Source organism: Lygodium microphyllum, chromosome 21 (assembly GCF_053477565.2).
Source record: "Lygodium microphyllum isolate KBCC chromosome 21, Lygodium_microphyllum_v1.1.10, whole genome shotgun sequence".
Lineage (NCBI taxonomy): Eukaryota > Viridiplantae > Streptophyta > Polypodiopsida > Schizaeales > Lygodiaceae > Lygodium > Lygodium microphyllum.
The window spans coordinates 136,404,186-136,548,364 of NC_141155.1; the positions used below are offsets into that span (position 1 = coordinate 136,404,186).

At 40.5% G+C, this 144,179-nt stretch overlaps 1 protein-coding gene across 2 annotated transcripts; it reads right to left on the reverse strand.

Annotated features, from left to right (window-relative positions):
* Positions 1–40,451: 40,451 nt before the first annotated feature.
* Positions 40,452–119,061, reverse strand: LOC148018615 (integral membrane family protein). Of its 2 annotated transcripts, none has more exons than XM_087661288.1 (5): positions 118,665–119,061; positions 108,341–108,704; positions 70,249–70,319; positions 68,957–69,055; positions 40,452–40,949 (listed from the first exon to the last, which is right to left on the reverse strand). In XM_087661288.1, the coding sequence occupies exons 1-5, from the start codon at positions 118,962–118,964 to the stop codon at positions 40,947–40,949; spliced, it is 837 nt and encodes a 278-aa protein (XP_087517414.1). In that variant the 5' UTR covers positions 118,965–119,061; the 3' UTR covers positions 40,452–40,946. The 2 variants fall into 2 exon arrangements, with proteins under 2 accessions (XP_087517414.1, XP_087517413.1); XM_087661287.1 differs by lacking the exon at positions 40,452–40,949 and adding an exon at positions 41,108–41,473 and having other exon boundaries at positions 118,665–119,058.
* Positions 119,062–144,179: the final 25,118 nt, after the last annotated feature.

The window sequence follows — 144,179 nt, forward strand, 5'->3', positions numbered from 1 at the left end:
TTCTTCTTAAGTTTGAGAAGGCTCGCTTGAAGAAGCAAAAATGTCAAAAGAGTAAAGTGGTTAAGCTTTCTAATCTCTATTATGGCCCTTTCAAGATCACAGATAAGATAAACGATGTGACTTTTTGTTTGGATCTACCAAGTCATTGGAACATTCATAATGCTTTCCATATAAGTTTTCTATGTCCCTATATTGGAGAACCTCCAATGGAACCAATCAAGGAAGATTTACCTGACATAGAAGAAACAGAAGAGTTCCTTGTGCCTGAAAGAATTTTACACCATCAGGACAATACTCTAAGGTCAGGTAAGGTATTACGAAAGTATCTGGTTAAGTTTAAGAATTATCCCCCATTGGACGCTCAGTTTATGACTGAGAGAGAACTACAAGACTTTCCAGATCTTCTTAAGGACTATGTATCCCCTCTACAGTTGAGGTCAATTGTTTAGAAGCCAGAGGGATGTCACTAAATTAATTGCTTATTACGCATTCTCTATTTAATAAATTCATGTCAATAAATTAATGACTCACTTTTTTTTAAGTGTTGATGATGATCTAGCATGGCCATGGGACCATTTAGAGACCAGTATTCCTAGTGCATCACTTAATGGGGTGATCAGAGCACTGTGACGGGGATATCTGGTACAGGCAGTACAAGTTATGAAGGGGGAAAGAAGTGTCTGCCAAGTGTAAGAGTGTACACAAGAACCAAGGAGTTACACATAAATGAAGATGGATTGAGTTCTAAGAAGAGGAATTGCATTAGCATTGTGTTATGTATTTACGTGTACATCCAGGGACGCCTGGGAATGTTTTACTTGTGTGTAATGAGCATTGCATTCATTTGGGGTCATCCTCTCCCCTACAAGTCAAGCTTTAAGGTCATTTCTTTCATTAAGAAAGACGAGAGAGGGAATTCTCTCACTAAGAAAGACGAGAGAATGTGATCCTCTGGAAGTGAGGAGAGAAGTGATTTTCTCTCTCTAAGGTCTAAAATGACACAAGCTTTTGTGTGGAATTCGATCTTAAGGTTGAGGCCCAAGGCAATCTAGTGAATTCTCCTTATCTATGACTCAAAGTGGTTGCATGGACCACAAGTTAAGAGTACAGTTTAAAAAGCTATTTTTTGGAAATTCCATTTTAAAAATATCTCGCAATAGAAAAACGATCTCTAAAAAAGGACTCCGTGGGTTATCGAAAACAACGAGATCTACAAGTTTCGAGTTGGATGTTTTTTCATCCAAACAACGCACAAAGAGATATCTCGAAATTAGTGTTGCAGAGTGGAACAACCACATCTTGCATGAAGAACAACTCAACTCTCTCTCCAAGAAGAGAAGCTCTTGAAAGCCTATAAAAGAGGAGGCTCTCTTTGGGTGTAAGGGAGGGAGGGTGAAGGAAGCATTACTTTGCAAGTTCCAAGAGGAGAAGAGAAGGTACAAGTGCTGCGAAAGCCAAGAGGAGAAGAGAAGGTGCAAGTGTTGCGGAAGCTCTGCTGAAATCAAGTTCCAAGAGGAGAAGAGAAGGTGCAAGTGTTGTGGAAGCTCTGCTGAAATCAAGCTCCAAGAGGAGAAGAGAAGGTGCAAGTGCTACGGAAGCTCTGCTGAAATCAAGTTCCAAGAGGAGAAGAGAAGGTGCAAGTGTTGCGGAAGCTCTGCTGAAATCAAGCACCAAGAGGAGAGCCCTACACATATTGTATAGGAGAGGAGGAGACTCAAGAAGGATCAAAAGGTGCCAACTTCCAAGTTGTGCAAGTGTTAGCCGGTTGTATACCGTGCAAGGAACCGTGATCTTGTTTCCAAGATCTACAAGTAAGAACTGGCTTATGTGTAACGGAGGAGCTTGCTCATTGTCAATAATATAACTCCACAAGGGGGGGGGGGGATTGGCCCATCTTCGGCCCATCTTCCAGTCCCTAGTGTGTTGCCAATTTCTCTACCTCTCTCTCTACATCTTTCTTTTCTCTCATCTATTCTCCCTCTGTGCCAACATAATATTTGCCATATATATTTTAAGTATATAAGAAAGGCAAGTGTGTATCTTGGATTTTATAACACAGTAGTTGAGGAACAAGTGCAAAGTTTGAAACCCTCCTTCACCTCAATGTGCTTGGACTCCATTTCAAGCCAGTGTAGCAAACGCCTTCCATTTCTTCCCAAGGAAGAAGCAAAGTCATTGACAATCTTTAAAATAGTAGACCATCCACATCTAAAATGTTTAGAGACATCAATGCAACACATGCCATATGACAACCTTAGGATAGCAATGGCCACATTCCTCTTCACAGAGAATATTCTGCCAAGCACATCTTGAAGGTACAATGGACTCCTCCCTTGGTGCAGGTCATTGTGAACAAGAGAGCAATCAAGATCGAGCAACTTGATAGGAACATTAAAAACCTCTTTGAATTTGGCATCATCGCCATGTGCAAAGGAGACATAATGGTTTCACTAGTTGATTGATGGGATTGGTTTCACATAACAAGACACTAGCAGTTGTTGGAAGCAATGATGCTTGGTTTTTCCAACTATTACACACACCACAAAGATGGTCTTTATGGTTTGTAGCTGTGACCACCAAGCATCGTCACTTCCAACAACCACTTGTGTCATGATATGTGAAACTAAGCTCATTAATTATCTAGTGGAACCATTATTCTCCTTTGCATATGCCAATGATGCCAGATTTATATAGGCTTTTTGTCTTCTTATGGAATTGTTTGATCTTGTTTAAGCTATCATCTAGCATGTGTCGCATCGATTCCTCTAAACATTTTGGGGGATGGTCTACCATTTCAAAGATTGTCAATGGATTTGTTCTTTCCTTGGAAAGATATGGAAGGCATTTGCTACAGCGGCCTAAAATGGAGTCCAAGCATACTAAGGTGGTGAAGGAGGAGTTTCAAGATTTGCATACGTTCCCCAACCATTGTGGGACAACTAATGCAACCCACTTGAAGCTAGACTTTCCTAACCTTGAGAATGGAGTTGAATGGTTCAATTCCTATGGGTATTATAGCATGATTGTCCAAGAAATTGTGGATGCATGTATGCATTTTCTCAATGCCAACATTGGTTGGCCGGAAGCTCTGCATAAGACACAAGAGTTTTGAGGAGCTTCAAGTTCTTCAAGGTTTGCCATGGTCAAAGAAGATTAATTGGCACTTTGTTTGAATTCGGAGATCCAAGAATAAGGAAGTACATATTTGGCAATGGTGCGTATCCTCTTCTCTCATGGTAGGTTACACCTTTTCATCAGCAAGACAAGCTCATTGATGATTACAGGTGAAACTACACCTAGATGCATGCATGTCTTCCCACAAGGATGGTGGTGGAGCATGCATTCAACAGGCTCAAGAAATCATGGCTTTACCTTGGAAAAACCATTCAAATACTTGATATGCATTCCTTGCCCAACATTATAAATGCATGTAGTGCCGCCTACACAATATTTTGATAGACCATGATGAGGAGGATGTGGAAGGCATTGAAAATGTTGATTTGAATGAACTCCTTGTTGACAATCCCTATATGTACCACTTAAACTAGGATGACGAGATATTCATGGGCTAGCAAATGCAGGGAGGGCGAGTTGATAAGAAACAACATCATGGAGTATGCCAACATAATTGGGGATGACTTTGATCTATAGATAGTTTGTCCACATTTGTGTTTTTATATCCACTCACCAATACTTAATATGAAGTTACTTCTAGTCTCACAATTATAAATAGTTTGTTCTTCTTCAATGATGGAAATACTTTCACTTTGATGATTCAATACCTATGATGTTGATTGCAAATTTCTTTGGTATATCCATGACACTAACATATACCTACTCTCTAGAATTGTATTTATCTTGGCTTTCCCTTCCATGGTGAAAAGTCCATCCAACAAAAGACATGTTAATTTCTATAAAGCATGAATTTGAGGTCTGTAAATGGTGCATGTAGTACAACAAAGGCAACGTTGATAGAAGAGAAATGTCATCTTCAATGTTGAACGATGGCATGTTCTTTGGCCTTAACACTATAGCTTCTATTTGCACATGGCACCATAAAAGATTTATATCATGCACAACATGTTCTAATGCCTACCTTCACATATATATTGCTATTCAAAATTAACTCCATCTTGAACTCGTTATCATCCCCTTCTCTACTCCTAAGGTTATGAAATATTTTATTGTGATATTGCCACACTTTCACTATATGGCTTTAAATAACCAACCTATGAAGCTACTATCAAGTCATGAACATGTAGCCTTCTTCACATTATTGTCTCTTAAAATAAGAGTATGCTCATTGAATTGAGGATTGAGATATGACCATAATAAAGAGGTATGTAGAATTGATAAAATGACATAGAATTACTTCTTGAGATGCCCCATCTATATGAGATACGAGGGAGCCACCATTGGTTATATGGACATATTTGGAACTACTTTCATAATTGTCATGAATGTGAATACCCTATTTTCATGGGTTTATAGTAAATTTTACATTTCCTCAATATGCACCTCTTTTAGCTTCTTTAATAACTTATTACAAAGTGGTTGCTACTCTATTTTCCTTGCCCATTCCACCACTCAGGTGAGAAGACAAACTTCACCTCCTTTGGAATTCAAAAAATTTAAGCCTCCTTGTAAGAAGGTTGAGGTTTGATGTAAGAAAGTTGGCATACATGATGAAATGCAATGGAAATGTACTCATCTTTGCACTAAGATTAGGATGAAACTTGGTGTGGGCATTTTGGTAATGTTGTAGAGAATATCTTGAATTTTGCTAGTCTTAACAAATAATTTCTAAATTTCAAAATTAGTTGCCAGCTTGTACTGAGTTTGTAGTCCTTTCATTTGTTGTATATATATATATTTTTGAATGCCTCAAACACTTTCCTACTTCATTGTTACAAATTCAATATCTCAATCCTTTTCATGTCATCACCCAATGATTTATTTCACAAACTATTGGAATATCAAATAATTGTATTACATAACTAAGTACTTATCTAGGCCTACATAAAACTACTTGTAAGATATGGAGAATTCATGCAATTATTCCAATTCATTGAAGATAATTGTGAAAGGTGAAAGTGAGCCCATAAATCTGTCATAACTTGAGCATGTAATCTATTTCCATTCATGAGAAACTTTCATGATCCATGTGGGAGGCTAAAACATGCTTGTGTGGTCCAATTGCATTAAACCATCTTCCTAATGAATGTCATCAACTAACATGATAGAAGTAGTACTATGTATGCACAAACATGGGGAATAAACTTCATAAAAGAGCTACATTATAAGGTGTGCAAGGTAGATGTAGCCAATCCAAATGTGAGTAATTTTATTTTTCAATTGTAGCCATAGTTGAAATATGCACTATCAACCTTCTACAAAAGAAAATATTCGGTACAATTTTCTTTCACTTCCAATTTTAGTGTCTCATATATAAAGGTGCAATGCCATTGACACCAAACCATGCTATTTCTATCATGTCTGTCAATAAACTCATAAAGTAGGAGAGCCTTATATCTTGCACAACTACTCCTTAAGTAGTGAAATGGAGTTTTCTTCTTTTATGAAGATAATGAACTCTTTAAGGTGCTAAATTACAAATTTTTCCTATAAGTGGAGGACTAAGAATTCCTGGGTTAAGAGGGCATACAATAACTTTGCAATTAATACTATGAAACATCATGAAGACCCTTTTGATGCAACTAGACAAATAAACAATTGGATGTAAGCATTCTCAACCTCCAAGTCTTGTAGCAAAAAGTGAAGAACAATTGCTGAGCTACATGTGAAAAAAATTCTATTTGTGAAATTTTTACTCTCCTTGGGTTATCTTTTGAGGGGGCCACAAAATCATTCATGTTACACACAAAGAGAGGTGTTTCTAGAAAAGCTTCCTCCATTAACTCTCATTTATACTGTTAGGTCCCTTACAAGTTCAAAAGTAGACTAAAAACCTTTTGAGTTTCTTGTTCATTCCATAATTGCCATGAATGTAGTAGCATCTTTTCATAGGTTAATAGTAAATTTTTAGTTTCGTCCATATGCACTTATTAGCTTCTTCAAAAACCTACGAACAAACTTACAAGTTTCATTTATTTTATCCCAAATGGCAAAACAAGATTTAACTTGAACGAATATTTTCAATTTGTATAGCTCTTCATTGATGGTATCCCTTTCTTCAAGCAACACTGATTTCTATCCAATGATATGATGCAAACCATAGAATGGCAGCTATGCATGAAACATTGAAATCCTTCCAACTTACATAAGTTCAAACATGAATGGCCTTCTCTATGAAAAATGGAGCAAAAGTATTGCACCCAACTTTGTCCTCCTCCCCTTTGATTTGACTACCATTTGTATGTGCTTGGATATTTTTAAAAGTGACAAGATTTTGCTTGAGTAATGGTCACCCTTCTTATACTCATCTATGATTACATGAACTAATTCTTCTATTTTCAAAATTAATATGTAGGAAAAAGATGAGAGGGAAATAGGAAAAGGTGTAGTTTAGTGGGCAAGCCTAGGCATTTTGCCAATCTTTGGTATTCATAGCTAGTAGCACATAGACTCACACACACAAACATACACATGCATGCACACACACATGCACGCACATGCACGCACGCGCGCGCGCGCGCACACACACACACACACACACACACGCACGCACGCACGCACGCACGCATGCACATGCACACGCACATGCACAGAATGAAAAGGTGCAATTCAGTGGCAAGCCTAGGCATTTTGCCAATCTTTGGTATTCATGGCTAGTAGCATGTGTTAGATATGATCAATGCCCCACCCTCATTAGGTGCTACCAATGATCCATGGTGCTCAAAGTTGTAAGGCCTCCATTATGAGGAGAAGCCAAATGTGAGCCCGGACATTGGTTGAGTCCTGACTTGTATATCAGATGAGGTCTATGATGGTAAAGGGAATATTCCCTGGAATATTCCATGGCCGACTAGTGGAGGCTCATATGGTAGGTCGGTCAGCAGGCCGACCTAACGACCTTCGCGGGCTATAAAAGCTAAACCCCTTCGCAGCCATCATTCACTCATCTTTCACCCAGTCAGAGTTGTTGTTCCAGCTAGCCTTAAACTCTTCACCTATCTTCTGTCTAGATCACCATCTAAGCTTCACACAGTGGAAGCGCATGGGTGGACAAAGCCATCTTTGTATCAGTTGTTTGGAGTTAAAGAATTTACTGATTCTCCTCTTATCTGTTGTGTACTCTCTATCTCTTTCTCAGATTCTGTTCGCTGCGCCGTGTAATATTTTACAGCATGCTCATGTGTGCGCACACATGCATGCACACGCACATGCACATGCACACACACATGCACACATGCACACATGCACACACACAAATTACATTGAAGGTGATACATAAGAACCCATTGCAAGTATGAAAAAAGCAATACTTATAGCAATATTCCCCTTTTTGCTCTGTTTCTCCCACCATCAATGCATAAATTGTGCCTTGATGATCACCAGCTCACCCATGAATCTCTATCTTGCAGCTATAAGGTGGGAGATGGAGTCCACATCCCTAAATGTAGGTTCATATCCTTTCCTTCTTTTCTTTTAATCTTTAGCAGTAAAGATCTAGGGCAGCACATCGTCTTCTCCTACAACAATTTCATCTTTGCATCATCTTCAGGCTCTTGCATCAATTTTGTCTCCACATGGTGCTCATGGAAGCATCAACAAATCAGGTATGGCTCCTCCAATAGTCAGTTAATTAATGACCCTTGATGACTATCAAGAAAGGGTTATGGTATTAATAAGTTGTTCTATACTTAATGATGGCCATCAAGCTTAACATAGGAATTCCCCAAAAGCTTACTTGTTCATTATATGGAAATGGATACACTGATGTCTTTCTATTCGAGGGATTATATGGATATCAGGTTTGTGTATCCTAGAAACTTTGCATTTAAACAAATGAAATATTTGTAATAACAATGAATTTTATGTATTGCTCTCTGTTTAGGGGATTGCGCTAATCTCGGACCTACATACCATGGAAACTTTGATTGTAAACAAACAAAATGTATGTAATAAGTTTGATATATGTGTGTGAGATTGATATAAGCTCCATAACAGAGAGTATTGTATAGCAAAACACATGCCTGATTACATTCAATGTGGTTGGATATACATTCTTGCTTTGGAAATATTAATTGTTGAGACGGGATTTGTGTTGTTCTGGTTGATATGATTACTTAGTGGCTCTAGGCAAGTGGTGTATAATATAGTGTAGGGCTTTTCATAAAAAAGGGTCTATGATGTAGACACCTTCTTGACATTTGGGCTACCATAATAGTTTTAGGAGCTGATAATAATGATAGCGATTGAAGCATTAGGGTCAAAAATGTTTCAAAACGGCACTCGTAAGAAAATGATTAAGTTGCTTGGTGAAGAAATCATCTGAAGAAGGTGCTGAGCTAACTATTGAGGAGACAGTTGAAGAAACTGTTGTCCAGCTAGTAGTTCAGGTGAATTTCCCTCAGAGAACAAGTCATTTGGTGACTTTGAGCCCTCAACTTCTCCTCAATATTAGCTTGCCAAGGAAGCCCCTATCAGGAAAAAGAGAAAGTCAAGATGGCTTTACATACAGAGGTGTTTTGCAGAGATCAGGAAAGATCAAAAGTCAACCAAGCACCTCATTCCTAAGGCTGCATTTTTTAGATTGGTCAAGGAGATATCTGATAGGTTGTTCCTTGTTGCTTCTGTGGATGGCCTCAACAAGAGATGGCAGCTCTCTGGCCTCCTTTGCTTGCAAGAGGCAGTAAAGGATTTTTTGATAAATTTTATGAATGATGCTAATATTGCAGCTGCCCATGCACATAGAATTACATTAATGAATAAAGACTTTAGTATGGTTAGCAGACTTAGATATAGGTTTGACAAATTTTTGAAGCCTCTTCTATCGACTAATCAAAAGGCATTTGAAATCCTCAATGTTCCACCCAGGAGAAAGCAAAAAGAGCCACCAGCACCCAAGATTGAAGAGGTTGCACATTTGTATCCTATAAGGGTTGCAAGTGAGCAGGAATTTGTCATGGAGGAGAAAAGGAAAGAGGCAATAGAAAATGAGGATTTGATCTGTCACAGAAAGATTTTGACTCTTGGCCCAGTGAACTACAAGAGGATGGGGAAAGTGTACGGCCAAATGGCCGTGAATATTTCTGTTAGTCCTGAGAAAGAAGACTACCTCACCATTTCTCTCGAGGATAAGATCCTATTTGAGAAAAAGGATACTCAACTTGCAGATTCAGTAGTTTATTGTTGTTTGAGGTAAGGTCTTTTGCTTCTTTATTTATAAAGGGTCCTTATATTGTACTCATTTTCTTATTCAATCTTTACTTTGTATACATGGCATATGTTGCTTCTCTTAATTAGCATTAATATTGCTAAGAGTATATTTGTTATTGATCCACTTCTCTCAACGGATTTGTTTTCAAAATCTGATTCAAATATTGCAAGGTTTTTTAAGGACTTCAATAGTGTCACAAACCATCATATATTTTTTCCATATATTGAAAGGTACTTTCTTCAAAATTCTATCTCTTGATTATTTGTCTTTAAGGTTATTATTGCTCACTTTTGTTCTGGTTTGCAGAGGTCACAGGAGCCTAATCTATATCAATATTCTTGCAAGAGAGGTCATTTTTATGAATTCTCTTTCAGGAATCCATGGCCAATCAAAGATGTATTGTCAATAAACACTCTTTATTTTATCTTTATTGGATAACGTTTATAATATTCGCTAATAAGTTAATATGTGCAGTGCTACTAGACTTGTTACTACCCACTTGGACACTAGCTTTGAAAGCATTGCTGATCCTCAGAGACCTTTTAAGTTTTTGCCTCAAGAGGTCCCATTGCAAAATGGCGTACATAGTTGTGGCTGGAGAGTTGTTTCAAATGCTTCGAGGATAATAGATTCAAAGTTACTGAATGTAGAGGGGGTGAATGTAAGTCTCCTGTGCTTTATCCTTTTTATAGTGAAAGTCTCTTGCTACTTCAAATAACTTGTGTGCTTTGTTACAGTGCAGAGACTACCCTGAGGCCTACATGTGGTGGATACGGGAGAGGTGTACTGAACTAGTTTTGGATAGGGCAATTACACCATGGACCCAGATTCCCCTCTCCCAACAGCTAAAAATTCCAAAGGACAGGCAACAACGAAAGGCAAAGGCAAGAAAATGGCAACCACCAAGAAAAAGAAGTCTCCAAAGTCCAAACAAAAGGGGCACAAAATGAAGGGCACGCCTAAGATTTCCCCATTGAAATTCAGTCCATCTCCTGTAAAGCCTAAGGAGAAAAGAGTGCCTAAGGTAATGAAGTTCTTCGAGCAACGAAAGAAAACACCTAAGAGGAAACTAGTGATGATGGATGAAGGAGAAAGTCTTAAGGATGGAGAAGCTAAAGAATAGCCTTATAATTATCAAATTGTCTATTTGTACTGAAGTAACATTCCCCTTGTATATACATCTGTAGTGCAATATTCAGACCCAAAATGTACTGATATGTCATATTGATCTTACCCATGAAAGATGATTTTTTGTTCATAGAATTATTGAGAATTATAAAGCTTGTACCAAGTCTTTCCTATTAAATTGTACTGCAATTTTGTAACTCATGATATAATGAAATCATTTCGGTCCACAAATGACGATTTGTTATTCACAGAATCATTGCAAAGTTTATACTAAGATTTTTTTAAATAGTACTTCTCAATGTGTATAATTCCATGTTTTTGGCAACAATATTTGTGAGCAAAAGAAAGATTCATAATTATTTGTACATGCATATTTATGGTCCGAAACTCACAACACTAGGAGACCAACAGCTCATACATGATACAGAGCTCTCACCTCTTTTTCCAATTACAGCACCATTTACTAACATTGTCTAGAAACTCCAAGGTGTCTCTTACATCCTTAAGACTTCACTTTGAAGTAATGTTCACCTCTTTTACTTCTTGTGTGGTAACTTGCAGTGTAAATTTCAATGTCTTACAATCAATATCTGAATCTAGAGGAACCCAAGCACCCAATCTAAGTTTGTATCTTCTATAATCAAAACCTATGATAAGAGATTGTTGAGATATATTATAGGATAAACCCAATGATTGAGGGCACACATTGCACCTTATAAAGTCACCTTTGTGGTCAGATTCCTTGACTTTCCAAGATAGACCTAAAATTTTGTCTAAATCTTCCTTTGAAAAAATTCTGTTTAGCCATGATACCTTTGTCTGTTGTAAACATGTTGTTTTAAAGCAAGCTACAAAAACATGCAAGGGTAAAAACCATGATAAGCGTACTCTTTTGGAGATCCTTCTAGGAGTCATAGCCTTTTGAATATCTTGAGCAATTTTGAGTTTAAAACTCTCCATTGTTGCTTCATCAGGCATCTCCCATTCCAAAGATGAGAGGCTTGGTAACTGCAGATCTTCAAGGTATCTATATGCACATGCTCTTGAAGGAACCACATATTGCGCATAATACACAAAAATTCCACTTTCATGAAAAAAATGTGTGGTCTGATTAGCATAAATAATGTCTGTAAATTCTTTATGAATGGCATGGAATGTTCCACTGAGGCTCTCCACAGGTTGCCACTCGAAACTTGTTGATGGAAATATATCTACAACCAATAATCCATTATTTATCATATCCTTCAAACAAAACCATATACTCACGTATATTTTACAACTCAAACTTACAGTGTACTTGTTGGGAAAAACATGTTTCAGCAAAGCAGGACAAATATCCTGTGGATGTAATCCATGAATTCAATGATTTGAATTCATTTTTCAATGCATGTCCTGGATTTGGTAAAAATGAGGAAGAAGGTGACCTTGGAGATGCATTTTTTGCATATAACAGATCGGAAATCTTTTCCCCTAATGACTTAGAAGAGGAGGGGGAGAATGAGGCAGGAACATCAGACTTAAATGAAGTTTCAGTAAGCTCCTCTATGGAGGAAGTCAATACTATTGAGAATGATCATGAGGAACCTGAGGAGAGGTTAGTTACAACATTTCCTTGTGAGTTAGATATTCTGCCTTTTGGGTTCGAACAACTTCCAGTTCTTGCTAAAAGATCTTACTATCGTCAGTTAGAAAAGAAAGAAGGAGAAAGAAGAAAAAGGAATGGTTGCAAACCTTTACAACAGCCGATATTACATGATGATAGAGATGACCCATCTCCAGCTTTAAATAGATTTGCGCAGACTTTTAATGAATGCCATGGTAATTATGATAGGATAATCAATGATTTAAATGAGACTTTGGAAATAGAACGTGAGGCAACAGTGCATCTGTGAATGAAGCAATGAAGAAAATTGCGGAGTTACAAAAAGAAAAGTCAAAATTCCAATTTAGGGAGAGGCGATATCTAGAAGAAATTTCACTTCTAGAGATGTATTTAGAAGAGCAAGAATCTAAATTAAAAAATGATGTACAACAAATGGAACGAATATCACCTATTCCTAGGAAATGCTCAGTGGAATGTGGGCAAACAAATGAATTTTATACAAGAAGTAAACCTCTGGCTATTTCTGGAATTGGATTGCAAGAGAAAAACTCGTCAGGAAAATTTGGAGTTAGGAACCATTTACTGGTTGTTCTAGTAGAACATGGAGTGTTAGCAGTTAAACCATAGGAGTCCTATTTGGTATTGTAGTATTGGATTGCCTTGTTTGGGTTCTTTGATAGGCATGGACCTTATCAGTGATGCTATTTCAGAAGCAATATTTCTAGTAGGATAGTAGTGTGGCAATTTATTGCCTAGAGGGATTATTGTTGTTTAGCGGCTCTAGACAGCTTCCTAGTTGGTATATTCTATGCAATGGATGACGCTCTGTTATGCACTTTAGTGGGCAGAGTGAGTAAGGGGAATGTTAGTTTGCACTAGTTTTTACATAATTTCCTTGACATGTTTGTATTGTTTGCGTTTTACTATGACACCAACAATCAGTATTTTTCTACCTTTGTAGTGTCTACTAGTTGTCCATGTGTGGTTTTGCAGATTTTGTAGCTGTGCTCGCGAGGACGCTTCGCAATTAAGTGCGGGAGAGTATATTTTTTCTTGAAGTTGCGTAGCAGTGTTTGTGATGCTGAATGTTCGTGATGAAGATGTGCTCGTGAGAACACTTCGCAATTAAGTGGGGGAGAAATGACAACACCTAGAAACAATGCCTAGCATTGCAAAACTTTTTAGCAATATTCTATACAACTGACACATTGTTACCAAATTTTCACATTAATTTAATGCAGATGCGATCGTAATTTCGTCTTTGGAGGACGTGTCTCTGTAGTCCAGCAAGTGGAAAATCCTAGTTTGAAGGAGTTTTGTGCTAGAGGGTGGACTTAGGAAAATACCAAATAGAATTCGATAGTTTTATCTAATCAGAAGGGATTATTTTTTAACTAATTTTGTGGAACCATGAGTATTTGAGTTAATATGAGCAAGGAGGGGAAACATTTTGATAATGGCAACCTCATAGGCAAAAATGCAAGAGAGGTTAGTCGTATAATGAAAGTGGAAAAGTAGCTAACATTTTAGCGTAACAAAAAAATATTATGTAAGAGAGGATGCTAGTTGAAAGAGGAAGGGGGGTGTTCTTCTATGTGTTATGGTTCTAAAGGTTAGGAAATGAGTTTTTAAAAAAAACCATAACTAAAAGAAAAAATATTGCATGTGGATTTGAAGAGGTTATGACAGAGGAGAGGGCGCTCTCATCCTAGGGGGCACATCATAGTGGGAGATGAAGAGAGGGAGAATGGGAAAAGACTAACTGGAAGAGGAAGAGGAAAGGGAGAGGAAGTCCAAAAGCCAATTGGAGAAGAGGAAGAGGAGGAGTTAGTGGAAGTTGAAGAGTCATGAGAAAGAGAGGAGGGGGTACCATCCTATAAAGAGGGAGAGAGAGCAAACTAAAGGGAGAGAAGGGCGCCATCATCAAGAAGGGGACGCTATCATCCTGAAGGAAGTGTCATCAATTCAAGCCATCCAAGCAAGAGGATTTGAAGAAACAATTGAAGTTGGAGAGAGCAAGAAGAGAGAATTGAAGCCCATGCCTATTCCATAGCCATTACCATGTCTTCTCCTTCTACCTCCATTTTGGAGCTTTTTCTCTTCTCTTCTCTCTTAGTCATCAACATAAAACCATGGAAGCTAAGCTCGTATATTTGGACTTAATCAAGATTAAGTCTTAAAAGAGTTACAAGTGGCTTTTCCATGGCAACAATGCAATTGACCAATTGATCTCTTGGGAGAGGGAAAATGATGAGCTCACCATTGGGAACGATTGGATAGACTCCCCTTTGCTGGACTACAAAGGACACGGCTTCCAAAGACGCAATTACGAATCTCGTACTTTACATAAGTGCCTTAACTTGTTTAACATTTAAAAAAATATTTTTACATAAATATTTCTTTAGTTTGGAATTTTTATAAAATACCTTTGAATCTCAATTTCAACTCTGGATAGTTTTTAGATTTATGAAGGTCTTATTTTATTTTAAAAATAAAAAACTTTTAAAAATATTTTAAATGGCTTAAAAATGATATAGATAAATTTTTATGAAATATTTGGTTAAACAATTATGAGATGTGATATTTTTTGATAAATTATGTATTTTTGAAAGTATTTTTAATTTTTTCTAGAATTTTTGGAAACTGATTACTATATCTTAAAAATCAAAAATAGTTATTTTGGATGAACATTACATTATTTTTTGATAAAAATCATGTTTTTAATTCAACCAAAAATTAGGATCTTCTATAGAAAACCTAAGAATATAGTTTTGGCTGTTTTATGAAAAGTCCTTAGAGTTAGAGAAAAATAAAATTAATTTGATGTTATCAGTTTGTTTGAACATTATTAATATAAAAGATGATGTGTCTAACTTTATGCAAATTAAAAGTGTTGACGAGGTATTAAGTTATATCAACATTAGAAAAAGAATTTTTTTAAAATAAAATTAGAGTTTATGGGATTGAGGGATGTTAGTTGATTTGATAATAAAAGGAATGAGAAAGAACTATAGGGTTTATGCTTTGAAGTTAATTCGCGAAGGGATTAAAATCCTAGGGATAGTATTTAAGCGTCCAGTATAGAAATAGAGATGAAGAGCAAGATTAAGCAAACTTTTTGAGTTTTCGATATTAAATTAGTTGGACTACTACAAACGAGTGTCGTAACTATTGAGGAAGGCTAGTACAAACCATAGAAATTAGTTATCAATATCACCTATTCAATGCAACAACTCCTAGGAGTTGGCTTGACATTCGGGTTAAAAGTGGCTTGGTCTTTGGCCAGTCAACATTTCTCAGATTGATTTTGTCCCTATGTTTATTGTTTCAATTATTCTACCTCAACTAGGTTTTCTTAGCAAATTATTTCGTGGAATGTGGAAGTTAAGTAGCGCTCTTCAACTTTGTAATCCTATATGTGTGGTATAAGGTCATCTAGAAGTTTATCGCAATGTTTGTTGTGTGAGATGTTCTTTCTCCTCCCACATTAGCAACCATGCTAGGTATTCTTTATATTACTTTGGCAAGGTGCCCATGTTGGCATGAACATAGACACATGTGAATCGTCTCAGCCTAGCATTCAATAAGACGTTGTGTGGCATTTCTACTCTCAATGCAAGCTTGCTCCACTGCCATTTCTTTCAAAGTTCTAATAATTGAATTGAGCTCTTAGTTTGAGATGGAGGTTTAGGTCGAGATAAGCATGATTGGTCAAGTGCAAGGTTGTTTGTATGATTGAGGTCTCATATTTATTCTAATGCTCCATAGCTACTAAGACTTGTTTTGGATCGGATGTGATAGGCGTACTCACAACTGATGGTTGTGAATATTGTGATTCCACTCTTGATTGAGCATTATAAGCTTTGTCACATTAGTGGACTAATCTTTTTCAATAGCAATTGAAAGTAACCATTGCTTGGAATCCTTGGAACCCTTGGAAGTATCCATAGGCTTAGGTGTGGAAAATATTTGTATATTAGTTTTATAAGAAGTTTATGGGCTTGTCATTTTATCCATGGGCTCTCTTTTAATGGTTTCTGTAGAACCGCATGCAATTGCTATTATTATTTCCATTTCTTCCTCTTTTCTTTTAGATAATGAAGGTGCATACTTAGGAGATTATGGGCCCTCAACTAGTCTAGCAATTGTGTTGTTGGGTTGCTCATCATCAGTGTTTTCTTTTCCCTTTGTCTTGTTGTGGAGCTTCTCTAGGCCATGTTGAGCAATATTGTTAGGCCATAACACTTTAGCTACCTATAATTTTGGAGGAGTCTATATTTTCAATCGTTTCTCTTCCATTAGGCACTTTGTCCATCAATGTTAATGGTTGCTTTGGCTAAGTTATAGACTCTAGGACTTTCTATTGGTTGATTGAGGTTTGCTTATCCTCGAGAATTAACATATGTTGCCACCTCAGTTGCCCATTTTCGAGTCTAGTTCTTTGTTTAGGTTTTTTTTACTTTTTTCAAGGGGACACTTGGGTGTAGTACAATAGAAGTGGTCCTATATGCTATTTTGGCAAGTGCAACCAATGATTTCCTTTGTAGGAGGGACTTTGGAATCTATCATTGTGTTACACTAGCTCTTCATCGATGTCTTTAGGTTTGGTCCTTGTCCTTTGTTTCCTACAACTGAGCCAAAGCAACCACCAGCCTATGTCCTTGGCATTGTTCACTAGATTTTGTGCTTGGGAAATGGCTATGCCAATTGGTTTTTCCTCTTCATTTTATGCTCGAAGTAACTCCTTAAGTATTTTATTGCTTTGCTCACTAGGTCTTCCTTCCATGTCTGGGATTTGTTCCTTGCTTTTCTCTTGATGACCAGTGAGGTTCCCTTTATTGAAAGTTGTAATTATCCACACATTCAAGAGGGTTAATTGTGTTCTTTATGCTATGTAGACAACCTCTCATTTCATTGCTTGCTAAAAAGCTCTACCAAGGAGGACATCCTTTCCCACACCCTCATGGTTCAAAAGCACATGGTATGGAATGATTAAGCTTGCATTATCTATGATGGTGAAGATCCTACATTTACCTAGGAGTACACATGGCCTTTCCCCATCAAGATTTAGGGTTGCCTTTGTTGGTGTAAGAATTGGTTGACCAACCTTCATCCAAGATTTGTAGATCAATATGTTGAAATCTACTCCTTCTTAAATGAGAGTATTAACAATATCCCCTCTTTTCATAATGACTTTGATCATCATAAGATAGGTAGGTAGTATCAATTCTTTGTCTTTCGGATCTAAGTCTTCAAATTTGATCACTTGAACATGAATCTTTGAGTCCCAATTCACACTGTCAGACAAGTATGTGTGTTAGAATCATGGTTCATCTACACAATGTTGCTTGAGGTACATTAAAGGTCCAAGTTTTTGCTTGTCATTTTCATATTTGAAAGTCTTGTGACTCATTCAAATAGTGTGCAGTCTGAACAGATTGTCTAGGTAAGCTCACATGGCCCATTTTCCCTAGATGGCTAGTGAGGCCCTTTAATGTTTTAAGGTCTCTATTTTTTGTAGTATGGATGTGGGACTCCCTTGTTTTCAAGTGTTCTTGGCCCTTGTTTGTTTATTTGGCTAGTTAGGCTTTTCAAGTTTTGCTCAAGTGTAATAAGTCTTATTCTATTTTGGTTGCTATAGGCAACTCCTCTAGGGATTCTAACAACGCAACCTCTCTAAGGTCTAAATGCAACTAGTCAAGATATCAAGGCGCGATTAAGTACAATGTTGAATATGTGAATGCAGCCTAGGGTTGTGTGGTTGTGTGTTGGTTTCGTGCTTCGAGATGTAGCTAAATGTGAGGTGAATGGGATCCAAACAAGTGTGTCCAAAAAAACACTATGACTCCAAGCAAGGCTCTAATGCACGTGAGAATTGTACAATACTCTAGGGCATATGGTTAAATCAGTGTTTACACGGACTTGAGATTGTTGGAGCTAGCATGTAAGTGTGTAGTTGGTGTGTGTATCATATGCATGAAAATGAAGTGTGTGTTGAGCCTATGTGGGTATGTTATTTGTGTCTTCTGTGTGTTGAGTTTCTCATCCCCAATCTTTGCATCATTGTATGAGTGTTGGGAAGATACCAAATCTTGGGCCAATCACCAAGTTAGACTAGAAGGATTCCATCTCTTGGATACCCATGCCTTGTTGAAAGGACCATATGCAAAGTATGGATTAATAAGCATGTGAAATAGAGTTACTTTAACAAAGGAGATTTTTTGCTCTTGTATTCAATCAAAGGACAAAAGAAAAAACCCAAATTGAGAGGCCTTGGACCCTATTATATACATGTTATTAGTAGGATAGAATATGTGAAGCTTGAAACCTTCAAAGGAGAGAGCATTGAAATTTCAATGGGAGTCATATCAATGAGTATTATCCTCCAAGGTAGTATATGAACCCCCATGGAAGGATAGGCTTCATATGAGCAACTTAAACAATAATCAAAACTTAATCGAGTGTCTTCAACACATCTCTCCTGAACAAACTCTTCCTTTAATGTTAGGGCTATTTCCCTCAATGAAGACCCTAAGTATAGCCTATCATTTCTCCTACATGTTATGGAACTATAAAATTTATTACAATTCACTATGAAAGTAAATTATTTTTATTTTATTTAAATTTTTGGATTTTATCTATTTGTTGTATGATCTACAACTTGTTGCACAAGCACACATGTGTAACACTAGTCGCATTATGCCTAGTGGATAGATTGAAATATCCTAATTTGCTTTATGTTGAGGTGAGTACATTATTAGACAAAATTATGCATAATTAATATGTTGAGGAAGCGTATTTTAATACGTGAGAAGTAATTATGGTTGAGCGCTTCGTAGCATGAAATTATTATTTTTTTTTGTACTTCTTAATGTAAGGAAATTGTAGGCGTACACACTCCCAATTTATTTATTTGGATGCTATTATTTTGTAAAGCCTAGAAGACTTGGTTATTATTTTTGTGAAACTTAATTTAGGTTTATTTAACAGGAATTAGAAATATTGGAGGAAAAGCATGCAAGGAAAGTAAGAGTCTAAAAATGAGATACTTTTTAATAATATTTTTTACTACAATAGCTTACTACAAATCAATAAATACATGTCGAGGGGGATGTAAGGGTGCAGTCTTTGTAGCTATACCATGGAGTGGGAGGAAGAAACACTTATATAGGGAGTAGTAGTCACTCAACCCCTGTTTGGGATGTGCTTCTACATGAGATTCCCTATGCTTAGTGGTGGACCCTCACATGTGTGGCATCACGAGAGTGTAGTCCTAAGACGTGCATCAATCTTGTATCTTTCTATATCATGAATACAAAGGATTCCTTATTGATATATCTTGTGTGCCTTTTCGTTGTGCCATTTCTATGTCTCATGACAGGTTCTAACCCAAAGTCCCATGAAGGTTCATTACACTTGGTATCAAAGCAACTCTAGCACAAAGCATACTAACTAGAGAGGGGAGCAAGCTCATAGATGTGGAGATCCTACCATAACATGTCATGCAACATAATGTGACAACCCTGACACGACACAACACAACACGCCACAATGCAATATACGACACGGTGCAAGGCCCTATGTTGTGATTCCCCCCGAGCATGTTACTTGCTAAAAATTGGAAAAGAACATGTTGTGCCAACAAAGTTGAGAGGGATTTATGGTGTGATAGCTTGGGTAAGCTGACAAGTTTCAGAAATTCCTAGCATTGGTTGAGAACTAGATTGATAAGACACTTAAGTGTCTTTGCTCTGACAATGGTGGAGAGTATGTGTCCAACGCCTTTTAGGCATTTTGTGATAGTAAGGGGATAAAGAGGGAGCTCACTACCCCTCATAATCCACCCCAAAGTGAAGTTGCAAAGTGCATGAATCGAACCATCTAGGATAAGGTCGGTACGATGCTGTCTCATGCTACATTACCCCATGGCTTTTGGGCAAAGGATGTTATAACAACCATTCATCTAATCAATAGGTCACCAAACAGGTCTGTGGGGGGGAGAGTCCCTCAGGAAGAGTGGTCGAGCAAGCCACCTTCTTATGCTCATTTGTGAGTGTTTGGTTGCGAGGCTTTTGTGCACATACGGAAAGAAGAATGTAGCAAACTGAGACCAAAGTCCTGTAAATGCATATTCCTAGGATATGATAACGAGGGTGAGATGGGGTATAGAATTTGGGATCCCAAGAAAAGAAAGATAGTCTGTAGCAAAATGGCATCATCTTCCATGAAGATTGCATGCATAAGCAGCACGTGAGAAGACAATGATGTCATCTTCCATGAAGATTGCATGCATAAGCAGCTCGCGAGAAGATTGAGGAAATTAGGAGGGTTGTTTTCAGGGAGAATGTACCTTTTAGAAAATCATTTGTGCTCGATGGACAACAACGTATACCTGCTATAAATGACCCTAAAAATGTAGGGAATGGTAATGGAAATGACCAGCAAGGTATTGCCCATGATGACCCACGGCCGTAGTAAGAAAATATGTAGTTAGGACATCTAGCAGGGGCTAACCAGCATGTTGAAATTTTAGGACATCAAGCTGAAAATGCAGGATTGCAAGTTCCACAGCTTGCAAATGCTAAGCCTTCGCTCCTCCGTAGGTCGACCCGACCATCAAGGCCACCTAACAGGTTTGTTCCTAGTGCACAGTATGCTGTAGATTATGTCATGGTTACTAACTGTGGTGAGCTGTCATGCTTCAATGAAGCAATGACTAGATCGGACAGCAAGAAGTGGTTTAAGGCCATGCTATCGAAAATGTAATCACTTGATAAGAATGGTACTTGGGACTTGGTGTAGTTTCCTAAAGGGCAGAAAACTCTTCCATGCAAGTGGTTTAAGGCCATGCTATCGAAAATGTAATCACTTGATAAGAATGGTACTTGGGACTTGGTGTAGTTGCCTAAAGGGCAGAAAACTCTTCCATGCAAGTGGGTTTACAAGATGAAGGTGTTTACAAGATGGCCATAGTCTGCATCTGTAAAGCCATAGTCTGCATCTGTTGGCTTTACAGATGCAGACTATGGCTTTACAGATGCAGACTATGGGTTTACAAGATGGCTTTACAAGAAGTGCACTTCAGGGTATGTGTTTACCGTTACAGGGGGATCTATTTCCTAGATAGCCAGGCTGCAGAAGTGTGTTGCATTTTCTACTACAAAGTCAAAGTATGTGGTTGCCATTGAGCCATGCAAAGAGGCCTTATGGTTGTCACGGTTGGTTACTGAGCTTGGTATCACTAAGGTTCCTATCCTCCACTGTGATAGTCAGAGTGCTATCATGTTAGCACGAAACCCTATCTTTCATGCAAAGAAAAAACACATACAAGTGAAGTATCATTTCATCAGGGAGGTACTTGACAGCAAGAGCATTGAGCTAGTCAAGGTACACACTGATGATAACCCTGTAGACATTCTCACAAAGGGTCTTCCAACAGAGTGGTTTTCCCATTGCAAGCAGATGATGGGTATTGGATAGGTATAGCCTCTTTCAGTTTTGTACATACTTAGACTTAGCTAATTCTTTTCCTCTACCTTTGGGCACATTGCCTTTATTAGGGGGGAGGTTGTTGGGATAAAGGGCAGTGCCCAATGCAATGCCCATGCCCGCCCTTAAGGGCTGACCTATACATGACTTATATACCTATCTAAAACATTACTGAGGTACTCTTCAGTATCACCAAAAGACTGTGTCTCTATCTCTCATCTCTCTCAACCCACATCAACATCTTCACTCCATTGATCTGTGCATACAACACAAGCCTAGAATCTCATTATTTTTAGGCAACCTCAACCACCTTCTTAGCCAAAGGAAACTACTCAATTTTAGTGGAAACCCAAGGATTCCACACTAAGTCACAACCTCCTAAGGCTACTCAACCCTTGTGCAAAAAGCCAATTTGGTGGAACATAAATCCCTTAAGGGCCCCTATTTTGCTTATATGGATATCAAAAGATCTCCTTAAGTGGAACGATGTGGAGTCCAAGTTATTTCAAGATAATTAGTGGACCTACTCACATGGCCACTTATTATTTGAAACTATAATCCTAACACTAGACCATGTCTACTCAGGTTTTGGGTGGGAAATGAGTGCAATATTAGCCAAGCCACACTCATGTCACAACTAATAGAGCATGCCTCAGGTATTAGACAAGGGACTTGGAAATGTGATAAGGCAAAAACAACCCTCAATGTAACATAGAGATGGGATGATAAAATTGAAGTCAATCAAGATGGAATAATGTTTATAGCCATACCGGAGGACTTATGAGTCACTTGCAAGTTTTTGATCATATGTTTGCTTACAAAATGGCAAGTTTATACACTACTAGGGTCCCCAAGGACCTAATGGAAGACATTCTAATATGAGTAATAGTTAAGTAGAACTTGAATGATTTATGGTTGGATGTGATTCATGAATAAATTAATAAAGCTCACACGGTTCTACAAAAATCCCCTTGACCATAACTTACATTTTCGGAGAGCAAAGCAAACATGATTAACTATGCCACTGCTCTCACTAGGGTAATTAACATAGCTGTAGGTATATAATCATATTTCAAGTTTTGAGTTTAAAGCTACGCTAGACTAGAAATGTAGGAATATCATTGTGATGTCACAATGAATCATTGTGATGACATATTGATCAAGAACATACTTGTTTCCTTGACTAGAATGTCCTAATGGTAGCCATTTTAGGTTCCACATGCATAATTTAACTGGCCGCCTTGCTTGTTACTAAGGTATGTGGGGTTTGGTCTCTAACTCTTGCAAATTCTAGTGTTGATAGTATTAATCAATTCACTGTGATGTCATAGTGTTGTGGACATTTTGAGGTCTCTAGGGCCTCCATACATCCCTTTCTAAGATGAAGGCTTTCAATTGTTGGCTCTATTTAGGGTGAAAACTCTCAAGACTGTGTGTGGATTGTTTTATGGGCCTATTATCTCAATAAAATTTATTCATTTATTGCATCCATTGTTTTATGGGCCTATTGGTCTCACATATTCTCTTTCTATCGGGCTCAATCAAATTTATTCATTTATTACATCGATTGATCTACTTTGGACTAGGAAGATAATAATGAAATAATCTTGGGTTATATAAAAGTTCTACCACAAAACTATAGATCTTGGGCTTAATGACAACACATTCAAGTAAGAGAGGATTGGTTATAGCGTTATTGTCTTGGGAAAATGAGTTGCTCAATGTAGCTCCTATAGTTAGGACTTTACCTAAAAATGGATGGTAGAATAGTCCCTTTGGGATTGTTTCGTTTTGCAATTGGGTTGCTAGCCTTGAAGTGATTGATGCAATATAGGTTGTGTCATACATCATTGTTTTCAAATATCTATGCTTTTGTTAATTACTTATAATTTAATATCCTACTTTTCCAATCTTCTATATCATTTTGTACCACTATTCCAAGAAAGGATGATTTGTATTTTGCTTGGTGTGAATTCTTATTAGTGTCTTGGAGTCATTTTAGAAACAAGGGGATTAGTTTGAGTTTTTCATCCTATTCCAATGAAATATTACCAAAATTTCATCAATGAATGCCACATTTTTCAATGAATGTGATATGTTTTGCATAAATATACTTATGAAGTCCCCACATGGCATGCCAATCTCTAAGTTAGCTAGTTCATGTTTTAATATGCCATCCTTATGTCTTAGAGTTTTAGGCCCAAGCAAGTGTATCAAATAGTTCATCTAATCTCTTGAATTTGGTAATAAGAAGAGTGACAGTACATCCATGTTTATTTGAAATGAGATACTTGATTTTTCTTCTTGTGGAGTGCATATTATTAGCCTAAAAATAGGTCTTTATCTACTCTTGAGATAAAAAGTCTTTGATGATGTTGTTGAGGAAAAACATACATAGATATTTGAGGTAGCACATGTAGAAGAGGGCTCCAATGATGCGGAAAATTTGACGATGAGAAGCATCATGTGAATTTTCATCAAGAGTACCATTGTTGTAGGTAGAGAATGTAGGTTTAAAAAGGACTTTGAGTGATTAAGGATGAAAAATCTTCTAATAATGAAATGCATGAATAGTGAATAGGAAATATCCAAGGTGAGGGAGCACATGAGCAGTGATTGAGGACTAATGAGAGTCAAGTATCACACTTTTGTAGGCGATGAGTAGTAGATGGGAAACTCATTCGATGTAGAAGAGATAGTACTGATTATAGACCCAATCTCTAATGACAAAAATACCAAAGGATGCTTTCCAAGATGTAATAAACAATCTTTGAGATGCTCCAAGTTACTTGTTATTATGAGAGGATAATCCTAGCCTCCAAGGCACCAATGTGCATGGACTTTGGGAAAATACACAATGATAGTGTGTTGATAATCAAGACCATGCCTTACTAAATATGCAAGGATAGCATGTCAAACCAAGACCATGTCTTGTTAAAGACCATTTGATGTGAGTAGTAAGTATTAAAAGGTGAAGCATGTTTGCGACGAGGAAGAAGTTTTGAGAGATGATGGATTTAAAAAGTGATAGGTGAAGCACATGAGAGAAGGTACCTAAATGTAGGAGAAAAGAGAGCGTCATAGAAAAAGAGATCATAGAGCAGTATAGTATGATGTAAGAATCGCAAGACTTGAAAATGGAGCTTGGAGAGATTTGATTCTGAAACAATGATAGAAGAGTGGTCGGTGATTTATGACAAGAGATGAGTGGTCTAGATAGTTTCTATAAGTGGTGAGATAGTGAGGAAGAGTGTTACTATCGAACTTTAGAGAAGAGTGTTACTATCAAACTTTAGAGAAGAAACAATGTATAGTGGTCACAAGGACACAATAATTGACTCCATGTGGAATGAGGAGGAAGTGTATAGAGTAGAACAAGTTCAAGGTCATGATGTGAGAGTAACTTTGAGTTCAGATATGGAAGCAAGTGGCAAATGGTGTGTTTGAGAGGATTGAGTGTGGTCATAGAGCAAGCCATGTGTAACCCACATACCATGGTGATAGGGAGCCTCCCCTACTATGTCAATATCCATGCCTTCAAGGAAATGAAAATTTTCACTCTTTTGAAATTGATAGTATTTGATGATGTCCATAAAAAATAATGGAGTTGATGGGGGTGCATGCACTATCATCAAAGAAGTAGATGTGATGCCAAATGAGTTGGAAGACTTTACAATTACAAAGATAGTTTTGGTGGTTGTGTGCAAGACAAATATAGTTTCTCCATACGTCACAAAGCATTCATTAGATATGGATGAAAGGGCATGTGTTGAGCCATGAGTGGCCCTTGCATGATGGTTGTGCAGGGTAGATGGTACCATAAGAGAACCAATACCTTTTGCAAGAGGAATGTTCTTTTCATCTTTTACAGTAGTGAGACTAAATGGGCTTCAAACAAAGCTAAGGTTCTGGGAAGAAGCTTTTGCATAAGAGAACTTTCATTGTACTTGTAGTGATATAGCCACCTCTAATGATGATGGGTGAGCATTGGAACTTGTGAGATTTTCTTTGAATTGAATGTGAACAATATCTATTTCAATGCAGCTAGATATACAGTGGGACAACATAAAGAAGGGACTAAGTTGCATGCAAATAAAGTTTTTGAAGTTGGTCTGTGGGAGCAATAGGCAAGCCTGGAATGTGATAGTGTAGATTTGAAGATAAGGAGCTAGGTCAATGATGATGGGACCGAAAGAGATAATTTGGAGGTGAGTAGAAAATTAGTGGTCTTGCTTTTGCATAAAACATGCTTGTGAAGAGAAATAGAGGCACAAGATAATGCCTAAGTTCATGGTAAAGCACAAGAATTTCCTCATAGCATTGTATGGAGCACATTGACACTTTTATATCAAGAGGGAGGTGATCGTAGAGAAGGTAATATTATGAGAAGATGTAACAATAGATATGATGTGGGTAGTAGGAGGCCTAGCTATTAGGAAGGAAGAAGGGTGGGACAGGGGTGCGCGCGCGCGCGCACGCGCACACACACACACACACACACAGATGGCGTGGTATGAACACAATGGATAAGAGTAGCAGCATTGAAAATATCACTACTTGTTGGCCTTGATTGCATGAGGTGATGGGTGTTCAATTCAGATGCCGCAACAATGTGTGATACGTTCACTGCAGTTGCTGTTGCTGGGGTTGTAGGAGATAGAACTGGCAGCTGCTCTTTACTGAGTAGGACTGTTGTAGTGACAGATGTTGGCGTGCAATGCCAGTTGACCAACTTGTTTGCACTAAGATATGCTTTTCACTTTGTGAATTATGACAACATCATGAGCTTCTGCAAGGGAGGCATTGCATACCTAGCTAGGCGTGGTTGGGGCAGAGGGTTTTGTCAGCCTCCAGTGGTGGGTGGTGGCCAACAGCCCCTTGCCCTGATCGCACCTAGCTAGGTATGCAACCTCCAGAAGAGGAGTTCACAATAATGAACATCACAAGGAAAAACAAGGGAAAAGAGCTTAAAGACTCTTTTCTCACAATGATGGGAAATAGTAAAAGAAGTACATCACAAGGGAAAATGAGGGTAAAGAGCTTAGAGCCCCTTTTCCCACATGGAAAATTGTCAAAGACTTCTTGTGATGACAGCTAGCACAACGGCATTGATTGCTTGGAGTTGCTGAGTTTAGTGGAGTTACCAGAAGTGGTGGCCTTGGGGCTATTGCCGACGTGGTGAGCTAGAGGCAACTTTTGTTGACTTGTTGTATTGGAGCTTGAGTGATGCCACATAACATATTTGATGCTATTGGAGTTTACTTGTTTGATATAGTCCTAGATAGTGCTAGATTGTGAAGGGCAATCCCAATTTCTAATTCAAAGGGCTCTACAGAAACCCCAATTTCTTCGTGAAGAGATTGGGAGGTTACATAACGATTCTTTATTCTAAGTGCATCCTTATTTTAAAGGACAAATTCATTTCTACCCTTCTTTGAAAGATAAACCTCCCTTTGAAGGATACTAAAACCTTCAAATTCAAGCATTGGACTCCTAAATTGGTCATTGGATATTGGTGTTTATTTGCTAGACATGTTGTCTTAGTAAAAGGTGTGCTTTAGGGAGACAATATTTTTGTAAGAGTTGTTGAGGTAATAGAGAGATGGCATGCTACTAGCATGAATGTATTGATTGTTCCAGAATGGCAATGCTGGTTGCTCCTATGAACAACAACATGATGCAGAATAGCACTTGCTTAACAAAAGAAAATCGTTAATAGTGAAGTAGGTGGAGGGTACCAAAGATGTGGGCATTGTGAATGAACACATGGCTCCTTAGTGGAGTTGCCATAAATTCATCGATATACTTAGAAGCTTAAGATAATCATAAGGACACTGAGAAATAGAATGAAACTTGTGCTGAGAACTAATAATGATGGTCAAATGGTTTGTAGCTCCTCAACAAACTTGATCTAACCCTATGAGCTTTGCTTGAATGAACTTCCATATATTATGTAAGAATTAATCAAGCATGCTCCATTTTGTAAGCTCCAAGATGATATAGACTATATATTAATAGGCCTTGCTGTGTAGTGGATTCCCAAATAGGGCTAAGTAGGGTTTCAATTCTCACATCCACTCATAGAGAATCCAAAGATAGAGTTGCCAAATAAATTATTTCCAAGTATAGTAGTAAACTTCTCAAGGTAATCTTGAAGAACTAGCAACAACGAATGATGATATTACACTTTAATAAGATATTCCAATGTTGGTGTAGATATTGCCTTTGCTCTTCTTGAGATAGATGATAAACAATGGATGTTACCACCTTGTGATTCAAAGATAGACGTGACTTGAAATTGCACCAAATATTGATGAAACTCAAGGTAGAAATACTCCTTGAAGTAACCTCCTTGAGATGCCAACCTTGTTGTGAATCTCCTCAATGGAAACTACCTTCTCCTTGTTGATGTAGAGACCTTGTTGCTACTGATAGAAAATCCTTCTTGAAGATCTTGATGGAGAAATAGCTTTGTGATGAAGAAGACCTCTCAATAATCCAATGCAAACTTGATAAGTGAGAGCCGAGATTTAGACTAGTGCTTCTTCAATGAGAAGCCCATCAAGAGTGCATCAACTACGCAATGTAACAACTACATAAGATGGATCCTGAGATGCATGCAAGAAACTATCAACCTAGGGTGAGCTATAAGGTTGTGGATGAGGAGGATTGCTATGTTTTGAGGCTAAGAATCCTATGACACCATGTGGTGAAATATTGCAACAAAGGGGGAGGAGAGTAGATGAGATAAGAGTGTACAATGAATAGGTAGACTTGCTTGTTAATTGCATAGGAATGCACATATACATACATAAATATATAAAACTATATCACCTAGCATTAGAGATTTCATATGTTTGCATTCACATGCATAGTGCCTTGATTCTAGATAGAATCTATCACAACAACCTTTTCTAATTCTAGTTTTAGGCATTGCCATAGTTGATGTTGTATTGGGTGTTCTTATTGTTGGCTTGGACTAATGTAGTCAAATATAGCGATTCCCTTTGCAATATCCTTAGGTTCACAACATGTGATTGGGCACCTGACATTGTTTCTTGCTCTATCTCCTGCGATCTCTTCCTCTTTTATTCCTTTTTCCATGGCTACTTTTTCTTCCTCGACTGCTCATAGTGGGATTTGGCATTCTTGGGCTATATATAACTCTACACCTAATTAAGCTTGGCCTTTGCTTGACGCAATGATATTACATGACTAACCCATTTTTTATTACTTTGTTGAGCCTTCTACAAAAAGGTCATTGACTCATTTGTGTTCTTGCTAGTTGAGACATTTGGGCTATGGTTAATTACCTCCCCCTTGGCTCTTGGCTTGCCTTGTTGGTCTTTGCTACTAGTAGGACAAAATTTCATAATGACCATGGCTTCAAGTGAATCCGAATTCATCCTCTTAGCCATGCATTCAATATTAAAGTTTGTCTCCAAGGTACAAAGCAGCATAGTCTCCATTGGTTCTACTAGATTAGGCAACAAAAAAATGAGATGGGTATATTTTTAGGTTCGATCATCATTATCATATGTGCATTATCCTAACAATGAGTTAGCTGTAGACCCTACAAGGTTGAATCTAGCATTTGTAGGTACAAGTTTTGCCTTTCCTATTTCCATGCAAATGTCGCTAAGTAGCATGTTATAACTCACATCACTTATGAGTACATCCACTATGAACTTTGTCTTGGCACAACCAACCTTATGTGTGGGTAGGTTTGCAAAAACTAAGGCTTCATCATCATAAAAGTTTTCATTGATTAGGATACACTAATTTTGGTCACATTGCTTTGGTTGATGGTTGTGGCTTCCATCTTATGTTTTTGGATTCACTTACTCTTAAGGGATGTGTCTAGGCTATGTATGAGGTTTTGGTCTAGCAAAGATCGAAGAGTTTTTCGTGCATATTTACCCATGGCTCATGAATAATTTTGGGCACTTTCTCTCGCATTTTTTTACTAAGCTTTTATGCTCTTATGACCCCATTCTTGGCTTTGGCATATTTGGTCCTATTAACTTTGGGACTTGATTCTAACCAACCTTGGTAGTTTCTAAGTTGGGATTATAAGTCTTAAAGCAATCCTAACACTAGGTTTTTTTTTTCAAAAAATGGTTTCATCATTGGTTTTCCTTGTCGTTTTTCTCTTAGATCTCTTGTGTTTTCCTTCAACCATTCATCGTAGGCATTCCTAGAAGGCTTGTGCATCCTATCTCACTGCAACTTTGAATTTGGCTTCTAGAGAGGATGGACTAGAGTTTCATTGTTTTTCTCTACATGAATGCATTCGTACCATTGTTGCAATCACCTCAAAAATATTTAATCATTGGATAATCTACATACACCACAATCTTGGCACCTTAGGTTCTTATTTTCATCACTTTGCTTCCTCTCATTACATTTAAGTTTGACATCAATTTTTAGAATCTTTCACATGTGTAAAAGTTCCAATATGCTTAACAAAACACACTTCACTATTTTGCTTGCTTGCTTTAGAACTTCATGTTGACTATTGAAACGTCCCCTTCAAATGAACCCAAGCTAAGAGAAACAATGATAATGATGTTTAGTGTCACAAAAGGTTCAATGTGTAGTGCTTCTTTAAGGAATGCAAAGGTGAAATATTTTGAACTTCTGCATCATAGTGGTTTGATCACTACAAGATTGCAATGGACTGATCATTGTGATGTGGTAGTGGTCATGTGTGTATTGGATTTTAGAATGTGGAGTATTTTAAACTTCTGCATCATAGTGGTTTGATCACTACGAGATTGCAATGGCCTGATCATTGTGATGTGGTAGTGGTCATGTGTGTATTGGAGTTTAGAATGTGGAGTGCAAGGGCACACCAAGGCAACCCAACCACACACAAATCTTCAACACACCCAACAAGAAATGGCCTCTTAAGATTTTTCACTGTGATATTGCAATATTAACCCATTTTTCATTGTGATGTCAAATGATCTAGTTAATACTAGAATGCTACATCTAAGAGCGAGAACTTCAAGCTTTTCAAGCTCATAGATGAGTCTAGGTGCCAACGCATGTACAACTTGTAACCTAGTAATGTGTGATAACCCATGAATTAAAAAGCAAAAAATGGTGAATCTAAGCTACTTTTCTTCCTTTTACCAACCACCAAATTAATGCCTTCCCTTTTTGCTTTTCCTTTAATCTTATTTGGGAGCAATAGCCATATTAATGTCTACAAACTAGTCCAAAAAGAGAGAACGTAGAATACATCTGAAACCGAGAAAGTATTAGGAACCCAAGTAGAGAAAAACTAGAGAAACATCAAGCTAGAAATATAGGAAATCAATATAAAATAGAATTAATAATGCAACATGACTACCAAATATGGCAATGCTAATGATAGGTGTAGAAGAAATGTATTATAAGTTGAAGGATCAATGTCATCTCATGGCATTCCTCATGGGTTAAACATTTCACTCATACTCAAAAGTTGAAAATTTTACGGTGTCTATTCCATCACTAAGTAAAAGTCATGGAGGATAGACTATTGAAAAAACTCAAAGCTACAAGTAAATATGTTTGGTTGAAGGGAACTAGTATTTGTATACTCCCATGCTAAAATATTTTTCAACTAGTGATTGTATACATGAAACCCACCACCATCAGATTATTAAAAAATTGGACAAGTTGTTCAAAAATTGGACAAATTAATGATTCAAGTATCTTCATGGATGCGCTTCCGAATGTAAGAGAAGGATATTCAAAAGAGAATGGATAAGCTAGCAATGATCATAGTATATTGGGGAATCTTCAAAGCAATGAAGTTAGGCAATGTTTTGAGTTGTCCATTGAAATTCCAATGTTCTTGGAAAATTTTATTGTCATAAGACAATTAAGAGCAAAGGGAAAGCCATACTTGTGAGCTATTATAAGCATGGAAGATCCTCTCAACATCATGATGTGCTTAATGATGAAGATTAAGGTGTCAACAATGGTTTCAATTCATCTCAATATAGGTGTGGTTCTCCCAATAAAAAAGGTGTGGCAACTTGGCCAATCCCTTGGGAAATAGAAAAGAAGGTTCAATCCACTTATAGTAAAGATACTGGCAATAGTGATTATATATTTGATGGACAACAATACTTTGATGAAAGAGCACTTAAGGATAATATCATTTCATCAAAGTACAATGGAAAAGAGCAACACCTTCATGGACAAGAACTAAAGGATATACTCATTGTAATAAAAAATTCCTAGATAATATACTTCCTTTAATATCTTTCCAAGGACTAATGATGATTGAAGATACACTTTTCCTCCTTCGAAGTAGGCTTTCTCGTATGTGTTGGAGATACATAAAGAAGAAAGGTCAAGTGATGGACACAAAATGCATTTAGGAAGTTTATGGTTGAAGTTTTTATACCTCCCATTGGAGAATAGAACCTAGAAAATAGGTAGTGTCTATTGAAGATAAATAATTGTGAGTACTCCAATTAATTTTTAAACCTTATCACGTATGTCGAGGGTTATAGTAACAATGCAAAGTGTCATAGTTATGTTTGTGGATTAACAAAAACTTCTTGATTGGTATCATAGAGCAAGCACCTATTCTTTTTTCAAAGAAAAAGAAATGGTAGAATGTATCGAATTAAATATATAAGGTAACCTTCAATTCAACCAAGCAATAAAAGGTATGAACAACAAAGGCCTATAGTACATTGGTGCCCATCTGGAGCTTCATATAGATGTAGTTTTCATCATTCTTCAACTCAGGATGCTCCTCCCTATACGACCTTCGATGCCTTGGAAAAACGAAACAATTTTGGATCAACCAATGGATCATAAATAGAGAATAAATCTACCTATTTGAAGTCTAAATTATTGTCAAGAATGTTGATACCAAGTACATATCTATGGACGTCTTTATGAAAGCACAAAATGGGGATAAATATTATAAGAATCCAAGACTAGCAACATGCTTGTTATGGAGGAATCATATTCCTCTTGAGACGATCACTTAAGATGATGGAGATTTTGTGAATAGGGAGATCAATTTTATGGTCTTATTAATAGATTTCCATGTTTTCTAGGTGCGTGTATGTATTATTTACTACAGGAAAGTTCAAACTACTATTTCTTTGGAAGCTTGGAGATTCTAGGAGCCCCAAAACATTGAATTGTTGAGGAAACATCAATGGAAAGCAAGTTAATATGCATGGATAGTTGAAGTACCCATAGTTTCATTAGCAAATATAGGGAAAATATTCATCCTCGTTCATCTCTTTAGAAGGTTAGAGATTCTAGGAGCTCCAAACATTGAGGAATTGAGGAAAAATCAATGGAAATCAAGTTAACATTGGTGGATAGTTGAAATACCCATAGCTTTGTTACCAAACATAGGGAAAAATGCACAAACCTTGCATTTTCAAATTACTTGATGAGCTAGAGTGATGAGATAGATTTAATCAATTACTTAACCATATAGATTTTGAGATCCAAACAACAAACGACAATGATTGAAAGTTGATATAGAGAAGATAGTATTTACGATGGATTGTGACTAGCATTCTCCTCCTATGCCTTGTAAATTTGCAAATGCACCAACCACCTTTTGATGCCCTATGACCAAGGTGCTACATAGGGTCATTTTGACATATTCAAGACACTCGATTAGACTTCAAAAAGATTCTATTTGAAAAATCTATCTAGGTATGTTGAGGGTTTAGTCTATTTGCTATGCCAACAAAATATGCATTACTCGCAAAATCCCAATGGTTTACTGCTGTCATTACCAATTTCTATTAAATTAACCTTGTAATGCAAATTATTACATGCCTACCCCATACTAAGAGAGGATGAAATGAAAATTTTGACATCACAATCAAATTTTATTATAGACGTAACCTTGTATTAAGGAAGGATAGAATGTTGTTTATGTGATGTTCGATATGCATACTAACATAGCGCAATGTATTCTAACAAATATATAGTAGATTCCCTATAATTGCAAGATAGTCCATAGATATGTGTTCAAGCTTCATGGGCTTCATTGAATTAGTTCATGATAGAGATCCCCAAATCTATGAGAAGCTTTTCGCAAGGGGTATTCATCTCTATAAGAACCGTGCTTGCTTCTTTAATTGCTTATCATGCTCAAACTAATGGAATGGACAACTATTTGGCAATGAGCATTCATCTCTATTAGAGCTCAGTTTGCTACTTTAATTGGTCATCATTCTCAAACTAATGGTTAAATGAACAGAGTGAACAAATGGTTGAAAATCAAATTGAGTCTTTGTTCATGATGCTCAATAATCATGGATCAAATTGCTTCACTTGATTTACTTACAATAATATGACTTGTGTGCATTGGAATCTTCCCTTTGAAGCAACATATGGATACAACATCAATATAACCACTATGATATTACATGAATGCACAATTCTCAAGGAAAAGAGGAATAAAAAAGCATATATTTACTTCTTTGACAATGCAAAATGAAACTTAAGATATCATAAACTAGAATAAATCTCTAAGTTGATGCAAAAAGAAGACCTTTTGGGTTTAACGAGGGTGATTATTCACTTCTCAAAGTCCCAAAATCTAGATATGCTTCTTTCAAGGATGTTTATACTAGTAGCTTGTTCATCAATAGTATGGACCAAAACAATACCTAAGAAGATTGGGAGAGGGGGATCACACACTAGAGCTTTCTTTATTTACAAAGATTTATGATGTCTTCTATTTGGGCCAACTTCAAATCTTTATTGATTCTTTAGTGGACTACTTTTGACGAGCTTCCACATTTGGATGAGTTTGGTTTCACTTCAATCATTTATTAATTCTTAAGTGGATTACATTGGAGAACTTCCATATTTGGATGAGGATGGTATCTTTTGATACAAATTAGAAATCAAAGTCTACATCTCATATAGGAAAAGGCTAATTATATAAGTTAGAAGTTCTAAAAATTAGATCTCTTTCGAGATGTGAAATAGTGGAATGAGTTCATGTGAGCTCATGCCAGTTTTCCATGTCTACCACGGATTGCATAGGTGCTTATTAATTTAGCTATTGGTAGTTACGCTACACACACACACACATAGGGAGATTATATTAACATCCTTTTAGATTCCTAGTTTTCAATTACAATCGACTTTAGGATGCCATTGGCATAATAAGAAACTAGCATGCCATTAGCACTGAACCAAAAAAAAAAACAAAAAAACAAAAAGAGCTAAAGCTATTAGATCTCCCATTTACCCTCCTTGTGAGCTACCCTCATCTTAACAAATCAACCTAGTTGTGCTTTGAGTTGTGTTGGTGAGACACGCACACACACACGCACACACATGAGAAAATGAAATGAAATATTAATATCCATAAGAGGCCAAAATGACCTATGCGACCATGAGTTACAATCATCAATATCATAAAACAATTATAAAAAATACTAGGAAATTTAAGTGTAAATGAACAATAGAAAAAATCTAATACTGTAAGTAAAAAAGAGAACTCTAGCTAATAAAGATAGCTCTGTCTAATACAATCTCACGTGGGTATAGAGGGCCTAGTTGTAGTCCAAGCAATAATCTTTTGTATTTGCTTATGGAGGTGTCACTAACGTTTGTGTCAAGGTATAGGACGTATGGTGGGCTAAGCTAGATGGATTGATCAATCAATATTCCTCGTGTATGTGTAGATTGTAGTGGTGTCTTGATTGTCCTCCCCTGTGTGGACTGAGACTATAACCGCATTGAAGCCTTTTGAATCCCCTTGCAAAGAAATCTGTGAGCTACCTCTAGATAGGACCTCGATGTCCTAAAGCTACTATACTCCTAAGGAGCATGAGATGAAGCTGCCATATTTCAAGGAGGAGACCAAGGCATTTTTTATTAGTAAAACCCATGAGTCTAGATAATGGTCCAAACCCGTCTCTAAAGAGACAATGGAAACAGCCTTGAATCTTATAGTATACTAGATATAGCAACAAATGTAGTGCACCTTTATCTCTAGCTCTAGCTCGCATATTTGGCATATGTGCTCCTCTCAAAGTATAAATGTGTGTTTGTCAATCTCAATCTCTAACTAATGTGAAGAGGTGTGTAGCTGGTCAATAGCACATCTAATCCCATGTGAAAGGTGGGTGTCCATGTATCTCATGTAGGTAATAAATCCATCATTTGTGGTATATAGAATATCCTCTCTATAGAAAGTCCTCTTCATCCTCGACTTGTGATGACTAATGCCAACCATGTCCTGATGTCCAACAGGGTGAAACCCATCTTGATGGCCTTGCCAATCTCTAAGCAACTCAAAGTAAGAGATGATGCATTGAGGGAGTACTGGAAAGGGGGGGGGGGGGGGGGGGGGGGGGGGGTAGCATGTACATGCTAAAGCCATGTACCTCAAACCAAGTTGACATTTGTGCATACCAATATGAAGTATCACCCTCTCTAGCAAGCTACCAAGAGGACTCAAGAACCAGTTGTGCATGCCTATATTTGTGTAGGTTCCATAAACTATGTATGTATCTGATTGATCAAGTGAGGGCCTCTACTACAATCAGTGTGGCCACTAAGTTGGCTCAAAAGATCTCATGTGGGACCAAGGCCCTATATCTAATCATCTTGGAGATCATGGATACAATGGGTCTCTCCATAGATCTCCATCCATCATAAGTGCGACCTAATCTATTGATGTAGTGATCAAGACGTCCTCATACCTGTACTCCATAGAAGCATTGTGCATTCTCATGTTAGTCTAGTGTATGCTACCATTAAGGGCAAGGAACACCTAGTGTGCAAGTTGAGGAAGAGTTTTTATAGAGTTAAACAAGCACCTAGGGAATGATATCATAAGTTTGATGCCTTGCGTTCATAGGGTTACGCTTGCAATGATATGGATACATATCTTTACACAAAGAAGGCCCATGCTGGTAGTCTTATCATTTTGATGCTATATGTTGATGATATATTGATCTGGGAGTGCTCATGATGAGCTAGATGCTTTGACGACTCAGCTCAAGAAGAGCTTTGTGATGAAGGACATGGGACATGCCTTATATATATATTCAATATGTGCATTACACCCAATCGCTCTAAGGGCTCCTCTACTTGTCATAGAAGGAGTACATTCATAAATTTCTTGAGTGGTCTCATATGCTCATAGAGAAAGTGGGACCTATAAGTAAGACCCCCAAGTATGTATAAGAATCTATAAACTCCTATTCCTCCTACCCATATGTGAGCTTAGATGTTGATTTTCTTACCCACTATGGTGTAGTATTAAACAACATGATATTGTTTTTACCAAGGTTCATTGAAAGCCCACTATCTAGTACATAAGAGTGTAATGCATCCAAATGTCTTTGTAGTTCATGTGGAGAGTTAGTTATCAATATAAAATCAATTGCATGTAGTGGGAGAGATATCCAAGTGCCAGCTAGTGGAGCTCCTCTATCTCCTCCCTGGGAGATATACTTAGCAATCTCGTTAATGTATAGGCCAAATAGTGTTGGAGAAATGGGGCATCTCTACTTCATCATAGTGGTAGAGTGAACATGTACTGAGAGGCATTCAAATGTTCATACTCTGCCAGTAACCCTCCCATACAATGCAAGAATCCCCAAGCCGAGCTTCAAAGGAACTCCCATAACTTGTAGTTTATGTATCAACCTATCTCTTGGCAGTGTGTTGAAGGCTTTGTGAAAGTCCACAAAGCAACAATAGATCTATTGGCTAGCTCTACCCTCCTTAATCATCCCTCTTTAAGTGTGAGGATGTAATCCACTGTAGAGAAACCTCTCCAAAAACTAGCTTGCTCCTATGCTCTGAGACCCCATCTCCTTGCCCAATTGCTAAACTCATTATATATATATATATATATATATATATATAGAGAGAGAGAGAGAGAGTCATATTAACATCTATTGAATGCCAAAATGGCGTGTGAGACCAAAATGGTGATGACAATGGTCAATGTGTCCCATTGTGGATAAGCAAAAAATAACCAACAAGACAATAAGCTTATATATGTGTAAAGGAGCTCTTTGCTCTCTATTGAGACTCTTTGACAATGTCCAATCATGATGGGTTATGAGACAAAACAGAACCAACAAGATAATTGGCACATATATCTCTAAAATATCTCTTGGCTCTCTACTATCTAAAAATTCTAGCATTGAGCTACTATGATGGAAACTTCGTACTATGATGGAAACTTCGTACCATGATGGCATCTAGTGAGGCGAGGCTCTTTGACCATGTCCAATCATGATTATTTATGATGTTGACATCCTTAAATATCTCGTTGTTAGCTGTGCATAATACTATGCAGCTAGGGCCTCCTAGATCTACACAACTCTATAGATTTGTCAAGTCACCCATGATGGACCTCTACTCAATGGGATGAGTGGTAAAGCCTCTATAAGTGGTGGTGGGGCCCTAGATAAGAAGTCTATAAGTGTTTGCCATACCATGTGTACTTACCACCACCCCCAAAGTCGAGTCAATAAATCTTTGTGTTTGTGGAGCTTTTGAAGATAAAGTCCTAGGCATCTTTGATTTTGAAAGGCCATGATCTAAACAAAGGGGGACAAACCCCTAATGGAAAATGAAATGGTAGCACCCTCCTATCTCAAAATAAGAGGGCCATCTACTAATACAATACTCCTCGATATCTATCTCACTAGCACCTCTAACATATGTTTTCCTCCCATGTGTCTCATGTTGATGTTAGTGTGAGGAGGTATGCACCTAGCCCATGGCACATCACAACCCAAACAATATGTGCACATTTATGTACCCTCTTGTGATGATGAAGCCATCCTTGGAATGCTAAAGATGGTGCTTGTGGAAGGCCACCTTCATGTGAAGTAGTGGGTTTGGGAAAACCCATGTCCTCTCAATGTCTATCCTAATGACATGGTTCACCTCATGGCATAGCTACATGATGGATGCATCTAGAATCTAATTGATGGCAATCGAGGATCAATGTGGTGATTGAGCATTTGGAAGAGAGCCTCAAGTTTCAACCACCCTAGGGGCAACAAATAGCTTTGTTTGCATAATCTCATATGGCATGGATGGTTTGCTTCTTGTCATCCTAGAAATCATCGACTCTAGTGGTCTCCACCATCCATTGGCTACAAGACTTTTTGTGAGCCTAGCATTAACTCTACTGGTCTCTACATCCTCCACCATCCATTACTTGCAGGACTTTTTGTGAGCCTAGCATCAACAAGTCTCCTCGTGGAGAACGTGGGCCTAGAGAATGTGATCCCAAGGTAAATATAGGATGGTACTCCTCATGGAGAATTTGGACCTAGAGAAGGTGACCCCAAGGTACTTGACTAGATGAACCATGGTGTTGAAATGGCAATACAACTAGCTAAGATATTAAAGATCGTGATCTTGGTCTTCCCTAAGTTCATTGTGAGATGCCTCTTTGTTGGGGAAGTATGTAGGGCATCAAGATGATGTAGTTCCTCCAAGGATTTTGGTATCATTAGGATGTTCTTTACATAAAGTAAGATTCAGATCAAGACTTCGACCAATGGTGTTCTTGCTCTTGTGATCTTGTTTATAAAATCAACAATGTCATAGATGTATAATCCATAGAGTGCAGGTGAGAGAGAGCGACCATTCTTCATTCTAATCTTTCTTTTTACTAACTTAAACATCCCACTCAGTGCTTATACTCTATGTATCACTAATTAGTGCAAAGATCCTCCACATCATCTTTCATGGTACTCCAGTGGCCTAGAGCTGGTGTCAGAGCTTGGCTCATAATACAATGCCAAATACCTTGCAAAATTCCACAAAGCAACAACATATCCTCTGTCTATGTGCTTGATCCTACTCAATGATGGTATATAGGTTTAAAAATATGGTCAAGAATGGAGTGTCCTCCTCTAAAGCAAGCATCTCCAACTACTTTGTGATCATGGCTCTTAGCTCATTCTCAACTCATGCTCAAGAATAGAACCACCAATTTTAGCCTACATGTAAAATAGTCCATCATGATCCTAAGCCTAGCCATTCTATAGTTGATTTTGATAGCTCCCTTGCCATGTTGGTGTGAAATAAGGACAAAATAGTAGGATGGGACATCGGGCAATGAGAAAGTGGGGGTTAATTGGATGAATGATAGTGGGAGTAAGTTGACTCATAGGCCATGCACTCCTCATTAGGGTCAAGCCAAGGGGTCTTTGTGCAATGTGCACTTGCCATCCCACTTAAATGCCTCTCAAGGTTGTTGAATCTTCTTCATGCAGGACTTTGAATGCAACATTAATGTACTAGTGTGATCATCTCCCAAATATATAGTCTATTTTAAAGCCCATTTTTTGCTTAGAAAAGATTTGCTATTATGTTAGAAAATTCCATTTTCTTCAAGGGGTCTCTCTCTCTTATAAACTTTGCCAAATCCACGTGTTCATGCTAAGGGTTTATTTGTCACTCCAAGGAGGGAACACAAGGAAATTGCATCACTAGCTAGCAAATCTCCCTAATCCAAACTTGCCACCTAAATAATAAAGCTCTCTCATTTTTCCTCCTCCATGGCCTTGTATATAATGGGTTTTGTAGGTTCATATGCTGTCTTTCTTGCCGCCACTATCTACTTGACCACTTCAATCCATATTGCCTCTCTTTCAGCTCTTCTTGAGTGGACGGGCAGGGGGGATAGTTTAGGTGATACCGTGGTGGGCAGCCCAAGTACATTAAATGTGGGCGAGTCTGTATGTGCATGCATGTATGAGATCATGATCCCTTCATTAGGTGGATCTATCGCAATCAATTGCCTCTATTCTAGACTGTCATCATTGTTTCAGTATATCTTGTCGACAAAAATTCACGTGCTTTGTTATGGGGGGTTGTCCAGGAACAACAAAGGCAGCAAATAAGATTTTTACAGTATCTCCTCTCAACTAATTTTAAATTCATCCACGGAGATGAGAGAAACAGGTTGATGTTTGAAGGATCCCCAATCAGGCCATTGCAATTTCATCCATGGAGATCAAAGAAATAGGTATTAACCATTGAGCTTGACATGTCGCTTCCCCTCTGTGTGTTTCGTAAAACTGATGTTCTTCACCTATTTGTGCAAAAGCAAGCAACACTCTTTTTCCCAGGAGTGGCAGATCAAGAGATTGCAAGCCACAGATCAGGTTGCCATGTGAAACCCATTTGTTGCTTCTAAAAGAATCGACACTGAGATTGGTACTCCCATCCTGACAGAGTGGATTTGGTAGATAGGAAGAGTCAATTTAAGGAGGAATGCACGCACAGGAAGGGGAATTTACATTCTTTTTTTTTTTCAGCAGAAGAGAACCAGTCATGACTGCTAGTTTTATGAGAGATTTATAATCCAGCCCCATATAGATCTTCCTTCGAACTGTATTACTGCCCAGTCACAAAGTAAACAGTCATTGAACATGTTTGTTTGAGCTTCCTAACCTCAAATACCTCCGTCTATGCCTCTTCTCCCTCCCTCCATCCTTTCTATTAAGGTAATGAACATAGTACAACAATAAGGAGCTATCATATGGCAACTCAGTGAATCTTTCACAAGCTTAGAGCTGAATATCAACTCCCATCTTTTATTATGTATCATATGGACAAAACACTCTCTTCCAACAAACTATAGAAGTCTTTACCTGCTGTTAGTCTCTGCGATACAGGAACCCACACTTCTACAAAAAATTTGAAGTTCCATGTATACATGGGTAGGCGAAGTGTCTTATATACATGACAATACTACTGACCGAGCTGCTACACTGATTCTTAATGAAGATGATAACTCTCTGCTTAAGTTATCGTTCACCCTCACTGAGCTGTGTCTGCTTTTGGATCTTTGATAACCGTGTCTCTTGTTCCTCCTTGGGAAGTGCATTAAAGATAAAGATGGATTTGTCTCCAATGTCATCCTGCCATTATGAAGTGACTGCACTTTGAGAAAAAAGCCACAAGGGATCTTTTGTAACCACCCAAAAAAAAAAAAAAAAGGATCAAGTTCTTACAACAGAAGTGTTGCAATACAGACAGACTGCTTTCTCTACTTTGATTGCACTTAGTATCATCTCGTTCTCAGCAATATCAGGTTTATCAAAAGAAATGATAAACAAATGATATCCACATGTTACCGTTCATCCATATTGGGAGGACACATAATGGATTTAGTCAATGTGGCCACCAGTGTGTCCTTCTAGTTGTTTTGGGTGTGAATTGCTCTAACACACATGCAGTTTTTACCTCCTTTGTTAGGAAGGGTTTTTCCCATGTTGTGGTGGTACTTAGTCATCAATAAAGTGAGATTATAGCACACACAAATAGACTCTCCCCCATGTGTGTGCCGTGAGTCAACCCAACAGTGGTATCAGAGCGGGGTCTATCTCCACAATGACACACATCCTTGCATTGAGGCTCCCAACTATCATCATTACAAACAGTTCAGTATCATGTTGGTCCAGTGTACTTAGTTCAGCATCATGATCATCCAATCTACTCCAGCATCTTTTGATTTAGCATCTCAGCCTGAAATTTGTGCCACCTGCATCAGCTCTGGGGAAATCAGGTTCAGTAGGGAGAATTCAGAGTTGTTTTATGTAGTTTATGCCTATTAAGTCTCAAGGGATTGGTGCTTGGTAAAGTGCAGTGACTTTTGGGCAGTTTATCTTTTGTTTGAGTATTTGTGCAATGGCTGACAGTAATGATCTTTTTGGGATGCCTGGAGCTCAATGGCACCAAGTGCCCCATGTGGCATACATGATGTGTCATGCCTTATTTGCCAAGCAGTTTTGGGATCATGTATCATGAATAGAGTTAGGCCTACAAGGCTGGTTGTGCAGTTGCAAGTTCATTAGGCTCAATACCCGCTGCTCCTCCAACCACCAAAGAAGTGAAGTGAATGGAAAGGAGGCACAGCTGCATGCATCGATTGCTCTATTGAGCAAGAGGCACGTTTTGTCCACAAGGACATGAAATTTTGATGCTTTGCTTCGCATTTTCTTAAAAGCTATTCAAATGTGTAAATGTGACTTGCACATGTGAGGTGCAAGTTAATTATTCTATAATGTGGGACCTAGGACCTAAGATATCAATGGGCACCAAAGGCAAAAGTTGTAATAAGTTATGCCTAACACCTAGTAGTGTGGTACCCAATGTCAATTTTTCACTATTGGCTGGTGGAAAAAAATTTTGGGCACTTTGAATAATAATTAAATTAATTTTCAAAAAAAAATGGATAATGCTGGAAAATGGGATTAGAAAACTACCACTTGGCAAAACTTGCCAATGCAAGTGGGAAAAACGTTTTTGAGGCTAGGAGAGAGAAAGAGAGGATCATTCCAACCTTGTGCAAGTTGAGAGAGAGAGAGAGAGAGAGAGAGAGAGAGGATTGCCATTGCTGTTACAATAGTTGATATACCATTCCCAGCTAGCAGAAGACCCTCTAAGAGGACCTTCCAAGAGCTAGTGATATGCCCACAAGAGACTACAGTAACAGGTGAATGAAATTTGCAGGCTATTTCAGCCAAGCAACTTCATATTCGGGGTGTTTCATCAAATGGAGACAACTTTCATGGCTGTCTACACAAGCTGATTTCTTCCATTTTCTCATGATGGAAGTCTAAATTTTCTCTCTTCAATATTCTCTCTCATCCTCAGCTTTCTCTCAAGTTATCTCAAGCAAAATCAATTCATTTGAGTCATTAGAGATAGAGATTTTGGTCAATATCTACTGTAATTTATGGTTTAATAATTGCCTTGGGATGCATGCTCAGAATCGAGGGCCTACGACTTGAATTCCAATAGCTGAAATTGAGGAATTTCAAGGAGATTGTCTCGCAAGGAGCATGGTAAAGGCCAATCCTTGAGCAAACCAATGGGCAAATTGGTTTGAAAGCTTGCTGGTCATTTGTGATGACAGTAAGAGGCACTTGGATTAGCGAAGGAGATTAGAGAATCTCAATTATACTCCATCCATATGCAAGTGAAGATAAGAAAAAATGACAGGGGTCGCCAACTTTGGGGCCAACACGTTGTTCATTGTCCAAGGTTAAAGTGATAAAGTGTGCATTTCAGTTTATGTGATTTATTTACTTGTTGTAATTATTGTTAGATTAAGTCATTACCACCCTCTCCGAGGAAGAAGGCTGGTTTCATGGTTCCATTGTTGAAATGCCATTAAATCCCTTGACTTGATGGACCTAAGGCACCTGATTGAAGGTCAAAAATTGTGTTCAGCTAAGCATTTATAGCAAATATGTCACCTAACAGTGAGATGGGATCAAGCAGTGATGATGCATCTCATTTTAAAAATGCACATAATGAAGGGAAAAATGCACGACTAATCTTGGAACAGGCTTACAGTATGAACAACAAGGAGAAAATGTGATTGTTGACCAAAAAACGGACCCTTCTAGGCCACAAGATGCAAATGGCCAACAAGGAGATGAAGAATATGATGACCAGTTCAAGGCTTGGTTGAAGGTAGCAACTGAGATTTTTGTTCAATTGGCCAAAGATCCAGAGTTTGAGAGATTTTTTAATTCTCCCAAAAAGGCCAGAAAGGGCAAGACAAATACGTTATCTTCAAAGGCCTTTGGGTAACAAGAAGCTTTCAAAGGACAACAACCGTAGCCTAAAGATACTCCCAAGGTTGAGGATCAGTAAAAGCAAATGGTACCAGTGGGATTGGATACCCAAATGCAAGGCCATTGTGGTAGTGCCAATCCAATGGATTTTTGGATGGCCAAGCATGCATGCAATCATGGGACAGCTAGGACAATTTGGTGGTGGCACTATTTTTCATGCTATGGTGAATCAGGGACCGCATACAGGAATCTATGGCACAACTCCTTATGATATGCAACAACCCATGCATGGTGTGCAAGGCCCAATGTATTCGGATATAGCTAGTAATATACATAACCCCATGTATGGTATCATTGGCATGATGCCTGGGGAACAAAATGACAAGTTTGGTACTGCATTTGCATTTCCAAGTGCTTATGGTGCTCAAGGAATGAGTGTTGGTCATACAAATGATTATTTTGGTGTTGATCATGATGCAAATACAGCAAATGCACACCCTGTTTACAGCAGCAACCAGTGATGAGGGTGAAAAAGGAGCAAAGTTTTGAGTTCTTCAATGGTGCAAAGTGTCGACTTTTATTCACAGTTTGATGCAACCTATTTATTGGGGGGGGGGGGGGGGGGGGTGTTGTTGGGTTGTGTTGGAAACTTCACCAAATCCTCTAAGATTTGGAAGGCGGCCACTTTCTTGAGGGGGAATGCATTGTAGCAGTGGTCCACACTCTCAATGCAAGGCAAAGCACCATCAACATGTATACAATTCAAGTAAATGTTTTCATCCAATTGGTTGAATAGTACATTTGAAGTGGACATTATGACAGCTTGGAACAAGCTTGATGTAACAAGATGCAAGATCTTGGAACAGTACAATAAGTTGTTGTGGGATGCCTTGCTCTACTAATGATTTCTTTTCATCCAATTCCTCCTCATGAGTAAGTGGAAAATTATATATGTGGACTGCCAAAAGGAATTACCAATTTTTGCATTAAATCCACTGTGTCTAATATGTCTTAGCTCATAAAAACTGTGTTTACAGCTGATACATTGCTGTGTGGGAAACACTTGGATTTCAAAACTGTGGTGAACAACCAAATAAGAAGTTGTCAAAGGCCGAGAAAAGGAGCGAATCTGAAAACCAGGCTGAAAAGGGGTCAAAACAACGAGAAAAGGGCTGGAAATCAGTTGTGCAATGTAGGGAATTAAGGGCTACAAATAAATGCTTTGTTTGTGAACAAGGAGGTCACATGGCTAAAGACTATCCCAATACACAACATGCTGGAAAATCAAAAAATCAGGGAAATCCTAGGGAAAGAAGCCCAAAACATCCATCTTCTTTGATAATGGAACACCAGTCAAATTTATCTCCATGGACATGGCAACCCCTCTAGGCATCAAAGAGGAAGAGATGGGACCCATGGAAGAAGTTGGCATGGCATGCAAAGGCCATGTAGAGCCCTGTCACACCACTCATTGGGAAGCTTTACTTGTACATTCAAGGGTATGTGGACAACAAAGAGTTTTTCATTGCACAGCTTGAGAGTTGTGATGTCTTGCTCAGTATGCCTTGGTGCCATCATGTGCATGTAGTGATTAATTCACATGCTCCAATGATCACTATTCAACAAAGGGCAAGGTCCATACCTTGGATATCAAATTGAAAGGGCAATTTGTCCCTATTATATCGGTTGATGCCATTTCTAAAGTAATGAAAAATCATCTTTACGTGTACTTGATTTTTATTAAGGATAAGGCCATGTAGAGCCTGTCACACCACTCATTGGGAAGCTTTACTTGTGCATTCAAGGATATGTGGACAACAAAGAGTTTTTCATTGCACGGCTTGAGGGTTGTGATGTCTTGCTTGGTATGCCTTGGTACCATCGTGTGCATGTAGTAGTGATTGATTCACATGCTCTAGTGATCACTATTCAACAAAGCGCAAGGCCCATACCTTGGATATCAAATTGAATGGGGAGTTTGTCCCTATTGTATTGGTTGCTGCCATTTCTAAAGTAATGAAAAATCATCTTTCAGTGTACTTGATTTTTATTAAGGATAAGGTTGATAATGAAAATGTTGGAAATACGTGTAAGTTAGAGAAGGATCACATTTCATTTCTGAAATTGTATGCTAATTACTTCTCTCAATCACTCCCGAGGTAGCTACCGCTTGAAAGGCCAAAATATCATAGCATAGATCTTATCCCTACAAGTAGCCCTCCTAATAAGCCACCCTACAACGTAAGTGCAGCCTAGCAAGGGGATATGATGAATCATGCAAATGAGCTGTTGGAAAAAGGACTGAGTCAACCCAATTCATCTCCCTTTTATTCTCCTATGCTTTTGGTTCAAAAAAAAGATGGATTATAGCGTATGTGCATTGACTATCATGCTTTGAATAAAATCACAATAAATAATCGGTTTCCAATCCCTTGGATCAATGATATTATAGATAGATTGCAAGGCACAACCATATTTAGTTATATTGATTTGAAAAGTGGCTATCATTAGATTTTCATTAGACCGGAAAATGTGCTCAAGACAGCTTTCAAGATATCTTTTGGATTGTATGAGTTTCTTGTTATACCTTTTGGGCTTAAAAATGCTCCTGCCACATTTAATTGGATAATGGATCACATCTTTAGGCCACAAAGAAAATTGGTTGGCACATTCTTTAATGACATAATTGTCTACTCAAAGAATGAAAAAAAAACATAGAAAGCATTTGGACATTGTGTTCAATGAGTTATGTAAGCACAAGCTAGTTATAAGTGACAAGAAGAGAGAGTTTTTTTGCATGAGATACACTTTTTAAGGCACATTGTGTCGGCCGACGGCATTAGTAAGAGAGTTTTTTGGTATGAGATTCATCTTTTGAGGCACATTGTGTCAATCAATGGCATTAGTATGAACCTTGCAAAGGTTAAGGCAACACGCTCATGGCCACCATTGAAGAATGTACACAAGATCCGTGGTTTCCTAGATCTATGTTCCTATTATAAGAAGTACATACACAGTTTTGTTGGAATTTTATCTCCACTACATGCTTTGCAGAACCACAGTATGTCTTTTAAGTGGATAGCAGTGAAAATTTTTGTATTTAAGAAACTTAAAGAAAAAATGACTTCAGATCCTGTACTTGCATTGCCTAATCTAAAGAAGTTATTTGTTGTTCAATGTGATGCAAGATGGAGAAAGGAGATGGGCCAACTTCTTATATATGACACTAAATATACTATTATTTGTGGCTAATGAGGTGGCTATACTATTATTTGTTGTTCAATGTGATGGGCCAACTTCTTATATATGTTTCACTTTCAAATTGTGCACATAGATTTAAAAAAATGAGGTGGCTAATGCATTGTCATCTAAGGCTCAAATTTCAGCTATCACTATGATATATGACACTAAATTAGATGCCAAGAAGGATCAATATGCTGCCAATTCAGATTTTGAAAATATATATAATAAGCTTTGCAATGGCCAAAGGCATGAGTACTTTGTGCTTAAAGATGGTTTTTTAATGCCCCATGGACGACCATGTATCAAAAGTAGTTGAGGCCTAAGGTAATGCTTGAGAATCATGCTCCTCCTTATGCAAGGCATAGAGGTACTAATGCTATAGTTAAAATAGTGGAGTATTTTTTTTATTGACCTTCTTTGAGACATGAGATTGAGCAGTTTGTCAAGACATGTATTGTACGTCAAAAAGTGAAGTATGATAGGCCATAATATATTAAACTCTCTTGTGACTAAACTTGGGAATTCTCTTATGAATTGTTTCTTCTATTCTATCCCTTGTGAGCCATACTGGCAGTGATACACAAGGCCTTTCATGTGAGCTTATTGAGGCCTTTTCATGATGATGTATCTAAGGATGTATTTGCTGAGATTCAATCAAAGGTTAAGGAGCTAGATGATATTTTGGTACCCAAGCAGATTCTGGCACATGAAGAAAGAAATATTAGAGGTAAAGTTTCTAGAAGGTATTTGGTGAAGTTTCAAAACTATTCACCAATGGATGCTAAGCGGATGGAAGAGAATGACTTAGCAAACCACTCTCAGTTGTTGCAACTTTACCTCAAGGCTTTTCAATTAGAGTAGAATTTGGTTCATCAGGCTTAATTAGGTTTAGCAAAGCAAGGGTCTAGAGTATTACCTAAGCTCAAGCAAGACATAGTACTTCCACTCCTCCAGTAATGGACAACTTGTGTATAGTGGATCTTGAATGTATTCAGCATGCATCCAAGGTACTATACTAACAATATGCCTGCCGTGAGGTCACAATTTAGTGTACTAGTCATTGCAATTGGTATGCTTATGGTATGGTTTTTCATTTGCAGCTCTAAAATTATACATTTGCATCAATATGCATCAGTGTACGATCATCAGAGATTGATTATTAGTTGCTGGTTTTCAATGGATGATCGTTAGTTCTCAGTGGTATTCAGTTGGTTTTGTGAACATCAGTATGTTTTATAAATGTCATTGACGATTTAGCCATTGTTAATGCTCAGTTTATGCTTTGCTATAGTTGTTTGGCCAAAACACTTGAGATATGCTAATCAAAAATGCATTCTATGGATTTCTAGCGACAGTCTTAGATTCTTTATGAACCTTATGTTTATTTATGCTGGCTGGAAATTTTCAACAAGTGTTTGGCATAATCATGGTTAAGCAACACTGGCCAATATTGTTTTTACTATGATGCCTTTTGGAAAATTCCAATGTAATGTACTTCACTTTGGCACATGGTAGTGCAATTGAAGACAATTACAAGGATTTCAAGGGGGAGGTTTGTCACTAGGACATGAAATTTTGATGCCTTGCTTAGCATTTGATTAAAACTTAATCAAATGTGCAAATGTGACTTGCACATATGAGGTGAAAGTTAGTTATTCTATAATGTGGGACTTAGAACCTCAAGATAGCATGCGTGTTGAAGAGGGTGGGTTTTACATTGATTTTGTAATTATTTCATAATTGTTGTACTAAAATAATTATTAAATTAATATTTAAAAATTTAAAGGTAAAAATTAATTTAATAATGTAAATAATACTGCAAAATGGGATTAGAAGGCTACCACTTGGCAAAACTTGCTAATACAAGTGGAAAAAACGTTTTTGAGGCTAGGATAGAGAGAGAGAAAGAGGGTCATTCCAACCTTGTGCAAGGAGAGCTACCATTGTTGCTACAATAGTTAATAGGTCATTTCCAGTCAATGCGAGACTCTCCAAGAGTTGGTGATATGCCCAGAAGAGACTACAACAATAGATGACAGCAGTTTTGACAACTATTTTAGCCAGGCAACATCATAATCGTAGCTTTCATTGGTGAAGAAGCTTTCACGACTGTCTAGACAAGGTGGCAACTGATTTCTTCCATTTTCTCACAATGTAAGTTTGGATTTTCTCTCTTTCCAACATTCTCTCTCATCCTCTAGCTTTCTCTCAAGTTGTCTCAGTAAAATCCAGCCATTTGAGTTATTAATGGTAGAGACTTTGGTCAATCTCTTCTAAGTAAAAATTTGGGTTTGATAGTTACCTTGGGATGCATGCTCAGAATTGAGGGCCTAGCACTTGAATTCTAACAATTGAAATTGAAGAATTTTAGGGAGATTCAAGAGGCCAGCCAACCAATCTCAATTTTGAGGCTTAATTTGTCTCACAAGGAGCACGATGAAGGCCAATCCTTGAGCAAACCAAGGGGCAAATTGTTTTGAAGGCTTGCTCGTCATTTTATGACAGCAAGAGATACTTGGATTAATGGAGGAGATTAGAGAATCTCAGTTGTACTATATCCATTTGCAATTGAAGATAATGAAATACCACAAGGGCACCAGTTTTGGGGCCACACACTATCCATTGTCCAAGATTAAAGTGGTAAAGTGTCCATTTCAGTTTATTGATTTCTTTACTTGTTGTAATTATTGTTAAATTAGGTCATTACCACCCTCTCCCAAGAGGAAGGCTAGTTTTATCATCTCACAAACTCAGTCAAACAAAATGCCCAAGCACACATGGATATACTTGCATCATTGTACCAAGTGCATAGTGAAGTGCATGTAGCATACTTGTGAAAGTAGTTAGACTACGAGCACATGTGCGAGGGAGATTTTGTGGATTCCTAGAGCATGTTAATAGAAAATCTCAAGGAGCAATCACCCAATATTGATGAGCATAATTCAAATCCATCTTTTATTTATACAATAGTAAAGACCACCTCAGAAATGAGTAAAATGAGAGCAACCAAAGCCACTTGATTAACAAAAACATGCTTGAGAAGGCCTTCATGATCAATTTGAGCAGAATTGCCTTTGATTATTCCCAATGTAAATGCATCTTCAGGATAGGTTTGATGCATTTCTTCCAAATTTTGTAGTCCTTATCACAACAAGTAGTTTTATGCACAAGTAGCATTTTATTAAGTGTTAATCAAACATGCACATGTGGTATGCAAGTTAGTTATTTCACAATGTCAGGCCAAGGACCTTGACATTTTAGTTGGTGCCAAAGGAAAAAGTTGTAACAAGTTGTATTTGATAGGTATTGGGTGGTACCTAGTGTCAATTGGACCTAGGGGATTTATTTGACCCATAATTATTAGTAGTAACACTTGAACTAGGCATAACTAATTAATTAATTAATTAATGCTGGCTCATAGGTCAAATAATGCACAAGACCATTTGGTGGTTAAAATGGCCTTGCCAATTTAATTATGGATGGGCATAATTAATTAATTTTTAGAATTAGTTAGTTTTGAAAATTATTGACAAAATTTTTCCATGCAAGTAGGGAGAAGGTTGTTAGAGACGGGATTGTTAGAGATCATAGCCTGTTTGGTGGGCAGGCAGGCCTGCACAGTCGGACCAGCAGGCTGCTGCACAGTCGGACTGCCACGTGGCAGTCCGACTGCCTGCAGCCGACTTACTCCAGGCTGCGCCCCATTTCAGGCAGTTTTTCGGCTATATATTGCCGACGTTTCCAGCAGTCTGGCCATTCTTCTCTGTCGCAGATTACAGACCGGTGCCGTGCAGATTTCTGTCTCTGTTCACAGATTTCAGACAGCAGACAGTGCAGACTGCAGCAGACTTCGAGGTGGACAGCAGGTCACATCGTCGAGGTGGAGACACGCAGTCCAGCCCACTGCGCCCGTGTATATCTTTGTATTCAGCATTCTTTATACAGCAGATCTTCATTGTACACTGTCTCTTTCTCTCCCTTTTCTCTCTGCGTTCTCTCTCTCTCAGTCCTACGCTTCCGCACCGCTGCACTCTGACATGGTATCAGAGCAGTGTTTGAGGGCTGACTGAGCGCAGAATCAACCTGAAGTGGAGTTTCCATCGCGACACAAATTTGCGTTTTTTGCGTTTAAGGGCAGACGGGAGGGCTGCGCCTTGGAACAAGGCTGAAACGAGTGTGGGCGCACAGGAAAGGAGTACAGGTGGTGGATTTGCTGCTGTTTACTGCTGTTTGACGCGGAGAAAGTTTGAGTTTTCAACCTAAAAGTGCAGGTTTTGCTTTTTCATCGCCTCCGGCGGGTGAAGAAGCTTCAGGACGCGGAAGAGCCTTAGCAGGCTGAGTTTACCCAGTCAGAGGGGGCTGCTTTTGCGTTTGAGAAGGCATTGCAGGTGAAGATGTCTACAGAGATGGACTTGGAATTCCAGGCGATTATGGACCGGAAGGTGCCTGTCTTACCGGCTCTTCCTATAGATCAGAAGCTCGACGGCGACAACTACCGCATATGGCGCGTTATGATGTTGGCCATCCTTGAGTCCTATGATTTGGCAGAGTTGGTACAGGAGGAGATTGACCGGCCTTCGGTAAGAGATGAGTCCAAACTCTCTTCCGATGCTCGTGCGGAGTTGGCCAGGGCCCAGTCTCATTGGGACAAACTAAATGCCAGGATTCGATCCTTTCTCTTTCTATCATGCACTACAGCCGTGATCGCTCACATCGAGCACTTGACGGTGGCTCGTGAGATATGGCTGGAGCTTGATCAAATGTACAATCGGATGACCCTGATGAAGAGGGTTTCTTTGGAGGTACAAATGCGGACCTTGTCCGTCAATAAGTCTTCTTCGCTAAGGGAACACATTAACAAGCTAAGGCAGCTACAGATGCAGGTTCAGAATGCGGGGAAGCCGATCTCCTCGGAAGACATGGCGATCACACTACTGTCCCAGTTGCCGCCACGATTCGGTACATTTTACTCTGCCCTCATTACTTCTGGGCGAGAGTCTACTCTTCAGTGGGAAGAGTTGGTTCCTATGGTCTTGGACCAAGAGGAACAGTTAAAGGGACAGAATGCTTCCAAGACGGAGGCGTTGACAGATCAAGCCTCTCAGAAGAAGGGGAAGGACCAAAAGAAAAAGAAGGGGGATAACAAGTCCAAGAAGGACAAGGAGAAGGACAAGGACAAAGACTCCACATGTCACATTTGTGGAAAGACTGGCCATTGGAAGAAGGATTGCCCTGACAAAGACACGAAGGACACCAAGAAGAAGGATACCAAGGATTCTGGAGCGGTGGCTGCACCCTCATCAGCTGCATTTCTACATCTAGTTGTCATTGAGGACGCTTCACCGAATGCTTCTGATGCTGCGATGACGGCTCCCCAAGCTCGAGAATGGATTGTTGACAGTGGTGCCTCACGGCACATGACTCCTTTATCAGATGGTGTTGCCCAGCTGCGACCTTCGCATGGGCAGGTTCTCATTGGAGACAGCTCTTCAGTTTCTATTGCAGGTCAGGGTAAGATGCAGCTTATTCCGGATGGACAAGGTAGCACCCATACCTCAGAGGTTTTGCATGTACCAAGATTAGGGTACCATCTCCTTTCAGTTCATAAGATTTGCTCCCTTGGTCTTTTGGTGGAGTTTGACAGTTCTACTGTGCGAGTCCTTGATCGTGAATCAAGGAAGGTTCTATCATCTGGATATGAGGAGAACGGCATTTCCAAACTGAAGTCTTCCACTGCCCTCTCTACTCTTCTTCTTACCTCACATTCACAGTCTGAATTATGGCATGCTCGGTTTGGTCACCTGAACTATGACTATCTTCGGAGGGCGTCACGTGGACAGCTTGTTCGAGGGTTGCCGGATATAGTGGTGAGCCAGCAGCCATGTGTCTCCTGCATACGGGGGAAGCAGCATCGGGATGCCATTCCCCACACAGCTTCGCGGCGGTCTACTTCACCGATGGAGCTAGTATCTACGGATCTATGTGGCCCTATGAGGAATGCGTCCCTGCGTGGGAGCTCGTACTTCATGCTGATCGTGGATGACTACAGCAGGATGACATGGGCCTACTTTTTGGCACTAAAGTCAGAAGCTTTCTCGCACTTCAAGGATTGGCTTCTCTTTGAGGAGAACCGATCAGGCCGGAAGTTGAAGACCTTGCGATCCGACAAGGGAGGTGAATTTGTGTCTAATGCATTTGCTCGGTTTTGTGCAGATACAGGAATTCACCAAGAGTTTGCCAATACCAATACTCCTCAAGAAAATGGTATTCTAGAACGGAAGAACCGCAATGTGATCGAGATGGCGCGCACCATGATGGAGCACCGACAGACCCCTCAGGTTCTGTGGGCCGAGGCTGTGGCTACTGCAGTCCACATCCTTAATCGATCCCCTACTTCGGCCGTGGAAGGGATGACTCCATTTGAGGCTTATTTTGGGACGAAGCCAGATGTTTCTTACTTTCGGGTCTTTGGGTGTGATGCCTATGTTCACATTCCCAAGGCTCACCGTGACAAATTTGAAGCGGCTTCCCGAAAACAGGTATTTGTTGGCTACAGCTCCCAGTCCCAAGGCTACCGACTGTATGATCCCGTCAAGCCGGATGTATATACTAGCCGTGATGTGCGGTTTGTGGAGGTTCCGGCTTCTTCAACGGGTGAGGAGCACCCCGTTCTTGGAGATCCAGGGGAGAGTTTGGCTCCTTCTACAGTTCCACTGGAGCCTGTGCCGTTTGATTATGATTCTGTTTCTGACACAGAGTCTACTGTTCCACCGGATCCTTCTGCGGAGTTACCACCGGTGGACATTCCAGAGTCTTCTACTGATGGAGAACGACGAGGGGAGGTTCGGCCTCCTCCTCGCTGGGCCCGTGACACACTCCGTGATTCAGGGATCGAGGGGATTCCTGAGGAGTGGGGACCGCAGGATGGTCCGCGGCGGTCACGGAGGCACCAGGCGCATTCTTCGGAGCTTGTTTGCTCCAATTATTGTTTGATGTCCCGTGTTATGCAGGATCGAGAGCCCACCTCCGTGAAGGAGGCTTTACAGTCCGCCCCATGGAAGAAAGCTATGGAAGCTGAGTTGGAGGCTATTGAGAGGAATGGCACTTGGTCACTTGTGCCACGCCCCCCGAAGAAGAAGGTGATAGGAGTCAAGTGGGTCTTCAAGACCAAATATCTCAGTGATGGTACTTTGGATAAGCACAAGGCTCGCCTTGTTGCTAAGGGTTTTGCCCAGCGCCCAGGGATTGACTGTCATGACACCTTTGCCCCTACAGCTCGTATGGCAACCATTAGAGCTGTCCTTGCTTTGGCTGGCCATAGGAGATGGCCTGTTTATCAGCTGGATGTGAAGTCGGCCTTCCTAAATGGTGATCTGAAGGAGGAGATCTACGTTGAGCAGCCTCCTGGCTTTGGTTCTTCAGATGGGAAAGTCTACAGGTTGAAGAAGGCCCTGTATGGTCTCAAGCAGGCCCCGCGAGCTTGGAACGAGAAGATTGATTCGTTCCTCCAGACTCAGTTGGGATATCGGCGGTCCAAGGCCGATCCGCAGCTGTATGTTCACACTTCCGAGGATGGTTGTGTGCTGTTTGTATTATATGTTGATGATTTGATTGTCACAGGTGATGATGCACAGCAGGTCCAGGAGACAAAGTCAGCTTTACATCGGACGTTCGAGATGATGGATTTGGGGCTACTCCATTTCTTTTTAGGACATGAGATTTATCAGTCTCAGAGGGGGATTTTTCTCTCCCAACAAAGATATGTACAGGAGCTCTTGATGTCTTTTGAGATGGAAGATTGTCGAGCCCTCTCTACTCCTATGGATCCGAACTGGAAGGCCACTTCCCACTCCGCTTCTCCTTTGGCGGATGCTTCCCGCTATCGACAGTTGATAGGGTCTTTGATTTGGCTTCTCAACACCAGGGTTGATCTATGTTTTGCTGTTGGGCTCTTGGCAGGGTTCATGAGTGAACCTAAGACGGTGCATTGGCAGGCTGCTCAGAGGACACTTCGGTATCTGAGGGGGACGTCTGATTTGGGGATTCATTACCCCGCAGGGACAGATGGGTCAGATCTTGTACTTGCAGGTTGGAGCGACTCGGATTGGGCCGGTGACGTGGACCACAGGCGGTCTACAACAGGTTACTGCTTTACTTTGGGTGCAGGTGTTATTTCATGGAGTAGCAAGAAGCAGCCCACGGTAGCCCTTTCGTCTACTGAGGCGGAGTATCGGGCCGCGTCTTCCACCACATGCGAGGTTGTGTGGCTTCGGAGATTGTTGGAGGAGCTTGGGTGCCCCCAGACTCGTCCTACATTGCTGCGATGTGACAATGAGAGTTGCATTGCCTTGGCGAGGAACCCTATTTTTCATGCCCGGACGAAGCACATTGAGATTCAGTACCATTTCATCCGAGAAAAGCTTCTAGATGAGACCATCACTGTGGAGTATTGCAAGACGGAGGATAATCTTGCGGATTTGTTTACAAAGGCGCTTCCTCAGGCTCTCCTTCGGCAACATTCCAGATCCCTCAGGCTTCTGCCTTGCTCAGGCTCTGAGAGGGGGTGTTAGAGATCATAGCCTGTTTGGTGGGCAGGCAGGCCTGCACAGTCGGACCAGCAGGCTGCTGCACAGTCGGACTGTGCAGTCGGACTGCCACGTGGCAGTCCTACTGCCTGCAGCCGACTTACTCCAGGCTGTGCCCTATTTCTGGAGCCCCATTTCAGGCAGTTTTTCGGCTATATATTGCCGACGTTTCCAGCAGTCTGGCCATTCTTCTCTGTCGCAGATTACAGACCGGTGCCGTGCAGATTTCTGTCTCTGTTCACAGATTTCAGACAGCAGACAGTGCAGACTGCAGCAGACTTCGAGGTGGACAGCAGGTCGCATCGTCGAGGTGGAGACACGCAGTCCAGCGCACTGCGCCCGTGTATATCTTTGTATTCAGCATTCTTTATACAGCAGATCTTCATTGTACACTGTCTCTTTCTCTCCCTTTTCTCTCTGCGTTCTCTCTCTCTCAGTCCTACGCTTCCGCACCGCTGCACTCTGACAGGGATAGAATGGATTTCAGCCATTTAGAGTCCCCCAGCTTCTCTCTTGCTTCCATCTCCATATCTTCCACCATTCTAAAGTATTCTTACTTGCATTCCTCTCCTTCTAAGTAGTATTCTTCTCAGATCCATTCCAATGGGATCTAGATGTCAACAAAGACGAACTCGTGATTCCATATCCATTATCTATGTACATAATACAAAGGATAAGTATGGCAAATAGGAAGGAGCATTGTTCGAGAAGGATTCATGTGTTTACACATAGCCTTCACCAATAGGGTCTCATCGAGTTCATCATCTTGGTGTACTACAAAATCCTTGAAAGAGTAGAGCATTTAGGTTTTAGAAGTCTTGAGATGGTGGTCTTGTTGCATCAATTCAACATGCATACCGTGTGAAGGACTTAAAACTACCTCCTAATTTTATGTTCTTAACTTTTCATATGTTATTAAGGTTTTTACTTCTCTCCTATCAAACATTTTCCCTTCGAATCTTGTTGAGGATTATCCTTTGAGAAGCTTATTTGGGATATACAAATCTCTACATATGGATGTGGACGAGACAATAATGATAAAAAACATCGCAATATCTTCTAGATTGCAAGATTTTATTCTATAAGTTCATGTATATAGTACCTACACCAATTAATTCATATGGTTTTCTTGAGTTGCTTCATTATCCATCACTCAATTCTTGGGAATGGCCCATTTCACACAAGTCAACACTTGAGACGTTGAAATTGAAGATCATATATGGCATTCATAGCTCGTTGAAATTTGGGAGAGCTTTAAGTTTAGTGGGTCTTTCATGGTTTGTGCAAATCTAGATTTTTGCTTATATCCACTAAAGACATGGGACAAGCATTTGATATTCAAATTCATATGACATTTGGAATGCTTGAGTTAGTCATGATGAGTGATTATTGAAGCCTCCTAAATCTACGAGAGCATCTTATACTGATGGGAATAGCTAGTACTACGAAAAGCTTTAACTTCCATATTGTTTGTGGTAGAAAGATGAGTTTGTTTAATACTAGCATCATTTTGTTTTAGTCAGAATGATTATATTTCGAAACTTATGAAAAAAAATTCCTTTCAAATAGGCAAACAAATGGAGAAGAATTATATGATATCATGTGCTTTGCAACAAGTCAAAATTTGTTTGGAGACAAACGGTATATCAAAAATTCAAGATTCACGATCAATAAATTAAGGGATTTCGTTTTTTTAATTTTGTATACATATTTTTGATTCGTTAACATTGTATACTTTGGGTTTTTTTTTTTACATTTCAAAAATATTTTTTTAAAAATTAATGGTTTTTAAAACTAAAATTTTAAGTTCATTGCCTATATAAACCAATGACTTGAGCTCATTTTCATTTTCTAACTCTCCAACCACTTCTCCTCTCCCAAGCACCCTTACATTCCCCTCCTACATCCCTCCTCCATTGGTGGATTACACTTTTGCCAGCTTCATGCAATGCCTTCAAGGCACAAAGTTTGTTGGGAGATCACATCTCTACCAAGTCTTTTGTCTTAATATCAAATATTATGATATGGTATTGTGGCGTGGTTTGGGCCAACAATACCCTATTGAGTACATGAATACATACATTCAAGAGTTTACAATTGGCTTCAAGGATTCCATCAAGGAACAAGTGCCCTATAATTTTCTGAAGAACATCAACGGCACACCCCTACCTACTTCAAGCAGCTCACTCCTTGGCAAGCCAGGGAATATGGAATTGATCAACATGGCATCAACTACGCCTCCTGGATGGCCACGTTTATCTGTTACTCAATGAAGGCGAGGACCCCCCTTCTCTGCAGTCAATGAGTACTGGAGAGTAGGTAGAAGGCTCACTAAAAGATGTCCCTGACACAAAGTCTTTACCACTCGACTCTCAATATAACAAGTATGCTTTGATACCATGTCAAGAAAGGAATGTTGTGAAAGCAAGTCAGAGAGACAATAGGGTTTGCAGGGAGAAACACAGAGTGAGTATGGCAAACACTGAGAGAGAAGAGAAGCTCAAAAAACACACAAGATAATCAAGTTGATACAACAAAGCCAAAGCTCTGAAGATGCAACAACACCTGAAGGAAACTTGCACTTTAGAGGAAGCAATGGAGAGGATGGAGAAAGGAGACAAGAATATGAAAGAGAGTGACGAAGTATCAAAAGGAATGAACATGTGGGATGGATTGAATGGGTGGAGTCAATGTCATATTTATAGGCACAGACTTTCTCGAGTGGTGCCCATTGAAATCTCTAGAGTGGCACCACAACTCTCTCGAGAGGTGCCCAGAAAGGACAGGATGGCCACCCAAATACCTCGAAACTAACTTTAGTGCAAAAAAAGGTAGCACCGCATTGTCTGGAGAGAAATCCTTGTGAAATATTATGATCTGTCAAGAAACAATAAAAGAAAAGATGCTTGTAAGGAAACACTGCCAAATAATATGTGTATAGATATTACACAAGAAATGGACACTGAATTTGCTAATCAGCTTGAAGGTGAGGATGTGGTAATGATGAACAGACTTTCCCTTTCCCCTTCTAAAGAGAATCAAGGAACCCTAATGTCACAGAGGTTCCACCTAGCAGTAGCAAAGTCTATCCCAAGATTGCTGCAGAAGACTTTTTTTTTTCGTTGAACGCAGCAGCTCATTCCTTTTTTTTTTCCCATTGCAGGTATGTTAAGCTCACTGTCAAAACGCAAAGCTTCTCATCTACCAAGGTATGTTAAGCCTCTCATCTTCCAAGCCTGGTTGTCTTATTTGCAGCAATAGGGTTCCATTACGCTGTCTTGCTTCCTCTCTTCTTGGGCCATTACAGTGCGAGAGAGGCCCCTCAATCCGTCAACCTCACCCCCCTCGCCCCATGATGACCTCCCTTCTTGGGCCATCACGGTGCGAGAGAGGCCCCTCAATCCGTCAATCGTGCCCCCCTCGCCCTATGATGACTCAGACAAAGGTGATGTTACGTTACAGGTTCAGTCCAAGAGACAAAGGTACGATGCGCATAGGGGAGTTCTTAACGAGCTTAGGCGCATTTCGTGCCACATGTAGCCTGCAATCCCAAGTCTCCCTTTCTAGAGGGTTGTCAAAGAGATCTCCAAGCGTCATAGAATAGGGATGAGGTGGACTGCCTCTGTCCTCCTTTCCCTCCAAGAGATTTGTGAAGATTTCTTGTTTGAATTCATGAAGGATTCCTACACACTTGTTGCACATGCACACAAGGTTACTATGATGGCAAGAGACTTTGACACTAACAAGAGGCTCTGCTCTACAGATATGATCAGCTGCTTCATCCTCCTCCCATCCGTGACCCTCGCATGCATGACATCCTTGCGATCCCTCCTGTCCATCCAGGGTGCCATAATGCAGAACCATATCAAGCGTCCCACCCTCTCAATACAAGGTCGCAGAGAGGGCATGAATCGCAGATTTTTGTTGAGGAAGTTTTGCAAGAGCAACCCCAGCCCCAGGAGTCCTAGCCCCAGGAGCCCCAACCCATGGCCGACGAGCCAGAACCTCAGCCCCAGCCGGAGCCCCAACAGTTGGAGTCCCAGTCCCAACCCCAGCCACAATTGGAGCCCCAGCAACCGAAGCCCCACACCTAGAGCTGGAGCCCATGACCCAACCACAAGACTTACGAGCCGGCCCCTCTGAAGAGCGCCAAGATATTAATAGCTGACGAGTGCATCATTAGCATGCACAAGGCGGAGGTGGAGGCCGGCCTCCAGGTTATGAGAATATGCTAACCTCCACTTCTTCTTCTTCTATAAATTGTGGCTTTACTATTCTGGGGGTCAGAGAGGTTTTATCGATGGATCTGCACGACGTGCAATGCATGCAGCATTTTGAAAGCCGGATGACCACAGACACAGTAGTGCATGCGGCAATGCTGTAAGTATTCTATTCAATTGTCTTCTGTTTAATAAGTATTTGATCAAATACTTGACTCTTACTTGCCCAATTGTTATTACGTATAGGTTCAATTTAGCGTCTCTAGCCGAGGAACATCAAAGACAAGTTTCTATTCTTGACCCTCTGTTCTCGAATTGCATTGTGTGACGATACACAAGTGTTCATCCGGTAGCTTGATTGGTTCAAGCCTGTCAGGCTAGATGACGCTAAAATCATCTGTATGGCCTATAATCAAAGGTATATTGTGACTATTAAAGAATATCTTTAAGAGGCCTTAAGCGAGCATGCTGCCAATAATTGTTTTTTCCTATTAACTTAGTGAGCATTGGAGCTTGTTGTTATATTCGGTCGAGACAAATACAATATTTTTAGCAAATTTGGGGAGATCCAGTGGATTCCATAGTCGAGTTAGACAGTGAGTAACCTCAACACTATATTCAGTTATTTCATTCTATACAAGTTCAACGCATTTGTTGTAACATCAAGGTGTCTTTATAGTTGTGCAAAAAAATTTGTAATGATGTACGAGCATCTAGTGTTGGAGAGGGAACTGGCGGACACGATGCAAATATAGCGGGTCGTGGTGCCCATCCAGTCAGACGCGTTCTCTTATGGATGGAGAACCGCGCTGAATGCCTCACTTTTATGCAGGCAAATTCTTGATATTTCTAACATAAGTAGAGTGACTTATTCATGTTTAATTATATGTATGCAATGTGCATTGATAGGTAAGGTGCACGTGTTGCTTCATTTTTAAGACGTTCCATTGCACTGTTATAGTGACTCGATTGTCACCGGTATACCCTAGTCGCTCAACAGGGTATACCAGCTGGCATTGACAGTCGACGGGCTGAGGAGGTAGCGCTACGAGAAGTTAACGAGTGCCAGCAAAACTGAAGCACCTTGTACGACAAAAAGAACTAAATTGTGCCACTGCTATAAGGCATGCAGAGGCTATGTAGCAATTTGAAATAGACCAAGTAAAGGTGAAGTTTGTACGCGCGAGAAGGGCAGCCAAGAGGGAGCGGAGAGAACAGCTGGAAATGGGATGATATGGAGGCTGCCCGGCGGGAGATCGACAAAAGAGAGCGCCAGACACGACCCTCTCCACGGCACCAAGGGAGTCAACAGAGGGGGAGGCGGAATGGAAAGGGGAAAGAATTAGCTCATTGATAACAAAAGCAGTAGACACTCACTCTCGAACATCAAATGTATTATCGTTCAAAAGCATGTATTATACCAATATCATGCTCAAATGCATGATAATAAGGGCATATACATTGTTAGGATGAAAGCCACCAGCAACGACGATTGTGACAGTGTCGACCTTACCTCCATTTTGTGAGTCCTTCAAGTGCATTTGAATTTCTGAATGCTTCGATCTTCTTGTCTTTCTTTATCCTAGCATCTCATACTGCCTGTGCAATGATTGATGATTATAATTCCTCTTTTTTCCGTAGTATCTGCAATATCCTTCTGTAAAACCATTGGAATAGCTCGCAGAGACTCTTGGCTTTTCTACTACCACCACCATACTGGGTATGCCTGAAATACGCATTGCGCGCCATGTAATGGGACTTTTCCATGCCTTGTGTGCTCCAAATACTTGGATCTCCATATTTTTCAATGAAATATGGCATATGATTGTATATGATGTGCTGCAGATAAATGATTAGTCTCTGAACAGTGTTTAGTAGACACGGATAATTTTTTACTAGCATGTATGAAACCAAAGACTTGTCTTACCATGTAGTGTGTGAAATTGATGTCTTCCCATGCTTTTAGGAACTATTTCTTAAATAGATCTAGAGTTGTCTGAAACGTCTTCTTGTCTGTATTTGTCCATGTCTCCTTATCCAACATCTGGAATATGATATCCACAGCACACCACACTTCTTCCTTTGTATGTCTTGAAAGAGGTTTATGATCCTTTACTATATTGTGCAGCCTTCTCCATTGCTCAAATTCAATCCTACTTACATGCGTCCTTTTGTATACTTTCCACGTTTGATAAGCTTTTGTCGCCTGTTGTCGATGGGTCTCAAGAGGAATTGTCTTGCCTTCACGCCTCCAAGAGAAAGTTTTCTTGGTATGTCTATTTCACTGTTTGACCTTTTTTTATCATGCACGATTTGTACCTCCCCTCCATGAAGCTTCATGTCTGCCAATAACATCTCAAGAGAGGCAATCACCTTCTTTCGTTCTGTGTGGTTCTTGATCTTCCAAGGAGATCCAATGTACAGGTTGACAAGCTTCTCAATCGCCCAATAAAGTGCATGCATTGTACATATATGTACATTTGATAGAGATATATCAAAGATTTGTTTGAAATCTTTGTCGAACTAGTGACAATTAAGCGCCTTCTTCCACCACTTTGATCAAGTGTTTTTGCATCCTCCATGCAATACAAGCAAGGAAGGGTGACTGGGCCTCTATTGCAATTATATAAGCACTTTAGAGTCTTCAATTCTGATGCAAGATGCCAAGAAACTTGAAAGTTACCCCTATTTGGAACCAGTAGTATCTTCTGTCTTTTCATTTGAGCATTAATAACATCTTGTAGTGGATTCTTCTGAAAGATCCATTCCAATGCTTTTTAATTCTCTAACACAACCAAAAATGTCCCAAGCCACCATAAATTCATTTTGAACTGTACACTAAAGTAACGGGGATCATACCTTGGCATGTTTGCCATTGCCCCTATCCATCAATGTAATGGCAATCCTCTCCATCTTAACGTCTTTCAGAGATTGCATTCTTATTCAACCTTTCTATCTCCTATTGTTGGGCTTTGATCTTTTCTTCTTGGAGGTTGCATTCCGTCTTTAGTTATTGATGGTTTTGCTCTTAATGCGCATCATTGTACTCTCCATTGCAAGTGTTATAGAGATAGCTTTGCAATAGCCAAGAAGGCCATTCTTGCCATCTCCGACAAACCTAAGAAAGGTAGTCACGTTTGAAAAGGGTGGGGTGCTAATAGTGTGAGGATCTTTGGGATAAAGAGAACCATCACACCAAAGGTCGACATGCCTTGCTCCTCCCTCACGTAGTTGCGTCTTCACTATTTTTGACATGTAATTTCCTCTCCTCCTTTTTTGTAATAGGGCATAAACATTCACTACGTCTATGTGGAGGTGATACTTGGCATTGGTGTTGAGAGGAGGTTGCTGCATGTTTGTGTCCACCATTGCATCTATGTGTGGTGGATTCTGTGAGTTTGTATCCGCCATTGCACCTGTGTGTGGTGGATTTTGCACCATTGTTACAGAAGCGGAAAAGGCTGATTCAGTATCTCGACCATTTGGTACAAACGAGGACACTTTTTGGCCCAAAAATGAAAAAATGTGCTATTTTTCTAGAGAGACAAAGTTCAAGGTTGTATTTTCTTAGAGGACCCATTTTTTACCACTAAAATTCTCTTATGATGAGGTGTTGTTAATATTGGCAATCACCAATGAATTCCCCCTCGTGTTTGAGGATCTGCCTGAAGAGTATAGTAACTTGCAAATTAAAGATGTACAAGGTGTACTCATGGCTCTTAGAAATGCTATTGACTTAGTGAAACACATTACAATTGACACCCAAGAGTTCGAAGCAATGCCAGTCAACTTGGTGGCAAGACACCTTGGAAGAGCAACAAGCCCCTCCACATAAACAAGTCTAAGTCAAGTCTATAAACCCTTGGAGATTACTGCCGATGATGAGTATGAAGTAAATACAACAATCATCCGTCTAGACATTTTGTTTTATACTACATATTATTCTAAGCTAACTCCTTATCAATGTAGGCTATGGTCAACATCGATGACATTGCAAGTCACCAGAAGGGCCGAGGAGCGCTCAAAAAGGATGCCTCCATAGGGCACTACATTGGTCGAATCCTAACTGGCAATATTGCCATTGTACATGTCACTCTCATCCCAGATGGGTGGACTCAACTCTCTATCTTGAAGGTTCTGTCAAAAGTACTCTATGCTTCTACCATCACCTTGAATGCACACAAGATAATTCTTGTGAAGAAGGAGCTGGTGAAGTATAGATTTGGTACATGCATGCATGGAAGGGTGTTACAAGATGTCGATATTGGAAGAGCCATAGGGGCCAAGTAGGCAACCATACAAGAGTGTCAAAACTAGTTTGCCATTGGAGGTGAAAAAGATATGCAAGTAGGCCTACAAGAAAATCAAGCACTTGAAAATGACCTAAAAGTTATACTAAGCCCAAAAACCGCTAAGTATTGTTTTTATATTTTAAAAAACCCCTTGTACTCTTCAAGATAATACAAAGATTTCTTTTTTGCAATCTATCTCTTGAAAATATTTTGTATTTTCTTGTATTGAAGTCTCGTAATACTAAAGTCTTTTACGAACCAATAGTACAAACACACATGTTAATATTTTCAAACAAAAAAAGATGATTAAAATATAACAAAATTTGATGTGAAAAAAAGTTGATGTTTGATAGGCCAAATATGCTAGTTTAGTCCCAAAATGGCAAAAAATAACAAGAAATATACCAAATTAGCTGCCCAAGATGCCATGGATGCTACAACACGTGAAAGGGCACGATGACACACTGTCGTCCTACCCTTTCACGCATCATAGCATCTAGAACCTCCTAGGCAACTCATCTAGCATTTCTTTTTTCATTTTTGACCATTTTCGAACAAAACTAGCATATATAGCCTGTCAAACTCTACTTTTTTTTCAATTAAATTTTTAATAAATTCCGAACACTCTTCATCGCTTGGATAGCACATGCTAAGTTGTTGTTCGATAAAGGAGAAAAGCTAAGTGGCCAACTGCCTCGATAATTGAGTGCTCATTCTACTTAACGATTGTGTTTTCAATTGATCCACATTAAAAATTACACTATCACATATAGTACAAGACGTTCGAAGTTGTGTTGCAATGTGCACTACAAAAACTCTATGCACTTGGCATCACTAATCTCTCTCCTCTCTTATCCTTCTAGCTAATTACATATCTCTCTCCATGATCATCACAGACTTGGCATAAATTGCACACAAATACCCATCCTTAAAGAAGGCGACACGGTAAGCTTCTATAGCTTCCTAGGGAGCCTCTAGTACAAGTCCTTGCATGTGAAATTGATCTCTGTAAGAGTGAAGGGTTTCCTTCACTGTGTGCAAAGGGTATTTTCCTAATTAGTAGGTTTGTGCTCTTTTGGTACTTGCGGTTCTCCCTAAGGGTTGCCAAGTGATAGTTCTTCTTCTCTTCAACCTTTGCCGTAGGACTCATCTAGCTAGACCTCACCATACTTGTTGTCTCTATGCTTGTTGAGACTGAGGTTGGGGCTGCGGTTGGGAGTGAGATGTGGGTTACCTCACCAAGGCTCGTTATGGAGCAAGGAGGAGGGATACTGAAGGAGGAGGGGGAAGTGCTCTAGGTTGCTTTGTTGGTAGCTTAGGGCGCCACATGGTGCCCTTGCCATCTATTGAGTGCCCCTTAGTTGCATCTGCACTAGGCTCCCTCCTCATCTTCACTTGTTGCTTCATCTTCAGAACGGTCTTCTTGCTCATGAGCTCTTTTCAAGGTCTCCAAGGCCAATCTACAAAGGATCTTCAAGCCTTTGCATAGACTGGCCAAGGAGGGGGGGAGGATTGCAAGATGATAAAATTACATTGTTGTTGAAATCATCCTTCCAACTAAATTTGGGGATCTCTTTGCCTTGCCATGGTAGACAACTAAATACGTGCCATTGGCCTTGGCTTGGTAGTGGGTTGAAGATAAAGAAATACCACAAGAGGCACCAGTTTTGGGGCCAATAGGGTATCCATTATCCAAGATTAAAGTGGTAAAGTGTGCATTTAAGTTTATTGATGCATTGTTTGTTGTAATTATTGTTAAACCACGTCATTACCACCCTCTCCCAAGAGCAAGGCTAGTTTCATCATCTCACAAACTCATTCAAACAAAACACCCAAGCACACATGGATATACTTTCATCATTGTACCAAGTGCATAGTGAAGTGCATGTAGCATATTTGTGAAAGTAACATGCACTTTACTATGCACTTGGTACAATGATGAAAGTATATCCAAGTAGTTAGACATCAAGCACATGACCAAGGGAGATTTTGTAAATTCCCATAGCATGTCATAAGAAAATCTCAAGGAGCAATTGCCCAAATTGATGAGCATAATTCAAATCCATCTCTTATTCATACAATAGTAAAGACCACCTCAGAGATGAGTGAAATGAGAGCAGCCAAACCTGCGTGATTAGTAAAAACATACTTGAGAATGCCTTCATGATGATCCTTGTTTGGGATCCCAGCATTACTTTTGATTGTTCCCAATGTAAATGCATCTTCACGATAGGTCTAATGGATTTGCTCCAAATTTTGTACTTCTTGTGGAGTAGTTTGGTGCCTACTGAACCATAAAAGGTTTCTATATCTTTGATGATGAACAAATTGTCTTGTTGAAACAGACAAGCTAGACATTACAAGTGGTAGTATGTTCAAACAATAACTTGAATTCCAATTTTGAACAAAGTACAACTTGAGAGGTTGTACTTTGGAAATTGTACAGTTGAAATAAACAAGCTCAAGGCTTGCTGTCATTGATTGTTAATCAAACATGCACATGTGATGTGCCAATTAGTTATTTCACAATGTTTGGACAAGGATCTTGAGATATCAGTTGGTGCCAAAGGCAAAAGTTGTAACTAGTTGTATTCAACACATACTAAGTCATATGTGGTGTGAATTTGGACCTAGGCTACTTATTTGACCCATAATTGTTAGTGGTAACACTAGGAACTAGGCATAATTGATTAATTAATGCAAGCTCAGGGGTCAAATAATGCACATGACCATTTGGGGGTCAAAATGGCATTGCCAATTTAATTGTGGATGGGCACAATTAATTTTCTGAGCAAGGACAAAGGGGTGAACTAGTTTTCAGAATAAGTTCATTTTGAAAATTAATTAAATGGCAAAGAACTCCTAAAAAATGGATTAGGAAGGCTGCCACTTGGCAAAACTTGCCCATGCAAGTGGGGAGTAGACTATTGGAGGCTAAAGAGAATGGACACCCAGCCCAACATAGCCTTTGCACAGATAAACATAGATGACTGTGTTACATGGAAGAACAAAGTAGATTGTCACTTTCACTACTACTTCCGTGGAAAATTGAAAGCACAACCATATAGGATGCAAAATCCCAAAAACAAAATCTAGACTGCATAAGCTCTACTCCCATCAGCATGACTTTGCACAAGCATCTGATATTGAGGACTAACCACTATAACACTGAAAGTATGGACAACGAGGATCCCAAATAGAGATTCACTAAAGTAGGAGTCATTGATGAGCTGACTGTGCTCTGCCCCTGCTCCACCCCCCTTGTTTTTTTGCTGCTCTTGCTGATTGCAGCCATCCTATCAACACCTCCCCCACCTCCTAGATGGGTGCGCACTGTCCTTCACAGATCACAGAGCAGCCTGGCCTGCCACCCCACCACCTACATCTCTCCTTCCTCCCTTCTCATGCCATCCTCCTCCTCACCCTTGCACCACCACCACCACCTGCATTCCTAGTCTCTGTGTTGACTTGTGGGCTGCCTGATTGGTGTCAACAATTTGGCCTGTGCTCATGTCCCACCCACTATCTGCTAACCATGTTGATGCAGCATCCTGCCTACCTCATGGCCCTCCCCTCTGCTTTTCCAAACCCATTTTCTTTGCCCCGCCTTGCTATATATCACTGCTCCCTTCTTTTTGCAGCGGCCACCTTTAGGCTGCAGAAATATAGGTCACAAGTTTGTGGTACAAGGTCATAGTGCACCCAATGGACATCTTTGGGCTGACATAAGTGTGCAACCAGACATTGCACCCAAGTCTACAACCTTGCGTGTTGTACTTTCTGAGGAGCTGTAGTCAGTATGGGCAGTGATGGAGTATGAGGAGAGAGCAGTCTTCAAACAGAAACTTCCCTTTTCACCCCAAGCTCAGGGATTGGCTTCACTCCACCCTGCTTATTTGTACCTTGTGGTTGAGACCGCACAAGTGGGACAGGGTATTTTCATGGTTAGGCTCATTTCAGTAGAACCCGCAGAGAAGCTGGTTGTCAGCTCCCCAATGATTTCTGCGGAGGAAGTCATGTATGTGGTTGCTTGAAATAGTGGTTTCACATCTCAAACTAATATTACTATCAGGTTCCCAAGTACCCAGTCATTCTCTTCCCAAGACTCTCAGTGCAGTTCTCTCTGTCATTTAAAAAATTTCCGCAAAGTAATGTTCAATGACCAAGCAGCAAACCCAAACTTGGAGTTTTCACCTGCATTGTCTTAACACTTTTCCTCAGTGAAAGCAAATAAGGAGGTACTGCCCTTGACTAACAATGAATCTAGGTATGAGTTTCATTTTGCCTGAATTGACAGCCAAATCTGAAAGTCCCCCAGATTTGATATAAACATCAGGAATCACCAGACTGATAAATAAAACAGTAAGCACAACAATGTTGAAAACAGGAGTGAAGTTAAGCATTTAGAGACATGCAAAAATCATTTTCCAATTATTAGTAAATGAGAAAAGAAATCTAATAATCAATCCAATATACCTTGATTGGCTGCGTGAATTTCCGGGCAGCAAAGACACCGTATAAAATCATCCATGCCAGTAAAAGTGCTGATTCAACTTTTTCATCCATTGCTCCTGACTAGTAAGATCAAAATTCACAATGTTTAGTCCCAAGAGATAAACTTGTTTAGTAGCAAGGCATCACATTTAAACATTACATAGAAATGAATAACATAAAGGCAACACAATCAGGTAAAATTTTGTATCACAACTACTAGCATGCATTAGCTGTGTCTGGTAGATTCAAGACCCTCAGCTTGAAAGAGGTCACTTATGAATGATGGCATACCCAATTTGACATTAGAGGGTCCAGGTTTTGGGGAGAAGTTTGACTTCAGGAAACCTTAATATAAATGACTTAGATTAGTAAAAGGCCACAAATCTGATTCAGAATTACAAATTGAATGAGTGATTGGTTCACCAACATCTTCAAGTTGTATGGGTTGGTAAAAATTTTACATGTGCCATTAAGAGTACTTTACTAAGTTCTAACAAAGAGAGCTTGAGAGAAGATTATGGAACAGATGCACTCACATTTCTAGGAAAACAGAGCTTGAGGCCTTAGTGAGAAAGTAATTCTTCAAAAGAAATGGTCATGCTGCATGTTTAGAAAATTTTGGAAGTGAAGAGACCTTCTTAAGCCCAAGCGACAACTGTTGTAATTAAATTTGTTTGTTTGTGAGGTTTATACTAATTAGCCTTGCGAGTTGTAAAAATTAGGCAATACCTAGGTTGTTAGAGCATCCTTTCTAGGCCAATCTGGCAGCTTTTTAGGACCTTCCAATATGTAGGGACTGCCCAATACAAGTGTAAAATGAAAACTCCTTCAAACATAACTTCAATCAGATTCAAGTCTCTCCATTAATTCAAGGAACTGAGTGTCACTTAGAGTACAGCAAAAACGTTAAAGTCGCATTTTTTCATGAGTTAAATTACAAATAATATCTAGTTCCTCTGTGTCCTCTTTGAGGTCTAAAAGGCTCAACCAACTGGCACTGCCAGTCAAGCTCTGTATGAATATGAGCCATTGAGCCTCCGTAAGTCAGTGTGCACTGAATAAGAAGAAAGACCCCATATGCAGTCACTTATTTTAGAACAATGAGCGCCGGATCTTCCTCTTCCCTCCCTTCCTCCTTCAAATGGAGGATAAATATTCTTGGAAACACAACTTTTCTTCATTGCTATACAGCTTAAACATATACTTCAAGATAAATGCATAGAATCCACAATATAATTATAGACACTAAAAGGGGATTATAGAAAGAGAATTACCAGATGTCCTAGGAGCAATGTTGGAATCACAAAGACAAGGAGTCCTGCCTCTAGCTTCCCATAGCATAATCCTGTGACCATGCAAACTCTTACACTTGAAAAAGAATCCGGATAATTCAAGTAAACAAACCAAAAACAACTTCCATAAGTATACATCAAAGTAAAAGTACTGTGATTTTATTGTACATCCCAAATCTTAAAATGTTGAAGACTCCAAAACAAACATAAAAGCATAAGTATGATTGAAATAGCATCTATTTTGCTCAAATTCAAGTTCACAATATTTTGTTTATGTCAGTTCTTGAGCTGCCACCGACATGTTTAGCAGTTCTAACATTTTTTGAAGCAATGCGGGCCATCAAATAGCTGTGTTTTCATCTAAATGCTGCAACACAAGGCTGCATTTCAGCTACACTAGTCTAAAGAAGGAGACATTGCAGCAGAGGCAAGCAGCAAGAGGTTGCGTTTTCAGCAAACAGTGAAACCAGCCTTCCTTCTTAAAGAGGGGTGGTGATGACCTAATTAATCAACAACTACAGGAAGCATAAAATTTATATAAACTGAAAATGCAAATGTTACCACTTAATCTTGGACAATAAACAGCCTATAGGGCCCCCAAAAATGGTGCCCCTTGCCATATTTCTTTATCTTTTAATGCAAATGGGTGGAGTAAACTGAGATCCTACAATCTCCTCCACTCTCCAAGTGCCTCTTGCTATATTTCTTTATCTTTTAATGCAAATGAGTGGAGTAAACTAAGATCCTACAATCTCCTCCACTCTCCAAGTGCGTCTTACTATCATAAATGATCAGCAATCCTTCAAACCAATTTGCCCCTTGATTTGCTCAGGGATTGGCCTTCAATTGTGCTCCTTGGGTGACAAATTCAGCCCCAAATGTTTGCTAATGGAATGGTCACTTGAATCTTTTGAAATTGCCTCAATTTCATTGACTAAAGTTAAAGTCTCTAGACCTTCAATTTCCCGGCACCATTCCTATGATGGTTGTTAACCCCTAATTTTTGCTGTAAATTAGGAATACCAAACTCTAGTAACTAGTACACTAAATAGTGACCTCATGTTATACATACTATCAACACAATACCTTGGATGCATGCTGAATACATCCGAGATCCACTATATACAAGAGTTGTCCATCACTAGAGGAGTAGAAGTCCTATCTCCCCCTTGAGCATTAGGCAATGCTTTGAACCCTCGTTTTGCTAAACTTGACTAAGCCCAATCCAAAGTCGGCTCTAACTGAAACGCCTCAAGGCAGGCTACAACTATTGAGGATGGTCTACCAAGTTATTCTCTTCCATCCACTTAGCATCCATTGATAAACAACTTCACAAAATACCTTTTGAAAACTTTACCTCCACTCTTTCTCTCTTTATGTGCCAACATCTACTCGGGTATGTTGAGAAACCCTTCCCACAGTTTACGTTTTTGCATTTCCATGTTTTGCGTTTAGGGTTTGTAGCCCCAAAAAGAGGCGCCACCCTAGACTGACTATGCCTATTTATAGGCCACTCTCTCATTCATTCCTTCCGGCTGATTCATTTAGTCCGTCACCTCTTCTCTCCTACCTCTCCATTGGCCTCACACCCCTTCAGGAGGACATTGTGGTTCGTGGTTTGTGGCTGTCTTCATCATCTTCCTTGTGCTACGGCACCCTTGTTCCCTACTCCATGATTCAGAACTTCATCATTCCATTCATCAGAGTTTCTTCTCTCTTCTCTTCTCCATATTTGCCGAGATTACTCCGTGTTCCTCCTCGCAAACTCTACTTATCTCGCTGGTACCTCATCTTTTGACTACCAATATCTCATCCAGCTCCTCAAACATTGGCTAAATTTCAGCAAATACATCCTAATCAACTCTGGCATGCCATGATACATAGGCATTCGTACTATGTATAGACTATTTTGTTTTGTACCATTCGTATCGTACCGTACGGTCCGTATCCATACTAATTTGTACCAAAAAGCAAGCTATTTTTGGCCTATGAAGACTAAACCACACAATATCTTTTAACTACCAAGCCTTATGTTTATTATCATAATTGCAAGTCTCTCTCACTCTCTCTCTCCCAACTTCCAAGATGAATATGCAATTTCAAGCGCATCCCTCCCCTCCTCTCTCTCTCTCTCTCTCTCTCTCTCTCTCTCTCTCTCTCTCTCTCTCTCTTTTTCGTGAAGATAATTGAATTAAGTAGTAAATATTTACATCAAACCATCAGGTCAGCATAGAACTAACAAACATAAACTCTCTCCCTCTGGAGATATTTACATGAGACCTGCAGGCTATCAGAACAACCTATTACATGAGTAGCACTAATAAATCACACAAAAAGAACAGCTGGAGTAGAGCGAACAATAGCTAGCCAAGGAGTAGCAATATCCGGAAGAACCACGTCAGCTGACATCATAGAAGAGATTTGCTATAGCACTAATCCACGCACATGGGCCACATGCCCATGGATGCCCAATGTTGAATCAAAAATAAAGGCATTTCGAGTATGCCATATATGCCACAGGGCTATCCATCTAAGGAAATTGAAAAGGAAGAAACAATTTGAATGCAAAGAAGACATAGAGGACATATTTCCCATAATCCACGAACGAGTTGGTATGTGGTGCTGAGTCAGCGAGGACCACACTTCGGAAATGAAACTCCACATCTGTCGCGCAACAAGGCAAGAGACAAAGAGGTGAAGGAATGTCTCATCACATGTAGTGCAGAAAACACAACAACCTACAGAGATCTTTCAAGCATGGAGCACATCTCCCATTGGAAGACCCCCAATGAGCAGCCTCCACATGAATACTTTACCCGATACAGAACCTTGGACTTCCAAAGCTGGATAAATCTTTCCCTCCACTTTTTTTGCTATCCCAAAGATGCCATAATTTATTAACTTTCCCAGTGACCCATCTCTTGGCTTCCACCATCTCTTGACTATCTTCAACCCCAACCAAGCCATCCGATTAAACTTGTCTCGCTGCAAATCTTTTTGTGGCCAATCCAACAACCTTGAGGAAGCCAGTATTTCTCCTTGCAACGAATTTTCCTCCTTACGAATATCAAGAGGGCGCCAAACTACAAAATGTAGCATCTCTTGCTAGGATGCAATCGAATGAGAAAGTAGAAAAGACTGGGAGACCTTAATAGACCTCGTGGAATTAAGCACATGCCACCAAGAAGCATGAATAACCGTGCTACCATGAGAGATGCCTGTCTTTTCTATGAAGAATTTAGTAATATCTGACCAAGGATGACTCTGAATACATAGACTCTACAAAAGGGATAGCCTCAAAGAAGCCATATGCAAATTAACATCCAACAAAGCTGCACCCCCATTCTTTTCGGAGTAGGCACATGTTGCCACGAAATCCATACCTCACCCAAACGATTGCCTTTCTTTTTCCATAGCATGAATCTGATAGGCTGAACCAAATCCAAAAGGGACTTCTTAGTCCAAGGAAGCAATGGCAGAAAGAACGAAATCATACTGATCATAATACATTGAGCCACTTTTAGTCTGACATATAGAGGCCAGGTCTACGATTTCCAGTATATGAACATGTCATGAATCCGGAAGGCCATCCAATCTAGCAAGGCACGGGGAGCTACCTCCACACCAATAGGATATCCCAAGTGTCTGGTTATATTGCCCCTTGGGATCACAATTTCATTCAAGCCCAAGGCCTGCACATCATTCTCCGTGCAAGAGAGAAGGGTAGATTTCTGAGTATTAATATGAAGACCCGATGTCAAAGCAAAAAGATTCCACGCCACCATTGCCCAATTAACATTAGTCCGATCAGCCTTGAGGAACATAAAAGAATCATCTAGCAAAGATTGACCCACAAGCTGGTTACCGCAGGGAAGAGATAAGCCAACTATCTCACCTTGAGCTGCCAACTTATCCAATAATGAGAGCATCGGGTGAGTTACCAAAGCAAACAGCAAAGGGCTGAGAGGACAACCTTGCCGAAGAGACCGAGATAAGGCAATTTCCTTCGTAATCCCTCCATTAAGAGCAATACGAGCCACATCACCCTGATTAATGGTATCAACTAGAGAAATCATACGAGGACCGAAACCCATTATAGACATTAATTGCCGCAAAAATAACCAGCTAACATGATCAAACGCCTTCTCAATATCTAGCTAAAGCATAATAACCTGTTCGCTAGAAGCTTTGGCATAGTCAATTCCCAGTTGAACATTCAAAATGTTGTGCATAATATTCTGGCCTTAAATGAAACCGTATTGACATGGATGAACGAGGTGTGGAAATACTTTCTGCTATCTGTTGGCAATAATTTTGGAAAAGATTTTATATAATGACCCCATAATAGAAATGGGTCTCCATTGTTTCAAAGAGGTTGGAGAGGGAATCTTGGGTAACAACCTAATGACAGCAATCTTCCAATCTGAAGGCATCATACCAGAATTCCACACTTGCTGACACAGGCGAGCTAATGGGTCCTTAAGCAGCTCCACATGGGCTGAAAACAGCTCATTAGAAAGCCCATCACAACCAAGACTTTTCCTTTGAGGCAAGTGGGACAGCACTTCTTCCACTTCATCTTCTGAAGTATCAGCCTCCATTAAGTTCACCCATTCTGGTTTGACCTGATTGCTAACCAAGTCACAAATATATATTCGAGCGCAGAGAGCAACATCGGAAAGAATCTCTTGCAGACCCAACAAGGACCTATAAAAGTCAACAATCGTCCGAACGATGGAGGCAGAATCACTCACCATATCACCGTTCCCATCCTTTAAGCACATAACATTTTCCCGGGCATATTTCTGTTGCAAAAACAAGCAAAAAATTGATGAGTTTGACAATTATTATCATGTAAAGCTTCGGCTCTGGCCAGCAGTTTGTATTTTGCATATTCCTCTTCCTGAAGAGATTGAACCCTGCCTTTCAACCATTCAATGCATGTGAGCAAGTCATCATTGGAATCCCCAATCTAACACAGAGACAAGGAATAAGCCAATAAAGATTGAGCATGCTGCAATTCAGCTCAAAAAGAGGAAGCATGTTGAATACCATATTGTCGGGATAACGCTCGCGCATTATCCCTAAAAACCACCCATGCTTCCATCCCTCTAGATAGGATCCTCGAGCTAAAAGAAGCTATCAGTTGCTGAACACCTTCCGAAAACTGGTTTTGCTGCAAAAAAGATTAATTAAATTGAAGAGGCAAACAAGCAAGGAGAGCCTTAAATGCATGAATAGGTTTGTGGCTCATTTCCAAGACCAAAGGGTAAATGATCTAACAAAACATGTTGTCTTTCCACCCACATATCAATGAATGCAGAAAGAAAAGAGTCACTCTGGCAAATGTAGATCCTATCCACCCTAGCCCAAGTATTTGGATGCTGAAAAGAACGATAAGTATATCTGGCTTGTGATGGATACATCCAGGACCACATGTCATGTTTCAAAGATACCGCTGCAAGAGCATCCCAAGCCTGTCGCGCTCAGGACCATCCATAACCGAATACAGAGAAGTTGCCTAATCCCCAGAACACACACATTAAAATAACCCATAACAAAGCCTTGACGAGCCATGGAAAGGCAATGCACATCATCCAAAAGCTGACAATGTTCCCTTGCAGTAGAAGGAGCATACACACCTTCAAACCACAAAACCTCTTCCTCATAAATTATTTCCAGAATCACAAATCGGCCACAAGGGTCCTAAGAAACCAACGACGGTTGTAGGGAGGATTCGGCAGCCAACATAACTCCCGATTTATGTGGAGCTCGACCACTAAAAAAAACCGCATAATCCTTGTATACATAAGAAGATCCAGCCAAAGCGTGTTGTTTATGCTCCGTAGTACAAAAAACATCCCAATTTCAACTAACACAACTTGCCACAACCGATACTGCTTGCTACCCAAAGAAATACCTTTCACATTCCACAGAGCAATTTTCATGATCAATCACAAATGAGAAAACTATTGAACCACCGCTTTCCCTTTTCCTTTTACATCAATAGCCTTGGCAGCCTAGAATTGCTCCCTTTGGATAACATCTACAAGATCTGCCCTCTGCAAACCTACAATCGAAGCACGGAAGGAAATTACAGTTGCTGGGAATGGAAAACGTCCTGAGAAGGCACAAGCCCCCCACACGCATCAAAGCGCAAAGCAAAATCAAAAGTCCTGTTATCTTCCACTATCGGAGCATGCAAAGATTGAGGTTTCATATAAAACCCCCTACCTCTACGTTGAAAGGTCGGAGTGATTGGGAGTCGTGGAGGATGGGCAACAAGTGAGAATCTTGTCTGGTATTACAACGAACCATAGTGACCCAAGAATCCTCCTGAGGAGACGAATTCCGCCCACCCACAAGCGAAGCGCACTCCCCACCAACGTGGAAAACATCCTTCTTGCCTTCATCACGACTATGTTGGGAGAGCTGCTCTGGATCAGCTACTGGCTTCTGAATTGTCTGCTGAGGGAGGTGGTCTTGCATTTCCATGTTTGAATCCATAGGGCATTGCACTACCTCCATATTTTGTTGCATTCTGAAATGAAATGGCCCAATTGGCCACATCTGAAATAGTGTCTTGCAAAAGTACCCCATTTCAACTCATACACCAACATTTGTAACCCTAGAACCTCAAAACAAATCTTTGTCAGGTGAGGTTTCCCTGTATCCCAAAGCATACATGCCCTATTCCGATTGCGGGAAGCCAGTCGAGGTTCCACCAAAACCTCCCCAAGCGTTCTCAAAACCAGAGAGAGGAGTCTCTAGAGATGTGCAGGGAAATCAACCACCTCTACCCAAATTCGGCATGCCTATCTCAGCACCTCCTGAAACTCAGCCATGGGCCTCCAACGGACCACATGAACTAGCTGCCCATCCATAAACCATAGTTGCCTCCGTATGATGTATGGTATTGTCCATACGGTATGATTCATACGGTATGTATCCGTATGAATTCGTACATGATTTTGGGCCTATTTGGGCCACCTGATCTGTATGTCCTGTTTCCTACGCACCCGCCTTTACTCTTGCGTATTCTACCTGCCTGTGTGGCACTTTTTGGGGAGTTGGGAAGCCTTGGATACCTCATCCCACCCCCTTTTCCAGTCATGCACTCCCCTCCCCCCCCCCCCCCCACAGCCCTCTTTGGATTCCTTCTTAAAAACCGGCAGTCCTCTCTTTGACTGTTTGAACTTTGACCCTTCTCTCATCTACAAAAGATGCTCCTCTCCTCCATGCTTCCACACCAATTCAGCAAGCCCTTACCATTCTCATCTTCCTCTCTTGGATCTTGATTGTTGAATGGACTTGTGATTTGTCATTCTTAAATCTCACCTCCCATCCCCTTTTTCCTACACCCTATCGAAGCATTTTTCATTCTCAAATCTCATCTCCCATCCCCTCTATCCCGCACCCTATCGAAGCATTTGCCATTCTCATCTCCCATCCCCTCTCTCTTACTCTCTTTCTTGCTCTTTCAACTTTACCCCAACCCTCGGGCCTCTCGAGTCTCCCTCCCTTTCAACTTTCAAGACTCAAGTTTCAAGAGTCAAAGACTCACGCATCTCTCTCTCTCTCTCTCTCTCTCTCTCTCTCTTTGTGGCCTCTTTATCCGTCATCAGCACCATGACTCGTGAGAAGCACGAGGCCTTCAATTTGCATGCGATCCAGGTGGAGAGGGACACAAAGAAGTCCAACTCCCACCATTGGACATGCAAGTATTGCGGGAAGCGCTATACAAGTGATGCAACTCGGCTTCTCCAACATCTTTCCAAGACATGGTGTCGTGCCGCTACGCACACACCGTGTTAAAAAATCTAGAGTGTGGCTTCCTTTTAGATTTAGAGAGCCAATGTCACTTAAGGCATTAGTGTTAGTGTCCATGGTTCAAAATATTAGATTTTTTTGGACAAGTTTTTAACCAATTTTTGATATTCTAGATATTCTCTCTTGTAAAAATCCATAAAACTATAGACAACTTCTAGATTAGGATGACATGTAAAAGAAAGCATGTAGCTTTCAGCCAATTTGAGAGAATTTTATGTAAAAAGAGAGATTGACAAAATTGCGCACGCGATCGCTGTTTTCAGGCAGTGAACAACAATCCAAAGGGGGAGATGAAGAAGGAGTGATCTGGCAGAATTCTGGCCAGGTGTGCTGATATTTTAACCCCCTTTTGGAGCCAATGAAAGCATCAAATTGGCGATCTGAGCAGCATAGAGGAAGGTATTATTTTATACACCTTTTTGTCTATTAGAGTTATATCTTCTCATAATGTTAAAAGAGACTGACACACTTCATCTCTGTTAGTATTCTTCTTCATTTTCTATTTCTTTTTTAGAGTATTATTCTACGTCTCCAATTTCTTCGAACCCCTTCTCTTCCGTCTACTCCTCTCCCTAAATCTACCTTCACCCTACTGTCTCTTATCTTCAAGAACTTGGCTTGAAACCTTCAACCCTTCTCTTATCTCTACCATCTCCGGAGTCTAACCTCTTGAACCCCCATATATTCTTCTCTTGCCAAACCCCTGTGGTGACCTTCAACCATACACGCTGCGACAATGGGGGCAAGTTGCTCCATGCAAGGAGATCCCTCAAAACATTGCGGAGGAGATTCTTGCTGCCAAGATGAGAGGGGATCCACAAGAGGAGGAGGAAGTGGCTTATCGGCATCAACTCCTATGCCTACTAACGAGGAAGCATCCAATGTGGGCGTATCTTCAACCAATGCGGAAGAGGCCTCTACCATTGGTGGTGGGGGACTCCACATCCACATCCGGCTCTGGTAAAAGACAAAGAGTGGAGGCTTATGCAATGCCGAAGAGACAATCCTCTCTCTCTCAAGCTCTCGGTCATGTGCGTGGATCGGTTGCCTTTCTTAGAGAAAGACAATGACTTGCGGATATTGAAATTGCATGCACGGTGATTGAGTGCAATCTTGCATTCAATGTCCTAAAGCAAGAGCAATGGAAGATGGTAAAAACCATTGCCAATGTGGGTCCATATGAAGGATGGACCGGTGTTACATACAATGACATGAGGACAAAAAAGATTGATGAAAAGAAGGAGAGGATTGATAGAGCCTTTGATCCTATTCGGGCCGCATGGATAAAATATGGTTGCTCCATTCTCACTGATGGATGGAGTGATCATAAGAAACGGGCATCATCAACATACTCATCTCATATCCACTCGGCACTTACTTTTTGCGGGCTGTAGATACCGGCATGAGGTGGAGAAAAACGACGGGCGCATTCATCTACTGCCACATTTGACAAGCTATCATTGCGGTATATATTGCAATTTGCCTTTTAAATTTGTTTCACTTTCTTTCATTATGATAATATCATGATTCATAATTAAAGTTTGATTTATGCATAACTATCTATCTCCCTATTCTAATAATTAATTTCTCTCTAGTATCTATGATCTATCTCGATGCTCTCTTTCTTCCCGAGCCGCAAGGCCTCCAATCCCCGGGGCCCCATCTCTCTTTATTCTTGAATCTTGAAAGTTGAAACTTGAAACTTGGGTTGGGAATAAAGGGCCATCGTGCCTTTCATATGTGCACGGGTGTGAACACACCCTTAGCACATTGTACTTTCATACATATATCTATCTAAAACCTAAAGTGGTACACTCGTCATTATACCGAAAAACGTGTTCACTCTCTACTCTGCACACTTCCACTCTGTCTCTCTCACTGCGTGTAATGACTGTCTGTCTCGATCTCAGTGCCTAATCGATTCCTTCAAACTGGTATCAAAGCGTAAGCTGCTGCAGATACTGTAGACGATCGTTAGTCAAGCTGAGGCAGTCGTGAGCTGCAGAAAGTGGACAGTCTAGGATTAATATGTAAGTTTGTACCAGTCCTACTTGGGCTGGAGACATGGCAAGTTCATCGTTCCTTTGTACACCTTCCTTGGACACTTGCTCTTCTACTAGCATGGAGACTTCACCTCCTAAGGTGGATCTTGCAACATCTCTTGATGCTATCACAAAGTGTGGAGTCGTAACCTCCTTGCAAAGTGGTAAGGATAAAATGAGAAGTATGTTGTGATGGCATCTTGTTGCATTTATATTTGTAAGAAGTTGAGAGGATCGAATCTCAGCTGAGATGCAGTAGACAGTGTGGAGAGTGAAGCACGACACCCAATGCAATAGACTGAAAGAGAAAGTACAAAGTACAACCCTTAAACCTTAGGGTTGTCAGGGATATTCACACCCGAAAGTGTGTGCAACATGATAAGTGACCATAAATGTGTAACATGGGCACATACAAAAAAGAGAATAAGTCTGAGGGAAAAAACCTCTAGTACGGAGAGTAAAAAGTGCCCTAGTGTCCTACTGATCACCAACGCTCCTCTATGAGCATAGGCGTGAGTGAAACCCAACAAACCCCCCTAGAGTGAATAATAATCAAAATACAAGGGTCGTCCGCCACCAAAGGAGATCAATTTTAAAGCATTGCGAAATGCTTTAAATTTGTCATGAGGGAGAGCTTTGGTGAAGATGTCTGTCACATTACTGGTGGTAGGACAATAGACAAGGCCAATATCTCCTGCATATAGCCTCTCTCTGACAAAGTGATAATGTATCTCAATGTGTTTCGTGCATGCATGAAACATTGGGTTCCATGCCACTGCAATGGCACTCTAATTGTCAGTGAACAAAGCAATAGGTGCCGTGATGACAAATACATCCAGATCAGCTAGCAAGCATCTAATCCATACACATTCAACTATGGTACTAAAAGCTGCCTTGTATTCAACTTCACATGACGATGTGGCAACAGTAAACTGTTTCTTGCTAAGCCAAGATATACAAGATAAGCCTAAAAAGAAACAATTGCCACTAGTAGAGTGACGTGAATCATAATCACCAGCCCAATTAGAATCATTGTAAGCATGTAAGCGCAGTGGTCCCCCTTTGATATAAAGCAATCCAAGAGATCTAGTACCCTGCAAGTAACGGAAGACACGCTTGATAGCTTGCCAATGTGACATGCGCGGTTGATGCATATATCTGCTCAGGACTGAAATTACAAATTGTATGTTCGGCCTAGAGTTGTATAGGTAGATAAGGCATCCAACAGCTAGAGCATATGTGTGTATATCAAACAAATCAGTGTCATCATGCAATGACAACTTCAGTCCAGGTTCTATTGGTGTACAGAGTGGCTTGCAATCCTATAAGCCAAACCTCTCGAGGAGTTTACCAATGTATCTTGACTGTGATAAGCTGATACCTCTAGCATCATGTATAAACTGAATGCCCAAGTAATAATGCAAAGACCCGAAGTCTGACACCTCAAAAGTTTGCTGCAAATTTTGTTTAAACGCTGAAATCTGATCAGCATGTGTCCATGTAAGCAAAAGGTCATCAACATATAGACAAATGATCAGCATGGATCCCCCCTCTTTACATACGTAAAGGGTAGACTCTAATGAGCTATTTATAAGCCCTTGGCTAAGTAAAAAGGCATCAATCTTTGCATATCAAGCTTTGGGAGCTTGTTTCAAGCCATATAAAGCCTTTTTCAGCTTACAAACCAAGTGTTCGAATCCCTCAACTACAAAACCAATGGGCTGCTGTATATATACTTCTTCATGAAGTTCCCCATGTAAAAATGCAATCTTAGTATCTAATTGATGCACAGTCCATTCATAATGGGCAACCAAAGCAACCATAGACTTGATGGTAGTCATGCAGGAGGTAGAACCAACCATATACCTTTCTTCTGTGCATAGCCCTTGGCTACAAGCCTTGCCTTATATTTGTCAATGGATCCATCTGCATTCCTTTTCAGCTTGTAGACCCATTTTGTGCCAATGGCTTTCTTTCCAATAGGCAAAGACACTAAATCCCATGTTTGATTCTTAATGATAGAATCAAACTCAACTTGCATTGCTGCCATCCAATGCACACTATGTTGTGCATCTTCAAAACATTCACGCTTCTCATCATCAACTGTACTTGGCCCATAACAAACTCCATGGTATGTGCAGTATCATGCATACGAGCTTACCTCCTAGTACAACCAACCATGGGAGCATCCAAATGACTATCTTTCATAGTTTGTAAATACCATCTAGGCATTTGTCTTGCCTCCTAATTGTGCACAAGCTCTTGCTGAATTTCAGATTCAGCACTTTGCTGAATATTCAGATCAGCCAATGGCTGATTTTCTGCATTTTCCAATGGAGCAGCTGGCCGAACATTAAGTTCACTTGCTGAAACTCCAGCTGAATCACCAAATGAAATGGACAGCAGCTCTTCAAATACATCACGGGCAGTATGATATGTGTCAAAACCAGCAAGGGATAATTTTGATTTTTCGTCAAAAAGTACATCCCTATTAACAAATACCTTTTTAGAGACAGGATCATATAGTCTATATCCTCTACTCTCACTGCTATATCCCACAAAAATGCATTTGACAGCCTTGTTATCCAACTTTTTTCTAAGTACCTGGGGAATGTGTGCATATGCAAGACACCCAAAGGTACGAAAGTGCCCAACAGAAGGTTTTCGGCTGTTCCAAGCCTCAAAAGGCATGACATTATTTAATGCTTTGGTGGGGCATCTGTTCAAAACATAGCAAGCACACATAACGGCTTCCATCCAAAAATTGTGTGGTAAGCTCTTTGCTTTTAGCATACATCTAGCCATCTCCATGAGTGACCGATTCTTCCTCTCTGCAACCCCATTTTGCTATGGAGTATAAGCAGTAGTGAACTGATGAACAATGCCCTTCTGCTTCAAAAAAGAATTCAGCACAGAGGACATATATTCCCCCCCTCGGTCCAAACAGAGAGTCTTTACTTTACAGCCAGATTGGTTCTCAACAAGTGCTACAAAAGCCAAAAAATGCATCATACACTTTTGACTTTTTCACTAAAGAATAGACCCGACAGAAGCGAGTAAAGTCATCAATAAAAGTCATAAAATAGTAACATCTACCAAATGACTTTGTCTGCATAGGGCCACATACATCTGAGTGCACTAACTGTAACTTGGTTGTGGCTCTAAAAGCAACATCGCGGGGAAACAAAAATCGATGCATTTTTTCCAAAATACATCCCTCACATAAGTGCTCAAGAGGCCTCTCCAAAAGAGGTAATCTATCTAGCATCTCTATACACTGTAAGAGCATCAAGCTACCATAGTTCACATGCCCCATGAGAGCATGCCATAACTCTACTTGTAACATAGCAGAAGTAAGAGTGGACACTAAATACGTTGACTGATCAACTGAAAGAGCAACCAGCTCATATAACCCATGACATAGAGTGCTAATCAAGACCAAAGTCATGTGTTCCTTATCTCGCACCATACTTCTGTCATCATCAAAGGTGACCTGCAATCCACATCGTGCCAAAAGAAGAAATAGATATCAAATTCTTCTTTATACCTAGCACAAACAAAGCATCCTATAGGTAAAGAATAGAGTCACCAATGGCTGTGAGCACAATCTCCCCAATACCTCTAACAGGGTATGATGCATTGCTGGCACACAGTACAAACTTGCCAAGTGGAGCTGCACCAACAAAAGCAAATAAATCTCTATGAGATATGATGTGCCTAGAAGCACCACTGTCAAAAAACCAAGTGTCTGCATCCTCAGCAGAGCTAAATGCTCTATTAGCCCAAGAAAAGTCATAACTGCATGTATAAAAGCAATAGTCCCTGTCTGCAACAAAGGACACTCACTCAGTAGCAGTGGAAGGAGCATCTGAAACAGACATCCCCCACTCCTTTTTCTTCTCCTTGGCTATGCGCTTTCTACACTCAGTGATGTAGTGGCCTGGATTCTTGCAATATTGGCATTTGCCCTTCTTAGCTTGCATGCCCCCTTGCTTTATATTACCTTGTGAAGTGCCTGAATTTCTAGAGCTCTGCGGAGCATTCTTTGCTTGGCTGCCCTTGCCTTTTTGTTGTGCCATAAAAGCCTGCTCAAAGGCTATGACATCCACACCACTGTTTCTTCTTGTCTGCTCCTCCTCTAAGAGCAAACTGACCAGCTGAAGAAAAGTAATCGGTTGTGGAGCAATCCTCATGGTGAGGTTTAAGGCCGTATGAAAGCCCAAGTACGAGGGTGGTAATGAGTTCAATGTAGTAGATATCAATTGTGCATCTCAATAATACTCATCGGCATTCATAAGCTGCTCACGCAAGTTCTAAATTTTGTTCAAGTGATCTTGCATAGAATCGCCCTCATCCAACTTCAGCGTCTCAAGCTCTTTCTTTAATAAAGAGATGCGGTCTTATTCTTACCAGCAAACATCTGCTCCACAGTTAGCCAGGCTTCTTATGAAGAAGCTACAGACCGAATGTGAGGGATGATAGACCGCTGAACTGCCAATGCAATCAACAATAAAGCTTGTGCATCCCGTGTATCCCATGCCTTTTGAGCTACTAATCTTTGGGGAAGTGGCTGAAGTGGAGCAGGCTGAACAGGCTAAGGTGCTCGTTGTCCATGTCCTCCTGGAGGAGGAGTAGCAGGAGCCACAACTCCGGGCCTAACTTCTTCTCCGCTTACATAGTCCCAAAGATTCTTCGCAATCAGCACATTCTTCATCATGAAGGACCAAAGTGAATAGTTGTTACCATCCAACCTGTCCTCTTTTGATACATAGGTAAATACATCACCTCCCTGATTTGCCATGATAATCAATGCCAAAAAGAGCAAGAAAGGAGCAATGTCCAAGCTGGATCAACCTCGAAATCTCAAAATTTTCAGAAATTACAGCAAATAGGTTGCTGCATTTCGCAAACTAAAGTTCACTCTATCAAAACTATCTGTAATGCACGCAGTCCAAGGTGCATTTAATGCTCAACAACATAGTAGAAGCAAAAGCCCCAAAATTTATTGCCCCAAAATGGTCAAAAACAATCTATTTCAAACTGAATCTGCAGTACATTTTTCAATCTCTGAATTGACAAAAAAAGCCCCAAATTTTCACAAAATCTCTGTGTGAAATGTGTCCCAAACACTTGCAAATACATAGATATGTTGCCCAGGCACAATCCTTTTCCTGCAAGTAAGATTTGAAATAAAAATTGATTTTTAAAATGTCCTTTTACCCTGAATTTGATTGTCGTACTAGAGGTGCACTCAACCAGGTGCTGCTGAGGCGTGGCGGGCTAGGGAGGCTGCAGTCATATGCAGCAGGCGTGGTACAAGCAGCACTAGCTGACAAGCGGCGTTTGAATAGGGCACAGGCGAGCGTGTGTAGCAACGCCACTGCACGTCAAAGGCGGCGTCAACCTGGGGCTTGGGCGCTAGCAATAGTGATGGCAAACTGGTGAAGGGCAGCTCTCACAAGTGCTGAGGGCGGAGCGATTGCAGACTGGTGAAGGGTGTGGGCGCTGGCAACAGCGATGGCGGACTGGTGAAGGGCGGCACTCACAAGCGTTGAGGGCGGAGCAGGCAAGCGAAACCTAGGGCTGAGGCGGCGCAGTCAAGCTGCGCCAGCAAACGCTGGGTGGGGGTGGCAATACACACCAGGAAGAGCGCCACAAGACGGCGCACAACAGGGCACGGGGCTGACTGCAAAGGGAGGTACCTATTCAGGGCGGGAGCCGGCAGCACGTGAGCTGGAGGTGGGCAGTACTGTCACAGGCGACCTTGTACCTGGTGAAGGTGCTGAGCAGGAGTTGAAGACCCGGTGAGAACTCCTGGAGAAGAGATGAACTCAGCTCTGATACCAACTGTGAGAAGTTAAGAGAATCGAAGCTCAACTAAGAGTGCAATTACACAGTCGAGCCGAGAGAGAGGATGTATGATAGGTACAATCCCTCCTTCCTCAATACACTCAATAGGGATGCTAATAAGAACCCTATGACAATGGTGACACTGGACCTTAATAAAGATCTGTCTTGCCACTCAGTGATAGAATAACCCTTACTCAACTAGATTACTCAACCTTGGTGGTAACGTTGCTCTAAATATGAATGTTCAAGATAAGGAATGATTCTACCCATTTGATTACCTTGGCGCCTACTACAAGTTTAAGCTAGATCCTGGAAGACTTGCAAAGACAGTGAACCACGACACCCAATACAATAGACTGAAAGTGAGTAAGATGAAAGTACAAAGTACAATCCTTAAACCTTAAGGTTGTAAGAGGTGTTCACACCCAAAAGTGTGTGCAACATGATAAGTATCCATAAATGTGTAACATAGGCATATAAAAAAAAGAGAATAAGTTTGGGGGGAAAAACCTCTTGTACGGAGAGTAAAAAGTGCCCCAGTGTCCTACTGATCACCGATACTCCTCTGAGAGGCATGAGTGAAACCCAACAATATTCTCATCGTGCATTATTCTTTGCATCTCATTCTGCAAAGCACCCATGAGTAGATCCTAGGCTGTTTCCACCATCGATTCTTTCATCACCTTATCACCACACCTACATACTTCTTCTCCCTTTATGCCTTGTCTCATCAAGTGGTTAGAGTAGCTTGTCTATGTTTGAATGTGTTGAATCTTACCATCCCTTTTCATTTCCCCCCAAGCGCAACACAATTACTTGATAGACCACCAACCATATCTTCTCAAACAAACTTTAAAAAACCAATGAAAAAAGTTCATTATGGTTCCATCCAACTTTGCAAGTCCTAGTAGGCCACAGTCCACTAGGCAACTGATGAGCACCCTTTCTCTAATGCCTTGGCTTCTCTAGGGTGATCACTTGGGCTTCCTTGGTAAGATAACCATCACCTCAATAGTAGTGGTGGGCCACTAGGCAGCTGACATGCGCCCTTTGTCCAATGCCCTAACTACCTTGGGATGGGACACCTTGGGGGTAAACATAGGCTTAAGCTTTTCTTCCAATCCCTTCTATGAAGAAGTACCCTAATGTAGAAACTTATATGAAACTGTACGACAAAGCATAAACTCAGTAGAACAAAGTTAGGATTGGGGTAACTGAGGGACAATGAACATAGTGGAAATCTAAACAAATGACTGAATACTGAATATACAATGCTCATGTAGCAAGAAAACTGTGCAGGGAATGCAAATTGTACCCCCAAACTCTCGTGTCTCGAGGACCGAGACAAAGGTAATGAGCGAGAGTATATCGTACTTCTAACGGATCCCAAAATGCAGCAAGGTAACCTCCCAATGTCGAATAGCAGTAAACGTAGCAAACAATGATGTTGGATCAATGTCAAACAAGCAAAAGAGAGAAAACTGCAAATGCAAATTCACTTGATTATGTGGCAGCAGTTTGCACAGTAAACGCAGGCAGCACATGATGTGGCTGTAGCCTACACAGTAAATGCAAGCAACAAACTACTAGCGATAGCTAGAATAGGGTCAGCTTTGCAGCACTGGGGCCTACAAACACAGCAATTTGCTAACCTAGACAGGTTGTATGACAACAATGCAACAATCAACAGCAGTTGCTTGGCTAAAAACATTGCAAACAAGCAAGGAGGAGGCCAGAAACAAGCACGAGACTAATATAGACAGCAACGGACAGCTTCGGCTGAGATGTCCTCTGTGAATGAGATGTGGGTAGTGAAGCTAGAGAGCCTAAAATCTACAAAAACAAGATTGGGTTGAATGGAGAGCAACCTATCTATTTATAGAAATTCGAGACCTCGTACCGCACACCATTTTGAAACTCTCTCAGACCACGCAACATTTCAATTAAGCGCGAGACTAATGTAGATAGCAACGGACAATTTCGGCTAAGATGTCCTCTATGAACGAGGTGTGAGTAGCGAAGCTACAAAGCCGAAACCTACAAAAACGAGATTGAGTTGAATGGAGAGCAAGCTAACTATTTATAGAAAGTTTCGGGACCTCGTACCACACCATTTTAAAACTCTCTCGGACTGCGGACCATTTCAATTAAGCACGAGACTAATATAGACAACAACGAACAACTTCGGCTAAGATGTCCTCTGTGAATGGGCTATGGGTAGCGAAGCTAGAGAGCCAAAAGCTACAAAAATGAGATTGGGCTGAATGGAGAGCAACCTACCTATTTATAAAAAGTTTTAAAGCCTCATACCACACACCATTTTAAAACTCTCTCGAACCGTGCATCATTTCAATTAAGCATTTTTGGGGCTATTAAAGAGGCTAATTCAGCATGTTATATTTATTTTAGTTCAACACCCCCCCTCTTAGGCCCAAAAACTAAGCTCGAAAGAAAAGCCAACCCAAAGTTTAGTGAGTTTTTGTTTGCGATTTTGTTTGTAAACCAAGGCATCCCATCCCAAAGCAGCCAGAGCATTGGACAAATGGTGAACCCGATGGCCTACCAAGCCTGCAAAGGCGATGGTTATCTTACCAAGGGAGTCCAAATGGTCGTCCCAAAGAGGCTAGGGCATCGAACAAAGGGTGCACGTCGGTTGCCTAGTAGCTTGTTAAGGGCAACAAAGGTAAATGAAACCAGAGTAAACTCTTTTTCTTTTTCTTTTTTTTTAATATTGTTTGTTTCAAAAGTGTGGGTGGCGGTTCATTAACTAACAAACGGGAGACTAGTAGTCAAACCCATAGGCTTTCACAAAATAAGCAAGCTTTCCCTACTACTACTCGGTATCGATGACAAAGAAATAGACTACGGATGTGAAGCAAATATACTAGGTATGAATAGAGGCAAAAAATGATGCGAAAAGCAAGCTAGCAAAGCTAAGTAAGCGCTGGAAACTGCCTTGGAGACTGCCATGTGCAATGCCACGAATATAGTGAATAAAAAATCGACCACTCCAAAAGATCAAAAAGGGATAGATGCGCACAAATGCATGTTTACAAGAACACAATACTAATGCACTAGAGTTGTGCAAGAGGCAATACAAGTGTGATCATGCTCATGCAAAATGTGATGCAACGGTGCCACTTGAACACTGCCCTCGTAGGGGAATTGTTTACTTGCCCAAGCATCCTTTTACAATCATGTCATGATGATGATGCAGATGAAGATACAAAGTACAATATACATAATGTTTAAAAAAGGAACTATAAACAACATCCTATCACCACTAAGAGAAGATAGTCGTCCCCTCTCAAACTGAAAGTCATCATGATGATGCAGATGAAGATACAAAGTACAATATATATAATGTTTAAAAAAGGAACTATAAACAACATCCTATCACCACCAAGAGAAAACAGCCGTCCCCTCTCAAATTGAAAGGAAAAGCTAGAGAGAATCGCCCTCTCCTTATCAATCTGAAAAAGTAGGGGAGGATATACCCAAGACGATTCTATTGACATATTGGGTTGTCACAGTAGACAACGGTACAAGAGTCGCACAGAAACAGAAGTACCACAAATAAGCTCTTCAAGTAAATAGTATCACATGGATTAAAAATTTTAGATCTTTTGCTTATGCTAGAGACAATTGATTAATTTAGTACTCAAATGTGCAAAGCCAAGATGCACATGTGACGCACATGTGATGTATAAGTAAGTATTTCACAGTAACAAGCCCAAGATTCCAAGGAAACAGTAGGTGTCAAAAACAAACGTTGTAACAAGTTATGTCACCTAGGTACTAGGTGAGTGTTGGTGTCAATTTGACCCTAGGATAATTAATTGGCCCTATAAATGTTAGTGGTGACACTAGGGACTAGGCATTAATTAATTAATTAATTAACGCATATCCATGGGTCAATTAAGGCTTGGGATCACTTAGGGTTGCAAATGGCCTAGCCAATTAATGTGTGGATGGGCACATCTAATTGTGGGCACGGTCAAAAAAGGCTGAATTAATTTTTAAAATTAATTGATTTTAAAAATTAATTAAATGGCTGAAATTTGTTGGAATTTTGAAAAAGAAGGCTACCACTTGGAAATAATTCCCATGCAATGGGGGAGGAGAAGGTTGTTTGGGGGCCGATGGAGGTGGATTCAGGGCATTGCAGCTGAGAGAGAAAGAGAGAGAGAGAGGAGGCTGCTGGTCAGATTTCCAACTGTTGGAGACCTCCTAGATATAGGCAACAGCAACAAACACCCAGATTGGAGCATGAGATAGCATTTATAATCTCTTCTAGGGTTGGGAACAGCAAATAGCAGTTTAGGACTGCAGTTTGTGGCCCCTCTAGCAGTAGGCAACAGCTTTCTGGGCTGATTTGACATGCCAGTAGCCATTTTTGGGGTCTTTCCACAAAGAAATTCAGAAATTTCCCTCTCTACACCATTTTCTCACCTTCTTTAGCCTATCCTATAACATTCTCAAAAAATCTCAGCCATTTGGAGCAAACCTCAACCAGATTTGGTGGGCAATAGAGGAATTCCTACTGTAAACTCTAATTTACAGCAGAAATTAGGGTTTAGCAGACACCTTGGAACCCGTACCAGCAATTAGAGGCATCAAAGACTGAAATCAATAGCTGGAATTCGAGGAATTGCCAAAGATTTCAGATGCCAACCCATTCCAATTGATTTGGGGCAACATTTGGCCAACCAAGGATCAATTTTGGACAAGTCCTAGATGAAGATCAAGGGGAAAATGGATCAAAAAGCTTACTAATCATTTATGACAACAAGGGGCACTTGGATCAATGGAGGAGATTGAAGAATCTCAATTGTACTCCATCCAATTGCAATACAAGGTAAAGAAATACCGCAAAGAATGTCAGTTTTGGAGCCAACAAGGTGTCCAATGTCCAAGATTGTATGGTAAAGTATACATTTCAGTTTTGTGAGTTTGTTAATGCTTTAATTAAGTGTTTAATCACGTTTTCACCACCCTTTTCAAGAAGGCTGGTTTCACGGTTCAAATTGTCGGGATACCATCAAATCCCTCAACTTGGTGGACCCAAGGCACCTGATTGCAAGTGAGAAGCTTTGTGATAGTGCTGAATTCGTGCTTAGCTAAGTAATTACAACAAGATGTCATCACAGAGTGAGATGGAATCAAGCAATGATAATGCCTCACAATATGAACATTCATATGGGAAAGAAAGAAATGCAATGCCTAATCTTGGACAAGGCTCGTAGCATGGATAGCAAGCTGAAAATGTTACTATTGGTCAAGATGTAGGGCCTTCAAGGCAAAATGATACTGGTGACCAGTAAGGGGAAAAGGAATTTGATGACCAATTTAAAAATTGAATGAGGACAACAGCGAATCTCTTTGCTGGATTGGCAAAGGATCCTCAATTTACTCAATTTTTGAATGCTCCAACAAAGGACAACAAGCACAAGAAGAAAAAATCATCTTCTGCACCTTCAGGATACAATCCAATGGATTTTGGACAGCCGAGCATGCAACCAATGATGGTGCAGCCAGGATACTTTGGTGGTGGCACTATTTTCCATGCAATGGCGGGTATACAAGAAATTACAGCACAATTCCTTATGGTATGTAGCAACCTATGCATGGTGTGCAAGGCCCAATGTATTCAGGTATGGCTGGTAATATGCAAAAGCCGATGTATAACAACGTTGGTCTGATGCCCGAGGCACAAAGTGGTGTGTTTGGTAATGCATCTACACCCCCAAATGCTTATGGGTCTCAAGGAATGAGCACCGGTCATGCAAATGCTTCTTTTGGTTTTGGTCATGATGCAAATACAGCAAATTTACCCTTTTTGCAGCAACCAGTGTATGACAACTTGACAACCAAAGGAGCAACAAAAGACTATGATGAGGGTGGAAAAGGGGTGAAGTTTGAGTCCTTCAATAGTGCAAAAAATGGGCTGAAAGCTTTGACTTTTATTTAGCTGTTTGATGCAGCCTATTCGGGGGAAATTTCACTAAATCCTCTAAGATTCAGAAGGCAGCCACCTTCTTGACGGAGAATGCATTGTAGTGGTGACCTATGCTCTTAATGCAAGGTAGAGCACCATCAACATGGATACAATTCAAGCAAATGTTTGCATCGAATTGGTTGACTAGTACATTCGAGGTTGACATCATGACATCTTGGAATAAGCTAGATGCGAAAGAATACAACAACTTGGAGCAATACAATAAGAAGTTTTGGGATGCTTTGCTTCCAGTAACTTCTTATCGTCCAGTTCCTCTTCATGAGCAACTAGAAAAGTATGTATGTGGACTCTGTCTGAGGGAATCAGGGATTTTAGCACCGTGTCTAGCGTGTCACAGCTCATAGAGACTGCTACTACAACTAGCGCATTGCTGAGTGGGAAAGGATTGGGCTTCCAAGAAAGCAAGGAGAAGCCAAATAATAAGTTGTCAAAGGTTGAGAAAAGGGGCAAATCTAAAAATCAACCTCAAAAGAGGTCAAACAAGCAAGGAAAGGGCTATGTATGTGGACTGCCTAAGGGATTCAAGGATTTTAGCATTAAATCCACCGTATCTAGCGTGTCACAGCTCATAGAGACTGCTACTACAACTAACACATTGCTGAGTGGAAAAGGATTGGGCTTCCAAGAAAGCAAGGAGAAGCCGAATAATAAATTGTCAAAGGTTGAGAAAAGGGGCAAATCTGAAAATCAACCTAAAAAGAGGTCAAAAAAGCAAGGAAAGGGCTGGAAATCGGCTACACAATGTGGGGAATTGAGGGCTGCAAATAAATGCTTTGTTTGTGAACAAGAGAGTCACATAGCTACATACTGTCCCAATAGCAATAAGCTGGAAAATCAAAAAATCAGGGAGATTCCAAGGGTAAGAAGCCCAAAACATCAATTGGATTAATACTGGATATTGTTAGTGATCAACCCAATTATGATCCTACTAAGTTATACAAAGCACGGGCAATATCAAAGATCAGCATGCTCTGATTTACTTTGATAATAAAACACGAGCCAACTTTCTCTCTACAGACATACCAGCGCATCTAGACATCAGAGAGGATGAGATAGGACCCATGGGAAAAGTTAGTATGGCATGCAAGGGCCATGCAGAGCCTGTCACACCGCTCATTGGAAAGCTTCGTTTGCACATTCGAGAATGTGTGGATTGTGAAGAGTTCTTTATTGCTTCACTTGAGGGTTGTGATGTCTTGCTTGGTATGCCTTGGTGCCATCGTATGCATGCAATGATTGATTCACATGATAACGTGATCATTATTCAACATAAGGACAAGACCCATACTTTGGATGTAAAGTTGAAAGGGAAATCTCTTCCTATAGTATTGATTGCTACCATTTTCAAAGTAATGAAAAAATAACATTTTAGCATACTTGGGTTTTACTAAGAATAAGGTTAATAATGAAAATGTTGGGAACATATCAAAGTTAGAGAAGAATCACATCTCATTTGTGAAAATGTATGCCGATTACTTGTCTCGGTCACTTTCATGGCAAATACCACCTGAAATGCCAAAAGATCATGGCATAGATCTTATTTCTGAAAGTAGCCCACCTAATAAGCCACTCTATAGAATTAGAACAGCCCAACAAGAGATTATGAGCCAAGTGGATGAGCTATTAGATAAAGGACTGACTCATCCCAACACTTCACTGTTCGAGAACTTTTGGAGCAAAAAAAAAGGATGGTTCATGGGGTATGTGCATTTACCATCATTCTTTAAATAAAATCACGATAAAAAACTTGTTTTCATCCCCTCCCCCCCTAGCATGCATCACATCTGGAGGAAAGTAGGGATATTACATCCTCTCCCCCTTGGAGAAATCGAGATGTCCTTGTCTCGAGAGAACTTAGGTGTGGTTGTTTTCCGAAAGTTGTATTTGTAGAAGTTGTGGGTCAAGACCCACCATATTTTCGCTACACTACTCCGACTATTTACAAACATTGACATTTCAAATCAATATAATGATTACAAAGACAAGGTACAATAGCCATTGTAGGGTAGTTTTATTACAAGTATAGGGCTTATTATATCTCATGGAGAGTTTTTCTAGGGCTTGTAATCATCATCAAACATTTCAATGGGTTCTAGGTTTTCATCATTATTTGATTCTTAAGGGAATTTTAATGCTTAACTTGTGCGGCTTCGCTTTGTTGCTCGTTCCTCCTCTTCTTGGTCCAACTCACGACAATTGGCTTGGATATATCGCTTTCGAATGTGCCCTATCTCACCACACTATGTACGTATTAGAGAGAATGTGCCTAAGACAGATTTCAAGACATCTTTTTGTAGTGACGGGTTAGGCACAGAGATCTAGACAGTAAGCCGTTAGCGCAGCAAGAGACATAGTGTGTGAGTGAGAGCAGAGCAGAGAGTGAGCACGTTTTAGGTACAATAACGAGTGTGTACCTTTAGGTTTTTAGATAGATATATATGTGTAAGCACAAGTGCTAAGGGTGTGTTCACACCCGAGCACATTTAAAGACACAAGGGCCTTTATTCCCAACAACCTCCCACCTAAAGGCAATGTGTCTTAAGAGGAGAAAAGAATCAGCTAAGTCTAGGTATATACAAAGCTGAAATACATATATCTATCCAACTCCCATTATTTATCGGCAATGAGCAAACCGCTCTGCTAGAAGACCCTATGTGAGAAGGTTTGCAGGATTATCATCTGTATGCACTTTGACAAGCTCAATGCTCTTGCTGTCAAGTACATCTCTAATGAAGTGGTACTTCACCTATATGTGCTTTGTCTTGGCATGAAAGACAGGATTCCTTGCTAGCATGATAGCACTCTGACTATCACAATGGAGAACAGGTAACTCTGTGATGCCAAGCTCTCCCACCAGACGTGAAAGCCATAAAGCCTCCTTGCATGCCTCAGTGGCAGCCACATACTCTGCCTCTGTGTAGTAGACAATGCAACACACTTTTGTAGCCTAGAGATCCAAGAGACTGCTCCTCCTGTGAAAGTAAACACATACCCAAAAGTGGACTTTCTGTAGTCTGCATGACCAACACAGTCTGCATCCGTAAAGCCAACAACAGATGTCTTCTACTTCCCAAAGCAGATGCACAACTCCTTTGTGCCTTTGAGGTATCTCATAATACCTTTCACTGCATCCCAATGCCTTTTGCCGAGGTTTGCAATGTATCTGCTAACCACTCCCACTGCAAAGGCAATGTCAGGACGTGTAGCAACCATAGCATACATGAAACTGCCAACAGCTGAAGCATATGGTATCTTGGTCATTTCAGCCTTCTCATCATTAGATGTAGGGTTGTCCTCTAGACTGAGTTTCACATATGAAGGCAATGGAACCCCACTTGTTTTCTCCCCCTCCATATTAAAACGCTACAAAACCTTGGAGATATACTCCTACTAAGACAAATAGAATAAGCCTTTTGATCTATCTCTAAGTATTCACATGCCAAGAATGTGATTTGCATCACCAAGATCCTTTATGTCAAAGCTGCCATGAAGACTTTGCTTCAGTGAATCCAAGGCATGAGTATTCCTATCAACAATCAGCATGTCATCAACATACGAAACCAAGATAATCAGGCTGCCATCTGCTGCCTTCTTGGTGTACAAGCAGTGATACACTGACTTCTATGGAAACCTTGAGACTGCATCTTTCCTATCCCTTTTTCCACAAACCCTTCAAGCTGCTGCATATATCTCTTCATGCAGATCACGATGTAAGAATGCACTCTTTACATCCATTTGTATGAGCTCCATATCTTCAGCTACAACCAAGCCTAAAATGGTTCTCAAGGTAGTCATCTTGACTACAGGAGAGAAGATCTCATCAAAGTCAATTTCTTGCTCCTGCTTGTACCCCTTTGCAACCAATCTTGCTTTGTACTTTGGTAAGGAACCAGAAGTGACCTTCATCTTGTAAACCCATTTGCATGGAAGTGTTTTCTGCCCTTTAGGCAACTGCACCAAGTCCCAAATGCCATTTTTCTCAAGAGATTCCATTTCTAACAACATGGCTTTATACCATGTCTTACTGTCCTGTCTCTCCATTGCTTCCTTGAAGCAAGACGGTTCACCACAGTCTATCAACATGACATATTCAGACACATTATTTGCACCAGGAACAAATCTGTCACGTTGTCTAGTAGCCCTAGACGATCTCCTAACCCAATGATCATTGTTTGCTGGCTGTTCCTGTAAATTTCCATTTTCAACATACTATCCTCGCATTTCAACTTGCAAATCAGCATTAACAACTTGCTGTCATGGTTGTTCCTGCACATGTAGTGGCTCATTATCATGGGCAATAGCTGGCTGATCATTTCCAGCATCATTTTCTACATTTACACGTCATTTACAGCAGGTATTTGCTACTATACAGCAGGCACATTTACTGTCCAAAAGGTATTTCTTCCCGAAATACAACCCTACGGACCTCCTCGATCTTTTCAGGCTGTTTATGCATGCGATATTCCCGAAAGATAACATCATTGCTGCGTACTACTTTCCTTTTCTCGGGATCCCACAATTTATACCCCATTTCACCCTCGTCACCATATCCTAGGAAAATGCATTTGCAAGACTTTGGCTCAAGTTTGCTAAGTTTTTTCTTTACGAATGTGCACAAAAGCCTCACAGCCAAACACTTTCAGATGAGCATATGAAGATGGCTTGCCCGACCATGCTTCTTGGGGAACTCCCCTCCCTAAAGACCTATTTGGTGACCGATTAATTAAGTGAACGGCTGTCATAACAGTCTTTGCCCAAAAACCATGGGGTAATGCAGCATGAGAAAGCATCATACAGACCTTATCATGTATGGTCCGATTCATACGCTTTGCAACTCCATTTTGGGGTGGATTATGAGGGGCAGTGAGCTCCCTCTTTATCCCTCTGCTGTCACAAAATGCCTGAAAGGCCTTGGACACATATTCCCCACCATTGTCAGAGCGAAGACACTTAAGTGTCTTATCTGTCTGATTTTCAACCAATGCCAAGAATTTTTTGAAATTGTCAAACACTTCATCCTTGCTACGAATAGGATAAACTCATACCTTTCGTGTAGCATCGTCGACAAAGGTGACCATTTGGCATACATCTGAATGTACTAACTCTAGAGGAGAAAATTTCAAAGAAAGAGACTTTTTATGAGACATATGTGCATGTTTGCCATAAATACAATGATCACAGTGCTCCAAATCAGCATAACGAAGACAAGGCAAGTAACCCAAACAAGAAAGCACTTTCATTCATGTTTGACTCATGTGTCCCAACCGGCCATGCCACAAAGAAGCACTTGGTTGCTCGGTCACGACAACAACATGGTCACGCACACTAGATACATGAAGTGGATACAAAGTATCACTCTTGCACCCTCTGGCAATCACTCTAAATCCCTGACAGATCTTCCATTTTCCATCACCAGAGGTGATATGAAAACCATCATCATCTAGTTGCCGTGTGCTAATCAAGCTCTTCTTAAGCTGAGATACATGTCATATATGCTGAAGTGTGAAGACAGAGCCATGCTAAAACTGTAACTGCACACTGTCAATACCTGCAATCTCACATGCATAGTTATCCCCAAGATGGACAATACCATGTCGACCTCCTGTATAGGCAAAGAACCACCCACGATGAGGGGTGACGTAAAAGGAAGCACCTGAATCGAGAATCCAGGTATGCATGTCATCATCTATATCTGCAAGTAAAGCATGTGCACCAAAGTGTGAAGAGACCAAAAGTACGTCACTCCCATTATCACTATCATGAATGACTACATTCACCTCTTCAATTTTTACACTGCTCTTTTTAGGCTGATTGTCCTTCTTCTCATCCTTGCTATCATCTGTCTTCTTGCCTTTCCTTTCTCTTTCTTCCATTTGTTGCAATCACGTTTAAAGTGACCCTTCTTGCCACAATGATGGCATTCAACATCTTTGCCACGTGATTTACTGCGTCCCTTGCTATCATATTTGCCTTTCTGCTGTGATCTGCCCCTAGTATGCAAAGAACTAGAAGACTTACTAGATGCATTGTTCTGCCGATTCATTTCTTCCATGAGTAGAGCACTCTCTACACCAGCATACAAAAGGATCACATCAGAATTACTCATAGCAGTCCTGAATGTATCCCAACTCTCTGGTAGAGTGCAAAGCAAGAAAGTAGCCTTAAATTCCTCATCAATCATGAACTTCAAGGCAACCAGCTAGCTGAAAATGGAGTTAAACTCACTCAAGTGAGTAGACATTGCTGTACCCTCTTTCATACGCAAATCCATAATCTTTTTCAGCCAATACACTTTGCTTGCAACACTCTTTTGTGCATGCAGTTCTTCCAGTCTAGTCCATATAGCATATGCAGAATCCAAACCTTCAATGTTAGACAGCAAGGCATCAGAAATCGATAGCTCGATGGTTGAGCATGCAAGCTCATTTAACTCATCCCAATCGTCCTGTTCCATATCTGCAGGCTTTGCTCCTTGTGTTTTGATCGGCTTTGCCTACTTCTTTTGCAACAAGATATTGTAGAACTGCTTTTGCCAAACTGCTAAGTTATGTGCTCCTTCAAGCTTCTTTATGTGCATGAGATTATTGCTATCACTCCTGCCAGCCATGATTTTCAGCCCAAATGTGACCAAAAAATCAGCAAATGCAGGCCCAAACTGTCACCCAAGTGACCAAGGTACAAACAAGTACCAACCAGCAATAAATGACCACGCAAAAGCACAGATTTCAGATCTGTAATTAAATTTTCAGAAGCACCAAACCATGTGCTACAGCATTCCACAACTGATTACAGCTGTTCCAAGGGCATATACATCACATTGCATGAGAAATCCCAAATTTTAGCTGCGATTTCTGTGTACATGTACCCACGGGCATAAAATTTGACATGAATGGTCAAGAGCCCCAAATTTTTTGTGCTCAAAGCATCAACCACACATCTGCATTTTCTCTGTCGTGCATAGAATAGGCCAATTTTGCCAAAATAGAGCAATTTCAGCAAAACCCCCAAATTTTACCAAGTGTTGATATCAAAATTGCGTGGAATTCAACCTGCATGTACATAAAATGACCAAATGCTGCACAAATTTTGCCTGCAAAAGCCCCAAATTGCACGGGGTCCAATGTGCATCAATGTCGAGAAATTGGGTGAATTTCAGCCCAATTTGTGCATGTACATGAAAAGCCCCAAATGTTGGGGACAAAATGTCATTAATTCCTGCAATTTCTAAGACAGATATCACTGTTGCATCTTGCTCGCACCAAAACTAGACAAAACCCCAAATTTTCCAAGTCCTACGTGCACTAATTTCAGTGAAATTGAAAGAATTTCACTAAAATGTGAAAAGCCCCAAATTCCCGGGCAAATGTGTACCAACTTTGCAATTTCTTAGTTAGATTGTCCAATTCTGAGTTGAGATCCCTAAATTTGGAAAAAGCCCCAAATTTCTAGACCACAGTTGCACAAATCTGATCTTTTGTGCCTCGCAAGCAAAACCCCGTCAAGAAAGGGGTGTGGAAGTTGACTTTTTTTTCTTTAAAAAAACGATTTTGAAAAAAAAAGGTGTGACGGGGTCCGTTGACCCCGTGCAAGTCGCTGACTGGACGTTGCCTGCCGCCTACCCGCCACGAATTCATCGCGCGACTGTTGCCCGATGGTCACACTCTAGACCGTCACACGCCGACTGCTACCTCCGTCAACTGCTGCACACGCTATCTGCTGCCCGTCGTGGCCTGCCCGCCGTGACCTGTCTCCTCACTGGAGTCACACGTGGCGCCTGTTCACAATGCCTGCAGCTATCGACTGTCCTCACTGCCTCGCGACTATCCACGATATTCTGCAATTGTCTCTTGCCAGCTCTGATACTAGTTTATAGCGATGGGTTAGACACGGACATCGAGACAATCAGTCATTACGCATAGCGAGAGACAGAGAGAGTGAGTGAGAGCAGAGCAGAGAGTGAGCACATTTTTAGGTACAATGACGAGTGTGTATCTTTAGGTTTTTAGATAGATATATACGTGTAAGTACAAGTGCTAAGGGTGTGTTCACACCTGAGCACATTTAAAGGCACGAGGGCCTTTATTCCCAACACTTTTGGATTGTATAAGTTTCTCATCATGCCTTTTGGACTTACAAATGCTCCTACCACTTTTAATCAGATGATGGAACACATCTTCAGGCCATATAGAGCATTTGTGGGTACTTTTTTTAATGACATGATTGTCTACTCAAAGAATGAGGTAGAGTATAGAAAGCATTTGGAGATTGTGTTCAATGAGCTGTGTAAGCATAGATTGATTATTAATGACAAGAAGAGGGAATTTTTCTTGCATGAGATTCGCTTTTTGGGACACATAGTATCGGCTGATGGTATTCATATGAACCCTGCAAAGGTTGAGGCAAAATGCTCATGGACACATTTGAGAAGTGAGCATAAGATTCATAGTTCCATAGAGCTATGCTCTTATTACAAAAGGTGTGTGCACAACTTTACTGAAATTGCATCTCCACTACATGCTTTACACAAGAAGAATGTACCATTTAGATGGATGACTATAAAAAGTTTAACATTTGACAAGTTAAAGGAAAAGATGACTTTAGATCATGTGCTTGTGTTGCCCGATCAAAGGTCATTTGTGGTTTAGTATCACTTGTGATGCATGTGGCAATAGCATTGGGATTGTTTGAATGCAAGATGGCCAAGTTGTGGCTTATGAGAGCCATCTTCTCCATGGTGTAGAGAGGAATTTGTAAGTCTATAAGAAAGAGCTCTTGGCTATAATTCATGCACTATCTACATGGAAACACCATTTGTTAGGGGCCGATTTTACAGTGCAGAAAGATCATCAGACATTAAGGTACTTTCTGATGCAGACAAAGGTGTCAGGGAAGCATATGAGATGGACAAACTTTCTTTCTATGTTTCATTTTCAGATTGTACGCATTGATGGAAAGAAGAATGTTGTGGCTGATGCACTGTCACGTAAGCCTCAGATGTCAACCATCAGTACAATATATCATACTAAGTTGGATGCCATGAAGGATCTTTATGCTACAGATTTGGATTTCGCCAATGTATATGATCGACTATGCAATGGCTAGGTGCATGAGCACTTTGTGCTTAGAGATGGTTTTCTAATGATACATAGACAACTCTGTATCACAAAGTAGCTAAGGCCTAGGGTGATTATTAAGAGTCATGCTCCTCCTTATGCAAGGCATAGAGGGATTGATGCCACGGTCAAGGCAATGGAGCATTTCTTTTATTAGCTATGTACGAGGCACAATATAGAGCAGTTTATTAGGACATGCATCGTATGTCAAAAAGTAAAGCATGATAGGCAAAAGATGCCCGGTTTGTTGCAACCCTTGCCTATTCCAAACAAGCCTTGGTAGAGCATTGCTATGGACTTTATCTTTGAGCTTCCTAAAATACCTGCACAGAATGATGAGATATGGACTATCATTTGCAAATTTAGCAAATAGGCCCATTTCATTCCGGTGCAGAAGAAGATAAAGGTTGATCATATGGCACAATTGTTTTTGCACCACATCTTTAAGTATCATGGTATGCCAGAGTCAAACATTAGTGATCAAGATCCTCAGATGACCAATTTATTTTGGAAAGGGTTGTTTGAGAATATGGGTATTATGCTGAAATTCTCATGATCCTTCCATCTACAAACAGATGGTTAGTCCAAACAGGCAAATTCCATAGTGTTGGATATTTTGAGGTGTTATATATCAGACCATAAGACACAGTGGGAGTAGTATATGCCATTGGTTAAGTTTGCATACAACAATACCATGCATGGTTCCACTGGTAAAGCTCCATTTGAGGTGGTTGAGAGTGGCAAGAAGGTACCACCTATCTTGCACACTAAACATAAGATCTTTGAGGCTGATCGCTACGTGGAAAACTTGAATACAGTCTATGGAAAGATAAATTATGCACTTCATAGATCTCAAGAAAAGAAAAAGAAGGTAGTCTATCGCCATAGACGTGGTTTGTATTTTGAAGAGAGCGATTATGTATTGTTACATTTTGAAAAGGCAAGGCTGAAAAAGATGAAAGATAGAGAGAGGTTGTATCAGAAGTTGAGTATGAGATACTATGGACCCTTCCAAGTGTTGGAGAGGATCAACGATGTTGCTCATCTACAAAAATTGCCTCCACATTGGTAGATACACAATGCCTTTCACATGAGCTTGTTGAGGCCTTTTCATGGTGATGTGCCAGAGGATGTATTTGCTGAAATTCAGCCTGAGCTTGAGGAGCTCGATGAGATATTGATACCTGAGCTGATTTGGCACGTTGTGAAGCCCACTCCATCTTGTATCTCAATGTAGTAGGCTCAAGAGCATCATGATGATGTGGTGAAAATGTGTTCGAAGTCATTTTGCTCCCTTGTTGCTCCTACTTCTTGCAAAGGGCTTTCAAATCAAAGGCCGAGGTTTCATGGAAGAGAACCTTGCTCTAATACCATGTGAAAAAATACCCTAACGCAGAAACATAAATGAAAGCGTACAACAAAGCATAAACTCAACATAAGACAATTAGGGTTAGGGTAACTCAAAGACACTGAACACAATGAAAATTTGAATAAATGACTAAATACTGAATATGTGATGCTCATGCAGCAAACAAATTGTGCAAGGAATGAAAACTATACCCCAAACTCTCGTGTCTTGAGGACTGAGGCAAAGGTGATGAGCGGGAGAGTGTATCGTGCTCCTACTGGATCCCGAAATGCACCAAGGCAGTCTCTAAGTGTCAAACAACAGGAATTGCATAAAATAGTGATGCTAGATCACGGATAGGCAAAAGAGAGAGAAAACTGCAAACAAAAAGTTAACTAATGACATGGCAATAGTGTGCACATTAAACACAGGCAACAGACTAATGGCGACGGTCCGGATGAGATCGCTGATGGCTGGGCAGCAATTAGGGTCTACAAATGTAGCAGTTTGCTGACATGGACAAGCTATATGACACCAATACAGCAATCAACAACAGTCACCTGGCTAGAAATAGTGTGAATTAGTAAGAGGAAGGCTAGAAACAAGCACCAAACTAATGTAGATAACACAATGGACCTTCAGCTAAGATGTCCTCCGTGAACGGGGTGTGGGCAACAAAGCTAGAGAGCCTAAAACATGCAAAAACGAGATTGGGCTGAATGGAGGGCGGCCTACCTATTTATAGAAAGTTTCATGACTTCATACCACGCACCGTTTTAGAACTCTCTCAAACCGTGCACCATTTTCAAGTTTTCATAAATTAAGTATTTTTGGGGCTGTTTAAGAGGCTAATTCAGCATACAATGCTTATTTTAGCTCAACGCCTTCTAGTTCTTTAAAACAGCCCCAAAACATGCAAACTACCAAAAGTTTCATTAAACAATGTGCAGTCCAAGAGAGAGCTCAACGCCTTCTAGTTCTTTAAAACAGCCCCAAAACATGCAAACTACCAAAAGTTTCATTAAACAATGTGTAGTCCAAGAGAGAGTTTGTGTGTCCCATAAGCAAAACCCTAATTTGGGATCCTTCTGCATCTATAAATATACAAGCTTTCAACCATTCAATCTATCCTGTTTTTACAGGTTTTCAACCATCACCCTTCCATTATACAATTTGTGAAGAAAACTGCTAGGGTTTGCATTGAGGACACACAGAGTGTACGACCCCGACAGAAACACAGAGAGACAGACACACACACAGAGGGCAAAACTCAAACCCTAAACGCAAAACTCAAAAACTCAAACCCTAAACGCAAAACTCAAAACTCAAACACAAACAAAAGAAGGGAGAGAGAGCACACAACTTTGAAGTGAATGAATGCTGTAAATGAATATAAGAGTGTACAGTGTGCTCAAGGGCAGAACAATGTCGAAGTGTGACGTCCACCAGAGATGGATCCCAAGTCTGTGACCACCAGCCGGAGTGTAGGAGTGCTAAATAGTGAATGGCATCAGGCTGGTCACCAAAACTCAACAGTCTAGAGGCTGGAAACTGGGTAACGCAGCAGTGTACCACCGATCAAAGGCTGGAAACTGCGCACAGTCTGCTGTAAATAGCAAGCTGAAACAGTGTCTAATGTGGTTGGCAATGATTGGATGATCAGATCGCAGCAAATGATGATGTCACCAGCAGCTAACGTCAGCATGGATGAAGGCCCCAACAGCAAGAGCAAACACGGATGGAGTGGCAGCAGTCTCGAGGGCTAGACAACCACGTGGGAGGAGACTGATGGCTGAAATCTGCACGTAGAGTGAGAAACCTACACAAACGGAATAAGGCTAAATGGGGGCAGCCTATCTATTTATAGATGTGAAAGGCACCCCAAAAATTAGGGTTTCCACTGAATTCTCTCGAACCACTCCCCTTTTTAAGGTTTCCATTGAACTCTCTCGAACGGCTCCCCATTTTAGGGTTTTACTCTAAAAGAGCATTTTTTAGTGTGTTTTGGGGCTGTTTAAGAAGCTAATCAGCAAGTAATGCATGTTTTAGCTCAACACAATTACGGCCACATCATCATCAGCCTATCCACTGCTACCTAGCAACCACTTCTGCTGCTGGCAATTGCATTAAATGCCCTAGACAGCCTGCGTGTGTAGTTCCAGCTGGCTCTGCCCTGCTGATTTGCTCCTGCATCGACATCAAACTACTGCCGCTCTTGACAGTGCAGTCCTGTACAGCATCTAAGACACCTCCTACAGTTGTCGCCCTACTGTCTACAGCTCCAATGACTAGTTTCCAGCCTCATTAGGGTGGTACATTGCTGCATTTGCCAAATTTCTCCAACTGCTGCATTTTGGTGATGAGCCTACTGTCCTTCCATATTCAGCACTCTCTCAGCTCAAAGTGGTGGTTACAGCACACGGGATCTATCTTCGATGGACATCACAATCCGACTACATCATTGCTCTGCCTTTGGGCATTCTGTACATTCTTTCCTTCATTTCCAGCATTGATTCCTTCACTTCAAACTTCTCTTCTTCCTCTGTTTGTGTTTGTGTTTTTGCATTTTTGAATTTTATGGTTTGCATTTAGGGTTTCTATGTTATTGTCTAAGTTGTTGTGTTTTAGTGTTGTTCGTGCATTCTATGTTCTCACAGCGCAAACCCTAGCTTATCTTCCACAGACTGCAGTCTCACTGCTTTTGAGTCCTTCAGCAATTGGTGGTTGTGTTTATAAACATACCTCAGCAAGAATGGGCTATATCAGTCAGCCAAAATCTAGGTGAAGTTACAAACAAACTCAATCCTATCCGGTGAATGGAGTGCTCCCAATCAGATTGACAACGGAAGACAAATGCTTACTGCATATACTCCAATAGGCCTATCCATCATTCATAAGGTGGTCCCAATCAGATTGACGACAGAAGACAAATGCTTACTGCATATACTCCAATGGCCCTATCCAATTGGATTGACAACAAAAGACAAATGCTTACTGCATATACTCCAATGGGCCTATCCATCATTCATAAGGTGGTCCGAGGATGACAAAGAGATGCGGCACTAAAGAAAGTCCATTTGCAAAATATTGCAACTGTCCAACCCAACATGGGGTCAAAATGGGTGGCTGACATAACCTGTATCCATTTTAAGAGAAGCTCATCGCTTACCGTCTCCTAGATTGGTGCCTCACAATTCTAAAGGCCAAAGGTAACCGCATATTTCTCCATGACTTCTTTCATAATTGCAGAAAAGAGGTAACAGTCAATGGAAGTCAAAAAGTGTGTACAACACTAGGAAAGTGTCACTTTTTCAACAGCATGGCAGGTCAGTTTTTCAGAGTCACAAAATAAACTAAAATTCCAGATGATGTGTGCCGGTCCAAGAAGTGACAAGGGCAACTGACTATTACAGTCATTCAGCCACTTCTATGTCAAGAGAACTTTGCCTAGCATGACACTTTGTAACTCTTAAGTAAGCACATTTCAAATGTTAGGTTGATCAATAGTCTATAAAATGAATCATCTGGTTCACTGTAAACTCAGAAGAGACTAGAATGACTGCATTAGGAGCCTCAACCAAGATCATAGAGCAAATATCACTACCATTGCACATAAAACTACAGGTCTTGTGGGTTCAAGTTCAGGGTCAAGCCTTGTGGGATCTGATTGTCTCTGCTGGATCCCCAAGTAGTGCTCAGTAATACTTTATCTGACCAGTTGCATTTTTTTAAAGGGTTGCAGGCCTTCTAGTTAAAGCAGATAGTTGTCAAAGAGTGATGCAGCTAATGATGTCTGCTGTTCACTCAACAGAGTTGAGCCATCACCTCACTAATGTGAATGTGAGTATAAAGTAGTGCATAGGCAGAACATGGTTTGCAAGGAAAAAAGAGGACCACATAGGGTCAAGACCATGCAAAAAAGATGCCAATCCATCCATATCCATGCTGCACCATGAGAGTCTCAAACTGACAAAAAAGGGTTGTCTTGCAAAAGTCCGAAATCTTGAAATTTCAAAACAGAATCTTCATATGGGACCAGGTGACAGAAGCTGACTTGCTGATACTAAAAACATAGTTAAATCAGACTAGCTGAGAAGACCATACTAGGAACTGTCCTACTAGTACTAAAGGAAGGTCTTACCTTTCAGGCAGCTTTCCGGCCAAATACTAAGTTCATCTCACACCCCCCAAGTCTGGACAGAAGTCCTGTCAGAAGCATCACAAAAAATGATGGCATCAAGATTGTGTTGTGCTCCTTTCAGGCATGGGAGATGGCACCTGGACATGCCATTTTCTGAGATAGAAACCTAGCATGCCAACTGCTTGTGCTTCAAGGAATACGTGGAACCCCTCCCATAAGAGTTAATTCAGAAGTAATGGTTTGACCACCTTTAGAACAGACTCGTGGGTGCATCAAATCCAGAAGCACACGAGCTCTGCCACAAAAGCCAGAGCAAGATGGCCATCCTTCAAAGGTGATGGATGAAAGAAGAAACCAACTGTAGCTGAAAGTCATGAGCACCTGACACGGAAAATTTCATGAGCTCTACCACAAGGGGCACATAAAGAGCTTAACACAGTCAAAATCACCTACCATAGGGATGGATTAGAGAAATGTGAAGCCACAGTGGTGCATCCACCGAATTTTGTACTGTTGCACCAAAGGGAAGCCAAATAAAGCTATCACTAAGGAAAAGGAACTTGTTTGCATGGGGAAAAAATTTTGCCAACATCTTGAAATCCAGATTGAATGAACTCCACAAGGGATGTTGAGAGATGTCCTTCCTCCTAACAGCCTAAAGAGTTGTCTGCTCCAGGCTCCTTTAGAAAACCTGTCTGGTTCTTCTAAACACTGTTTGCTATTTAAAAGATTGTTTGCTCATGTGAGCAGCCCTTTTGACTCTATATAACTACTGTTATAGTCCTCATCATGTTCTTCATGTCGAGCTGCAACTAGGAAAGGCAAAAGAGGAGAAAATAAAACTCCAGTTCTTTGGCTCTAACATCGAATGCGGCTGAGAGTTATCTTAACACACTGTTAGAAACATGAACTCAAGAATGTGGAAGAAAGAAAAAATACTGGAATTCGAATGCAGAAGTCAATGACAAGTATTACTCTTAAAACACTCTCAGAAACATAAACTCAAGAATGTAACTTTGTTCCTTCATAGGGAGGAGGGAGTGGAAGAAAGGATAAATACTGGGATTTGAATGCAAAAGTCAATGCTGAGTACATCTACACCTGAGAGCCCAGTTACATGCACATCAAGGAGATGAGAAAAAAGATGGAATCCCGCCATAAAGGAGAGCACCATCACTAGAGGGAAGCCACACAAGCTGTCTTTTACTTGGGAAAAAAGTGTGAGAGAATATAGCAGTTCTGGCCTGTATCTAGAGGCAACTGTGTGACATTAATGTTTAGTTGAGAGCTAGAATCAGTCAAATTAGTGCTACTACTGTTAATTTTGTGGCAAGCATTGGCACGTAAAAATGAATCATTGTTTCTGCTCTGGGTAGTCCCTTGAAGAGATATGCTTTGGAAAGTGGAGGTTTGACATTTCCAATAGTCAATCAAAGGGACTGTGCTGACAATTCTTTATGAATGCAGAACAGAGCCTAAGGAAATTTGCGAGGCACATATATCTTAACCAGAAAAAGAATGTTAAGACTGCTTTTTGCTCTTGTTTGACTGCCCTCCTAGGGCCTATCTGAAATATAATAGCATGAGAATATTACTACTTACATACCATGCAAATATTATTACTTAGACATTAACTGAACTCCTAAACAGCAAATAAAACATTGTCACTTAATACACTATAAGGTTTAAAATTACTCCGTAGAGTGAAGCAAAGATTCCAATATACCACACCTTCTTTGAACACCAATCCAGTCAAAGAAGCAAACAAAGGTCCAACAAGCCATATAGCCCAACGATTCTCAAGAACATATTTGATCAAGGTTTCATCTGCCGGTGCTGCAAAGTTTGTAGCAACAAAAATTGATCCTAACACTCCAAGTGCCCATAACAGCTGTAACGCTCTCTTTATTGGAGTGACATATATGTGGATAAGGAGCAAAGAAACACCCAAGCCCCCAGCGCCAACACAATAAAAAACGTCAGAATATTGCTCTAAAATGGATTGGAAAGCATTATCTTGAGGTAAAAATGATTTTGTTGCAGTTGCTACAAGTGCCACTGCTGTTGTTACCAGTCCAGCTCTATACAAAAAGACCTGCACAACGAACAGTCATGAATTAGTGTGGACATGAGAAAGACAAGTTTGCAACAGTAAGCTTAAACCACAGAATTGTACTATGCAACTTCCTCATTGAAAATCTGAAAGCCTTCTTGACACTTTCCCATGAGCTCACACAAAAGACAACCCTTTTGGCCTTTTGAAAGCATATGCACTGGCTCTCAATAACTCTCATAGGCCAAAGTTTTGGCAACTACAGTACCTTTTAGAAAACTAGCTTCGTCTCTATGGAAGGGTTCTACATAAGGGACTGTAGGACATTATAGACTCTAGAATTGTGATCATAAATTAGACAAGGCTTCATCTATGGCAGGCTCCACTCAGAAAATTTTCCACCCCTTTGCAAAATTTCAATTTGTTTATAAGAAGAGATGCACATAGAGGTGGAATAAAAGCTTGATTGAAGAAGCTGCTGTGCAAAAAGAGCATAAGCTGAGAATGATGCCTAAAATATAAGGCATCCGGTATTTTACAGCAACAAACTCACAAAATTTTATGCACTGAAGCACAGAACCATTTCAAAACTTAAACTACTACCAAATGTACAAGCATCCATCCTTCAACGTAGCTCTGCTTTCCAGAGGAATAACAGTGGAAAGTAGCACATAAGTATAATCAAAACTCTCAAAACACAACTCTGCTATTTACAAAAGTGATTACACAAGAAAACAAGAACATATAAACCACTACACTTTCCATCAGCCGTCGAGACTAGGTGTTAAGGCCATAACGAGTGGGAGAGTAAAGGATTCGGTACTCGTTGCTGTGACTCAGCCTAGGGGTTGTCCTTCATAACAATAGCAAGTTCATAACTGATAGGTGCAAATAGAGTTGTGAGTTTGGCAGTTGTCCAGCTGACCTTCTTTCCCAAATGCAATTTGTTACCTAAACATTATCACACAGGCAGATCTAATGCCAAAAGGCTACTAATATAACTAAAAAAACCAGGTAGTTTATCTGGGGCAGATGCCTCCTAAAGAGTAACAGAGGTGATTCAATATTTTATTTTAGCAAAAAAAGATTTACCATTCATGCTGGATACAGCTTAGGCTTGAATCACAATACTTTTGTATTTATTTCCGAAGCTCAATTTGAAAAGTTCGTACCAAGAGAGCAACTAAAACGCCGTTATGATTCAAGACTTGAGAATACGAGCACGTTGACCTTGGCTACACTCAAAACTCATGGAGAACTCCCATCCAGCCCCCACAAATAAAAAGCAATATTCATGTACTGCTAGAGATTGAAAATTTTTGGTTTAGATAGAGAACATGCACCATATACAAGAAGCAAGCATCCAGAGACACATGTTTCTAACTTTTCTGTGAAATCATGTCAGTTGTCCGTGTTTAACACCTACTACTAAACTTAACCCAACTAGAAACAATGGCATTATCTGAATTCTTGAGACAAACAGAGTTACTGTCAAATACTGAAGTGTCACTATAAGATGGCCTGTGTAAAAACCCTCTCACACCCTGACTAGCATTCCCACTGCAGTCTTTGCATAACTTTCTAAGAAACTGCTGACATGATCATGGTAGCCATGAAACACATTTCACTAATGAAACGTTTCAGTATGTAGCATTTTGCACACCCATTGCACTCCAAGAAAAGGGAGCAATTGCTATTAAAGAACTATTAAATAGATATATTTTAAATGTGTTATTCTGCCCTTTCATGCAGTGTTTCACTTAGGACTTTCATGCTAAAACAAAACGTTTCAGGGATGAAATGTTTCAAGGGTGAGAATTTCCAGGGTTACCTCGCAAGTTTGCACCTCCAATTTTCCGTCATTGAGGGAGGGCATCCTTGTATCACCGTCATGATTTGCAGTCAAACAAGTTTATGCATAGCCCTTCTATTCATCATTGGAAAGCAGTGAAGCATTACTTTAGATACTTCAAAGGCACCCATGATTAAGGCCTTTGCTACATGGCTGATTCTTCCATTACTATGCATGAATTTACAAATTGTGATTCAGCTGGTTGCTCAAGAGACATTGTAATTTACTTTAAGAGTTTGGGGCTATGTAAAGCCACTCTTGGCTTTCAATGAGTAAATCAGTTGATCATGGCAATGACTCTTTGCCTTTGCTTCAAATCTACCAAGAGACTATGCAACTAGGGACAGCTGCAATTCTTCCGGGGGGAGAATGTAATGCAAGTGGGCATTGCCCACATACGCATGCTCGTACATTAGGCAGACGATGGGACAAGCAAAGGTGGATGACTTGGCCAAGGGAGTCTGCGATAGAAGAATCACACAAGGGGTGAGATGCAAGCACAACCACCAGCAAATCATGGGCAACATATCATGGACTTGATATTCACAAGCACCACACTATGATCAGCACATCACATGGCCAGCCAGTCGTCACTTATTGAAGGCTGATTGTCATTTCCCAAAAGGTGGAACATTAATTGTTGATGGTGTGGCCCATTATTAAAACATTAAGTCAGATGTTTTGATTAATTTAAAAGTGATAAACCAAATGTGTTGGTTGAATTGGGTGTGCAAGCCTGCACATTGAATCAAGGCAGATAAGAGCAGGCTGTTGGCAACCTGTGAAGGTCATCATGGCAGATCAAGTGATAAGCAAATGCATCTTCTTCTATTCATGTTGAGTTGCAAGGAGCAGCAGACAGTAAGTCTACCTGCATGTCAGAATGTGTGTGAGATTGAGTCAAGCCAAAGTGTTTGTGCTTGATCCCAATGAAAACTATTTGAGGGAACGAGATGGAGTAAAGGGCTGTCCCAACTAGGACAATTATGCAAATTCGTGAATTCAGAGTGTTGGACCATGCTTGGGTTCTCAAAGCTAATACTTGTCCAAATCTCTATTAAACCATCGTAACTAAGTTTTGAGGATCTCTTCCACCTTCCTTGGGTTCTCTTGTAATCTATTTGAGTTGTGCATTCGGAATGTGAGTCTTATAGTTGGTATCAGAGTCAACTCTCAATGATGGGCAAGGAGCAACTTATCAGAAGATCCAAAATTTTCACTTCTTCTCTACGGCAAGTTACAAGGATTAGCTTTTTCCAACAATGGACCTTTTATATGAAGATGCTCTATACACAAATCTCGCAATACAAGTGGAGGCAGTATAAGTAGCAACGGAGACAACAAGCTTGGGGACAATATCACGTCGCAAAGAGATCACTATTCTCCAAAGTCAAATGACTTCTTCCTATTTGACAGTTTCTTAGCTTCAAGGGAGATTGCCAACATGGCCTAGTGTATGAGCATTACATAGAATATGATTTGTTATTCACTTGAAGTCATTGAATGAAACCAACCTTCCTCCTCGGAGAGGGTAGTAGTTATCACATTAGTCAATAATTACAACAAGTAAATTAATCTCATAAACTAAAATGCACACTTTACCACTTTAACCTTGGACAATGGACAGCTTGTTGGCCCAAAACTGGCACCCCTCTATTGAGAAACCCCTTCTTCAGTTTTCACATTTCAATTAGGGTTTCGCACTGACAGCCCCAAAAAGGGCTGGTGTCCTCATTTTGCTCACTTTTTCATCAGGTGCCCACATAGTGGTGGACTACCCTAGACAATTGAGGCCTATATATAGGCCTTCTCTTCATTTATTCCACACTCTCACCTCTCTTCTCATTCATTCACCACTCTTCTTCCCTCATTCCGACATTCTTCTCTCTCCTTGCCACTGCTACTCACACCCCTATTGGAGGACATTGCAATTCATGGCCACCTTCTATCCATCCCCACCTGGTGTTCTACTCTAACATTCTAATGCGGTGTTCTACTGCCATCTTTTACTACAGCATTTTACTGCAGTGTTCTACTACCGCATCTTACTACAGTGTTCTGCTGCCACATTCTACTACCTCGTTTTACTGCAGCATTCTACTGCTACATTTTGCAACTTGGTCCTCTTCCTAGCATCCGAGGACTGCGCTTTGCTCGCTCGACAACTGGTGATCATCTTCTTCATCCCTAACACCATCATAGGACTGTGCTTCGCTCCCTTGACAATTGTCCTTCACCTTCCAATGATTACTTCAATAGCCCACTGCTTAGAGGACTGCATTTCACTCCATTCTCTGTGCAGATTTCCCACATGTATTACCGCCTAATTCAAACAAAACAGTGCGTCATCTTCTAAGCTTCAACTCTGTTGTATCAACTTTTATTCACATAGCATGATTCATTGTATCATCACTGTGCTCTTTTGTGTTTTTGAGTTTCTCTTCTTTCTTAGTGTTTGCCATACACATTGTTTTTATCCCCACAAACCTTGCTATCTCTCAGCACCATCACATACCTTGACATGGTATCAGAGCATACCTGTTATCTTGACATGGTATCAAAGTGCAAAAACTGAGACTGCTAAAGACCCTATTTATCAAAGAAAGCAAAGACAGGTTGTGAGTTCAGCATTGTCTACTAATTTCCCCCTTCATTTCCACCACATCACAAGAAGAAAAAGACACCCTTCTCTACCTCTCCCTCCCACCCTTCCTTTCGATAGATTGACACTTCGGTGCTATGACTTCTCCACAAGTAGATGGACAGACAACTGGGTGCTCCTCTTCCGACATCACCAGACCTCCCACCGATGCTTGTTGACATGGACCTTTACTCCCTCCCTCCAACACCGGAGTATATTTGTCTACCCCCAAGCACTTGTTGTGCCACCTCTCCCTTTTGGACCACAGAGTAGATTCTGCACCGGCTTTGACAGTTTTATGCTTAATGCAATTAGACGCATCCAATGCACACAAAGTCCTAACAAGCAAAGCACACTTTGGCATCACTAATGTGGCCCCTACACTGCATTCAAATTCTGAGTGCTATTCAGTTGGCCAAGAATCTGGTCTTCTATGCGAAGACAAAGCAAATTGAGGTGCATTACCACTTTATTCGAGAGGTCATCGAGGACAAGTCCATTGAGTTTGTCAAGATCTCAACTGACCAAAATCCTACAGATCTGCTTACTAAAAGTCTCTCAACGGAGCATTTTGCCTTCCTTAGGAAATTGATGGGCGTTACATGAGATGATGTCTTTTCTCATCCTGTTATACTTACGTATATTTGTACTTTGTCACTTATTCTCTCCTCACTAGGGGCATATTCGCCTTTAAGTTGGAGATTGTTAAGGGTAAAGGCGTCTATGCCTAGCAGCCCATGTATTAGTTACACTGACAGTATCCACATACCTACATACTTGTACACTGCAGGTAATAGGCACCCATCACTGTCAATTCATTCTTTATTCTTTTAGTGACATTTGAATAAAGGGAAGGCCGGTCACACATTGTGACAGTTAGAGTTCCTACATCTTGTGTGTCTCTCTCTTGCTCTAGTTAGAGTTCCTACATCTTGTGTGTCTCTCTCTTGCTCTTACTCCTTCCACCATAGCTCTTGCTTCCGCTCCGTACTTCCAATTTAGGGCTCACTCCCTTTAGGCTGAAATCTCATAAGCACAACAATATACTACCCAAACGAGCTGAGAACTAATCACCCGAGGCTGAGGACAATTAGGCAACAACTAGAATGAAGAGTGTTGATGAAAGGCAGCCTGTTGGACAGTAAAACGCAAGCTCCAATAAATACCAAAAGGGGCAATTGCCAACAACCCATCGCCTGGCAGCAAACACCAACAGAGCAGAAGCAGTTGGTGGGGGAAGCAGCTACCGGCAGCACAAAAGCTGTAAATGCAGTGGCAAGAAGACTCCAAGCAGCAACAAGATGGCAATTGAAGATGACGCGCTAGGTGCTAGAAGGTGGAGCAGTCGCTAGGGGTTGTACATACTATTGATGCGGGCTGATGGCTAAAATTTGCACATGAGAAACCTGCACACAAGGATAGGGCTGAATGGTGGGCAACTTATCTATTTATAGATGCAAAAGGATCCTCCCAAATTAGGGATTTTCATGTGGGACATAGAAACTCTCTAGAACCGCTCCCCATTTAACGACACTTTTGGTAATTCACATGTTTTGGGGCTGTTTTAAAGAGCTAATTAGTTTTATAATGCATTTTTAGCTCAACAAAACTCTTCACCTCTAATGGCTCAAATGGCTGGATTTTGTAGAGAGCTTAAGAAATGGTTGGAGGATGAGAGAGAATATTGTAGAGAGAGGAAATTCTGATTTTCTCACGTGGAAGATGAGAAATCTGCTACTGCCCTACTATGGCTGCCTTGGATGCTGTCCACCACAATTGAGGACCCCCCGAAATGCTGGTGCCCCCTCTGGTGTGTTGTTGTCTACACCTAGAAGGCCTTGGGCTGCTGTCGTGCAGTCCTAAAGCTGCCTCTGGTGGCTACAAATGCCACTAAACAGCTGGCAACCTGTTCTTCCAGCCTCTCCTCTAGCTGGTCCCCCTCAGAATGACTCTCTCCTAGCCTCCAACCAGCCTCCTCTCACTTGCACGGGAAAGTTTTGCCAAGTGGCAGCCTTCTAATCCCTTTTTCCAATATTATCCAACTTCTAAATAAAATTATTTTAGTGCCTAGAAAATTAATCTAGTCGGCCAACAATCAAATTGGCTAGGCCAATTTGTCTCCCAAGTATCCTGAGCAGTTATTAGTCCCTAGACCAGCAGTAATTAAAACATTATTGGCCAATAAATTGGTCTAGGCCAAAATCTGACACCAGGTACCACTTGGTATTTGTCGGGTACAACTTTTGCCTTTGGCTCCAACCGATATCTCGAGGTCCTAGGTCCCACATTGTGAAATAGCTAACCTCTTGTACAGTCACATTTGCACATTTGATTAACTTTTGATCAAATGCTAAGCAAAGCATTAAAATTTCACATCCTCATGACACAAAATGCTATATCCATCAGGATGAAATTACTATGTTTTCCAAGATTTGTTTGTCCCTGCCATAAAGGGGGGTTTGTTCCCCATCTCATGGGCTACCTATTGATGCCCTTTCTCCCTCTTAGCTCACCTAAACTATCACGTAGGACAGTTAGGATGCTTATTACACCTAGCACTGTTAGGGCTACAATCTACTAGGATGTTTAAGATTCCTAGTCCTACAGTTTCTATTCAAACCCATTTCCTGTGTTTTAGCACATTAGTGTGGTCATTATTTAGTGTGAACATTTACATCATTGTATTTTCATTCATTTATCGAGTCCATTCATTTTTTTGTGATTATCATTGTGCCACAATTCTCTCACTCTCTTTCTTCTTCTCTCTCATGCATGATTACTCCTCACCTAGGCCAACAAGCCTTACATTGGACCACCACTTGAGAAGGTAACAAATGATGAACCTCAACCAAAGCTTGCCACTGATGTAGAAGTAGTCACTTTGGAATAGATCCTTCTCCATAGTTGGAAGCATGGCACAACCAAGAAGCAAAAACAGATCTTAACTAAGTTTCAAGATCAAGGGATGCATCAAGTCATTTGCTTGGAGGACTTCTTTCGGGACTCCCCAAGATTGCTTACCAATCAGCACTTAAACCACATGCATATATTTGGATAAGTAAGACTGCTGAAGGTTTCACAAATCCAAGGAGACTAGACATAGTTAGACACAACCATGTTTCTAGTGCACCTGAACTAGGCTGGATGTCATCTTGAACCACCAAACAATTCAAGTACCTTGAATCCACGTGGAGCTTTGAGTAGACTTTTGAGTCAGAGCTTATTACCCTCCAATTTGCGTAGGTGTCTAAAGTCTGAACCAGCTTTAGAACCTTAGCCCAAATGGGTACTATTGCATGGTACTAAATTCTTCTATGACTATTAGTAATCTTCATAAGTGCACTAGAAATTATAGAAAGGTGTACAAGAGGCCGAACAAGTCAAGCTCTGAAAAGATAGTGCCATTCAGCTGGATACAATTAGTGATTCTATTGATTATGATTGACTGGTGTGATTGTACCTTGTGTGTGCCTCAAGTGTGTTCCTAAGTGTGCACGTGTGTGGTGGTCTCCATCATGTTTGCTGTCCCAACTCATGGCTGCTGATCACTGCAATCTTTGCCCAGTTTTTGACCTTAACTGATCAGTTTGCAGCAAGTGTTGATCAGTCAGAAACATTAATTAGGCTGTGTTTTGATATCGTGTCTTGCCTGTTGTGCATGCATATTGCTACATTTCTGGGTCTGGTTAGTTCATGCAGGTCATTTTTCCATCATTTGCATACCTAGCTGCCTGCGTTTCAAGCCTGCAACATTTCAGAATGGAGTGGAAGTGCTTGTAAAAAGTGACCTAGAGATTGTTACAAATTCTTCACATTTTTCTAGCTCTCAAAACAGTCCCAAAAAGAACTATTTCAATAAAAATGATACTCCGGAACTTTGGTAGTAAAATTGGCTCTGAAGGTTCTATAAACTGCAATCATTGTCATTGCCACTTTCATCCCTTATAATTTCCACATTAGTGTCAACTCTCCCACCACTCTTTACTGCCTTCATCATCGTCACTATCATCATATCATCATTGCCATCATCTCCTACTGCCACCCTGCTGCCCCTCTACCTCCATGTGCTGCTGCCCCACTGTCTTTGGCTTCTCCCTGCCATCACCAGCCCTGTCAGTTGCTGTCACCATCATATAATGCTGTATTTTCATCTCCTACAGTCATCTACATCTGTGATTTCATCTTCTCTGCCTCCTGTCCATTATTGTCAGCCTTCTTATGCAATCACCAGCCATTAGTCTTCTATGTTTCCTTATTCTCATCATCCATGCCTCCAGACTCTGGAGGCAGACTATGATTGTGTTGTGTTTGGTGTTCCAGCCACCTAGACTGCTGCACCTTCAGTTTCTAGCCTCACTCCTGCTATCATCAGTTGTCTATCATCATCAGTTTGCCATCAGCCATTTTCCCTCCACTGTGTTGGCCTCTACATCCCTCATCCTCTCCAGAGACTGGTGTGTTTTCAGCTTATGCTTGTTGGATGGTTGCCTCGACCCATTCTACATCAGCATCCAGCATTGAGCATCGGTGACTTGCTGCATTCAAGGTCCAGTGTTGAGGAAAACATAGTTCAAGACTCATCCTCGGCCTGCTCCCATGAGAGACACTATTGGACAGCCTTCCCCTTCTTGCGCATCCATTGTAACACACCCCACATACTTTGTTTGTTCATTGAGTTTTCAATAATCATTCATTCCCTTTCTTCTTCATTTGCATTTTGTTTGAGTTCATTTGTTAGTCATGTTTTACACTCTCCGTGTATCCTCTGCAAACCCTAGTGCTACCCTCACAAAGCTATCTACTGCCATGGTTTGCAACAGCCTGGCCTTCGTTGCAAAAACTGGGACATCTAGGACAGATGCAGCACTCTCTCTCTAATGTCTTTCGTAGGCATCTCAAAATATACACTCTAGCAGAAAGATTCTGCAGCTGATGAACCTAGATCAGTGCACAAAGAAAGAAACACAAGCTGCAGATTAGTCCTCATCTCCCATATGTTGCTGTGATATGTGTCATGTGAGCAACTTGCAATCATCCTAGAAACTATTTCTTCGAGTGAGAGGTTCCTCTCAGAAAAGAAACTCTATACTTTAGAGGCATCTTTGCAATGTGATATGGGATGTAGGCACTATCCAGCACCCCGCATAGGAAGATCAATAGGAAAGTGATGGACGTCCCTACTGCAACCAAGAATCATTCCTTGCAAGGAAAGCTGTAAAAGCTTATCCACACACTGTCCCAGAGGCAAATTTCTGTCTCCAAAGTTTCTATAGAATTTTCCACCATAATCTGTGTTATAAAAATGTCAAGCATAAATTTTAAGAAATTGGATTCGCTTTTAGACAAGTGCCTAAAGAGGAGAAAGCATCCTCATGTTTATGATATATAAGGATGAAAATACAAACACAAGAGCGGGCGCTCGTGCACACACACACACACACACTCTCTCTCTCTCTCTCTCTCTCTCTCTCTCTCTCTCTCTCTCTCTCTCGTAGAGACTGAGGAGCACCTCACGGACGTCATTATCATCGATTGACCAGGGTCCATACACGCCTTGAAAAACCTCTGATCGAGAATCCCCGAGAGCAGCTCGGAGTGAGTGATGACACTTGCTGGGGAGTAAAATCGGTAAGGAAGCAATGGAGAACGACAATGGCGATGGCGATGATGATGATAGCCTCTTCTTCCTTTGAAGGCACAACTGAGCTTTGAGATTGCCATTGAAGATTGGTCTGCATAACAGGGTTTTCCCGTAGCAACAGGAGGCCGAAGATTGGTGAATGGAGAACGCAGCAGTAGGAATCGCCATCGAATTTCCCCAAAAGAACGTTTGGATGTCTGAACTACCAGTGAGTGAGTCAGAATAGCTTTCCTGTATGCATTGTGAAAATACTTATATCTTCTATATCCCTATCTATTCTATCTATCTATCTATTATTTAAAGCTTCGGACCCGAACAAAGGAAATGACCACTCAGCCTATGTGGTAAAAGTACAAGAGGTTTAAAAATTATTTTATTGTATATAATATTTTTTAAAATATTTAATATATACTAATAATAATATACTAAAATAATGTGTACACATACAAATATAAGCACTAAAAAAATATAGTAATAACAAATTATTAAAAATATGTTTCGTACTTTTTACAAATCAAACCTTAAACCTCCCCTTGTAAAAGAAAGGAAAAAGAGAAAAAGTTTTTCCTCTCCCTAAAACTCTAACTAGCTCTAAGAGCCTGGTTGAGCCGAAGGTCACTAGAGGGGGAATCTCCCTCCTCGCGCCACTCCTCTTAACATCGCACTCAATGCAAACAAGGGGAGTGGGGTTTCCTTACCCCTCTATTCCACTTGGTTACAGTTGTAAAAAATTGAATGCTAACCCTGGGTTAGTGGGGTTATCGCATTTCATTGGGGGATGGCACATTTGCAGGAATCAGCAAATCAACACAATGCTTCTAACAAACAATGTGGGATTGATTTCGTCGTTTCTCACGACTAGTATATAACCTAGACTTAGTGCAACCACACAACTCTCTTTATGATTTATTGATTATTATATGATTTTCACACACTCACTCACTTACACACACATAATGGTATGTAGCACCCCCTCTCTTACCCTTCTAGGGTAAAGGGCTCGATAAGGCCACCCCTCGAAACGATGTCACTCCACCCCCCCAAAGACTTACACTTTAAAAGGAGTATGAAGAGGCCAAAATTATTTTCCCTATTGAACATATGGGACTGTTGCTAGTTTCTCAACAAAGTGTGACCTTACTAGTCACTTTATGCAGCATTGCCACCCGAGTACATCAAATGGAGGATAGTAGGCTCCCCAAACAGGCATAGGATGCTAGCACACGCCTACAGAAAATGTGGAAAAGTAAAGTGATTTCAACAAGATGGGTGCTGGATATGCGAAAATGGTTTAAAGGGTGGGGAGTGGATAGATATCTAGATATGGCATCCGAAGATATATGCATGGACACATTTCAATCAGACCTCTTATGAGCGTATCAAGCAAAACATCAAAGCAAGGGAGCAAATGGCAAAGTTGCTTATTACAATATGCATATCTATCCTTCATGTTGGGAATCCAACATGCAGGTAGAGACACACATGCAACCATACATAGCCAACCCGCTCTCAGGGTATTTAGACGGAGTATTGCACGACTTTGAACTCGATCACACACTTTATTGATCGAGACAGGTGCATGGAGTGGACAGGCAAGAGAGATGAGGTTATGCAAGTTGTGTGGACTATAGAGTGTAGAATCAGAGGAGCACATGATTATGACATGCCCAGCATATGCACACATACGGGTTGACTTTGATATCCCTTTATAGGGGCCACTTCACTAGTTTCTAACCACTACTCCTATATCAAAGTTAGGGGCTCTCATTACCTGCATGTTACACTTTTGGGAGAACCACGCTACATCAATCGCTCTTTCACCGTATTTGACCTTCTGTGGACGATAATAAACTACTCTCTCTCTCTCTCTCTCTCTCTCTCTCTCTCTCTCTCTCTCTCTCTCTCTCTCTCTCTCTCTCTCTCTCTCTCTCTCTCTCTCTCTCTCTCTCTCGCATAAATAGCCCATACACACTATTCTAGTCTTGTGTAGTTGACATAGTATCAATGTTCAAAGCCCTTAGAAAGGTGACCCCAATTGTTAAGATTGCCTACAAACAACTTTCTAGGATCGAGTAGGTGTGACATCCTTTTAATTTTACTTTAGAATGAATGAATATTAGTAATGAAAGGAATGGAATTTATAGTAAAGAGAACCATACATTGTATCAAAAACTATACCAAGGGTTGCAATGTGCTTTATTACTATACAATCTCTTAACTCCATTGCAGTCAAAGGATCTTGATGAAGTACAATGATCTCACATTTCTTCCAAACTTGATAGGCTCTATGAAAGAGATGATGACTTCCTAGACTTTCTCTAGTATTATCTAGCTTAATACATGTGGCAAGCAAAATAAAAGTTAAAAATGCAAGCCTCATAGATAAAGAAGTTAAGTTATGGAAAAAGGTAACCATATAACAAAAGGTCAATTCAACAACTCTCTCATTATTACATTGAAATTTTACCAAAATACACACACACACACACTCTTGCTCTCTATATCTATGTTTGCACAATCACTTGCTAAAATGGTTCTTAAAGTCATGACCTCCCCCCTTCCCCCTCTTTCTCTCTCTCCTCCCACAAGTTTTGTCCCAGCACACAAACAAGACAACAATGGTAGGTTTCAATTCTACTCCCGCTTCAAGTGGGAAAGCACTTTTCAATTGGCCCTTTATGAGACAAGCAACACTTGTGCAAAGCTGAGCAAGGAACAACAATGGTGGCCTCCTCTCTCTCTCTCTCTCTCTCTCTCTCTCTCTCTCTCTCTCTCTCTCTCTCTCTCTCTCTCTCTCTCTCTCTCTCTCTCTCTCTCTCTCTCTCTCTCTCTCTCTCTCTCTCTCTCTCTCTCCAACAAACAAGACGACAATGGTAGACTTCAATTTTGCTCCCATTTCAAGTGGGAAAACACTATGTGGCTAGCCCTTTGTGTGATAAGAAACAAAGCTAAGTAGGCAGTAGCTATAATGTCCTTGAATCTGTGTGTGTGCGTGTGCGTGTGCGTGTGTACAAATCAATAAAAAGTAATGTAATGGGTTTGCATATGCACATGTGCATAAACAATACGTGCACACACCTACTAGTGGGGCCACTATAGTGATTTGCGATGATGTTGAAGGCTTGGGGGCAGTTTGGAGAGAGAGAAAGAGAGGAGAGTGAGTGAGTGAGTGAGTGCGTGTTTGGGCGGGAAGGGGGGGGTGGGGGAGGACAATAATTATAAAGAGAGAAAGCCCTAGCACATGAGGCCTACTGGCTAGTCTCTCCAAAAGTGGAAAGCATCATCATAGCCTTGCCTCTTGTACATCCATTCCAAAGCACATGTTCTCGCCATTAAGAAAAAAGCAAGGTTAAGGTAGGAAAATCTCGGTTGTTCTCCCTACCAGCTAGAAAGAACAAGCCCATGGAAGGGAGAGGTAAACACAATAAACTCCAAAATGAAGTAGAAATCAAAATACAATACAACTTAAAGGAAGGGGCAATTAAAAAATTACCCCAATCAATAAAATACAAATGAACTACACTACCACATTTAAATTTATAGTTTAATAAAATAATTAATAAGAAGATAACTTAACATCAAAATGTGACATATTAACATAATAATGATTAAAATAAAATAAATAAAATGATAAAATAAACCTCCAATTAGTAACTAGTAAAAATACAAGACAATTTAAAGAAAACAATTGAATACACTATAAGAGACAAGTTAAACTACCCTTCAAGCTAAAACATAAAGGAAAACCCAAGAAATAACAAATAAACTAACAAATTAAATACAATAGCACAATGACATTATGAAACTAGGTAATCCAATAAATTGTATAACTTGCAAGTTTGCCTACTTGACTTGTTAGACTTTAGATTGAGCTTGCAAGGATTTGAACCCAGCATAATATCACTTACTTGCTATTGTCCTCCAGGAAGCTCCCCCTCCCTCTTTTCCCCTCTTATCCCAATTTTCACGTCACTCAACATGCAAATGCATCACGCAAAGAAAATGCATTTGTTCTCCTCTTTCCCCTCTTATCCCAAATTTTACATCACTAATTATGCCAATACATCATGCAAAGAAAATGCCTACACTCTCCTCTTTTCCCCTTTCCCATTTACCCCTCCCACATTCCCAAAACGCAACAATGACCCTTGTCTCAATGCAAAATGTTGTCCATGCAACTATCTAAATATGCACAATGCAAGAAAAAACAGTGCCAAGCACACAATCAACCTCTAACAAAAGCAAAAATATTACAAAATAGAAGTGTACCTAATAGTGAGCCTAGTGCATCAATCATTCTAAGATCATTAAAAAAAAGTAAAAACTTGTGTCAATCTATATGTGTGGTTGAATTTTGCAAAATCAAAACAAAGTTTTTAAAATGCTAAACAAATCTACATACAAAGACCAAAGTTCCCTCATCGACTTTTTGAATAAAATCATGGTATAATCTCATTCTCATTTGCAACCCCATAGCCCTTTGCCTAAGTGCTCTACATGTAATTATGTAAAACACAATATGTAGCAACAAGCTTTGGGGAAAAGGGTAATGAAACATTCAATTCCCTTAAATTCTCCATGTGTTTTTTAGAATCCCAAAAGTGTTTCCCATCTTTACTTGGGTACAACTTGGCTTTCCATAGGAGTCACAAATGACTATGAGAATCTACTTGTTTTAATTTGACTGCTTAGCCCAGACTCCCTTCTTTTACACATTTTGAGAAAGAGAAATGATTCATGATTTATTTGAAGCTGCCACAGGTATGCGAATGATGCACAATTATTTTCGCATCGGAGGGGTGGTTGCAGATTTACCCTAGGGGCGGGTAGACAAATGCTTAGAATTTTGTCACTATTGCCTACCAAAAATTAACGAATACGAATGACTCATTACGAATAACCCAATCTTTACTTAAATGCCTTTAGCAAAAAACTAGTGGGTTTTTATGCAAAGTTCGCTTCAAGATATGGCTTGATTTCCTATGCCTACACTTGTATAATCGATTTACTTCAACACCTCACGAGACTTCATTTGTTGGGATGCTTTTGAACCCTTGAAGTTCATGGAGTCATGTGTCCTACCTAGAATCACACACACTATGTTTTAGAATAACTCTCTTGAGCTAACCACTCCTTGTAACAACAAGGAGTTGAACCCATGTTTACAAATGTATTATGCTAGGAAGTGTATGTGTTCGTTTTTTTTGCAACCCTATATGTGTACCATCAATGGATCCACACATATTAGAGGGACAAATGAAGTCCTCAAACTCAGTCTCGTGATGGTTTGCAGATGTTTTCTAGTTGGAATACTAGTTAAGTTCCTAGCAAGCATACACAAAGTGCACAATACATTGACAACTAGCTCAACATATTTCCAAATTGTTGAGTGACCTATCCCAAAAAGCTTAGCCATAGTCCTAGTAGATGAGTCGATATTTAGATACCATAAAATACATGGTAAAGCTAGATCTACTTGTATGAGTTCTCTAATAGGATCTTTCTCATTTGAACATTAGAGATCCCTATCGAGTCTAAGTCTGAGTGGGTTGGGTTGCAAAATCTAATTCACTATGCATTAGCGGGCTAATTTAAAATTAACTTCTACATAATTTTGTAACTCATAAAAGGAATATGGATAGTAGTCACCCGCTCACTACACCACACCATAGGCTGACAAAATGCAGTTATGGGGATAGGGTTATTGGTTAAGGTTGGTCTTATTAGTCCCTATCTATTATATTAGTCAATCAATGGTTTTGTTGCGAGTTTGTTGTTATTTGTATTTGGTCTTTGGTCAGTGTAAGGGTTTGCAGTATCCTCAACCTTTTATATTCTTTTGTGTGTTTGACTATGGCGTTTTAGGGTGCTTGTGCATTTGCATATTCCCAAAGCTATTAGTCGCACGTGTACGCAAGTCATGTCAATATTTTTTTACGTAGGTTATGGATTGTTTGGGGGTTGGTCTGGTGTAGTCTTGTCGGTTTGGATTCTTCCTTAATTTTCTCTCATTGGTGTTTTCTATGTTGTTTTTGTAGTCATTTTCTTTCTTGTCTTCCTAGTTTGTGTGTGTGGTATATCTTGTGTAATTTGAATGGTGCCCACACCGATAGTGGTTCAGCATGTCCCACTACTAAATCACGACTATTCCTTATTGTTAGACATTGATTGTATTCATCGGGTTAGTCTTTGTTCTTTTGGGCTTGGTGTATGGTCCTTGCTTCCATTTATCTTCTACCAACATCAATGAGGCTCAAATTTTATCCCTTACTACTTCTCATGTTCCTAGTGGTAACCATTTGTTATCAGGTGAGAAGATTGTTGCTATTCTTTAGAAGGAGACTTCTATCCCATTGGTGTCCAAGAAAGGTATTACCAATTCAGGAGTATTAGTGGCTAGTATCTCTTCTCCTATATGGAAGAAGCTATGCCAATTCTTATAAGATCGCTTTATGTCTAGCAAGCCTGCACCAAAAATGCTTGTTTAAGGAGCTTTTTACTACTTCTGTCAAGATCCTTGAGGGTGTCAATTTTCATTGGGCATAGTTTCTTATGACAAAGATGGATCAGCATTTCCAACAAGTTCAAAAAGGCCAACTTAGCAATGTTTCCTATGGGGCTTTCCCCTAGAAGATTATTATCCTTAAGTCTCCCCTAGGTGGCATTATTATTCTTGATTTTGTTGATACTTCTGTGCAACCTCCATCTTTAGTTCCTTCCCCTCCTCCAATGCAAGAAAATTCCAATGAGAAAGATGAATCTCCTACTAGGGCGATCCGCATGAAACATTCTCATCTACAGACTCCTTCCTATTCTGATCTTGTTCTTGATCCTTCTTCTGTATAGCCTCATGCACCTACTATTTCTAGTATTTCTATCAGTTCCCTTTCTGTATTCATTTCTTGCACCAACTTGTTTGCAGCACAAAGGAAAGAGTAACTTGATCATCAAACTCCATCATCCTTACAAACAATATTATTAAGACTACAGTGTTTCATGAATGTGAGCTTAATGTTTTGTTTATGTGAGATATGTGTGTGTGCATAAGTTATCCTTATCATGAGGAGACGAAGTTTGAGTTGAAGTAGATCAAAGCTCGATGATGGTTGAAGATAAAGCTATGGATTTTGTGCAAATGAGAAAGAAAAGCTATTATATCCTTTAATAGTTTGTTTGATTATCTTTTGCTAAGTTAAGGATTGGTTAATGCTAGTTTATGGTTTGCCTTTCATATATTTATTTAGACTTAGGTTATTTTGTGGCTTGGATGGAGTTGGAGCCAATGGATTGAAGATGATGGTTTGAGTGATTGGCTGTTTAGAGCTTTTATTATTCTTTTTCCATGGTCACAAGAATGCTCCCTATTTAAGTGTGGAGATATGTTGAGGACTAAAAAGATTGGATTTTTTGTTATTTTTTGGGTACTGAATGATTGATTTTGTGATAGAATTGACTATTTGAATGGCATTTGAGGTATTTTGGAGTGTTGTGGGATGGATTGAATGCATTAGAGGAAGCTCATATTAATTTTTGGTTGAGTTGTGATGTTATGTTAGGTTTTGTGGTATGTTTGTTTGGTTCTAATAGGCTTGTTTTGCCTTTACTTTGGTCTCTTTTCTTTTTGATTGAGAGGTTGAGATTGTGATTTGCTGGGTTTGAGTGTGGTTAAGTATGTGTTGAATGATTTTTGGTGATTTGGATTGGTTTTGTCTTGAGCTATATAGTTTTTATACTTTCCATTGATGTTCGATTGAGCTTCTGTATATCTTCAATTTGCTTCTGTAAGTGTTCTGTGTGGAATGAATGTTTAGCTTGAGGAAGTTTTCCAATCTTGAAAATGGAATAAGCTCAAAAGAGTTCAAAGAACTGAAGATGTAGATGAAGACTTGAAGTGAAGACTAAAGTAATAGTGACAATAGTGAGGTTTCAGAGGTCACTATAGTGTCTCTAGTGTCTCTTCAGATTAGGCATACCTATGGAGAGGTGTATATATGACCAAGATAGGGTTATTGAGTATTATTTTATTGTATTGGTGGATGAGGATTATGATGTATGAGGAGAGCATATGCGAGAAAGAGATTGAGAAACGATGGTCAAATTTCTATTTAAAAACATTGTATCGATGGGAGATTGTGAGAGATTGAAGGAAGAAGACTATGAATCTAAAAATGAATTTTATGTAATCATTTTTCATTCAATATTGAGTATTCATTTGTGCTCATTTACTTTGTGGTTGGTGGAAATGAAGATTTTTTGTGATAAATACATGGAAGAGTCATTTTATGATTGCATAGAGAATTCAAGTTCTGGTGTTCCTTTCTTTTCATGGTTTTTTGAAAGCCTGAAGAACAAGCTTTTTGGTGTGACAAGATAGATTTTCTTGCATTATTTTACCCTGTTTCTTTGGTGCTCTCTAGAGGGCTCCAATCTAATAAGTAGATTCATTATCCCTTATTAATATGTATGTGTAATGTCCCCGTGCTCCCCATAGGAACCCTCCCCCCTTTTTTAAAAAATTTTGACAAATTTTTTTATCTCTCCCTCTCCCCCCTGCCGTGTGCATGGCAACGAGAGAGAGAGAGAGAGAGAGAGAGAGAGAGAGAGAGAGAGAGAGAGAGAGAGAGAGAGAGAGAGAGAGAGAGAGAGAGAGAGAGAGAGAGAGAGAGAGAGAGAGTGTGTGTGTGTGTGTGTGTGTGTGTGCTATGTGGAAGATGGGGGGGCATGCAACCCCCCTAGGTGGCGGGTGGCACCGTCGTGCCACCTCCCCCCTCCACCTATAAACCTCTCCCTCCCCTCCTCCGTTGCAGGCCCCGGGCCTTCTCCGACTGGGTAGCAGTGCCCCTCCCCCCAGTCATTGCGAAACGTTTTCCCCCTCCTACTGCTCTATGGCAGATCAGGCCCCTCCAATGGACGTAGCAGAAAGCTCCCCCTCCCCTTTTATCGTCGACTACAACGAACCCCACCCCCTGCTCGCGATAACAGTGGGACCCCCGTGATCCGTGTGAAGGAGGAGAAGGGAGAGAATTAAGGGGAAGAGAAGAGAAATAAGGGGAAGAGAAGGAGAATAAGAGGAAGAAGAAGAAGGAGAAGGGAGAGAATGAGAATAAGAGGAGGAAGAAGAAGGAGAAGGAAGAGAAGGAGGAGAAGAAGGGCGAGAGAGAAGAGAGAGAAGAGGAGGAGAAGGAGAAGGAAGAGGAGAAGAAGAAGGGTGAGAGAGAAGAGGAGGAGAAGAGAAGGAAGAGAAGGGAAGAAGAAGAGTAAGAGAGAAGAGAGAGAAGAGGAGGAGAAGAGAAGGGAAGAAGAGTGAGTGGAGAAGGAGAGGAGGAGAAGAAGAAGGGTGAGAGAGAAGAGGAGGAAGAAGAGAAGGAAGAGAAGGGAAGAAGAGTGAGAGAAGGAGAAGGAGAGGAGGAGAAGTAGAAGGGTGAGAGAGATGAGAGAGAAGAGGAGGAGGAGAGAATGAAGAGAAGGGAAGAAAAGTGAGAGTTTTTGGCTAGCTACTTACCATGGCCCCCAAGCGCAAAGAAGGAGTGAAGACCGTGGGAGCTACCCTAGTTGCTCAAGGGACAAGTATAGATGGAATTCATGGGGTAGTTGGAGCCGTTGGAATTGCGGCCATTAATGGAGCACCAGGTATAGCCAACACGGGAATTAGCACAACTCCAGGCCTCGTCTCGCGGAACCAGGTTCTCCTTGGCCTAGGGAAGAACTATTGATTTCATTCCTCCACATGAAATGATAAGGTTTTCATAATATGTCACATAAGATGATAGACTTTCACTTAGTTTAGTGCATGATTTGTTAACTATAATTCATGGTTTACTTCCGTGATTAAAATAAATACATGAAATGTTAGTTTCCATTCATAGGGTGCAACTGCACAAAAGCATAGAGAACATGCCATTTATCTTGCATTCCATGTGGAAGATAGGTCTTGATCTTGCATACCACAAATAGGTTGTCTTATCCTATGATAGCCAATGTTTATGTTTGGAGACCGCATGAAATATTAGGGTACAATTGCATTTAGGATACTAACAGGTTCTTAAACTTTCATGGATCACTTACAAGGAAATATTTTTATGCATTATATGATTATCTTTTACCTATGTTAGAGCATAGAGGTGATAAGTGAATTGAGTTTAAACTTTTATATACTCAAATCACATGAGACCTTGCACTTTAGGAACAAGTACTCATTGCTAGATATGAAGAGAGTTAAAGATTGTTTAGGCTGTACTAATATATTAAATGCACCATGTGCATGCGAGATAAGTTTGATTAGAAAATTATGCATAGCATCGCACTAAGAGAGGATGGAAAGAATGTATGACAAGTCTTGCAATATATTGTGCTTTAAAGATTACCAAGTATGTTAAAAGACGTGCAAAGAATCGAGGGTTCATAACTTGGAACCCTAGGATAAAACCCAAGGGAAAGAGTGATTCAAAAGAAGTGGAGTGATTAAACACACATGCTGTGAGTTGTTCTTAATGATCTTGTCTTGGATTATTGGAAGTGGATACCCTCCTAGTTTAAGTTAAGCTAGTAAGCTGACTCTAAATGGAATGTTGATCAAGGCTTATACTTGGTTGTCTTGAAAAGGATATTTCTAAGTGAATTTGGCTAGTTGCCTCGGTAAGAGGAGATCCTATTAAGGACAAGTGGTTTATAAGCAAAGTGATTGCTTGATGTAGAAAATGATATTTTCTTGATTGGAAATGAAAGGGATGTTTTCCTTAGTAATTGTTTGTAAGTTGGGTGCTTCAGCTGTGATTGATTCCCTAAAGGAATTATTAAGGAAGGATGGCTCTAGCTACCCCCCGCGAACCGCCAAAACCCTAACCAAGTGGGTTGTGAATTTGCACCGGGAATGTGGACCGAACTCGCCGTGAGAGGTCTCTCCGCGGAAATTACTTGGTGTAGGAGGACACTTGGGTGCCACTAGGGGCTCTGGCCGTAAATCCCAATGCCTCCGTGCCCTATGCAAGTGTTCTATGTGACTCGAGATGGGATCTTGAGGCCTTGATACTAGTTACAAGGCGGAATCTTGGGAGGATAAACCTTCAAGTTTAATTGCCAGGAGACGGAAGGATTTTTCTGCGGAGGCAGAAAGGAACACTTAATTCTCCTGTATGGGCAGGAGGCAAACATTAATCTTAAGATAAGTTAAGGAAGTGTTTGATCTTGTTTTATCTTGTCTTCGTGTCAATGCCCTAAATTACGTAAAGGAACCTGTGACTAACGGGTTAATTAAGGAAGCTACTTTTATGTGTCAAACATAACATGGTAGGTAATTAGATAAATAAAACAACCCTCGAGGGAAGCGTGGTGGATGTGACCAATGGGTCTATCCTACGGAAGGGTGGTCTCGGTTAGCCGAGAGCTTTCCTCAAAAGGAAATGTTAATGAGGAATGTTAGGGAAGGACGGACGATGACCTTAGACAATGTTGGTTAGAATCTTGATTCATACCGTTTTAGGGGATCAGAATGGGACTATGCCCTACGGGCAGAGAGGTCGAGCGATGCATCCCTCTCATTTCCCATTCTAATTGAACCAAGTGTGGTATGAGTCTGCTTGGGTCCAGTTGTATCTAGAAGGCTATTAGGAAGACTCGACTGCTAGGAACCCGGAATTTAGGTCGATCCTAGTGGGAACGGTCGGATAAGTTCCATTGTGAGGCAGACTCGAGAGACCCTAGTTGGCAAACCGCGTGTCATTCCTTGGGAGTGTCGGGCGGCGTCTTCTAGATTGATCTCTCGGTGGGCTGCCAAGATGTGTCCTGCAATTTGAGGGGCGGGCACATTACAATATGTGTGTTATCAAAAAGCTCATCATCGAATGTATTTAACTAGATTGGTGCTTTCCATTTCAAAGAGGAGTACAGATAATGTAAATTGCATTATATTTGTTGCAAATTATTCAAGGAATAGCATTTTCATGAGAGTGTGAGGGATAAGGATTGCTATGAAATACATGTCTATAGATATAAACCAACATCCACAATAGGATAAGACATTGGAATTATGTGGTAAGATAAAGATAGTTGTGAACTGATAATGAAATAAGTTTATAATTTTCAAAACATAGTACAAATCACATGATAAGGAGGTGATTCTGGTACTTGCAAGCCAATTGAAAAATACTAGTTAGTAAGGACCAAAGTATATTGATGGGTTAAAGGTGTTAGGGGACCACCTCGGTTGGCATCCCCTTTAGACCATGTCAATTGTACATGTTTAGAAGATTATAAAGCCATAGAACTTGCCAAAAAATAGCAATTACACTTTATCTTTGAGCGTGGAGTGTGATCTAATTTTAAAAATGCCAGATAAAGATGAGACCAAAATTGCCATTTTATAAGGAGATCGCCTAATAATGCATCTTATAGTGGTGAGATAGGATTTCATAAAGCCCAAGATATATGTAAATGTGCATGTATGACTTAACTACATAGTTGTCTTAAGAGGTAGTACAATGTGTGCGTATTGTATATAGTTTATCAATAGCATATAGTGAAAAATGTTTAACGTGTATCATGTGTATAGAGCAAAGTGTTTGGTGTATGTAGTCTATCAATAGTTTAAATCCACATAAGCATTAAGCAGTGGAAATGAGATAATTGACCTTAGCTTGTTATGTGAGTAGTCTTAAGGATGTAATTTGGATCAACCTCTTTTGAAGCAACTATGAGAGAGATTTGCTGAGTGGGAGATGGAGAGTTATAGGGTAGTCTGGGTAAATTGAGTCAATAGGGAGGGTTGGGCATTCCAAGAAACAGGAGAAGAGAATGAACAATTATGGGTATGCTCAAGACGTGATTATATAAGCAATTCAAGCAAAGGAATAATGGAGTAATGGTACGTTACAATCAATTTCATGTTCAGGTTTCATGGAGTAGTAGATTGATGCTTCGTTGATGCATTCATAAGAGCTCTTGGCACATTAGCAAATAGAAAAGCTAGATGAATGTAGACATAGATGTGTCATTAGTTTGATTTTTGATGTAGCCATTTGTCAGGAAGACATTATTTTTATGAGCATCACGTTAAAAGCTGCATGAATTACCATTAATAAACTGGCATTTCTCTTTTCACGATTATGGTTATGTGTAAATTGCATTTTCCTGAAAACTTTGCAAAGGCTCAGGGTGAATGGTACACACACGAATGCTTAGTAAGCATGGTAGTTGCTACTCGTCTGTATGTTTACTAAGGGATCTTCTCTCTTTAGTAGATCTATAAGTTTATTAAGTGATATTCTCTCGTAGTAAAATCATGCTCATAAAGGAATATGTTTTTTTGACCCCTTATAATAAGTGCATTTGTACCTTAATGTTTTAGTGTATTTAAGTGTATACGTGCATGACACAACAATAGTTGAGAACAACATTTGCTTACCTAACAATTTTATAGGAAGCCTTAACCATTTGATAATTAATTCACATGTTGTGATTTACTTAACATCAGTGTAAGTATGGATTGGAAGTTATGGCAATAGGGGCTCATGTGAGCTAGAAAGTTCCTAAGTATAGTGTTATGGTTGATGAATTTCCTAGTAGGGTCATGCATAAATTAGAAACGAAGGCTTAGGATTCACAAGATTTTCTAGTGACTTGAAGATGGGAAGAAACAGTGGAAAACTCTTCTATTGTAAATGGAAGGGTGTTGGAAAAATTGTTAGGACTTATGTTTTCAATTTGAAACACTTTAGCACCTCATAACCTTCAAATGTCTTATGTGAATTAGGCAACATATACCTCATCTAAAAATTTTATTAATTAAGAAGAAGGGGCACAAAAAAATAACATTACCTTAGTGTGAATAATAACATTGTGTCTATTCAAAGTTGTTGAAGATAATATATTTTTTACTCATATAATTACAAGCTAGGGTAACATTTACATGCTTGTTACTTGGTCCCTAGTGAGTGTCACATCAAAATGTAATATGTTTAAGTACTAGGTAAATCTTTAACAAGTCCATGTTTTTAAGTGTCCTATAAAACTAAAAGGAAAACTAAAAGTAGTATACTATAGCTTATGTCTTGTCTTTATCTAGTATGCCGCAAGAGTATAATCATGATTGACGAGCGATGCGTCATAAAACACCAACTCCATCTAGGAGGTATGATGAGATATTTCATATCATATATGGGGCAAGGGGGCCAGGAGGGCTCTTGTACCTACTTTGCCTTATTGTAGGCTCTAATACGATATTACTAATGTACTTTAACTAAATTAATCATCAATCCAACTATTAGATATTTAACTTATGTTTGTGATGACCATACTAAATAGTGAGGATGTTTGTAAGAATTGATGGCACTGGATCCAAGTGGATATATATACATGCAGGTAGAATTTGTCTCCTTGTGGTATATTTGTCCAAATTTGCAATCATAATGGTGGAATGACAATTGTATACTAGAGTAAAGTAATCTAGAGAGATGTCACAAGAGTACTCACCCTAACTTGCATGTTGAGGGGGATCTAGGAGTAAGAAGGTGTAACTTAGAGGGACTACCTATTGACTAGGTCCCTTCTATATGCACACACGGAAGGAGTGTTCTTAGCTCAAAGATGTTAAACATAATACTCGGAAAGTCTTTTTTAAGAAAATATATAACCAACCTTCATGTCTGTGTGTGTGTGTGTGTGTGTGCGTGTGTGCGCGCCCATGCATGCACAAGATTAAACACATACATATTCGATTGCATTTATGTATATATCTTCTATCTAGGGTGGGTAAAGGGGCTAGTGGTTGAACATCTTAACTTTGATTATCCTCAAGGGGGCAGCCTAGTTGGTTGGTTGTAATATGTGTGATCTGCAAAGAATTCATCCATAAGGATGAGCATCAAGTAACATAGGTAATAAACAAACTCTATCATAAGGTAGCTCTAAGATTCTTCGTTTGCAAAGTCATTAAAAGGATTGTGGGATAGCATGACCTAGTTTTTATACTCTAATATGAGTCAATCATATTGATTAAGTCCCATTGCATGCCATGCAGGAAAACTTAATACCGACACATTGACTATTGAAATGTTAGTTGATGGTCTTGAAAGCCTTGGATGCTTCTATTGTAAGCATCCCCCCATCTTGCTCTCCAAGTGCAAGTGTGTAGTGTATTATGTGATGTCAACAAGCACAATGTCGAGACTGTTCATCCATCAAGGGACACATAACCATGAGATGCAAAGAGGCACATGAAGAGCTAATGTCAAAGAGGTGCAAAAGACCATAGAGGAAATGGTAAGAGACTTTAGTGCAGCTGGGCCTCAACACTTGCAAATGACTATGGCTAGAAGACTTGTGACAAGTACCTTGGTTCACAAGCAAGGTGTTCCCATGTCTAGCATTGAACTCTCGATGATGCTTGAGGAACTCCAACCACTTTTTCAAAGAAATAGGTAACATATTATTCCATTCACGAATACCATGCGTCACATAAATATCATAAAAAATCCATGCATATGATGCTCATTATTTTGTGCATGTAGGTTCAAACACATGGTCCATAAAACATGCACTAAGAGCAATCAAGGGATGGAATCTTGTCTTCTAAAGTTGGAGCAATGTTGTGCATACATATTTTCCATGGTAGCTTGTTTCCCTGAGCAAGCCGTTGACAATGATAGTAGGTGCTTTATATTCAAAATGTTAATGATTACACTAGCCTTAGGGATTGACTTAGTGAATCATATGCAAAGGAATGGCATTGGAGACCTACACAATAGTTGGATATGCTTCGACCATGTTCATTGTATTAATGATTGGACCACCATGGCAACACATGTGTATGACCCAAAGTAGTTTCTCTTACATGATTTTACCATCATAATACAAACTTAGCGAACGTAATTCTCCTTAAACTTCAATTCCTATCTTGTGTTTCTTTAGTATACAAGAGTTGATGATTTTGGCAATATGTGAGATGAAGAAAGAGGATATATATGCACAAGTATCTTTTTGGACAACGTTGAATGAAGTGATGGAGAAGTGTGACCATTGAAGCACTCATTTTTAAGGATTCATGATGGTAGATGAGGCAACCGCCAACGGGAGGGCCATTCGTACGGTGTTCAATGGTGGTTTGGAAAATATAATGCAAGGAAGGGAGAGATCTTGCTTATTTTATTAGGAACAAAGTCTCCAAATACACATATCGCAATATGTGCACAAGAGTTTCCAAGATAAGCATAAGTGTTTGTGCCGCATGTGGAGGTGTGCAGCCATGCAAGATGATGCAATAATGTAATACCAATTCATTTGGGCTTGGTGGGCCTCAAGGAAAGTTATAGATTGCAATGTTTCAACAATGGATTGTTGGCTTAGTTGGTGGCATATCAGATATCCATGTTGAAGGTGACACTTTACCAAGGTAAGACTAATCCATAAGAGTAGAATGTGATGTGTAGTGCAATCGTTTTCTCACGCTTCATATCCTTTTGTGTTGGTATTTGTCCAAGTGGTAGAGGACATTGCTCATATGCCACTAGCAAAGCCAATGTATGCAAGCTTGGGAGGGATTCAAAGGATTTATTAGCTTCTATGATTGTTAACCCCAGTTTGAGATGAAGAAAAAGAAGTCCAATAGAGTCCAAGAAAACATCAAATGCGGACACAAAGGAAGAAGCAGGAAGTGAAATAGCCAAAAGCACAAGGGCAGCCTCAAAATCTAGGTCAAATGCAAAATCACATTTTTAAATGCAAGGCATCCCTAAAACTTTTGTAAAAGAGTGCCACACTCCCTCCTATGAAAATTGTAAAGGGTAGATGGGTGTAGGTAAAGAGAAAGGGCAACTAGAAGGGAATGGGAAAAGAGGACCTTACCACAATAGCCAGTCATGCAAAAAAGGGGATGGGTACCCAAAGGGATAAGGGTTTTGTATATAAACTCAAAAAGTGATGAGGAGCTCATTCTTTGGTGTGTGGCTAAAGTGGACTCTTCTTCTTCCCTTTTTCTCTCCTTCTTGCTTGCTTGTGTGTGCTTGAGAGAGGGAGTGTGAGTGTGAGGGAGAGTGTGTGTGAGGGTGAGGGATCTTGGAGAAGAAGCTCTCCATTATCTCCACTCTTCTTCTTCTCTTCTCTTGTCTCGTGCGCGGTTATGGAGGATGGAGCTTGGAGGTGGAGGCTTGAGGATGCTGAGCTCGCATTACAAATCCTGGAGCTACTAGCTTGCTTGAAGGAGGAGGCTACTCATTCGGGCATCAAGATAAGCTCACTACACCCCAATAGGATCGAAGGCGCTAGGTGAGAGATAGCCATTTGTGCTCGCTTGAAACGCTTGAAGCAATAAGTGGTTCGTGGGTCTTGACAGTCGAGTGTGAGTACCCTCTACATTTTGGTTCAGTTGCTGGGACCAATGAATTCAAGCTTGAGCACTTGCGTGCCTCAAATCAAGCAACGAAGTAAGGGTTTCATCCTTGAACTAGATCTTGAAATATGTAGGAGATTTTTGGGTTTTAATCTTCACAACAAGTAAGCATTTTGGTTTTTTGATGATTAGCAAGTAGGAGGAATCATTTTAATATTTGGATTTTGATTTTGGTTGCATTTAGAGTAGGATAGAATTGAGAAATTGAAGCGAAAAGCTTTAGGGTTATTGCTATAAAACAAGCCCAAATAGGGCACAAAACGAGGAAAAATGGGAAAAAAGAGTGCTTAGATGTGTAAATGTCACAAGGGGAGTGATTAGAGAGGTCAACAAGCCTTAGTCGAGCAAGGGTTTGAAACCCAAGACATCAAGGAAGAGGCTCATTTGCAATAATAGTAGTGGTAGTGGTAGTGGTAGTGGTAGTGGTAGTGGTAGTGGTAGTGGTAGTGAGAGAGAGAGAGAGAGAGAGAGAGAGAGAGAGAGAGAGAGAGAGAGAGAGAGAGAGAGAGAGAGAGAGAGAGAGAGAGAGAGAGAGAGAGAGAGACCCATTCCTTACGACCAATCAATTGTCCTCTATGAGCGTTTTTCAAGCACGTCAGGTATATACAAACCTTAACCTTTGTCCATTGATCTATTCTAGAATGCTTGCCACCTAGTATGCTATAGATCACATGAATGAACCAAAAACTGTCTTTGTTGTTGCCACATGCCATCGCACTTGGCCTGTCTAGTCATAGACGCGAACGGCCACTTCGGGCCGAACCCTAGAATCGACATGTCCATATTTAGCTCGTCCAAATTGGACATTTGGACACTCGGCCCACCTTGCCACATGGCATTCGGACATGTCATTTGTCCATTCAACCCGGTCGATTCGGCCCAGTCTCACTGGGCCCACTCGGCCAGAGGCTGAATTCAACACTTGGACCTTGTAATTCGGACCAACCTAATTGACTTTAGATTTTGCTTGAATTGACACTTTCTAACCGTAACTAACTTGGACCATAGCCATATGAACCTTGAGAGTGATACAAATGAATAGAACACCTTTCTGGCTTAAGAAACGAGAGAACTAGTGAATCGCAAGCCTAGAAGCAATGCAAGCCAACCTACTAGCTATCCACCCCGCTAAGAGCGCCAAACTGAACCATAGACCATGAGTTGAGCAGAAAGATGCAATCGGACCCTAGAGTTCAGCGAGTTCGAGCCTAAAGCCTTATTAGGCCGAGAACGTCGACGAGAGTGCTGAAGCTGCATTTACCATTCTGCATTGCATCCCACATTGTTCTTCGACACTTGAAGTGCGCGTGAAGAAAAGTTGAAAGCCTAACTTTGCATAGTGCATCGAAATAAGCACGCACGTGTGCACATACACGCATACACACGGACATACACACATATAGAGTGATGGTGAAACTCACTCGAACTTAAGAAACCAAAATAACCCACCAGTAGGAGAAGACCCTGGGACTTAGACAAGTAATCGAGAGCCCCAAGTTGCAGGACCAAGAGAAAAACACAACATAGGAGCCAGTCACATTGAGGACTGACATCATTGTAGGCGTGAATCTACCCAATTTAATCAACCTCATCAACACCTAGGCGGAACAAGAGACCGTAGGCATGGTAGAGACCAACTCAAACCACAGACACTTGACGAAGAGCTCGATCCGAGGGATTTCTCAGATGAAATTCAACAAATGCTAACCGACTACAATTTACAAATCCGGATGGACCACCACAATAGGCAATCCGAGGATATCTTAGTAGACCTCAAAGAAGAGAGGAAACTTGCGTGGAAAGCTTTGCAAGGCATAATGGCATACAATCAAGAACAAGAAGCTAGAAGCTTGCGACAAAACTTAGAAATGCGAGAGATCCATCGAGTGTTAGCCTTAGCAAATAGAAATCAAATAAGACCTAATGCATATATATATATATATATATATATATATATATATATATATATATATATATATATATATAAGAGAGAGAGAGAGAGAGAGAGAGAGAGAGAGAGAGCTAGAAGGAGACCTTACGCTAAGCGAGCTTCTCATGAAGCGACTATTAGATAACACATCCGTAGAGCAAAACACAGCAGCATTGGCCAACTCATTGCTTCTGGATTAGGAGTCAACCAAGGCTCTAAGAGCCAGTCAAAAATCCTTGTTATTGCCAAGCAATTAGACAAGAACCAGCCAAACGATGATCCTACAGCTTCGTAGAGTAGTTCAAGCAGGTTTGTGAGGCCAACGGCCTCACTGATCTCACCCAGCACTCACAAGCCTTCGGCCTGTGCCTAGGTGATAAGGATAGGACCTGGTACACGAGCTTAGATGCCATAGATCACAATAATTTCAATAACCTCAAGAATCTCTTTATTAAGAGATTCTTGCAGGTTGGGTACTTGGACAATCTGATAGTGCGGTTGATGAACGTAAAGTGGAAAGACAAGGATGACATACAAGACTACATTTCCCATGTGTGGAGTCTCTTAAAGAAAATCTCGACAATTAAGCAACTCACAGAAAGAGTGGTGTCCATGGTCTTTATCAATGGAATACGAAGTGAGGAACTCTACAAGGCCTTGGTAGGAAACTCAAGCTTGCAGCAGTGAGACACGCTGACTAGGATCTTTGAAGAGGCCATTCAAGTGGATGACCAGCTCAAGGAGAGGAGCTCTAGGAACTCAAACCAAGACGAGGCTAGCTCTAGAACCTCAGAAAGAGTAACCACATCTAGCGAATGGTCAGTCCCAAGTAGCTAGGATAAGGGAAAGAGTACTGACCAGAACCAAGAGCTAGCTGAGATAAAAAGGGAGCTAGCGAGACTACAAGAGATGATAAGGATTTGGAAAGGCATTGAAATGCATGCGGTCTTACCGGTCCTAGCTTTAGGTGATACCACAAGAAAGTGAATTGTAGACACAGGGGCAAGAGTCAGTGTGGGCTTAGCCATTCAATGCTCCAAGATTGGGATAACTCGCTTGTCGAGAATGCTAGATTTAATGTCATAGTGGCTAACAAAATGAAAGTAAAGCCATTTGGAGTATTAAATAATTTGCCATTGAATATCACGAGAGTCTAGTTCTCCGTAGACTTCATAGTCATGAAGGGAGTGGACTATGACATCTTGCTAGGCTGACCCTGGATGCACAATGCATGAGTCATAGAAGACTGGGGCAACATTCTGATCTTCCTAGGCAATCAAATGGAAGCAGTAAGGGTAGAGATGAATACTTGGAAGACTACGCCAATCGACTTAGATGCCATCTCCGCTATGCTGAAGGATGATGTGCAAGTTAGAAAATTGTACGGGTCGCTCACCAAGTAGATACCTTGTCCTGAGGATGAGTGAGATTGAATGCATGTGCTAGCCACAATCAATTTGCCATTCTTGGATAATGAATAGTACGAGCAAGCCGCTAAGGCAATTGGTAAGCCTAGTGACACACCCTCAGTACTGGTTTGCATGATGGCTAGGAGCTGCATAAAACCCAACCCTATCATATTCCACATACCGAAGAACAAGCGAGAACTCCTTGAGATCTTAAAGCATTTGATGAACAAGCTAGCTGGCAACCCAGTAGCCAATCTCAAGCCACTCAAGGATCTCTTGGATGAACCCAAGTGGTGGTAGACTAAGGTGCATGACCTGAACTTAATGTACAATTGGGCCTTAGTCATTGATGAAAAGGAAACGCTGTATCAAGACTTAGGAGATGACGAGCAGTTGGATGAGGATAGTTCTAATGACGAATACGAGGATTGCTACTCCTTCACTGATGAGAGCAAATGAGAGATCGATATGATAGAATACGGCAGTGAGAGACATGTAATTGAGCAAATATGGGCAAACTCCAAACCTCAAAATAAGAACACTTTTAGAATCGAGAGAGGAGTCATGTGCATGGATTGCAATCACATGTGGTTGGAGCATATAGGAGCGATTGACTATGAGCAGGCCTAGCCCAACCGAGTGCTGCACCATTATGCATGACAAATTTGCCCTCTGACCTATGACCACTAGGAGAGACTCCCTCCTCGAGTGAAGGCAGAGAGTTTGATTCTGAGTGGAAATAAGCTCAAACAGTGATCCTGAAATACCTCGCCAAAGGAGACTTACTAGTCCACTTGAGGCGTCGAAGGTTGAAGGAAGAACAAAAGAAATAGCCTAAGGAACCGCAAGTTGAGGAGCAAAGAAAGTCGCAAGACCTTCCAAAATAATTTACAAAGTTTAAGAAAGGTGATAGGGTGGTGATATTGCTAGGAGCCAAACGGCAAGGGCAAGCGAGTGAACCAATAGAAGGGCCAGTCAAAATCAAGGAGGTTAATCTAGCTAGGAAGGGGGAGACACCTTGACCTAGTATGTGTAGCCAATGACTTGACCGAGGAGGAGGAAGCCACTCTCATTTCTCTCTAATGGGAGTATACAGACATCTTTTCTTGGTCTTTTGATGAAAGTGACTAAGATAGTCTCTTTGTATGGAACAATAAGATCAAGAATATGCAACAACTTAGGAGAATTTGCCTTTATCCCATAGGCACAGTGAGGAAAGTGGTACTCGATGCCGGTCAAGCAGCGATCGTATCCTGTGAATCCCATTCTCGTCATATTTATGTAATTCAAAAAAAAAGAGAAAAATAAAAAATAAAAAAAGAGAAGAAGAAAAAGAAAAAGAAAAAAAAGAGAAAAAAACAATGGAAAAACAAAAGAAAAGAGAAGAAAATCACAAGAAAAAGTAATCAAATTACCTCATTATACGTAGGCCACAGCCACTACACCTAGGGATTCTCAAGTTAGGTGCGTCCGGTGGCTTTACTTAACTGTCTAACTCCCTAACCTAGTTTGATTCCCCACATCACGCTTAGGGCACATTAAGGGTAGGACATACCTAGGGAGGTCACACTCGCCTATGGTTAGACTTGTCTCCCTAAGCCACACCCATTACACCTTCCTTATGCTAAGAACTAGGTCCTCAAGTGTGGGAAAATACCCAAGCTTGTGTGTGGTCAGTTGCCTGTGGTCAGAGACCCAGCTCCGAGTTTCACTAGCACGAGTACAATGCACTACACGGTAAGGTAGACACTCTCCCTAGGTAGCGCTCTTATTTTCTTTTCAGGTACAGACAAAGGCTGCAAACCACCAACTTCAAAGGCCCTATCATCCACTCCAACCATTCTCGGCCTCTACCACTTCAACATTTTGATCGTCTTCTCTCCAATGACTAATCCCTAGAGGCTCCATCATCAACCTCACCAATCACCCTTCAAATCACCGAGCCCTCATCAGCACAGACTCGCAAGTGCCGTGGGACTGGCACTCATCTAGGAGGGGGTAATATTAACCCCAGTTTGAGATGATGGAGAAAAAGAAGCCCAATAGAGTCCAAGAAAACTCCAAATGCAGACACAAAGGAAGAAGCATGAAGGGAAATGGCCAAAAGCACAAGGGCGACCTCAAAAGCTAAGTCAAAGGCAAAAGCACATTTTAAAATGTAAGACGCCCCTTAAACTTTTGTAAAAGAGTGCCAGGCTCCCTCTTGTACAAATTATAAAGGGTAGATAGGCATACGTAAAGAGAAAGGGCAACTAGAAGGGAATGGGAAAAGAGGACCTTGCCACAATGACCGGTCATGTAAAAAAGGGGATGGGTGCCCGAAGGGATAAGGGTTTTGTATATAAACTCAAAAAGTGAATGAGGAGCTCATTCTTTGGTGTGTGCCTAAATTGGACTGTTCTTGTTCCCTTCTTCTCTCCTTCTTGCTTGCTTGTGTGTGCTCAAGAGGGAGCGTGAGAGTGTGAGGGAGTGAGTGTGCGAGGGTGAGAGATCTTCGAGAAGAGGCTCTCCATCATCTCCTTTCTTCTTTTTCTCTTCTCTTCTCTTCTCTTATCTCATGCGTGGTTATGGAGGATGGAGCTTGGAGGTGATAACTTGAGGATGCTTGAGCTCACATCATGAATCGTGGAGCTACCGGCTTTCTTGAAGGAGGAGCTCACTACACCCCGGTAGGATCGAAGGTATGTCAACTAGGTGAGAGATAGCCATTTTTGCTCTCTTGAAATGCTTGAAGCAATAAGTGGTGCATGGGTCTTAGTAGTCGAGCATGAGCACCCTCTACAATGATGCCTGTGTTAGTGATTTGGCCAATGCTCTACTATAGAGCACAAAGTGGCATGCATTCATTGGTGGAAAGTCCCATTGTGCAGGACCCAATGCAAAGAAGCTTTTGAGTCAACTACAACAAGGAATTAGTTCCACACCTAAAGAACTAGCAAGGATGGTTGAGGAGGCAATAACATGAACTAAATGCATCAACATCCCTATTTTAGAGGGGACAATGTGACTGTAGTGAGGAAACGAAAGGTTGATGGAAAAGTGGAGTTAGAGGAAGCAAATGCCTCTCATAGGCTTGAGTATGTGACAAAAAACATACCTAAAGGAAGGGCACAAGAAAACTAAACTTTGAGGACCCTTGCCTCCTAATCGATCAAGGGAAATATCGCCAAATTCTTTAGAAGAAATGGTGGTGGAGACAATTCTTCATGACACCATTTGGGCTATAAGAAGGATTCCAACTCATGGTCGTTTGCAATGTTAAGGATGGTTGGGAGCTAGAAAGGGAAAATGCAAAAAACCAATCTAAAACACGATGCATGGGGTGCCTACACCTTTATTTTGGGGCATCATGGAGTGGTCTAGCCCAAGAGGAGAAGCTAACAATCAACATGGAATGTGGTGCCAGTTCTTGTGGTTCTCTAATAGTAGTGTGGACCATACGTGGAGCATTTATTCTTCCATTCACCACGTACTACCCAGAGTTCCACAAGTATGGATAGTGGCAAGAGGCACAAATTTGATAGAAGAAGAAATCCACATGTTGAAGAGTGGTGGCTTTGTTTTACAAAAGGTGGCATAAGAAGTGGATGCCAACAAGGGCTCACATAGATATCAGAGAGGTGTTTCATAGGCTGCAGGAAAAATGATAGACTCAATATTAGCTTTGGATACAATTGTGAAGGAGCACATAGTGGTGAAACCCTTGAAGCATGAGCTTTTCAAACCAGAGACACCCAACTCAATTGTCTTGCAGGAGTGTTATGATGTATAAATTGCAAAGAACCCAATATGTTATTATTGGGGTTTCATGGACCGTCTAGCAAAAGGAAAATCATATTTGGCATGCAAGAACAAGTACTATGTGTACTGTGAGTATTTGGAATGGATGCAAATGTAAACATATCCATACACCAACCCATGCTTATGGAAGAAAACTTGCACCTCCTAAGCACTGACAAAACGCTTGTGTGGGGAGCTTTCACTCAACCGCCAAGACCCATGGACTGCTTATTGTTTCAAGCGTTCCAAGCCGAGCACTAATGGCTACCTTTCACATAACCGATGCGCCATCCATACCTACGGGTGTAGTGAGCTTACCTCCGTGCCGCTCGAGTTACCTCCTCTCCCGCGCACTCCAGTAGCTCCACGATCCAAGTGCAAGCTTCAAGCAAGCTTCATCCTCCCGCTTCAACCTCCAAGCTCCATTGCCGCGAGCAAGACAAGAGAAGAGAAGAGAAGAGAAGAAGAGAGGAGAAGATGGAGAGCTTCTCCTCCTCGGTCCCCCACCCTCACACACTCACTCCCTCACACTCTCACACTCCCTCTCTCAAGCACAAGCTCAAGCAAGCAAGAAGAAGAAGAAGAAGAAGAAGAGAGCTACTTTTGGCCACACACAAGAATGAGCTTCTCATTCACTTTTGAACTTTATATACATAACCCTAAATCCCTTTTGGGCGGTCATCCCCTTTTTTCCTTTTTTACATGGCCGTAGGCCCTTTTTCCCATTGTCCTTCTATCTTCCTAGCTTCCTTTCCACCGCCCGTCTACATTTACAAATTGCACGGGTGAGAGCCCAGTGCTCATTGAATTAAACCATGATGCGCTTGCGCTCTTTTACAAAAGTTGACTTGCGCTTTTCCTTGTGCGCCTTTCTCCCTTATGTA

Bases quoted from the DNA above. Each gene is read 5' to 3' on its own strand.
- LOC148018615 (XM_087661287.1), bottom strand. From the start codon at position 118,964: ATGGCGATTCCTACTGCTGCGTTCTCCATTCACCAATCTTCGGCCTCC. The intron at 108,705-118,664 runs GTGCTCCTCAGT...TTCGTTGTGCAG, and splicing joins ATGATAATGACGTCCGTGAG to GTCTTTTTGTATAGAGCTGG. The intron at 69,056-70,248 runs GTAATTCTCTTT...TGATCTTACTAG, and splicing joins CATTGCTCCTAGGACATCTG to TCAGGAGCAATGGATGAAAA.